The 104,359-nt window shown below is 34.9% G+C and overlaps 7 protein-coding genes and 3 pseudogenes across 9 annotated transcripts; 3 read left to right on the forward strand and 7 right to left on the reverse strand.

Moving 5' to 3' along the window:
* Positions 1–2,898: 2,898 nt before the first annotated feature.
* On the reverse strand, positions 2,899–8,807 carry LOC114760479 (dolichyl-diphosphooligosaccharide--protein glycosyltransferase subunit STT3B-like). Its single transcript, XM_028949735.1, has 6 exons — positions 7,870–8,807; positions 6,752–7,288; positions 5,873–6,327; positions 5,277–5,399; positions 4,223–4,283; positions 2,899–2,980 (listed from the first exon to the last, which is right to left on the reverse strand). Exons 1-6 carry the CDS (start codon positions 8,740–8,742, stop codon positions 2,975–2,977), a joined length of 2,055 nt encoding a protein of 684 aa, XP_028805568.1. The 5' UTR covers positions 8,743–8,807; the 3' UTR covers positions 2,899–2,974.
* A 1,599-nt stretch (positions 8,808–10,406) lies between these two features.
* On the reverse strand, positions 10,407–22,221 carry LOC114760481 (succinate--CoA ligase [ADP-forming] subunit alpha-2, mitochondrial). Its single transcript, XM_028949737.1, has 7 exons — positions 21,821–22,221; positions 20,816–21,025; positions 20,133–20,303; positions 19,473–19,596; positions 12,476–12,537; positions 12,038–12,119; positions 10,407–10,944 (listed from the first exon to the last, which is right to left on the reverse strand). Exons 1-7 carry the CDS (start codon positions 22,040–22,042, stop codon positions 10,805–10,807), a joined length of 1,011 nt encoding a protein of 336 aa, XP_028805570.1. The 5' UTR covers positions 22,043–22,221; the 3' UTR covers positions 10,407–10,804.
* A 2,478-nt stretch (positions 22,222–24,699) lies between these two features.
* On the forward strand, positions 24,700–26,894 carry LOC114760480 (polyubiquitin). The gene is made up of 2 exons (XM_028949736.1): positions 24,700–24,795; positions 25,471–26,894. Exon 2 carries the CDS (start codon positions 25,471–25,473, stop codon positions 26,614–26,616), a length of 1,146 nt encoding a protein of 381 aa, XP_028805569.1. The 5' UTR covers positions 24,700–24,795; the 3' UTR covers positions 26,617–26,894.
* Positions 26,895–27,414: 520 nt separating this feature from the next.
* Positions 27,415–34,510, reverse strand: LOC114760510 (plastid division protein CDP1, chloroplastic). The gene is made up of 12 exons (XM_028949768.1): positions 33,982–34,510; positions 33,158–33,271; positions 32,893–33,030; positions 32,679–32,783; positions 32,462–32,584; positions 30,930–31,298; positions 30,164–30,259; positions 29,714–29,827; positions 29,293–29,358; positions 28,442–29,206; positions 27,965–28,155; positions 27,415–27,811 (listed from the first exon to the last, which is right to left on the reverse strand). The coding sequence occupies exons 1-12, from the start codon at positions 34,255–34,257 to the stop codon at positions 27,730–27,732; spliced, it is 2,439 nt and encodes an 812-aa protein (XP_028805601.1). The 5' UTR covers positions 34,258–34,510; the 3' UTR covers positions 27,415–27,729.
* Positions 34,511–36,687: 2,177 nt separating this feature from the next.
* LOC114760483 (DNA-binding protein RHL1-like) lies at positions 36,688–39,681 on the forward strand. Its single transcript, XM_028949738.1, has 8 exons — positions 36,688–37,020; positions 37,432–37,542; positions 38,098–38,184; positions 38,310–38,515; positions 38,703–38,778; positions 38,965–39,189; positions 39,452–39,496; positions 39,646–39,681. Exons 1-8 carry the CDS (start codon positions 36,700–36,702, stop codon positions 39,679–39,681), a joined length of 1,107 nt encoding a protein of 368 aa, XP_028805571.1. The 5' UTR covers positions 36,688–36,699.
* Positions 39,682–40,208: 527 nt separating this feature from the next.
* Positions 40,209–43,194, reverse strand: LOC114760507 (probable metal-nicotianamine transporter YSL7; annotated as a pseudogene).
* Positions 43,195–55,742: 12,548 nt separating this feature from the next.
* Positions 55,743–61,905, reverse strand: LOC114760484 (probable metal-nicotianamine transporter YSL7; annotated as a pseudogene).
* A 20,190-nt stretch (positions 61,906–82,095) lies between these two features.
* On the forward strand, positions 82,096–84,481 carry LOC114760485 (DNA-binding protein RHL1-like; annotated as a pseudogene).
* Positions 84,482–85,973: 1,492 nt separating this feature from the next.
* Positions 85,974–89,552, reverse strand: LOC114760506 (probable metal-nicotianamine transporter YSL5). 2 transcript variants are annotated; one of them, XM_028949765.1, is made up of 6 exons: positions 89,087–89,552; positions 88,641–88,795; positions 88,362–88,459; positions 88,136–88,270; positions 87,826–88,015; positions 85,974–87,342 (listed from the first exon to the last, which is right to left on the reverse strand). In XM_028949765.1, exons 1-6 carry the CDS (start codon positions 89,445–89,447, stop codon positions 86,239–86,241), a joined length of 2,043 nt encoding a protein of 680 aa, XP_028805598.1. In that variant the 5' UTR covers positions 89,448–89,552; the 3' UTR covers positions 85,974–86,238. The 2 variants fall into 2 exon arrangements, with proteins under 2 accessions (XP_028805598.1, XP_028805599.1); XM_028949766.1 differs by lacking the exons at positions 88,362–88,459; positions 88,641–88,795; positions 89,087–89,552 and having other exon boundaries at positions 87,826–88,025; positions 88,136–88,208.
* A 1,190-nt stretch (positions 89,553–90,742) lies between these two features.
* On the reverse strand, positions 90,743–98,960 carry LOC114760505 (uncharacterized). Of its 2 annotated transcripts, none has more exons than XM_028949763.1 (7): positions 98,678–98,960; positions 97,068–97,187; positions 96,921–96,964; positions 93,236–96,274; positions 92,286–92,390; positions 91,971–92,145; positions 90,743–91,233 (listed from the first exon to the last, which is right to left on the reverse strand). In XM_028949763.1, exons 1-7 carry the CDS (start codon positions 98,678–98,680, stop codon positions 91,033–91,035), a joined length of 3,687 nt encoding a protein of 1,228 aa, XP_028805596.1. In that variant the 5' UTR covers positions 98,681–98,960; the 3' UTR covers positions 90,743–91,032. The 2 variants fall into 2 exon arrangements, with proteins under 2 accessions (XP_028805596.1, XP_028805597.1); XM_028949764.1 differs by lacking the exon at positions 98,678–98,960 and adding an exon at positions 97,740–98,309.
* Between the last annotated feature and the right edge of the window lie 5,399 nt (positions 98,961–104,359).

A 104,359-nucleotide genomic window follows, 5' to 3' on the forward strand; every position in this document is an offset into this window, starting at 1 on the left:
CCACCCGATTTACTAACAGGGAACAGTGCAGTACCTGAGTATGTGCCTCTTGTAGAAACTTGGAATGGAGGAGGTGACTGAAGTCAGAAGAGAAATCTGTCCGCAGTCGACAGAACGACAGAAACTGAAGTTGATAGTGGAGCTGGTACCCCAGAAAAGCTATTGAAAGAAGAAAACACTGGTGGGGCCAGTGGTTTCTCTCCTTCAACAGGGAAAGGTTTGGCCATGAGGCCAAAATCAGCTAGCAGAACTCTGCTACATTCTGATTCTGAGTCAGGACCTTTGGATTCAATTCCTGTAGGCCTCGGAGAATCTATAATGATTGATGGACTTTCTACTGTGCATAAATCTTCAAGTACATCAGCCTCAAGAGCAGGAGAAGAATAGCTCAGCAACAGTCTGCCAACTGGATGGAGTTTGAAACCAGACTTGCAAGCTCTTTCAACTGCTGCTATCGCCAAACCCCTATATTTGGGCTTACCTATCCCAATAACCGGTCGTAGGAGCAAAACTGCCCTTGATTAGGGTAATTCATTCCCATTCTTTGAGCCAACTTATTTTTTGACACTATATGAACATGAGGCCGAACAAAGAAAAAAAGAAAAGAAAAGAAAAAGAAAAACCAAGATGTGCATTTCTTTCGGTTGAGCAAACTTGTGGAAAGAAAAGGAAATCAAAATACTGGTTTAGGATATTTATTTCAGGCATAGAATAACAAGAGATGGATGTTCTCCCTGGAAAGGAAAAGGATGGTGGCGGAGGTGCAGCTGGGGAAACACTTCCGTGATAAAGGGCTGCAACTAGTTTCTGGCAAGTGTACCAATAATATGACTGCAGTCCTTCCTTTTCGTAGTTCAGTTAGATATCAAAGTGGAAAATGAATTTTTAAATAGATGAATCAAGTTAAATTTTGTCCAGTTCATCATTCATTCTTATCCGAATATGTCTCTATCATGATTTATTGTTGAGACCCTTATATAATTTGGCAACCATGTGGCCTCGGTTTCCATTTTTTCTTTTATGATTGCTACTAGGGAATCTGGTCTATGTATTTCACTATTCAGATTGCAATCTATTTTAAAGCGGGGGAGTTCATCTGCCATTCTGCCTTATAAGGCAGTGCCCTATATAGGTGCCCATTTTGGTAATTTCCTGAGATGCGTGCTCTTTTAATTGAAGCATTGCGTTACCTGGAACGGGATTTGATTTTACTTTATACTATTGTATTCTTATGCACTTCTCTTTTTTCCCCACAAAACCTAGAATAGAAAATGGAGAATCATCAGTTTTAATTTGATAATGAGCAAATTTGATTTCTTTTTCATATTTATGAAAATGGATGTATATAATGTATTCAAATAAAGATAGTGATAGATGATATGGGAAAAAAAAATACAACGAAAGAAATGTTTGATTTTAAACAGTTGCAGTTTGTTATCTTTTGTTGCATACCTGCTTATCTCTTAAATAAACTCAAATAGTAGATTAGAAGTTTCCAGGGTGTTTGGCGGATTTCAGTAACATTGGATTTGATTTGTCACCTAACATGTGTCATGGTAGTTTCATTGCTATTGTACTACTTGCCTTACCCACCACTAATACTGCCAAATGATTATTTATTGGTCGGGTGATCTTTATTTGAAGCTTTTTATCTTCCATTAATATGCAGACGTTTACACATGGGAATGTTATTGACATGTAACTATCAAATGGCACTAAGCATTAATTTCATTCAGCCTTTTGAAACTATCTTGTTTACTGCTGCATATACAGTGAATGCATAAAATTTTAATATAAACAGTATTACACACGCGCGCGCGCATATATGACGCGTTATTCACTTGGGCACGAGCCTTTTGTAAAAGAAAACAATTCCTAATGGGAATGAATCCCCTGGTTGCTGGTGTTCTCAGATTTCTTTCTTTTCTTTTCTTTTTGGCTTTTTCAGTAGAGGTGTTTTCAGCTTTCAATACAACATTTGGAGGACGGTTCAGCTTTTAGTTATTATTTTTATTTAATGGTTCCATTTAATTATGTTTTTTCTTTCAAAAAAAGAAAACTCAGCTTGTATTCATGTTGCGCGATCTAGTTGTCTTTTATCCATGTATTTAAGATTTGGAATTTGATTTATCACATGATTGAATTCGTGAAGACGTTATAGAAATGCATTGATAAATAGAGAAGGATTGAAAGAATCATAGGTGGCACAATAAATCCTTGTCACTGATAATTAAAGGTCGCCATTTTCTTTTTTTAAAAGCATTTAGCATTTATATTATATTATACTTGTTTTCTGAAGGGTTAAGCAACACAAATGAACCCTTCATCTTGAAGGTTTTGAGATCTCACAGTTTTTAAAATTTTTAATCCTCAATTTGTTTCTTTTTTATATGCTCAAGGAAGCAAAAATAAATGAGCATAGATAATCGTTTAATTTTAATTTTTCTATCAGAAAAACCGTTCCATTCGGTCTTCATCATGTTTTGTAATTTGCTTCCTTCCCAAATGATCAAATGCCTGGTTGGGATCCCTATCCAACGGGTGGAATGTGACATAAGAGGTCCAATTGTATAATGAACCACCAAACAATGCATTGTGTAAGTTCCTTTGACTACGAATCGACGGCATATCAAAGAAGTGCTTGCAGAAGTATTTCTGAACTGAATTCTAGGCATGCTCACTTCAAAAATTAGTCTACATTGAATCTATGACAAAACCAGCAGTCTTTGAGCTGTTGAGTTTTTTCACTACAATACGGTAACTTCCCACAGGAGGAAAAAAAATTCTCTCTCTCTCTCTCTCACACACACGCGCACCCCCCTCCTATGGAGGAGGGGTCAAGAGTTAAAATTACCACCTATTTTTAGGTGGTTTTACTTTATAAATACGAACTATCCAATTCTGTGTGGTGAATGCCTCTTCCAAGTACTCAAGTTTGATGTCTTTGTTTCCAATTTCAACTCCTCTAGCTCGGTCATACCTGCCATTTCAAAATGAGTATGTACACACACACACACAATTTGCATCAGTTGAACATAATATTTTCAAGCAGCCACAACAACACAAATTACTCCCTCTTGGTTTCAAAACTAATTCAAGCTGAAAATTGTCCCTAGACAAAAGTTGTTACTAGCTCACTGGCACATTCATAAACAAAGCATGCTACCTTTGATAAAAGACCGAGGTTTTAATTCCAGAAGATTAGGGACAACCGGATTAGAGCCCAGACAAACGTACTCAGTATGCCTGTTTTAAAAGAATTAAACAGAAGGATAGAGGGCCCTCCCCCCCCCCGGCCCCGGGGGGTGTGGGGGCGGAAGAAAGGATGTGATATTCAATATGAGCACCTCAGTCTCTACTTAGACATGAACAACCTCTTGAACTTTTATTCCAGCTTTTTCTCAAGTTATTCGCTAACCTTTAGTTACTCATTAAAACAATATTGCACCAGAAAGTAGAGTCATGACTGAGTTTATGCAACAAGTTCAAATACCTTTGTTGATCAGAAAGAACTTCCAGTACTGACCTCAAGGCTGAGGTAAAAACAGCCAAGGAAAAGATGTACATGGCCTCAAAACTTTACATCATGACTTATCCCATGTACTTGGTTCTAACATTGATCCTGAATGATTTACAGTTCACACAAATGTAAACAAGGAACAGCACTCAAACTTACGAACCAAGGACGCACTTTAATATGAAGAATCTATATTCACTAGTTACATCATTGAAGGACAAACCAATACCATTGATGATACTAGTTTTATTGTGTCAACAAAGTTCATGTGAATACTAGCATAGATGAGGATCCTATTAGAGAATACCTGAATCTTATGTGGAATAATAGTATGATGGGCCCTATTCTAATTGCTAGGACTAACAAAACAAAAAGAGAATGCAAGGGAAAAGAACAAAGAGCTGTCCCTCTAGGTGTGCCCAAGAGTAATTAGTGTGTGAAAGTAGCGCGTGAGTTTGGTGAGAGGAGCGGTGGTAGCAGAAGCTTTTAGAGGCTTCTTGTGATGGAAAAAGGTAGAAAAAGTCGGGGGATAGGAAAGCCTGGAGGCCCTCAAGTTAGAAAACCTATTGTTTCTTGTGCTCTTTCTTTCATATTATGACTTTGCAATCTGAATACCTCATCTTTGTATTTGGAGCACTCAGACCTCTGAATATCAGTAAAACAACGAAGGATCGTAACGTCAAATCTAAAAAGCATAAAACTTACCCAGGTGGCTTTCCATATTCTGTTGTCATCTCGCCAAACCGATAGTAACAGAGCTTTATACCTAACAAAAAGATGAAAAATAATATTAACTCACTGCGTATCAGGAAGTCACACCACATAGCACGTATCAAATTATGTCTCTGTACATATAATTATATTAAAATATCTGTAGAAGTACATTTCCCTCAACATTTTAAAACCCCTCTTTTTTAACAACTTGACACCTTGATCCAGGTGCTGAAGTATTAAAATGCCAAGTAAACATATATACCAAGCCTTAGACCTAGACCAAAGGGGAGTTTATGTATTCCAAGTCCAACTAAGGCCTTTCCAAGGTGAAGCAGAAATTCTGAGCAAACTTGAAAATTCCTGAGAGCATAGTCCAACTTCAGCCTTTTCGAGTTTAGATCATACTTTAAAAATCGACCGGAATGTATGTTGTTGCAAAATGAAAATCCTTGACTTCAAAGACATCTAATTCAACCGGCTTTACCAGCCTTGCCCAATTATTATTATCCCTTCATTTCCTTGTCTTCCCATTCCCTTTCTGTCAGTTTAGGGTTTGAGAGGAGAAAACGAAGATTGCTATTTGTTTGACACACTGTTACATCAATCTTAATCATTGGCAAGAGACCAACACTTTTGATTTCATCTGATTCACTTAGCTAACAGAACACAGCCGCTTACGCTCAATATTATCTCGCGTACTTACTTTACCCGGATATTTACCGAATATGTGCTTCAATGTTGATAGACACATTAATAAAATAATATGTGCAAGTTTTGATATGATATTATTAATTAATATCTGTGTTATTTAATTTATATGTCATTAGAAAAATAAAGAATGCCAACAATGTAACACAGATTTTAAATTTGCTACGATAAATAACCAGGTTCGGGTGCTGACAAATACTAGAAGAATAAACTACAAAATTTATGGACCCACGGTAATTCTAATAAAATCAAAACAAAATTCTAGTACACATAGAATGACTCGAATTAAAATGACAATTTAAAAGTCCAAGCCCAACAAGCAGTCTAAGAAACTTACATGAGACAGTTCAGCATCTTGGGGGCTGCACCTTTATCTACCCGATATTCTCCATTAACAAGGTAATCAGGCTCCTTTATTACAGGAAAAACTCCACCACCAATTCTTACCATCCACAGAAATCTACACAAAATTAAGAATACCGTGTAAAAAATGTAAGAAGCATTATAGAAGGGAAGATAACAAAATACTATCAGTGACAAGTAGGTGTATACAACGTCCAATCTATCAGTGCAACAAGGGAACCCATTGTGAAACCCTAAGATATTTGTCCAAACCCCAAAATGCAAACTGCTGATGAAGGGCCATGAAAACATAACCCCGCTCTCTTAGGGTCTTGCCATTACATTTTAAAACACACAACACACACACACACACACACACACACAGAGCCCAAAATAAATGCATCAACATGGTTATAGAAGGTCAAAACAATCTTCTATTTTAAGGATAGTGTGAAGATAACAAAAGATAGCGCAGACCATAAACCACTAAAGATGAAAATGCTCAATACCAAAAACAAAATTGCTACATGCATAAAGTAATATTTAAAATATATTGGAGATCAAAATATAAAATTTATCAGATAGCCTTACTTGTTAATATCATCAGAAGAATACCCAGTAACACCACCGAAGACAACTAACACATAATCCGCGTTGAGCGATCTCATAATCTCATAAGCCTCATCCTCATAAGAAGACATTGCACGCCCAACAGTTGCTATGTGTGTATTGTTCCATGTGTTATTGTCAACAATAACAGTTCTATTTCCCATGGCAGTAATCTGGTAACCATAATCCCACCATGACATCACCTTAGCATCTGGTGGAGTATTCTGGCGCAGCCAAAAGTAAGCTTCACGATAATCATCGAAGATGACCCTATTGCCACGAGCCCCCCTTGCAGCCAAGACAATTGATGGAGATGAATAAGCCTCTGATGTGACCCAGGTACAGTGAGTGGCATATCTACTGAGTAGATAGAAAGCACCAAGAAGTAACACAATAGCACCATTTCTTTGGAAAGGCTGGGAATGATCAACTACACCCTGTTGATGAATAATAATAAGCTATTTGATTTAATCGCATCACCACAATAACAGCAGGAAAGTGGCTTATTGCTCAAATTGAGAGATGAAACACCACCTTAACTATATAACAACCACAAAGATTCTAGTTGAAATTAGATCAACTAATGAAGTCAAAATGAACTGCTGATTGCAATGAAAGAACATGGCAATAACTAAATTACCATATGTATTACCCATTTGAGTAACATTTGAATAACATCAAGATTCAATGTGCAACCATATTAGTTTAGAGACAACTGATTGTGTATATAATTCATGCACAACATTTAACACCACGCCATAAAGATTCACTAGTGGGCTGGAAGCTTAGAAAAGCTGAAAAAGGTATGATGCAACTCATTAGAAGAACCCCTTCTACACAAGTTCCTCTAAAAAATCTCACCTTGGATGAACCTTTAGTAGCACTAGTTCCTTTGGTAGAACCACCTTGGAAAGTTTTGTTTTTGCCCCTCACCAGCTGAGTCAAGTTTTTTACAGTGGCTGACACTGCAATAGCACTAATGACGCATACTGCAGGCGTAGCAACAAGAATCAATCGGACCATAACACCAGCAAAATACATGCTAGTAAGACCATACATAACTATAAATATTGTGGCATCTGACAACCTCTTGAAGCAAAAATAGAGCCCAGCAGGGAATAGAAATAGCAAGATATGGAAATCAAACATGAAAGATGACCACGCAGTTGGCTGATGCTCAGAGACTGATGCAATGATTGGAATATGGTCCTTAGCATATGTTGGATCAAGCAACGAGTAGAACCTGCCTGTCCATGGAGAAATATAACCAGATGCAGTGCCTATTCCCAAAGCAATAGCACCAACACTAACTGCACAAGCTACAGTGATCCTCAAGAAAGCTTGAAACAATTTTGTGTCACTAAGCAAATATCTTACCCAATCCAAAAAGTAAAATACCTGCAAAGATAATGCAAGTTAGCAATAAGAGAAAATTAATTTTATCAAGGAAATCTGAACCACCGATATGATCACAGATGCTAATTACTGGGAAGGTTACGCATGAAATCAAAGCTAGTCAACCAGCGGTAAATCAAATAAGAATAAAATAATTTAGAAGGATGTATTCATTCGTTCCTGAATCTGGCCAGCTTCTTCTTCTTCTTTTTTTTTTTTTTTTTGGTGGGATAACCAGATTCACCCTTTACACATCATTTTTCGAGGAGAGAATTCATTTATCGCTAGCAAAAAAAAAAAAAAAAGTAATTTAGGAGGGAAAAGAATGACAAACAAACAAAAACCCAATGTGAAAGGAGTAACTAGGCAAAACAACTGGAAAAGTGCTTTCTTCACGTAATTAAATCCCACTCTTAAGAAGAAGAAAATCCCATTATTGCAAAGAGTAGATACAGGTTCATAGGACTACTAAAAGCATCATTAGGCAATACGGCAAGTACGCAACTAGGTACAAGCTTCTTTGCCATACTACATGCAACTCGATGAGGTGATAAAGAGAAATGAATCAAATGACAAGAAGAAACCTGCAGCAAGAAGAACACGCCCATGGCAGCCATATGTTCTCCAGACTGCACGTGCTGAAATCCCACAAATCGGATCTGCATTGCAAGCAGCATTCCCAGCACATACATGCAATTATAGGCGATATACAGCCTCATCGAATACCTTCCCGTGATCAAAAGAGCCATCACATAAAGTGGGATCAAGTTAATTATAAACACATAACCACCCCAAGCCGATACCATGTAGAAGTAACCAAAAGCCGAAGCCAAAGACCATGCAAGAGACCCAGTGTTCACAGCCTTCACGAACAGGTAAAATGTTAACAACAAGGCGAAAATCGCAACACCCTCATTATCATATGATCCAGCCACGGACCTTGAAATATAACCAGGACAAATGGCAATCAATGCCGCAGCAACGAGACCAGCACCTGAATCCCAAATCTCTTTACCAAAGAAATAAGCGACCAATGTAGTATTCGATGCGAAAAATGGAGCTGTCAACACACAGACCTCTCGGATGTGAACAGCAAACCTCAAAAACCGCAAAACCCAGTAAATAGCGGCCGTAACCATGAGACCAGGGTAGAGAGTGCCTCCGATGATCCGTCCAAGTGGATACCAACTCTCAGAGTCAAACCAGTTCCAGAATTCATAAAAACCTTTCTGTGTCAAGAAGAGAGTAGTCCGGTAATTGAAGTACGGATCAAATTCATGGATCATAGACTCGTAACGCAGAACACTGAAAAGGCGAGTGATGAAAGCCAAGACATAGACGAGGCATAGAATCGTAACCCGAATCAGCAGCTCCTGCTGCTTGGTCTTGAGCTTAAAGCTCTTGAAAGAGATATTGTTCAACAGACTGGACTGTAAGGTGGTCGCCGAAGCCTGCATTGCCTCCGAACTGCTCTGGTTTTACCCAGATTACACCCACTTCTATTCAAGGGATCAACCCTCCCAACAATATCGGGGCGAAATTAACTAAAGGGAATCAGCATCTTCAATTTCCCATAAGAAACCTCCGAGGAAAGTGACGAGTGAGTGGTTCAGAAACTACAGTGTTGATTGTGATTGGTATCCAATCTGAAGCTACAGTGCTGGTACTTGGGGAAAAGGATGTTCAAGGATCTAGAAATGGGGGAACAGAGGATGATTCCGGCTTTCCCAGATATCACAATTGGCAATAGGAGAAGAATTTTCAGAAAGCGAAAGGCAGCCCAGAGATGCATAGGAGGATCCTACCAACCCAGTTACTATGGTGCCAAAACAAAAATAATACAAAACAAAACAAAACAAAACAAAAATTTAATCTTTATTTAAGAACGCCGAGGCTTTCGGTTTTTTTTTTTGGGTACGAGAGGCTTTCGGTTTTGGAGCCAAGTGTTTACTAAGCACGTGCAACAACTCCTTGAAATGGGCCAGCCGGCTCTCTTTTGGGCCTATGGGAAAACCAGAACTGAAACAAATATATAAGGGCTCTTGTACCAGATTCTATGTATATGGGTTCAGGACACAAAAAAATTTGACCTCAGAATGAGTATTCAAATTGTTAGGCCTGGCCCAAAAAAAAAATTGAACTACTCTTCAGGTCCTTAATATAAAACCCATTTAACTAATTTGATTAGACTAAAAAATTTAAGTAAGTTAATTAATTATAAGAAATATGACACGTTTTTTTTTTTAAAATATCATAATCATCTTTCCTAATACCTCTCTTTCTTTTTTACTTGATTATGGTTGAAAGAGTATCCACAGGAATAATTTAGAGAAAATTAATAAATATGAGAAATTAGTCTTATATTTAAAACTAAAACCAACTCAATAATTGGATCTTATATTAAGAACCGGAGGAGTATTTAATTAGATTTAGTGAAAAGAATTAGTTCCTCATGTCTTGACAGACTAAGATATTACTTCTAATATAATGATAGTCATAACACACCAAGATATTGCCTCCCGTGCCTCTCAAAATAAAAATAAAAATATTTGAAGTTTGAAGAATGTGTTGTGCAGTTCATGATTTAAGCTTGCTTTGCTTTTAAATCGTTTTTGACGAATGTCCCAACAAAGGCATTCCTTACAACCTGTTTCAATACATGCGTCACCCCTCCTTGAACTCTTCACAGTTGCTCATAGTAATGCTTCTTTCAGTGGTAAACATTTAGCCACGAACATAGCCCAGTTTCATTCTTTCCTATGCCTTTAGCGAATTTGCCCACATGATCCGTGTAAGAAATACCGACATTCAAGCTCCTCAATAATACAGAAGGACCATCACTGTTGGTTTTAACTGATCTGTTCCCAGAATTCACCCATCTGATGTTCATGAAAACTGGTGCCATACCACTCCCAGCCTTTCTTACTTCTTCAAGTCGCTAGAAGTCACCCACGATTCCCAACGCTTCTCATTTACCCGCCTTAGGTTTTACACTCTTCTGTTATGGCCGGCAACGGTTCTCCTGTTTAAGCGTTTGCCTACCAGGGGAGCCATGCCAATTAATATAACTGTTATGTCATTCTACTAGTCCATGGCTTAGAGAGAAAAACATGCCTGTGAATGATACATGCACCTTCAAAGCATCATAAATGAATTGGCTTGATAACAGAAGTGCAATGACAGAGATCGCCATAACTTACTCAGACGCACAGAATTACAAAGCAAACAACCTTGCAGAAACAGCAAGTTGAAGTCATTTAAAATTCATCACTAAGGGTGTGAAGGGCGTACAATCCATCACCAGGGAAACTGGAGATGACTGGGTGTGGTAAAAAAATTTTTTTAGTAGCCTCGAGGTCCTAAAATATCTTTTATTTTAACTTATCTCTCCTTGCTCAAAAGGGCCAAAAAAAAGAAGGAAAAGAGCCAATATAATCCACAAGAATCAAGTGTTTGCAACTTGTAGAAAAACCAAAGGCTTTGATGAAACTAAATGAAGTCAGATGTCCAAAACTCAAACTACTCAGCTAGGCCCCTCTGCTTGAAAACGTCTAGCATGGCAGCTCCAATTTTTGCAGGGGACTCCACCACTGTGACCCCAGCTTCCCTGAGAGTCTTGATTTTGTCTTGTGCAGTACCCTTACCACCTGATACAATAGCTGCAAAAGCAAAGGCAAGCAAATTGTTGAAGTGCAGTTACTATCAAACAGAATACAGCATAATGAAGAACTAACTAATTAAATACAGCATAATGAAGAACTAACTAACTAACTTTGAACTGATAACTCGTCTATTACTCTTAAGCATACAGAAAAAACTTAGTCATATATCTAGAACAAGAATTTATTAATTTTTCCCCCAAAAAGGGCATTTTGCTAATAGCCCTAGAGAAAAACAACTTGTGTGAAACACATATTAGACCAACACATTTGCACAAATAAATTGATAGGATCCAAGGAGGATAGAAAACCTACCCTTGAGAATGTGCAGTCAAGGAGGGAGACATACTCTTTCTTAAATACCAAATCAAGCAAATCGCACTACTCGGATGTTAAAACATATACTATCCAGTCCCTATCATCCAATAGACGTTAATGATACCAAATGGTAGAACTAAGGCATCTCATGTTACTTGATATGAGACTTAAGCATCCCATGCTACCCAGCCCCTATCATAAATCTAGCTTTCAGTTCAGCCAAACTGAGTTTTCCAACTTGATAGTGGTTAGGCTCTACCCAGAATATTAATACAGTGTCAATTTTTCAAACTAATAGAAGTTGCCTACATGAATTCTGTTTGCCATGGTAAGTCTTGAGCTTACAATTTTCTACACGACCCTAACTCCTATAAATCATATGACCATACCAGGCGAAGTTCAATCACTAATTCATTGACAATTGTAGAATGTTACCCAGGTTTGACAATTGATGGATATTACCTGACTCCAGGTACAAATTTTGATCTTCATCAACCAGAGGTAACCAAAAAGTAAAAGGGAGATTTAAATGAAAATAATGTAAAAATGGTTGGCAAAAGCAACAAAAAGTAGCATGTTATGCAAACAAGGTTGCCTCATCTAAGAACAACAAAAGGTATTGATTATCATAAGGACAGTCAATTAGACCGAATCTCTTCTTACAGATAAAAAAGAAAAATTCAACAAATTTAATTATTTATCATAGCGGACATCATGCATTAAATATATTTGCTATCAAATGCCAAGAGAAACAAAACTTCACAAGAGGATTTACCTCCAGCGTGACCCATACGACGACCAGGTGGAGCAGTTAATCCAGCAATGAATGCAACAACAGGCTTTTCAGTACCGCTTTCCTGTATTGTCACAAACAAAATCAATTTAAGAATTCATGTGCCGATATATTAACTAGTTAACTAAAATATAATAATAAATATGAGCACCTATGTTTCTCTTTTACTATAGAATAAATAGTAGAGCCATGTATATCATCAATTAAACCATCAACATAAAGAAGATTTAAATTGTCTTCACCAAATAAAAAAAATGACATATACGAAACCATGTTTACAAGCTTTCCCAACAAAATTACAACTACATCTCCCTCCAGAAATATAATAGATGACTTATTTTCCTTTAACACAAGAAAACCACCATATTGATGTTATGCATAAAGAACAAAATTTTATGCACCAATGTCATAAAATCAAACCTTAATTAATGCAGCAGCATCTTCTTCTGCCGTCCCTCCTATCTCTCCTATAAGAATGATACCTGAATTTTTTTTTTTTTTGGGGGGGGGGGAGGGAAGGTTAATGAGTAATTTTTTTAAAAAAAAAAATTAAAGTATAAACGGTAATGCTTAAGCCAAAAGGGAAAAAAAGAGTATAAACAACAACCAAACAAACAAACAAAAACAGGTTATAATATGATAATTCAACCTAACAAGCAAAAGACATAGGGTCAAAGGTTTGAGCTCATTACATGTCATACGACCTAATCCAGTTAACATACACAAAAAAAAAAAACTACTTTTCAAACATACTCATGTGCTTGAAAAGCATTATTACCTAACCTTATGCCATATATAAGAAATTTCAATGTGATTAATAGGGCCAAGTTGCCAGGCAAAATATGATTTATGTCCTTTCCTTCTCTTTACCTATTTCCCAAAAGACAGAATATTCTATGCCAAGATAAAAGATTTACTTCCAATGTAGTCTTCAACAAGAAGTTATCCAGAGTGGATGAAATTAGATAATTTGGTAGTTCATAATGGCTTAAGTACGAGTGGATAGCTGTCCTTATACATCTGCCATGGTTTTTGCAAGCAAGCATTAAACAGACTACCAGCCAATTCAGGGTACCATTTCTCCATGCATATGCATATAAAATGCTCACCTAAAAATAGCTATAACTCAACAACAACAAGCCTTCTCCCACTAGGTGGGGTCGGTTATATGAATCACACGACGTCATCGTGCTCTGTCAACAACCCAATCCTTAGATATGTCGTTGACTAGAAGGTCTCATTTAATGACCTCATTAAACGTTCTTCTCGGTCTTCCTCTGCCCTTTTTATGGGACTCCATCTTGTCTGATCCACCCTCCTCACCGGGGCCTCCAATGGCCTTCTCTGCACATATCCAAACCATCTTAATTGATTTTCAATCATTTTCTCTTGCATAAGTACCACACCAACTCTTGCCCTGATATTTTCATTTCGAATCCTATCTTTTCTTGTATGACCACACATCCTTCTCAATATCCTCATTTCTGCTACCCCGACTTTGTGCTCTTGTTTTCCCTTTATTGCCCAACATTCACGACCGTATAACATAGCTGGTCTTATCGCAGTCTGATAAAATTTTCCTTTAAGTTTCTCAGGTACCTTCTTATCGCAAATAACTCCAGTAGCTTTCCTCCACTTTAACCAGCCAGCTTGTATTGTATGTGAAGAATCTAATGATTCTGAAGTTGTACTTTATTCGAATAGAATGGCAGACTTAAATAGATACAATTCCCTCAATGAATGAGGAGATTAGGCCGGGATTTTAGGGATTAGGCAAGATACTAGGATCAGGCCGAGATTCTAGGAGTCTAAATCAAATCCTAAGATATATCAGGAAAGGAATCATGATCTCTCTAATAAACAGAAATTTAAAAGAAAGAATCACACAGATTTGCACACATCTGCATGGCCCAAGGCCCAATAGAGACTGAATAGCCAACACTCCCCCTCAAGCTGGAATGTAGATATCAAACATTCCCAGCTTGTCTCTAAATTTTTCGAACTTGCCTCGATCTAGTGGCTTTGTAAGGACATCAGCAACTTGTGACCCAGAATTTATATGAGATAGGTCAATGATTTTTGATTCAATCTTCTCCTTTATAAAATGCCGATCAATGTCAACATGCTTTGTTCTATCGTGGTGCACAGGGTTATGAACCATTTGTAGTGCTGACATGCTGTCACACCATAACTTAATTGGGATATTAACACTGATTCTGATTTCTTTTAGGACACGTATGATCCATATTCCTTCACAAACACCATTAGCTAGTGCCCTTAACTCAGCTTCTGCACTGCTTCTAGAAACCACAGTTTGCTTTTTGCTCCTCCATGTTACCAAATTACCCCAAACAAATGTAAAGTACCCCCCTGTTGACCTTCTATCAACAAGAGATCTTCCATGGTCTACATCTGTATATACTATTATGTCTTTTGACTCTCCCTTTTTGAAGAAAACCCCTCTTCCAGGTGTCATTTTCAAGTATCTAAGGATAGTATATATTGCTTCCATGTGTTGTTCTTGTGGTTGTGAAGAGAATTGACTAACCACTCCCACTGCATAGCTAATATCTGGTCTTGTATGTGATAGGTAGATAAGTTTTCCTACCAATCGTTTGTACCTTTCTGCATCAACTGGTACACCATCTGTTTTGTATTCGAGGTTGACCGAGGGATCCATAGGTGTTGATGATGGTTTAGCTCCCAACATGCCAGTTTCTTTAAGTAGGTCTAGCGTGTACTTTCTTTGTGACATTGAGATCCCTTTGTTTGATCTGGCAATCTCCATTCCAAGAAAATACCTTAGACTCCCCAAGTCTTTCACCTCAAATTCTGCTGCCAAAATCTTCTTTAATCTTGCTATTTCGTTGCTGTCATTTCCGGTTATAACAATGTCATCTACGTACACAATTAGGATAGACACCTTTCTTTCTGAATGTCGGACAAATAATGTATGATCTGATTGGCACTGCATATAACCAGATTTCTTCACTACCTTCGTGAATTTTTCGAACCATGCCCTTGGAGACTGTTTGAGACCATAAAGGGATTTATACAGTCTGCATGCAGCTTTCAGATTTCCATGTTCTGCTAGTCCCTCAGGAATTCTCATATACACTTCTTCCTCGAGATCCCCATTTAGAAAAGCATTCTTAACATCAAGTTGGTGAAGGGGCCAATCAAGGTTGGCTGCTAAGGACAACAGTATCCTTATAGTGTTTAGTTTCGCCACTGGTGCAAATGTTTCTTGATAATCAATCCCTTCTGTTTGAGAAAAACCTTTAGCCACTAGTCGAGCTTTAAACTTGCTTATAGACCCATCTGGATTATATTTAATAGTGAAGACCCATTTGCACCCCACTGCCTTCTTTCCATGTGGGAGGCTGACAATCTTCCAAGTCTGATTTTTATCAAGTGCTTGCAGCTCCTCATCTATAGCTGCCTTCCACTTAGGATCCTTGGCAGCTTCATCAAAAGTTCTGGGAATTTGGTCCCTGTCAATGCTAGTAACAAAAGTCCTCATGCATGGTGATAGCTTATCATAGGATACAAAATGGCTGATAGGGTGTTGAGTACACTTCCTTACCCCTTTTCTAAGTGCAATGGGCCATCCAAGATCCTCAGGTTGGGTTGATTCTTGGCTTTGCCCAGAACCCGAAGAACCTCTACTGTTTGCCTCATGCTCCTTATCAGAATCTGCATCTGTTTGGTCATCATCACTGTCCTGTACTGCATTGTTAGGCATCATGCTAGGGTTAAGTGTATTCAGGTTGGTTTCAGGTGGATCAGAACTAGTGTTAAAGTCTGTTTCTGGAGGTACAGAATGCTGTTGAGGATCAGGTACAGGTGTAGGAGGTGCTGTTAGGGGCATTCCAGGTTCTGTTATGGGTGTGTCAGGTGTAGAAACTTCTGGTTCTGGTGTGGAAGTGTTTGTTTCTAGTGTGGCAGCACTGGTAGGTATGGTAGGTTGGGTGTGTTGTGGGTGTAAAAGCTCCCATTCTCTGAAATTCTCCCCCTGAATGGGAGATTTTGGATAGTAGGCTTGGGTCTCATCAAATTGAACATCCATAGTGACAAAGAACTTACGTAGGGATGGAGAGTAGCATTTATACCCTTGTTGGGTAGAAGAATAGCCTAAAAAGATGCACTTTAGGGCTCTTGGGTCAAGTTTACTGCCATGGTTGTGATAAATATATGCTACACATCCAAAAACTCGCAGGGGAAGGTCACGGGTAAGGGAGTTAGAGGGATAGGTTTTGGTGAGAAGGTTTACTGGCGTTTGGAAATCAAGGGTTTTGGATGGGAGTCGGTTGATCAAGTGAACGGCAGTAAGGAGAGCTTCTCCCCAATACTGTTTAGGGACATTATGTGTAAACATAAGAGATCTGGTAACCTCTAATAAGTGACGGTTCTTGCGTTCAGCAGTCCCATTCTGTTGTGGGGTGTCAACACAGCTAGTTTGATGAATAATCCCATGTTCCTGAAGGTATTTTTGTAGGGTTTGGCACATGTACTCTCGTCCATTATCACTTCTCAGGGTAAGAATTTGGGTTTGAAACTGAGTTAGGATCATTTTGTGAAATTTGATGAAAGTAGCAGGTAGGTCAGATTTTTCTTTCATTAGGAATACCCAGGTAAGTCGTGTGTGATCATCAATGAATGTAACAAACCATTTAGCATGAGTGAGAGAAGGTAGGCGAGATGGCCCCCATATGTCACTGTGAATAAGATTAAAAGGCTTTGTGCATTGATGTGAGTGAGGTTTATAAGTTGCTTTGGTTTGTTTTGAGAGCTGACAGACTTCACACATGAAAGATAAATCATTCTTGTTTGAAAATTGAGGAAATAACTTGGACAAATAATGAAAATGAGGATGCCCTAGTCTATAATGCCATAACAAAGCATCTTTATTTTCTGAAGTAGCAGAAAAAACAGAGGAATGTGTCACAGACTTGATGATATTTCCTTTGTGTTGATTCTCTTGAACTTCCAAACAGTAGAGGTCTTCTAGGATCTTAGCTGTGCCAATCATCTTCCCTCGCTTCAGATCCTGAAAAACACATTGAGTAGCAGTGAAATGAACATCATAATTCTGATTTTGAGTAATAGTAATTACAGAAAGTAGACTGCATTTCAATCCAGGGGTATAAAAGACATTATGCAGAATTATTTCTGGGGTTATATATGCGATTCCAAGGCCCTCAACCTTTAAGGCTTTACCATCAGCCACTTTAACATAGATATTTATGGGACATGGTCTTATTTCGGTCAAAAGTTCTTTGTTCCCAGTCATATGATCTGTTGCACCTGAATCCACAATCCAGAGTCTTGAATGATGTATGTCAGCTTTTAGTGCTAATATGGTTTTACCTGTGTGGGCAACATAACCTGCAGCAAGGGTTGTTTCCTGGGCATCATGTTTTTCCAGGAATTTTCTGAGTAGATTCAGTTCTTCTTTGCTGAATTCTGGTTCTTTCTTGTTATCAGTTGTTCCAACAAAGCCTCGGCCATCCTGTCTCCCTTTTTTCAAAGGTTTCCCATGTAGTTTCCAACACACCTCTCTAGTGTGGCCTCTTTTTCTGCAATGGTCGCACCATTTGCTCTGTTTTCTGGAGTCATCTTGGGGACCCCCTTTTGACATAAGGGCATTCGGTTGACTTGGTTCATTCCTCAATTCGGTGGAAGTAAGTCTTTTTCTGCTTTCTTCATTCCTAACAGTGAAGAATACTTCCCTTAGAGGTGGCAATGTGCTGAGTCCCATTATTCTTCCTCGGACTTCTTCAAAGCTGTCATCCAATCCGAGTAGGAACTTAAAGACCCTTTTCTCTTCTTTTATCTTTGCATAGAGAGCTGCATCTCCAGTACACTTCCAATCATAAGATTCATACATGTCCAGCTGTTGCCATTGAATGACTAGGTCAGTGTAGTACTGGGTTATAGAAAGACTTCCCTTTTTGAAATCATGAAGAAATCTTTCTATTTCTAGAATGGCAGCTTTGTTCTTCAGTGCAGCGAACATGTCCCTTGCAGCGTCCCAGACCTCTTTTGCAGTCTGGAAAAATGTGAAGTGAGCACTGATTTCAGTTGTCATGGAGTTTATCAGCCAAGCTTGCACCATGGAATTTTCAGCTTCCCAAGTAGGATACTTTTCATCACCTTCGGCTGGTTTCTGGACAGAACCAATCAAGTATCCATATTTGCCTTTGCCCATAATATATAACCGAACACTAGATGACCATTGCATATAATTTTCACCGTTGAGCCGATGAATTGTGATAGATGTAGGGCTTGACTCGATCAGGTTTTGGTGGCTGGTAGAACCAATTGCTGTTGCCATCAATCCGATCGAATTCTGGTGGCTGGTAGAACCAGTCGCTGTTGCCATTGGCCCTGATTGGCTGTTTACGGAAACCCTAGGGTTGTTTTGGCCATCATTGTTGAAGCCCATTCCAAACCGGATCATCTCTGCTCTGATACCATGAAGAATCTAATGATTCTGAAGTTGTACTTTATTCGAATAGAATGGCAGACTTAAATAGATACAATTCCCTCAATGAATGAGGAGATTAGGCCGGGATTTTAGGGATTAGGCAAGATACTAGGATCAGGCCGAGATTCTAGGAGTCTAAATCAAATCCTAAGATATATCAGGAAAGGAATCATGATCTCTCTAATAAACAGAAATTTAAAAGAAAGAATCACACAGATTTGCACACATCTGCATGGCCCAAGGCCCAATAGAGACTGAATAGCCAACAGTATGAGAAACGTCTCCATCAATTTCCCCATCCTCCTGTATAATGGATCCTAGGTATTTAAACTTTGGTACTTGAGGAATGATTTGATCCCCCATCTTCACCTCCAAATCCCCATTGCCTTACCTCCCCCCAAAATCACAATGCATACATTCCGTTTTGTTCCTGCTCAAGCAAAAACCTTTCAACTCCAAAGTCCTTCTCCATAACTCCAATCTAGTGTTAATCTCTTCTTTTGTATAAAAATAGCTATAACTCAACACGTCCTAAAATACAAAAACCAGGTATTTACATATAGTTAAATAAAACATACTATCCAAGTGGATCAAATGTTTACTATACACTCAAACTGCACTTCAATATTCAAATTAACATTTATTCGCTCAGTCACCTTGAAGGATCAAACTGTTCCTCCATTTGAGAAAAACTACACAAATTTTTATAACAAATGCATAATCTGGAGAGAGAAACTGTCTCAACCCAGGCTCTACAAGTGCATGCATTATCAAAATTCTGTTTCTCCGGGCAATAAAACATATAAAGAACTTAAAACACTTAAGGGATAACAGACCACTTTAATGCATATAACACCCAGATCCTATAAAATGGACTTTTTTCATACTAATGTTCAATTTATCAGGCAGCAACATGCGACAAATTACCTTCTGTCTGAGGATCTGCTAGGAACTTCTCAATGCAGTCTACGAAGTTTGTTCCATTGAAGGGATCTCCCCCTATACCCACACAAGTAGATTGTCCAAGGCCAACGGCAGTTGTTTGGAAAACCTGAATATTTGGAAACAAATACGTCGTCGATAATTTATCCTATTATATACGGAAAATGGCATCTCTGTAAACGGGGAAAAATTTTAAAGGTACGGTTGATAAAAAAACTCTAGGGAATAAGCCTATCATATGACGACAAACAAGCATTCCTGGTTTTGGAAGAGGTTGTATGATGGTTGATGCTTCTATTTCAGGTGTGCAATATTCAGCAAATAAAATAATCCAATGAAGCCTAACATGCGAATTGTTGTGTTTCAACTCTGCAGTAGGAAGATCCAAGCCAGTTCTAGATGTTAAGAATACAGAACTTTTTTTGGGCCTCCATAATATAGAATTGACTACTATAAAATGTGCTTAAATCTTCTGCTTTGGATATAACTGATTCGCATTGTCCCTTAAAAGGAAAATCTATTAAAACAAACATACAAAAATCAGTCTCATAAGGTACTACAACATCAATCTTTATAGTGCAGCAATGAAAAGACCAGCTCCGTTAATGAGTTCTCCTGAGTCACGTAATCAAAATGAGGGCTCACCGCTTCATATGTCAAGGTACCAGAGCGAGAAACAATTCCAACCCTTCCAGGTTTATGAATATAACCAGGCATAATTCCAATTTTACACTCCCCAGGCTTAATTATACCAGGACAGTTTGGTCCTATCAATCGAGTTTTGGATTGCTTGTTAAGAGCAGCTTTCACTCGTACCTGAAATTACAAGATATTTAGTTCAGTGCCATACATATAAACATACCTTTCTCTGAGATCAAGTGCCATTCACATAAAAGACACAAAGGATAAACTACCGTGCACTACTACCCAAGTCCGAATAAAAAGCCATTGTTACGCAATACATTAGATTGCTGTATAGATCAGTTCAATAAATAGAAATAATCTCACCACAGTTATGCAGTGGCCATCTAATCTCACATAAACAGACAGCCTAGTACACAAAAATATACACACCCAACCCGAATCATCCAAATGGAAACATTGTAAGGCCATACTTATGCATTAGTTATATATATAATCATAATTAATGAGAATCACTAGAAAGATGTAAGAAAAGAAATTATCTAACAATTAATACTCCAAATACGTGGTTTGGTTTAAATAAGCACCAAATAAAGTTTGCAGGTCAATGCAGAAATAATAATTCTCAATGCCATATAAGAAACTCAAGCCTGAAACATAATTGTCCGTCATAAAAATGAAATTACCATATCATGTTGAGGAATTCCTTCAGTAATGCAGACAACAAGATCCAACTCGGCTTCCATTGCCTCCATAATGGCAGCTGCAGCAAATGGTGGAGGAACATAGATGACTGAGGCATTGGCCTTAGTTTCAGCTTTTGCTTCAGCAACAGTGTTAAACACAGGAAGTCCTAAGTGTTCTGTTCCGCCTTTCTTTGGAGTTACACCACCCACCTGTTTGAGCAACATTGCGTCAGTGGAATGAGAGATGGCTGCTTATTCGGCAACCAAAAACAATGAGACACACAAGCAGACACATGCGGACATTAGATACATTATTCACACCAAATCAACTTCTGAATCCGTTTGTGCCCAAAGCTGCGAGTGCAACAAGAACAAAGTAAAGAATCTAATTAAAGTAGTAGAATACATACATCTATTTTCAACAAGTTCGCCCATCCGTTAAGAACAATTCATACTTATAAAACCCCAAATAAGTCACTATTTTCAGTGACAGCATGGCTACTAGGAACCCAAAAGAGGTCCTAAATTTCCACACCCGGGAAGGCACTTGAACGCTCAGGTTTTCATGCCCAGAACCCTTGTTGCATACAGGCTTCCTATTTGAGTCGTGATATAAATACGTATTCAGCCAAGGACAGGCCACTAAACTTTTTAGAAAGTTCTGAAACAGTTGGCTGCAATTACAATCAGATTCAGCAAGGCCTTGCGTTTACTCGAGCAAACAAAACATAAGTGGATAAGTATAATGGAAACATTACTGAAGCCCAATGAAATCAAATGCATGACAATTCAATTCCCATTAGAAATTCCGAAAGTCTCGGAATTCAGCACTGTGATCAGCAGACATAACCAACAAAAAATTATTTTCTAAACATAAATAAACTCCACTAGAAGAAAGGCCTGTATAGCCCACCAGACACAGGCAACGTGCAACCATACGTCACAAGAATATTGAAACGAACATAGCGTAGAATTTACATAAACACCGCAGAGGAAGTAAGGTACCATCTTGGTTCCGTATTCAATGGCTTGTTCGGTGTGGAAAGTTCCATTTTTACCGGTGATGCCTTGACAAATGACGCGCGTGTTTTTATCAGCGAAGACGGCTGGAGGAGGTGGCGCAGCCGCCGTATAATGGCGGATGTGAGAGCGAGAAAATAGTGGCAATGGAGAGGTTTTGCGCGACAAAACGGAGCCGATTAACTTGACTACGTCCTTGCGACCCATCGTCCCCTGGGGCGTGATTCGCCGCTCCAACGTTCGCTAGCTGTTACAAGTTTACAACACAAGCTCGTCCTTCAAGACTCCATATTTTTCATTTTCTTGACGAGCTTTTTATTTTAGGGCACGCGGCTTTCGCAGAATGAAAATTTTGAAGGAAAAGGTGCTCAAAGGAATAAGGGCAAATGACATCAAAGGACCCAAAATTTCAAAAGCATTAAAAATAGTGCAAACAAACAAAAACAAACATGAAGGCTACGTTTGGATCAGCGTTGAAGATGAAAAAAGTATACGATAAAGTGTGTAACTGACTTTTTTGGCGTGGCTCAGAAAATTATTTGAATAGAGCTTTTTTTTCTAACTAAGTTATAGAAGAAAGTAACTTTTCTAAATGACTTATAAAAACGTAATCTGAATTAACTTTTCTAACTAACTTATGAAAAAATTATACAAAGTATACGATCTAATTAGTTATGTGATTTCATTTACTTTAATTAGAGACCAAATGAATTTTAATTTATATTCATATTTGTCCATTATATGTATTTAATTAATTATCTACAATGTGTTTTCAAATTTTTCTTCATAATAAATATTTTTATTTTATAATTTCACAAATAAACTATTTATATTTTATCATAATAATTTTACGTATTTTTTTAAAGTATTATCACATTAAAAACATAAAAATTTAAACACTACTATTTAATAAAGTCTATGTCATTTTCAATCATTTTACAACTAAACTAGCTTTTCTATTAATAATCTAAATAACTTTTAATTTTTTCAACTAATTTTTTTATAAATATCTATCTAAACATAAATCGTATTACACTAACTGATTTTTACTTCAATTTCAACTACAAAAGTTAGTTGAATTAGAAGTCAGTTTTGCCTAATGTCAATCCAAACACACCCGAAATTGCTAACTGGCAGAAAGATTGAAGAAGAAGGTTAGTGAAACAGCTTCTTGTTTGGAGTAAAAATAATTACTATTTTAAATACATGAAATTAGTTTTTTTTTAGAGAAAGATTAAAAAAATTAGATTTTTCAGAGAAAAATAACATGTAGCAACTTTTTAAAAGTAGTCTTTCAGCACTCAAGATTATAATTATAATACTCCTCCAGTCCTTAATATAGGACCTAATATAGAGTTGATTTTGGTTCTACATATAAGACATATTTATTATATTTATTAATTTTTCCTAAATTATCACTATAGATACTCCATTAACCATGACCAAATAGAAGAGGGAGAGAGGATATCAAGGAAGATGATCGTGGGATTTTAAAAAAAATATGTTATATTTTTTATAATTAACTAACTTTTATCTAACTTTCTTAATATAATCAAATTAGTTAAATACGTTTTATATTTAAGGCCGGAGGAATAACATTTATTTTTGTAGAGAAGATAACTTTTATGAAGCAAAGTAGATTGAAATACTCATGGAATAAAGTTTGATAATTAGTGAAATATTTCATTTGGACGTCTCTCCTGTAATCAGGCATGATAATTCTTCTCTAGAAACATTCACTTCTCATGAATAAAATCATCAATAAAATAATTTACCTCAAAATTATATATAAAGCATCTAGCTTGATCACATTTTAATTATGTTTGATGAGCTTATGTATATCAATACAATTAAGCATGTATGCTATTTATATTATTAATACTTCAGTGATATTAGATCATTGAATTCCTAAAAAAACTACTATCTTCAATCTTAATTAGAAGATTTTGTTTATAAATGAAATTTGAGAAGGACAATATTCTCTCATCAAATTATATCTGTTTTTGGGGGGGAAAAAATTAAAGCAGATGGATTAGTTTAGTTTTATTGTTCTAACTTATTTCCACGCCTTTTTGTAATCTATCAAAGCCATGCAAAAATTTTGTTTATATTCATTAACATACCAATTACCAAACCCCATTTTCTTCTCTTCTTTTTTTAGTATTTATTTTTATTATATTCTCGTCTCCATTTTTATTTGTACATATTTCTTTTTATTTTGACCTAAATATATTAATATGTTTTATTATATTTATTTGCTTTTTTGCCCAACGTTTTCATTATCTTTCTTTGAAATAAAATAAGGTCTCACACTTTTGAAATTAAAAAAAAAAAAGTTTGCTGACTTTCTCTCAGAACGAGTTTTGGGGAGCCAAATTTACATCTTTCAGATTAATTAAAACCATACAGTTTATATCTAATATCAATTTATTTTTAACAGTATTTATTTTAAATATCAGCTAACTCTAAGAAATTAAGTTGCAGTCAAGTTAAAAGTTAAAGAATCAAATGACTGATTTTCTCTATATTATATGTAATATAAAAATCATATGTTCATATGATATTAACTATTTGAAATCCATCTAAGATATGTTTTATTATAAGATACGATTTAAATTTTAATTCCAATTTAATTTTGAATTTATTTTATACGCTAAATGGGTATATTTCAACATACCAACATGGGCCGTACTGTACAGCCCAAAAACAAAACCTCAGGGCTAAGGCAGAGTACAGTACGTGCTGCATATTTTTTTTGACCAGCATAATGCGTGCTGGATTATTCTAGGGCTTTCCACACGCGTACCCTCTTACGTGTCTTCGTGCGTCGCGCGATGGTTCTGCGGTGATGAGGCTCCGTATTTTATCTTTATAAATAGAGCTACACGAAACGCTTTCTTCATCACATCTCCATTCAATCAATTTCCGGAAGCAATCAGGATCATCCACAATCTCTTAAGGTTTGTCTTCAACCCTATGGTTCTTGCCGGTTATGTTTAAGATCTTTGATTTGATTGATATGTGTTGTTATTTTCCCATTACTTTGTAATTTCTTGATTTCTCGGTTGCGGAACTACGTAGATGATATGTTTCTTGTGTTCTCTGAATTCCTTTTGTTTCTCTCGTTTGAGTTGTTGGGTTTGTTGTTTTATGGCTAGGGTTTGAACGAAGCCCCCTTGATCGATTTAGGGCTTCTGAGTTTTATCGCGTTTCATGATTTTTTAGATTTTAATCTGTTTGGAATTATTCAATCTTGATGTGAGTTATTGGGTTTCGTTGCTACGAATACGCGCGGAGATTCAATTGCCTTTAGTGTTTGGATTTGTGTTCTTTGATTGAAGTTTTTGGGTTACCGACTTGCGATCACGATCATGATGGCAGTTCTTCTTTTCCTACAGTAGAATTGTTGAGTTTTCACGCAACAACTTATGCTAAAATTAATATTTTTGTTGAATTCGATTGTTTATTGACGTCTCAAATCTTAACTGACATTGGATCGGAATCTCATGGCGCAAAGGAAATTCCTTTGTTTTTTATTTATTTATTTTTGCAAGTAGAAAATTCTGAGAATTTTGGGAAGTTTCTCTTTGTCCATTGGGATCATCATGTTTATTGATTGCTTAAATTGACGTCAGATGCAGATCTTTGTGAAAACCCTTACCGGTAAGACCATCACCCTTGAGGTTGAAAGTTCCGATACCATAGATAATGTGAAGACAAAGATCCAGGACAAAGAAGGCATCCCACCAGACCAGCAGCGTCTCATATTTGCTGGAAAGCAGCTTGAGGATGGCCGAACTTTGGCAGACTATAATATCCAGAAGGAGTCTACACTTCACCTTGTTCTTCGGCTTCGTGGGGGAATGCAGATTTTTGTCAAAACCCTCACAGGCAAGACCATCACCCTTGAGGTTGAGAGTTCCGATACCATAGATAATGTGAAGACAAAGATCCAGGACAAAGAGGGCATTCCTCCGGACCAACAAAGACTCATTTTTGCTGGCAAGCAGCTTGAAGATGGCCGAACCCTTGCTGACTATAACATTCAGAAGGAGTCCACACTCCACCTAGTGTTGCGACTCCGTGGTGGAATGCAGATATTTGTGAAGACCCTCACGGGAAAAACTATTACCCTTGAGGTTGAGAGTTCTGACACTATTGACAATGTTAAGGCAAAGATTCAGGACAAGGAAGGCATTCCTCCGGACCAACAAAGGCTTATTTTTGCTGGTAAGCAGCTTGAAGATGGCCGTACCCTTGCTGACTATAACATACAGAAGGAGTCCACGCTTCACCTGGTGCTGCGACTCCGTGGTGGGATGCAAATCTTTGTAAAGACCCTCACTGGTAAAACTATCACATTGGAAGTCGAGAGTTCAGACACTATTGACAATGTTAAGACTAAAATTCAAGACAAAGAGGGAATCCCACCTGATCAGCAAAGGTTGATATTTGCTGGGAAACAGTTGGAGGATGGAAGGACTTTGGCGGATTATAATATTCAGAAAGAGTCTACTCTTCACCTTGTGCTGCGACTCCGTGGTGGAATGCAAATCTTTGTGAAGACTCTTACTGGGAAAACGATTACATTGGAAGTTGAGAGTTCAGACACCATTGATAATGTGAAGTCCAAGATTCAGGACAAAGAAGGAATCCCGCCGGATCAGCAGAGGTTGATATTTGCAGGAAAGCAACTGGAGGACGGAAGGACTCTGGCTGATTACAATATTCAAAAGGAGTCTACCCTTCACCTTGTTTTGCGTCTCCGTGGTGGCTTTTAAAGTTAGGTGTTTCGCAATGTTTATGAAATCGTTCTACGCACTTAAATTTAGTAGTACTTGTCTTGCTAGGGTCTGTACTAGTACTTGCTCAGATCAGAACCATCTCAGTATTTTGAGAAGAATAGAATAAAGTTTTCTTGAAGTTCCATGTGTTGTTTTAGCTTCCGGACGATTGCAGTGTAGTGTGGTACATGAAATGGTAAAGACCTGTGTGAAGTTTGTTGCTGCGTGAAATGTAGGAGCTCGGGTAACAAATTCTAAGATAAATTCCATGAGAACTAAATAAGTAGTTATTTATGTTCTTAATAGTTATGGTTGTGAGTATTGACTTGTAATACTTTTACTTTTTTGTGAAATTACCAAATTAATGTTTACTTAATATTTAATTTTTAATAAATTTTATGATTTATTTGGTTTGTCGAAAGAAATGATTAAAAAAACGAATTGAAAAAAAAAAATTGAGATTGAAAAGTTTGATTGATTTGTTTTCCTTTTTACATATTCTTTCTATTAAAATTTTACCGCCTTATTTGTCCTCCTTTTTTTTTCAAAATTGAACTCACTAAAAATCTTTTCCTCGAGTCTACTGAGGATTAATATCCTCAGGCATAGCAGGGGTAATTGATTCGTTGAAGTGAAAAGGATTCGGAAAATATTAAAACATATTTCACACGTTCTCAATTATTTTGCTTAGAATCATACTAACGTTTAACATCTTAACTATTGCCTGGCATCAAAATATTAAAGATAAAAATCATTTAAAACTAGACAGCATGGCGAATAGTGGAGGCACAAAACTAATAATCCAACAACTTGGTTGCAGAATTACTTTTGTTAACACTAGAAAAAATGAGGAGAAAATTGCTTGTTAAACCTATGCATACATCAATCAATCAGGCCTTTACAAGTAATCAGGAAGCACCAAGGGGGAAAAGGACAAGGTAAATCAGTTTTCTACATGATGTACAGTGAAAAAAGTAAAGATATTATAATCTGCCTATGCTTGGATCAGCTTCAAACTTTTGTTGAAGGCTCTAGAAGTGAGAATTTGGAAAAGAGCCATGTTAGCAGAAACATTAACTATCTGGCGTGTCATAGGAATAGACCTTGATATTAGGGTACTTCTATAGTGCCTTCGCAGAATTTCCATCTTCCATCATCTTGTCTCTTCAGCACGTACTTAACTAGGTAGGTGCTGCAATCAAGAAAAACAAGGATGATAATAAACAAAAAGGGCAAAATCCAATAGAGGCACAGAAATTCGAGACATAGAAAGACACATCCGTCCAGCCATGGACAAGGTATACAAGATTAATTAATATCTGAGTATCGTGCTATTTCATTTTACCTATAGTAGTTAGGATTATCTTGCTGAGAAGCATCAACAAGCTCAGCTGCTTCTTCTAAGAGGCTTTCTATTGTTGCCATTTCTTCTCCATTCCCATCTGCTAAAATGTCAGCTCGCAGGACAGACACTTTGAGCAAAATAATCCTCCAATAACAAGACTTTTCTCTTGCTGTGTCAGCCAAAGCTTGCCACTGTCAAAGCTAGCCAAAATTAGTATGGATACTCAACTTTCTTCGCCCTTTTCATTCATCTGTATCTCAGCCCTCAATGAAACAAAGAAATTTGACGTAGTTCCAAGCATTTTACACGAGGTATGTTATCCATTACTAACAAATAAGAAATTGGATGGATAATGGATACCAAAAACATGTAACAGCTAAATTATTCATAATATGGAGGGGTAATGACGCATTCAGTGATGCTGAATACGTAAGGCAGCATCAATTAACTTGGCAGTCAAAGCACAACATGAATTACCTGAGCAAGCATTGACTCATCAAGAACTTGAGCTAGACTATGAACTTGGTGGTGAGGTCCCAAAGCTTCAGCTTTGACAGTTTGCCATTGCTTAATTAGAACTTCTGCTTCTTCCATAGGCATTGGCCTCTTATTAATAAGGGAGGAAGGTGATGTAGAAGCTGGCCATGAGCCACGTCCATTTCCAACATCTGACTGATGCATAAACTTTATCATTGCCAGAAGTCTCTTCAGTCCGTCGGTAAATTTACTTCCCTTTATATAAGCGGATCCTACATTGTGGTCCACAGAAGAATCTGCTGTCAACACAATGTTACCGTTGGCTCTAGCAGAAGCCCAATGAGAACCAGCTTTTTCTTTGCTTGAGTTCACTCCTAATAACTTGAAGGAAGCAAATACAACGCAACCTAGAACTGTAATATATGTTATTCTTCCAAATATGTGTGCATGACTAGAGTAACTATCCCAAAATCCATTGCGATGACTGCCAAGGCTCCTTTTCAACTGAGCAGGTGACTCACTAAGGTTGCTCCCATTGTCCTTCTTGCCAGACAGCAGTGAACTCTGCAAATCAGTAGGAGTCAGCTGCTTGACAGCAAACCCTAGATGAGAAGAGTTCATATATGAGCGAGGCTCTTCAAAGTCTCTCCGTTCTAAAGCTACAGAGGCCGAGAGAGGTCTACGACCTATTGTAGACAAGGTCTCTGGACCTCCTCTACTTCTCTTGCTTCCAGTGGTTTTCTTTTCAGCATTAAAGAAATTGACCTGCAGAGATGTCCACCATCCATGAGGAGTGTTTTGTCAGAACTAAAGCAACTAATTTTTCTTTTGCCTGCTATAAATGATCTCACCAGTGATGAAGAACAGTCTTGGGTATCTGGAAATGAAGCAAGCACAGAATCCTTCAGCCACATTTCCTGCTCAAATTCAGTGGGTAGTGTCAGATTAGAAATAAGAAATTAAAAAAAAAAGGTCATCACTAACTTAAAGGTAAGGAATGTAATAAAGCTCTCGAAGCACATAGCTCACTGTTACATCTTCCATAGTGAAAGAAAAGCAATTGAACATTGTATAAGTCAACAATGATTAGAAGTTTCATGCATCAAACATATGGACTGCATACGTCATCAAATATATTCTCAATTGAGGCTAGACCTCAGTTATCCATCTAAAGGATTTCCAGTACATGTGCTGCAGGGAAACAACAATGATAACATAAAGAGAAATACCAATGGAGGCCACACACACACGCACAGAGGGAGAGAAAGATACCAATGATAGATTACTAGCAGATACATCCACTATAGCCTTCCCTGAGACTGAGTTACTAGAACTTGAGTTCAGCTCAAGCTGCTTCAGTTGTTTAACTGCCTCAGCTTCTGTGCCCTAGAGATTAAAAGAACTTCATTAAACTTATGTAGATATTTCAGGGAGAATGTGAAATTAAAGATTAATTTCATCTTCGCTAAAAGCAAGATTCAAAGTGTTTAATGACAAAGAAAAAGGCTGCTTATCATCAGAATTAAAATGACACAATACACCTTTACTCTTGCCAACAGAAACAAGATTATATTTCAATGGAATTTTTCAATACAGCAACCACAAATGAAAGCAACCAGACAATAAAAATAACAGCAAACTCCAGAAAGTAACGGAACTGAAACCACTAAAAGCCAGACTTATCCAACTCCTCTTCCACGGCAAGACTAACAAATGACATACCTGACCAAGGAGGAAGAGGCAAAAAGCTTCTTCAAATTTCAAATCAACGCCATCTGAAGCTACCAAACATTCACATATATTTTTTGCCTTATTAATCTGCGTGAAAATATTTTAAATAATTAATTTACACCAAAACTAGGAGCAACAGGGAGGGTAAAAAAAATGCAAAATAATCAGATATGATATGACATAAATAGTAGAAAGGGGGTGATTATTTTATCCCATACAGCTTGGGATTAAATCAATTTGTTCCCCTAAAGTGTAAAGTGCTTCATTCGAATCCCTTTAATTTCTAACACTTAACCACCATGGAATTTCAATATTAACGTTTGAAGATATGATCACATGAATGGTGAAAAATTGCAGTTTATTTTTTAAAGTATGCTTCACTTCATTAAAATACTGTATTAAGATGATATCTTGAAAATAAATTTGTCCACTGAATCCCAGCAATAGCCCCAACACACTAGACATGTTCTAGATACGAGTGAAGAGGACATTTAACAATGAAGTAGTACAACGGGTACAATCATGTTTATTTTTGTTAAAAATTGAAAATATTACAGGGCGGTTAAGTGGCAATTGAACAAATCATAAGGCGTTAAATGACACATTAATAGAGAGCATGCTGATTTTGGGCCAAGCTACAAGAGGTAAATGGTAGTTTACCCTGGAGATTAGTATTAAATGTATTCATGCTATGGTAGACTACATGGGGAAGAGAAAGATATCCAAATAATCATGAAGCTTCAGAAAATCGTATTACCAAATCCTTTTGCTTTCTTGGAAATCCAAGTGCCACATGAGCTATAAAAGCCCTATAGAAACAATTTGAATCGATAACCACCCTCTGGTTCTGTGATTCAATTGTCTTCTTATTCTTCCTTGTTGCAGCTAAGTTATCCCAGGGAAGAAGATCAACCATCTCAGCAGCCAGCAACCTGCTGAAGGCTTGGTTTAGGAATGAAGGCCAATCCTCAACTTGACATGAAGTTTCAACATCAAGACCCTGTCTCAGCAACTCACGCAAAGCTGCAATTGCTCCTTGTCTGCGATCAGCATATTCAGGGGTTTGTGGCATGCTCAATAGTTCCAATGTGCAAGCAGGTGCGAGCTCCTCAAGAGATTGTTCAATCTAGAGATTAAGCACAGAATAATTTACAAGTAAAGACAACAGAGACCTTTAATAGCAATGAGAGCTAATGTGATTAAACGTTCATGGTAATTAGTCATAGATTTGTATTGATTTTATGCTCAAAATCATATATAAAATGAATTAAATTTGTATATTGATATCAAGTATAAACATCTAAATAATTAATGGCTCAGATGTATTTTATTTGACAATTAACAATTAAGATAACTAAATAATTTAATGTTATATTAAATCTTCTAGGATGAGGAAATTAAGTAATAATTATTCGATAATTTGTAACTTTCCACCGTTTAATTCATTATGGGGATTAACATTGATAGCAACTTCATATTTCTGGCTGTGAAATCTCTTACGGAGATAGTTATTCAAACCACACTTTCGTCTGAACAAGACACCAAGCAGCCCCAAACACATTATTATTCATGATCTAGCTGTTTTTTCTAAACCCATAATGTTGACAAGAAATAGGAGATCCATTTAACACTGAAAAAGAAGATTCTGCGACGAAAATATATTAACTTGGATAAAATTAATAAACATTACATTGGTGTTCACATAATTATAGAAGCAGGTGTGAATAGTATGAATACAACGGCCTAAGAAAAATATGAATAAAATGGTATCGTTGTCTCTTAAATTGTTTCAATATGTGCAGTAAACATTGCAAATGCTCCTGCAATAACAGCCAAAAAAACATAAGCAAGCAAAGAGGATAGCGAGGAAGATTGACAAAAATATGATGGCAGAGATAATTAACAGTAACATAGGAACACACAAATTAGAGAAGCACACCAAAATGATAAATTTATAATAATATCAGGGATTCATGGAGGATGGCCAAAGCATCAGGAACCAGACTTTCTTGTTGAATAATTGCTAGCAAAAATTACCTAACCACAGAGTGTAAATAAACATTTTCTCTGCTAAGGAAATTATCCTAGACGTAAATGAATGTTCCAAAGAGCATGATGATGTCTTGCAATCACATCAAAAGAATCAACGATTGTTTTCTTCTTCATCTTTTCTTGGGCATGGTGGTTAAAGTCAAATCTTTGTCTTGTAATATAAGCTTCATGTAGAACAACAAATCAACACCTAAGGGAATTAAGCAATAAATTTAATGTAAAGAAGATGTGTCTTACCTGTGATAGCAATGTCATTTTCGCTAAAGATGGTCTACTTCTTAGAAGACATTGAGCACGAGCAAGAGCTTCAAAACCTTGAGACACTTTGTTCTTCTCAAAGCCAATCTTTGCAATCGCACACTTCAAAAAAGCATCTATCATTAGGAAGTGTGCACGAGAATGCTTCTATAAAATTCCAGATTAAGTTTCCGACCTCCCTGTTGACATTGATTACCTCAGCTAGAGCCATAGAAAGAAGCAAATCATGTACATATGGCTTGGCATCTTGATGTTGGAGACCTAAACGTCCAATGTCAAGCACAAGCTGTGATTCTCCAACCTGTATCAAAATAACAGAAAACTAGCAGTCAAAAATCTTCAGATAGAAAAACTATTGCACACGAGACATATTTAAGATCTGGAGTAACTGGAACATATGTCATGTCTACCTGTTGAAGAAGGCAAAGAGCACCAGGAAACCAAGACCAAGGAATACGTAGTGAAGCTTTTGGGGGAATCTTTTCTTTTAGACTGCCAGCATATTCTGGTTCAAAAAGAAGCTTATCCCTAACATCCATTAGAAGATCCTACAAATCAATTATAATATCGTAAGAAGAAAAACAACACAGATAACTGTGTGCATCTGTTTAAGACCAAAAAGTGCAAAAGAAAGGGGGGAAATATCAAAAAATATAATTGACATTATTTATCTACCTGGCGAGATACAACAACATCCATGGTGTAACCTTCTTCAATATCTGCCTTTTTCAAAGCCATGACTGACTTAACAATTTCATCTTTCTCAGCTTTATCAGGAACTCCAATTAGCTGCAACATAATATGAAGCAAGTAGCATAATAAACATCTGAAGAGGAAGAGAGTTGGCATGGATGGGGTATTAAAAGGTGGACATTTGGATATTTTACAAATGCTTTACTTTAAAGTCCAAATTTAAACTTGAAATCATACAACTCAGCACAGCTACTGAAACCATTCATCCCCTGCACCCAATCCACAATCATCCCATGCAAAATCTAATATGAAAAGCGGCTATAGGAACAAGATGAAAAGTTAAGAGATGCCAGTGAGTATATTCTATCTCACATTCTCTTACTCATCGAAGATATCTTGGTAGATCCTGTGTCTAATAAGATCGGGAACCAATTTTCTAAGACCAAGATTCCATGCACGTGAACATGTCATTGGAAGGGGAATACCATCCTAATATGAGAACGTCGCATAGTATTTAATTACCATGAAATCAAAACTCCAGAGGTGCTGAGTCGAAAACATGGTTTTGCGATTTACAAGACAAAAACTACTCATAATTTTAGACAAAACCACGTTGTGACCAAATCCAACGGATTCCCAAACACCTAAATGTCTTCTGTTCGCAATAAGTTAAGAATGAAGACAAGAAGAATTACTGAATAGTTAGGACACAAAATATGACTGAACCAACCACGTAAATTTTTAAGAAAACGGGTCCATAAAGAAAACAGAATCATAAAAACAATTGTCAGAAAGAGTTTAATCACCTGGTAGCAGGTAATTGGGATTTCAATCGTGGATTTCGTCTGAGCATTTTCGACAATGCGGGTATCAACTGCATTCAATCTCCTCTTCCCAGTCACAATATCAGTCCTCTTCGCTTGTGACCCTATACAAAGAATCGAACCACAAAACCCAGAGCCATATTCTGCAGGGAAGTCCGAAAGGAAGACCTTATGATCTTCTTGGCATTTGACATTATAATTGAATCGAGAAATGCAATATAAAGAGGGAGCGATCAGTGCAGCACTAGCAACAGCCATGAGCTCTCATCCCAGAACCAAAACCCTAAAGCAGCACTAGTAGCGATCAGCTTCAGTGTCGCTTTTCCGTTAATTGGGGTTCCCAGAAACGCTGCATTGGGGAAATTTTGTGAACTTCTGATTCAGCAACCATGGAAGATAGTGTGGACTCTGGATGAGAAGAACGGAAAAATCAAGGCGAAGATCGATATGGAGTTGAAGCTGTACGGGGCTAAGGGGATTACATGAGACTACCATGCAATTATTTGATTTGCCAGTTTTGTAACTGTGTAGACTATAGAGGAGATTCTTGGGAAAATCCCAAACAAGGTCCAATATGAAAAATGTCAGATTGGATCTTTAAATTTTAAAAATGACAGAATGGTTCATTGACCCAATCTGTCATTTGTGAAATTCAGGTGAATTGACAATTTTACCCTCATTTATTCATTCACTACAATGATTCAAGGAATCACTATAAGAGTTTAGGTGTTACCTAGATTCATGTAGTGAATAACTACTCACTTTTTCATAGTCAGAAGTCTTGTTATTAACTACAACTAATTCTGTAATCACTAGAACAATATAAGCATTACCTAGATTTGTGTAGAGAATAACTACTCATTTTTTCATAGTCAGGTATCTTATTATTGTCAGGTACCTTATTATTAACTACAACGAATCTTGTAATCACTAGAACAGTGTAAGCGTTACCTAGATTTGTTTAGAGAATAACTACTCACTTTTGTTCAGGGGCAAAAATGTCAATTCCCCTGAATTTCTGTCATTTTCGAAATTTAAGAACCCAGTCTGAGATTTAGTATATTCTAAGGGCTTTTTCTGGGATTTTCCCTAGATTCTTAGTAGTTAAATACCGTTTGCCTTTTTTAAAAAAAAACAGAAAGAAAAAGCTAAAAATAGACGTCATAATTATAAATAGTTATTTCTTTTTCTTCTTTTATTGTGAATGTAAATAAGAACCCTGCAAAATTTTTTAATGAACAACATGAAAAATTCAAACTATTCAAAACGTCAGAAAATCTTAATTTTGTCTTAAATGAATAAAATATTAAGCACTATGAATTTATGATAAGTTTTGTGATGCAACAATAATATTAATTTAATTTTTTTAATTCAAAAACTAAGTTGATAATTTTGAAAAGTTTGATTTATATTTTTTTTTTAAAAATGAATGGTTTGATCTATAGAGAGAAAAAGAGAATTTAAAAGTTTTTTTTTTCACCTGGGTTAGACACAGTATGTATTGTTCTGTGATGTTATTAGTTGACTAAACATTTGATAGGGCATTATTTTTATTATTCTTTAATGAAGATGCGAGTAACAGAATTATATTTGTTTATTTTTTCGCTTTTCTTACTTTTAATAATTTTAAGCATGAAATGAATATTTATATTGTGAAATTAGGTTTCTTGTGGTACAATATAATAGAGAGAGAGAGAATTAAAATTTTTTTTAAAATGTATTACATTTGGCATTTTAATATTTAAATCGAAATCCTATCCATACGTGTACATGAAAAGGTTGAAATATTATAACCATATAATGGTCGGGAAAAATTGACTTGTGAATAATAAAGTTCTTGTATAGGTAATATTTTTTATAAAATTTATTTTATATTATATATTTTATATCGATAGGTATGTAGCCTTTTTTTTATACCTTTTCCTAAATACATGTACAATCTAATAATAGTTTTAAAAGTCTTTTTGTAACATTACAAAGTTTAGACGATACTTTACAAAGAAAATAACAGAATATTTTTATTTATGAAAGTTTCGTGTATAAAAACCCCCTTCCAATGCAAGGAGGTTTGCAATTTTTTTCAAGCGTAGAATTTTTATTTTTTATTTTGGAAGAACATTACAGATTGAAATTGTTGAGATCCTTTCATTGTACGTCTTTTAAAAAAATCAGTATTTTGTGAAAATGGTTTTCCATTTTTCAGTAAACGAAAAGAGTCCCTGACTCATTATTTAGTGCCACTAGCTTATTGACAACTGACAGTCAAAGTTTGTTTCTTTCTGTTTAAAGGTTGCTGGATAGATATTCGTTATCTAAAATAAAGTATATGAGGTATGGTTCTCCAAATCCAAAGGGGGGGGAAAAGGAAGTATTGACGTGAAATTTGCACGCACCTGCTTAATTTACAGCAGAGCAACTTTAAATTTGTATTCGTAAATTATACCCTTTTAGCCTTAAATATAAATATAAATATAAGGCTGAATTTATAATATAAATTACGTTACAAAATAAGTTTTAGAATTACATATAAATAATTAAACATTAACAAAATTTGATAGGAAAATTAAGAATAAAAACTTATTCTAGTTTTCTTCCTCCCCGAAAAAAAGTTGTTTCCCGCCACTCAGCGGAAGAGCCGAGCGTGAGTGCTTTTCCTGATCCTGGGACCAGAGACTTGTTCTACAGAATCAGGAAACAAGAATGGCAATCCGGCGTTGGAAGAAGAAGAATGAAGCGCGTAAGGAGCTAAATCCAGAAGCTGCAGAGCGCCAGAGGCTCAAAAGATTGGCCTTCTCTAATGGAGTAATTTCTGAGATCCCAGCCAAAGCCTCTCGTCGTCTCAATCCTTCAAACACAGTGCTTAAGCACCTCGGCAAAGACATTGTGAAGAAATCCCAGCGAAGGAACAAGTACCTCTTCTCATTTCCAGGTCACATTGCTCCCATCGGCCGCGGCGGCAAGATCGGTGATCTCAAGAATTTAGGAACAAAAAACCCCGTTCTCTACGTCGATTTCCCTCAGGTTTTTCAACGCTTTCCTTCAACGCATTTTGTAGTTTCAATTGATGCATTTGCTGTGTTTTTGGTTCCTACGGGTATGAGAGCGGAAGTCGTAACGTGGACATTGGACTGCAAATTTTCTCAGCCTTCAATTCGAATCACTATTTGTGGTTGCAAGTTTACAGCGTGAATACGCTTACTTGGTCATTTTTAAGAGCATTTTAAAGATGGCCGCTGATTTATTAGTGCATGTTCCTATATGCTTGTTTGGTTTGGTGGATAGAAACCAGAGTGTAAAAGAGGAAATATATATTTCTTTCATTATTTTTTATTTTGGACTATCTTGAGCACTCTATAAATTTGAGAAGTGTGAAAATTTGATTTTCTACAGTAGATCAACTGATCTGATTCATATTTACTTCCATTTTTTCAGGGCCAAATGAAGTTATTTGGAACAATCTTATATCCAAAGAACGGATATCTAACTTTGCAGTTCTCCAGAGATGGAAGGAATGCACTGTGCGAGGATTATTTTGATACTATGGTTGGTTTACTTCCCTTCTTGACTATACACTTTTCTCTTCCGAACTGCTCTCTCCGTTTCAATTTTAACTCTGAGAGCTACGAAGTGGATTACGGAAGTTAACAAACAAGCTCGGCATTCTGATTTGGATTCAACATCGACAAAAATTGTAAATCTGCTGATGCAGGCATGAATTATGCTTGCAGCGATCAGGTGAAACAGTAAGATTGCATTCTCTGTAATTTGCATTTATCCCTTCCCAACGCGCCTCTCAGGCCTCGGCAGATGTTTGTGCATGTAATAATCAGGATATGTGTTTTGAGAATCTGAGCTGATATCTTTCGCCTGCAAATCGCCGGGGGGGGGGTATTTTCCTTAATTGTATCGCAGTTGCAATCTTTATGGGTTTGACAACTCTGCATTTTTCTTCCCTTTGACAATTCTGCATTTTTCTTACGCTCATCCTCTTGTGGCTTGTTATTGTTCCTAAACTAACAGTAATGGGCTATCATTCCATTCAACTTCTTCCCGCCAACCAAACCCGTGTTTGTTATTCACAATATCTAGATTTCCCAGATTCTATTTTCAGATGCATGGTGGATTGGGAGGAAAGATGAAAACCCTGAAGAAACTAGACTTGATTTTCCAAAGGAAATGTATGAGGTAAACGTTGTTGATCAATGACAGTTGCGTACGGCTATATGAGAAGCAGCTTTTACTTCCTCTTATACGGAATGAGGAATAATGAGAGTAAAGTCTTTTAAGCTGATTCTTGACTTTTTTTCCAGGGACAACAAGCTGACTATGAGTTTGCAGGTGGAGCTGGTTCCGCATCCGCAGCCACTCAACGTGCTGCCAAAAATAAGATGCAGCATGCAAAGGAGCACCCAGAGACACCTGAAAATTATATGTCGAAGAGTGAAGACATCTTGGAAGATGCGAAGGAGGTGGTTCCAGTTCATCACTCAGACAGACCTTCTGGAAAAACATACAAGTATTAGCCTTTTCATCACTTAGATCTGATTTCCAGCCATGAATTCATAAGAAATTTATATTCCCGGTTGTCTTAAGGCATTATGTCTAATTAAATTACACTAAGTTTTTAAAACTGACCTGGCTGGCTTAAGTTGAAATTTGTCATCTGAGACGGAAATGCATACTTATTTGTTTTGCTGTTTTAGATTTGCGGAAATTTCTTCTGGTTTGGATAGTCCTGATGTTTCTGTGCTCAAAAAAGAGGTGGAAGCTAAGACTGCTGTGAATGATCGTAGTAGTTTAAATATCCTTATAATTGATTTGTTAGAGAATTTCAGCAACTTTTTCTTTTGGACTTTATTTTAAGCCTTGAGGTCTTTGCTCACCAATTTACATGTATTATCAGAAACACACTGACTTTACATTGTGTTTTTGGTGCAACTCTACGTTATTAACCTTAATTCATAGACACAGAAAGAAAATCCATATGCTCTTGCAGTTGATCTTGGTCATGATAACGCTTTGAGAGGAACTCGAGACCTTCGGAAGAATAGAAAGTATGCTTCGGGATCTAAGTGCAAGAAACTGCTTGAATGTTCTTTGATGGCTCCATCTGAAGAAGTCTTGTTTCGTAATCGCGCTTCACTTGTTCAGTCTACCATATCCACGTTGTTTAGGAAAGTGGAGCAAGAGGTAAACTTTAAGAATACTAACATGGATATCAAATGCAACGTAGCTGTAAGGAGAAATGTTAGGACGGTTCACATCTCTTGCATATTTTATGAATTTCAACTATTTTAATGTCAATATTAAGCGAATCTTTAAGTATAAAATAACGTTGTGTAAAATGCCAAGGAAATAACTGACTTCGTTTTTGCCAATGGAAAAAGCCAACTTATTAGCGATGGTTATTGGAGTCAGGAATCTAACGCCGTACTCGTACATTACAATGTAGGCTGAAAATGATGATGACATTGAAGAATTTTCGAGTACTTCAAAGGTAGTTATTGATGAGATTTCGCATGCTGGCTTTCATAGGCATTCACCCTAGCGGCCACTAAACCCTTTTTTTCACAGTTGATAGTTTACAGCAGTAATAGACACTCCTAACCTGATATTTTCCATTGCATTTATATTTGTTTTATCTAGGAAACTGACGGAAGCGATGAAGATTGGACTCATTGAGAGCGTGATGTCATTTCCCTCGTTAAAATGGTTGAACAGTAACGGCTTTGCTGAACACGCCCCACTCTGGCTTATAAATGAGAAATACACACACACACACACCCCACCGTGAGTAGGAGATAGAATGAAATTCTTTTAACGTTTTCTTCTTTTTCATACTGGGATTCAATGGACAAGCTTATCTTCTTTGAGTGTTACGTGGGCAATCTATTAAAAAGTGAGAGAGCCACTACATATTGGTTGAGGCCTTCCATGGATATTAGAAGAAGAATTATGGAGGATTTAATGCTTTCCCTAAAATTACCTTTTTTTAAGAATAGAGGACATATATTTAATGGATATTTCATCTCGATTTCTTGCGACAATTAATTTTTGTTGACAATGATTGAGATCACGTGCCTACCCCACTCTAGTTGTATTGTTTTTCTTCTCTTACATTTAGACGTTTGTTCGAAACATGTTGACTAGGAAATTACTGAAGTTGGTGATTGTCAGTTTTGTCTTTGTGGAAGAAGATAAGTAAATGCTAATAAGCAGCAATAATATCATATACAGTGAAATTTATACGGAGTTTAGAGAAAGCATATTTGAAATCGAGATCTTCTAGAAACCTCAAATTACATAGTGCAATCTAAACTTGTGTACATATACTTTTTTTTTTTTTTTCCATGATATATCTGCTTTATAACATACCACTTTTTTTTCATTCTTCATATTTTAGTTGCTTCACCTATATTGGTGCCTGGCACATCTTTAACTTTAAAGTTCATAACTAAAAAAGGTGCTGTCCAACAGAATGACAGACAGTAAGGCATAAGATATTGATACCAAGCCAAACTTTGCCTCAAGAACCTAAAAACCCACCGCCCCTTTTATTTGTAGCTCTGGACAAGAACTTCATGCAAATTGTTCGCTTAATCCCAGAAGAGCAAGTATTGAAGCAGGTAGAGTCCATATTCCATCCCCACATATCAAACCAGAAGCAACTGCTGGCGCAAAAGTATCTACTTTGGCCTTGTTTACCTTCTGCCAAATGAACAATATCAGACTTCCTACACACGTCAATGGCAAAATATGGCCCTAAATAGAAAGGTATAGCTATTTCCATCAGAAATGGTATGAACCTCCCTCTCGCACCCATCAGGTCTTTAATAAAATTTATCAAAATGGCAGAGCCAAGGAAGACATAACACAGCAGGAGGTAGTTCTTTGGTAGAGATGAAAGCCCTCCAGCCCAAGGATGGCCATGTTCTTGTACAAAATAGCATATGGAGCAGGGTATCCACTTTTAGGAGTCCCAAGGTCATCAAGAGCTCTGTAGAAAACCCAAAAGACACAAGGAGAAATCACACATCCCATTGCAGTGCCAATTATTTGGCTCACAAACATGGAGCGTAGTGAAGCTAGGGTAAGGTAGCCTATCTTGAAATCTTGTGTGAGGTCAGAGGCTGTGGAGACGATATTCATCATCACTCTGCAGGCTACCGGGCCAGCAAGAATCCCACCATGTGATGCTCCAGCCCATGCTCCATTTGTGAATATGGCAAGCTTTCCATAAGTGGATGTAAGTGACCAATCTGTCAGCCACAACCATTAGCATTACAGAATGCTAAGGGTGGAGCTAGAATGTAGATAACCAACATGTAGTACCCTTTTAGCTGGAGAAAGATGTGTGGAAGAGTAATCACTGAGACAATGGGAATTGGAACATAGCCTGCAACTGTAAACGATGTGGGGATCTGATCTTTGAGAAAGAGTTGGGTGTGGTGCCAGAAATCGAAGGATTGCCGAGGACCTGAAGGAGAGTTCTGATCTACAACAGGAAGAACATTTTCCCGTCATTTGTCCCTGATTTGTTGATACAATCCAGTGATGGTATGGCCTAGCGTCTTGAAGAAGTTATACAAACCATCTCCCAGGATCATGGCTATGGCTATGAATATCTGAATTCAAGATCAATAGATAGTTAGTAAACATAGCGGCAAGAGCTGTTCAGGGCTTAGGCTGCTCAGTTATAGATTTGCACTTGGAGCCTCTTAGATGAGGGATTTTGTAATTTGTTCAATTGAGCAATTTGAGCTACCTAGATTTAATTTAGACAATTTACAGTTCTTTTTAAGTTTACAATGAGAAGTGTTTTTATCAGATTTATTTTTGCTTCCCTTATATATACATATCAACATAAATAACAAAGCATTAACAACGTAGACCATCCATATAAAACTTGGGTAACTCAAATCACTAAATTGAAACTTCAGACGATCTCTTAGTTTAGAAGATACAATTTCAGATACTGTTGGCTAGGTGAAGCCCAGACTTTATCCATAGGTTTCTGTCATCTTCTAGGATCTAATAATGAGCCAAAATTAAGATGCTTATCAAGAGGAATACAGACCAATAAGATGCTTTAAACCAAGAGACTTACCTTGTAACCTTCAAGATCTTGCATGTTGTTTTCGTCAAGGCCTGGAGGGGACCAATCGCCCAAGAAAGAATTCCTCGAAGCAGGAGTGATATATTGATGATACGTGGACAAATCATTCCCACTCCAATGTAGATTGTAGAAAAATCAAAGCAGAACCTGCAAATAACTAAAGGCTGAAATGAACTCACCTAATAGTTGAAGATGATGCTGCTCTAAAATTTACTTTTCCCCAATTAAATAAGTGTGTCATTAGAAAGGAAGGAGATGTGATGGCGTACTTGTATGCTTTCAGCCCCATTGAAGGGAAGGCTCGGAATCCATAATCATCAGAAGCAGTGTAGGACTACTGAAAGAAACCCCATATGAATTGAAAGTGATGAATTTTCCCGACACTTTCACTTGCTTCCTGGAAGAACAATTCAATTAGTTAGGATCAGTAACTTCTGCCCAACATTTGATTTTGTAATTTTTTTTTTGGCAGTGCCTTACTTTGCTAGTGTGGCTTCTTGAGCAGTATGGAAGCCGTTGATTAGATGTGCAGTTGCAGTCCCACTTGGATATGTCAATTTAAAGTCAGTGATCATAATCTGCAACATACAACAAAATATGAATTAAAAAAAAAAAAAAACTAAAGTGGTAAAGACATGAAGCATTATGCTGCTGAAGTAACTATAAAGAGATAGAGAATATGCAGGTTTCTTATTTTAATTAAAGTATAATTATTGATGAGTTGATAAAAAAAGAAAGAGCAATTTTGCATCACACCTTCCTTAGAGGCACAACCGAGAAGAGGCCAAGAAAGCCAACAATAAAGAGAAATCCAAGTATCCATCCTATTGCTGGGTCCTTGAAATCAGTTTTGTTTGAAGATAGCTGGGCTACCCGTTCCCTCATTCCAAAGAGGTAACTCCAAAAGCCGCCTGTAATAGGCTTTCTATATCATATATTGGCATATCAAAGAATATATAAAATAAGTTTTGAACAAACTCAATCATATGATGCTGGAACTGTCAACAATATTCACTTGCTATGTTTTCTTTGTAGAATATGATAATAAATACTCCAAAACCTTCTCATTATAACTTCCAGTCTGGATCCTAGCTTGAGAGATGAAGAGTTAGTCATCAACAATAGAGATAAATTATATTAGGGACTAGGATATGTTGTGAAAGGAGATATTACTACTGAAGGCTATGCCAGAGGAGGCAACAATACAGGTCTCGAAAACAGTATTCTCCTGCCTTGTAAATGGCTGCCTTAACATGCCTGACTTACTCAAGAACTTAGTCCAAGTGTTCACAAAAAAGAAACCCAATAGCCCGGCAGAAACGTTAGGTGAAGGTATAATCCCAGTGGTGAGGTTCAGTTTCATCACTATGGAACAGAACAGTACACTTAGCACAAAGCTCACCACAAAGAACACCTTCTCCACAGAAAGGTCTTCTTTTTCTAACTCCATGTCCTTCATGTTGTGATTCTGCTCTTCTGTTTGAGCTATTTCTCTCTTCTCTCTATAGGGAGCATAGAATGTGTTAGAATCTTGGGATTTTGTAAAAGGATTTGGAATCTCTTGAGGGTATGAGTCTTGCTGAGAAGTTTGGCTAAAGTTGAAAGATACCGCACAAGGTTCATTGAGTATTTATTGAAGAATATCAACATCAGAAATTTGGAATAGTGTGTCTGACTTGAATAAGAAATGGATGCTCCACACAGCTCATCTAATAGGACATGAAGATTTTTGTGTCGTAATGTGATTGAATCCAAACACAGAATGACTTTATTTCGGAGATTTTTGTCCCTTGCAGAAAAACTAAGCATTTTCTAGCCCACGAAGTGAACGTAGTTTTTGTTCGGAGTGAGAAAAACTGAAGTCTTTTTTCATGACTTCTAAGTCAATGAAGTGTTTTTCTTCATTTTTGGAGGAAGGGGCCTTTAAATGATTGGGATGGTATGAAGTATGATCGTATTGTGGAGATACAGTATATTTCACTATTTTTGATAGTATATTCCATTTTAATTATTAATTTATCGTAACTAGGAGAATGATTTAGGAGTATGCTTATCGGATTTAATTATATATGTGCTTCGAAGAAGAGGGGAAATGCGATTTTTGTTCGGTTAGCTTTATTGTCGTCAAAGTGATTAACTTCTGAAAGCAAATAATTTCCATTAATTCGCGGGTTATCACGTGAGCTTCAAATACACACACAGTCTTACACACACACACACACACACACGTGTGTGTGTGTGTGAAATACGGCAAACAAAGTCTTGACACAAAATCAAAACGCAGAAGTGCTGAAAGCGAGCGTTCCTTGGGATGGAGCAACATGCTCAGAGTAAAACATAGTCAATATTTCTAATCTATCTGGTTATTCGACCTAAAAGCAAAAAAAAAAAAAAAAAAAAATCCCATATTTGCATAACCAAAGTTGGAAGGTGGGATCTGGAGGTACTGAGAATATGAAGAGTTTCAGAGTAGAGCAAGAAGGGTGGGGAACGCGGGAAAGAGGTTGAAGCTTTCTTCCAAAATCTCTTGGAAGGAAAGTGTGGTGTGTCCCCTCATTCATTTTCTTTCTTATTTTTGTCTCTTTTAAATTTTCCTCCCCATTCAAGTAGAGGAAAAGTTGTTTCCTCCTTCATTTTTCCTCCTTATTTTGTTTCCTCCCATAATTTTTTTCCCATCTAATCAAGTGTGTGAAGGTTCATGATTCTCATTCTTTTTTTATATATAATTTTTGTAGTTAATGACATAAATCTCACAATCTTAAATTAAAATAGCTTTTGTATGATTCAAAATGAGATGTATACTAACCCAAAGCACCATGTAAACTTAAAGGAAAGTTTCATCATATAAGACCACTAATATTATACAGTAATAAATGCTGAGCTTTAAAGAGATGAGCATAAAACTGAAATAATAAATATCAGGATATTAAGATGGATATGTGATCATATAAAAAAATTAGATTCATAATAAATTTACATAAAGAAAAGTTGGCGTGGCATCTATTAAAGAGAAAATAATAGAAAATTATTTAATGTGGCTTAGGCATATTCAAAAAAAGCCATTGGAGGAGCCAGCAAAAGTGATAAATTAGACAATTAATTATTAGAGTCCTCTAAAGAGAAATGGAGGAAAATTAAAAAGAACAGTTAAGAAAGCTATCTAAGAAGATATTTTGATTAACAATATATCCAAAACAACCCAATGAACAAAGTTTTTTTGCCAACAACTTTTTTAGTTTGATGTCCATACGTTTATTAGTTTTCTATGTGTTTATTATTGATTACTCCACTGCAACATATAAATACTAGTTCTTTAAAAAGATTGTTGGCAAAAGAAAGAGTCCTTAAAAGACTTTGAAAATATATGGCATGTACAAGTTCTCTTATGTATTCACAAAATACATGGATTATTATTATAGGATTATGATACAAATTTGTCCTGAAAGTTTTTACTTAAGAGCACTGGATATCCGTAATTTTTTTTGGTTTAATGTCACCCTGAAAATTTTCAAATTGTAGCAATGTCGCCCTTGCTTTTATCTAAATTAAGTTTGACTGCTAGTTGACCAAATGTGCTGAGTTGGCTAATCCATGAGTCATCCACGTCATTTTTTTTTCTGGGTTAAAGTGCAAATTTGTCCCAAAATATTTTAGTCAAGAGTGATGATTATTCGGAATCTTTAAAGTGAGTAGATTAAGACAATAAATTAAATTTGCTATTTGTAATAAATAAGTGTTATTTTTCTCAAAATATCCTTGCTAATCAATTTTGTTTACTAGAACTACCATTATTAGAAGAACAATCTTTAAAAAAATAGATAAATATGATAGACAAAATGTATTGGAATCTTATATTTAGGACCAAAATAAAAATCAAACAAGATCTTACATGAAAAACAGGAGGTAGTATTTTAAAAGTAAAAAGAAAAAATAGAGAAATTCAATATGTATAGATGCTCATTCAATTCAAGTCATATATATTGGAAGGTGATACTTTTTCAGCTAGTTAAATGGTTAAAAATTGATTTACAACAAATATTCATACTAATATGACCATACAGAGCATCCCCTTTGTCTCAGTTCATTCCTAACGATAGAATTCATAACTCTCAAAACTTGTCAATGCCACTTTCTATTGTTTTTGTCAATGTTTTTCACTCTACAAGGATCAATCTGTAACTCTATTTTCTTTTCTACTTTGCGAGGAATATTATCCATAAATCGTAGATCCGTCTCGGCAGTAGGGCTGACAAACATCCAACTCAAAGTTTCAACAGGTAAACAATAATGTCTCGTTATTTTTTCTGACACATAACAATAATGCCTCATTATGAGTTCATCTGTAAATCTGTGAGCAGTCCAAATAGGTCTTAAATGATCTGGCCTCCCCGTCATCTTATAGGAATTACAGCTGTCACCAAATATGACAATAGATCACAATTCCAATTTGCTTCCAATACGTTATTGTACAAGTGTACTGGACAATGTAGCATGAAGAATATAGTCGGTTTTAGCACTCTCTTCTTTCCATCTTCATCGAAACGTGGCACGGAACAACGAAGAGCGTCTAAAACTTGGCATTCCGTTACAGAAAGAATAGGATCAAATATCTCTATGTTTCCAATCCATTTGAAATCTTCTTGCATCAATATTGCAAGACAAAGCTGCCACATAGAATCCTGAGACGATTCAAAGCTACCAAACCATATATTACCATCCGCATCTTTGACTCTGCACCCAAAACCCTACGTAGATGTTTAGAAATCGATTAAGTTAGCAGGAGGTGTCGAAAATCGTGATAGAATAGAGAGTTGCCGAGAATCTTCGTACATATTTCCACTTTCCGCAACAATGTTCTTTGTCTATCACGATTGGTACGTAAATCACTTGGAGTCCACGGTTCTTTTATTCTTGCCCTACAACGTGGTTGGTTCAAAGCAGTTTGCGCCGGTGCTTCCATATATACATATACATACATATATATATATATATATATCCCTGATTTGTTCAAGTTTATCAAATGGAGTGCATCTAAAAACTTTTATTCTCATCTATTCATAACTATCTAGTCTAACTATTGTCTTTTTAAAAAAAAATTCTTAAGAGCCATGCATTTTATATTACTAACTCTACTATTTTATCAAAAATCTCAACCAATTTACTCTATCTTTTTTTTTTTTCATTTATTTATGTTAATTTCATACAAATAAATAATGTCACATCCACATACAGAGACGATTGCCATAAACCTTAGGTGTAAGTAACCCTTATCCTCTAATTTTCTCACGAAACTAATCTTAGGATTTAATCAAAATGTTTAACTGTAGTAATTTATATGACTATTTCAAAATATAATTAGAAGACTATGCATGCCATTTTTAATACAACTCCATCTTCTTCATCTAAATGGATGTATGTTAAGAACAAACCCACACCTGTAACTATTATTTATCATTATTCCCTAATGTTTTGGAATATTTTCAAATAATTTTCTATAACTTTCTGAATAAAATATTCATAAATGAAGAATGAATATTGATTAAAAATACTGAGCCAATTATAATTCAAAGAATGTTCCTTTTCTTTTAATTTGCACAAAAAATTTTCTAGTTCACAGCATTTTTCTTAACTCATCTTTAAGGATAAATTTTTATTTATTCAAACATTCAGTAATGTTTTAGTGGTAAAGCAGTCATATAAGATATGGATGAAGTTTACTACTGTATCTAAAATACACATACATGTGTACGTTTATTGAATACTGTTTAGTACTCCTCCGGTCCTTAATATAGGACCCAATTTTTGAGTTAGTTTTGGTCCTAAATATAAGACCCCTTTCTCATATTTATCAATTTTCTCTAAATTACCCCTATAAATACTCCCTCAACCATAATCAAGTAAAAGAGGGAGAGGGAATATTAAGAAAGATGATTATGGTGTTTTAGGAAAAATGTGTCACTTTTCTTATAATTAACTAATTTACCTAACTTCCTTAATCTAATCAAATTAGTTAAATTGGTCTTATATTAAGGACCGGAGGAGTATCATCTTATGGGCTGTAAACAAGTTGAAATAGATTCATACTCACTAATATAATGCTTATCATTAAGCGAATCAACTCTTTCCTGTACATATGTATTTTATTCATCATTCAACCTTGAGATTGTTTCAAAATAAGCAAATATGATATGAGAGCATGAATTTACATAATAGTATGCCTTAGATTTTTTATTTTAAATATAGTAGGAATAATACATTCAAACTAGTCACCAGCACAATGCCAAACTAATATATCATGAGCAACATACTAAACATACACATATAGAGGGAAAATATATACACACACATATACTCAGAGCATATATTATTTGTCAAAACACCATTTTACGAGGGTTTTCTAATTCCTTCTGATTCTAAAGGCATCTTTCAAATTAAAAATAAAATAATTTATTATAAAATTTCAAAAATCTTATATATATGTGTAAATAAAAATTTTTAAGCTTATAAAAAGATAATATGTTCTAACAAATTATTGTTCCAATCTGACCTAGCTGGCGATCGAACATCCGAGAAGGAGTGGAGCTTTACCTAGTGGAACTAATCGAGCATTCAGAACAGCTCGCTTCTTCTCGAAACAGGCAGCTCCGCCGAATTCTTCAGAGTTTAAGGAACCAGAGAAAAAGGAGTTCTCATTTTTCTAAAATCCTAGAGGCGATAGACTCCCTAGGTAGATAATCCTAAGCTACCATAGTAACACTTTCATATGAATAATACTCACAATTATTGAGGAATTGTCCATACGTAAAATCATAATTATTGATACAGGCCTTTTCCACATAAAAAGGAATCTTTTGTTACAATAGAAGCAGAAGTGATGTCGATTATTCAAGAATCGAAGTCGATTTGCTTTAGAAAAAGAGGATATCAATGAACTTCTATGAAATTAGTCATACTTCCTAATCCAACATTTCACTTTAAATAATACTTGAAGTACAAGAATACTTGTTTTTCTATTATTAATTATCTAAAGTACTCATTCATTTTATTATATACTACCTCTGGTCCTAATTATAAGAGCCAGTTGACTAATTTGAGAAAATTAAGGAAGTAAGTTGAGTTAGTTATTTGTCCTAAATAGGTGTTGTCTTTCATAAAATATCCTTGCTAATCAAGTGTATTGACTATAACTCTTATTATTAGAAGGATTATTTTGGAAAGAAATGTATAAATATAAGAGACAAAGTGGATTGGGGTCTTATATTTAGGACTAAAATAAAAGTCAAACAGGGTCTTATATTAAGGACCGGAGGTAGTATATATTTTGCTCACTCTTTTATAACATTTCTTATGTGAGTATAGAATTTATAAGAATTTGTAATCCAAGGATCATATTGTTATTAGGTTCGTTAACATGTAAAAATATGTTAAATTTTTTTTTTACCCATTCAAAAGTAATTTCTCCTTCTTTTTCTTTTTTTTTTTAATAAAGTTTGACTATTACTCTCTTTATAGGTAGATAAATCTTCTTAGCATGAAAAATAAGAAATAACATTATTTAATTTATGTATAATTACCAACCTTCAAAAAAAATTTGAGAATGAATTTAATAGGAAAAATTCTTTGATTCCTAGACTTTCAAGTAAAATATTCAAAAGTGTTTTTAATGTAAAATTTTGGAAATTCAAAAAGAGAAATAGCAATTCACTAAACACTTTATCTTGCCAACATCACTTTATGTGAACTCTAAGTCAAAAAAAATACATCAATACAAACAAATCCACACTTAAATATATATATATATATATATATATATCAAAAACAAGCTTTTATTCATTTAACCCTAGCCACTCTATTATACTATATATTTATTCATAATTTTCATAGTGTCTTTACTATTACCCATGGTCTTATACTTAATTCAAAGTATCTATCAACAACATATTTTGGTGACATATACCTTAAGTTTCAGTTACTAAATCTTTCTCTTGTTTATTAATATTCCTAACAGTTAATCTCTATTTCTCCTTCTTGTTCTTCTTTTTTTTCTTCTTTTTATCGATCAATTATATTAATAAAAAAATAAACGCATATAGAAGTATTTATATTTAATGCACAATCTACGATATCCAACATCAAACACCAACATATATATTATCAAAAACATTGTACATCACTAATTTTGTATCAGAGTTGTTGTTTTAATCGTACAATAGTTTCTTATTGCCTTGAGTTTCATATAACTCGTATATTTTCAACATTGCTTTTTCATTATGACCTGTGACAACTCATATCGTATTTAAATTCCTTATACTTTCAAAAATGCATTCTTAAGTATACAAGACATTTAGGTCAAATCACAAGCTATGTATCCTCATGAGATGAGCTTAAATATCGTCAAATTAAGTCAATCTACTTAATATCTCTTAATAAAGAGCATTCATTTTAATTCCACTCTTTTTTCAAATATTTGGTTTTCATTTACTTGTTATTAAATGGCCAGTATTCTTTATAGTTTTGTGGTTCAAGGTATTAATGTCAGACACTATCTTTTATGCATTTAAAAATTATTAGATTATCTCAATTACATATTATTATTATTGACCCTCTTACCACAAATTCCTACAATCAAGACTTAGCATATGATAATATAATCACCCAAGATTTTAACATGCACTTACAACAATTCTCTCTCTCTCTCTCTCTCTGACCTAATATCATCAAGTTTTAATTGTCACTATCTTAAAAGTCCACAGAATTTGTTTTTCCTTTATTTTTCATATTTACACTTATTTTGTCATCAAAAAGGTCTTACATTTTCCTCTAAATAGTAAGAAAATATTTGATAATAAATTTTATGAATTCTCCTGATGAATTAGTTGCATAAAAAAAATAATAAGGGCAAGCTATCATGAGAAATGTATTTATTGCTTCTCCTATGAAGAGTCTAACTAAATAACAAATTTCTAGAAACATTTGTTTGCACTATTATTAATATTATTCATACTCAAATCAATAGTTTCATACTTATGTTAAAAGATATATTTCTCATACAATTTTGTTGTTAAATGCGATGCAAAGCTTAGTTATCAAGCTTAATGCACATGATTCTTTTTATTTATTGTTTATTTGACATCTCATTCTATTAATTTCATGTCTAACTTTCAAATCTATTTATACAAATGCAATATTATCTCTTTTAGCCAGCTCAAAATTGCATTGCTTTTACTTATAAATAAATAATAATAATAATGTTTTGAACTTCTTAGTTTTATACCATTTCTCCTCTCTTAAGGATGCAACCCACCTTAACACAAACAAAACAAAAGAAGAAAAAAATAATATAACACATAAAACTAAGATGTTAGCAGGGAAGGATATGTTAAAAACTGTATAATGTCACCATCATCTATATACAATGCAACAAACAAATCATAGAGTTGCAAGACTACAGGCTCTGATACCAAAATGAAACATCTCCCTCTCCAGCTGATGTGGACCCAGCGTCCTTACTAGCACACCGATTCGATCCTGGCTCTGATACCAAATGTAACATCTCTTCTCTCCAGCCGATGTGAGACTTCACATTTTGAGAAGACAAACCATTGTTGCTTCCACTTTCAGCCCCTCGCTTCTTTCTTTCAAGTTCAACAGCTTTGTTACCACTACCCTTTGCGTCTTTCCTCAATCCTCACTTCATTACTTTAATTTATAGAGGTTATGTTTGGATTAGCAGTGTAAAAAAGTAAATTATTTGTAATTTGATTTTTAGAAAAGTGAGATTGAGTAAAAGTTACTTTGGGTAATGTGACTTATGTTTAGATTAATTTTTATAAATAAGTTAGTTTGTGAAAGTAAGTTGTTTGAATTATAATTGAATAAGTAATTTTAGTTTCTAAAATTACCAAAATGAGTATGATTTTTTAAATAATGAAAAAATTATCAATTTACATAATATAATAATTTTAAATTATTTATAAGCTCATGTTAATATCATATTTTTTATTTTTTTAATCGTTTATTATAAGGACATATTTAAATTTAAAAAAATAAATTATGGCCTTGAAATGCTGAGCCTAATAGGCTCAGAATTGAATGGGATTACTGTGGATGAGAAGAACGAGATCATCGAGGCGGAGATCGATATAAATATAGAGTTGAAGCTGTATGGGCACGATTACACGCGATTACATCCAGTTACTTGATTTGTGAGTTTTGTAGTTTCTACTCTGTAGAGTAGCGTAGAGCATATTCTTGAGTAGTCAAATAAACAAATACTGTTTGCAAATTTTTTTTTAAAAAGCAGAAGATAAAATGAACATCGTAATTATAAACAGGTATTTCCTTTTCCTTCTTATTGTAAATGTAAATAAGAACCATACGAATAAATGATATTAAAAATTCAAAATTCAAAAACGAAGGTGATAATTGTGAAAAGTTTGAGTTGTAATTTTTTTTTAAAAAATGAATGGTTTGATTCATAAAGAGAAAAAGAAAACTTGAAAGTTTTTTTTTCCTGGAGTTGGACACAATGTGTGATATTTTTGTGACGTTATTAGTTGATTAAATAAATATTTGATAGTGCTTACTTTTATTATTCTTTAATGAAGATACGAGCAAGGTTGTCATATAATTAAATGGATTTCAATACAAAAAATTACAACAATTTGGTTTAAAATTGTTTAATAATATAATTCTTTGTTGATCAAATAACCAGGTTTAAAATTTGTCTCATAATTAAATTTGAAAATCATTAATTCTTCATAAATCATAATACTTATCATACGTATATTTTAATATATTTTTCAAATAATTATATTTATTTTACACATGGTTAATGATACATAGGAAAAAATTATAAAATAATTCACGCATAAATGGTATAAGTTTTAAAAAAATAATAAATGTTAAATTTATTTATACTTTTATTTAAGTTTTGCAAATATTATTTTTTGCATACATCAAATAAAAACGTTACGATGCCTTTTGAGTTCTGAGAGAATTGCTGGGTTGAAACACAAGATTTCAACAGTAGATTTGACTAAGGAACTTCTTGAGGGGTGATTAGGAACCCCATCCTTCGTGAGCATGAAATAAATATTTATATTACGAAACCAAGTTTCTTTTCTTTTGGTGCAAAATATACGATGTATGGGGAGAAAACAATTAGAATTTTTTTTAAAAAAGTATTGTGCTTAGTATTTTTTTTGAATATTTAGATCTAAATCTTATCAATAAATGTACATAAAAACTTTAAATATTATATATTTTATATTTGTGAATCATAAAGCTCTTGTATGTTTATTTTTTTAAACAAAATTTATTATATATTTTATATTTAAAAGTCTTTTGTAATATAACAAAGTTCAAATAAAAACTTCACAAAAAAATGACGGAATATTTTTATGAAAAAAATCCCATAAAAAAATAGAAAAATATAAAATCTCAAATCAGAGTTGTTTTGCACATTTTAAAAGTTTTGACTGTATTTCACTTACAGATTAAGGATTCCTGATTTGAAATTTAGTCATTTTTAGGTTCCTTTTATGTGATTTTTCCTATTTTTATTTATGAAAGTTCCATATATAAAAACCTTGCCAATGTATGGAGGTTTGCAATTTTTTTTTAAATTATGGAAAAAGAATTTTTTTGGGAAAACCTTACAGCTTGAAATTGTCAAGACGCTTTAGTGTGCATTTTTTTAAAAAAAAACTTTTTCATATGGTTTTTCATTTTTTTTTTAGTAAATGAAAAGAGTAACAATTTACTACCTTTCCATTTTTTTTCATAAGAGATAATTGTGGAGTATAACATTGTTTTTGGTAAGAGATATTTACAAGTCATCTCAAATTCGGTTTGTTAATTTCCCATTTTACTTCTATTTGATTGTTGATACTATTTATATTATTGTAGTTAATTTTCACGCCTTCTCTTGTCACCACACATTTTCTTTCTTATAAATGAGGGTATTTTTAGAGAAAAAGTTACATTTTTTATTACATATTTATTGTCTTCAGCTAATTTTAACTAGTATTTTAAATAATATAATTTGATTAATTTGGTGCAACTCTACGTTATTAATATTAACCTTAATTCATAGACACGGAAAGGAAATCCATATGCTCTTGCAGTTGATCTTCGTCATGATAATGCTTTAAGAGGAACTCGAGTCCTTCAGAAGAATAGAAAGTATGCTTCGGGATCTAAGTCCAAGAAACTGTTTGAATGTTCTTTGATGGCTCCATCTGAAGAAGTCTTGTTTCGTAATCGCGCTTCACTTGTTCAGTCTACCATATCCACGTTGTTTAGGAAAGTGGAGCAAGAGGTAAACTTTAAGAATACTAACATGGATATCAAATGCAACGTATCTGTAAGGAGAAATGTTAGGACGGTTCACATCTCTTGCATATTTTATGAATTTCAACTATTTTAATGTCAATATTAAGCGAATCTTTAAGTATAAAATAACGTTGTGTAAAATGCCAAGGAAATAACTGACTTCGTTTTTGCCAATGGAAAAAGCCAACTTATTAGCGATGGTTATTGGAGTCAGGAATCTAACGCCGTACTCGTACATTACAATGTAGGCTGAAAATGATGATGACATTGAAGAATTTTCGAGTACTTCAAAGGTAGTTATTGATGAGATTTCGCATGCTGGCTTTCATAGGCATTCACCCTAGCGGCCACTAAACCCTTTCTTTCACAGTTGATAGTTTACAGCAGTAATAGGCACTCCTAACCTGATAGTTTCCTGATTGCATTTATATTTGTTTTATCTAGGAAACTGACGGAAGCGAAGAAGATTGGACTCATTGAGAGCGTGATGTCATTTCCCTCGTTAAAATGGTTGAACAGTAACGGCTTTGCTGAACACGCCTCACTCTGGCTTATAAACGAGAAACACACACACACAAGCACGCACGCACAAACCCCATCGTGACTAGAAGATAGAATGAAATTCTTTTAACGTTTTCTTCTTTTTCATACTGGGATTCAATGAACAAGCTTATCTTCTTTGAGTGTTACGTGGGCAATCTATTAAAAAGTGAGAGAGCCACTACATATTGGTTGAGGCCTTCCATAGATATTAGAAGAAGAATTATGGAGGATTTAATGCTTTCCCTAAAATTACCTTTTTTTAAGAATAGAGGACATATATTTAATGGGTATTTCATCTCGATTTTTTGGGACAATTAATTTTTGTTGACAATGCTTGAGATCACGTGCCTACCCCACTCTAGTTATTGTTCTTCTTCTCTTACATTTAAACGTCTGTCCGAAAACATGGTGACTAGGAAATTACTGAAGTTGGTGATTGTCAGTTTTGTCTTGGTGGAAGAAGATAAGTAAACGCTAATAAGCAGCAATAATATCATATGCAGTGAAATTTATACGGAGTTTGGAGAAAGCATATTTGAAATGGAGGTCTTCTAGAAACCTCAAATCACATAATGCAATCTAAACTTGTGCACATATACTTTTTTCCCCCCCTATGATATATCTGCTTTATAACATACCACTTCTTGTTTTTTTTTTTCATTCTTCATATTTTAGTTGCTTCACCTATATTGGTGCCTGGCACATCTTTAACTTCAAAGTTCATAACTAAAAAAGGTGTTGTCCAACAGAATGACAGACAGTAAGGCATAAGATATTGATACCAAGCCAAACTTTGCCTCAAGAACCTAAAAACTCACCGACCCTTTTATTTGTAGCTCTGGAAAAGAACGTCATGCAAATTGTTGGCTTAATCCCAGCAAGAGCAAGTATTGAAGCAGGTAGAGTCCATATTCCATCCCCACATATCAAACCAGAAGCAACTGCTGGCCCAAAAGCATCTGCTTTTGCCTTGTTTACCTTCTGCCAAACGAACAATATCAGACTTCCTACACACATGTCAATGGCAAAATATGGCCCTAAATAGAAAGGTATGGCCATTGCCAATGGAAATGGTATGAACCACCCTCTCTGACCCATCAGATCTTTAATCAAATTTATCAAAATGGCAGAGCGAAGGAAGACATAACACAGCAGGAGGTAGTTCTCTGGTAGAGATGAGAAGCCCTAGGATGGCCATGTTCTTGTACAAAATAGCATATGGAGCAGGGTATTCACTTTTAGGAGTCCCAAGGTCATCAAGTGCTCTGTAGAAAACCCAAAAGACACAGGGAGAAATCACACATCCCATTGCAGTGCCAATTATTTGGCTCACAAACATGGAGCGCGGTGAAGCTAGGGTAAGGTAGCCTGTCTTGAAATCTTGTGTGAGGTCAGAGGCCATGGAGACGATATTCATCATCACTCTGCAGGCTACCGGGCCAGCAAGAATCCCACCATGTGATGCTCCAGCCCATGCTCCATTTGTGAATATGGCAAGCTTTCCATAAGTGGATGCAAGTGACCAATCTGTCAGCCACAACCATTAGCATTGCTGAATGCTAAGGGTGGAGCTAGAATGTCGATAACCAACATGTAGTACTCTTTTAGCTGGTGAAAGATGTGTGGAAGAGTAATCACTGAGACAATGGGAATTGGAACATAGCCTGCAACTGTAAACCATGTGGGGGTCTGATCTTTGAGAAAGAGATGGGAGGAAATCGAAGGATTGCTGAGGACGTGAAGGAGAGTTCTGATCTACAACAGGAAGAACATTTTCCCGTCATTTGTCCCTGATTTGTTGATACAATCCAGTGATGGTATGGCCTAGCGTCTTGAAGAAGTTATACAAACCATCTCCCAGGATCATGGCTATGGCTATGAATATCTGAATTCAAGATCAATAGATAGTTAGTAAACATAGCGGCAAGAGCTGTTCAGGGCTTAGGCTGCTCAGTTATAGATTTGCACTTGGAACCTCTTAGATGAGGGATTTTGTAATTTGTTCAATTGAGCAATTTGAGCTACCTGGATTTAATTTAGACAATTTACAGTTCTTTTTAAGTTTACAATGAGAAGTGTTTTTATCAGATTTATTTTTGTTTCCCTTATATATACATATCAACATAAATAACAAAACATTAACAACGTAGACCATCCATATAAAACTTAGGTAACTCAAATCACTAAATTGAATACTTCAGACGATCTCTTAATTTAGAAGATCCAATTTCAGATACTGTTCGCTAGGTGAAGCCCAGACTTTATCCATAGGCTTCTGTCATCTTCTAGGATCTAATAATGAGCCAAAATTAAGATGCTTATCAAGAGTAATATAGACCAATAAGATGCTTTAAACCAAGAGACTTACCTTGTAACCTTCAAGATCTGGCATGTTGTTTTCGTCAAGACCTGGAGGGTACCAATCGCCCAAGAAAGAATTCCTCGAAGCAGGAGTGATATATTGATGATACGTGGACAAATCATTCCCACTCCAGTGTAGATTGTAGAAAAATCAAAGCAGAACCTGCAAATAACTAAAGGCTGAAATGAACTCACCTAATAGTTGAAGATGATGCTGCTCTAAAATTTACTTTTCCCCAATTAAATAAGTGTGTCATTAGAAAGGAAGGAGATGTGATGGCGTACTTGTATGCTTTCTGCCCCATTGAAGGGAAGGCTTGAAATCCACAATCATCAGAAGCAGTGTAGGACCACTGAAAGAAACCCCATATGAAATTGAAAGTGAAGAATTTTCCCGACATTTTCACTTGCTTCCTGGAAGAACAATTCAATTAGTTAGGATTAGTAACTTCTGCCCAATATTTGATTTTGTAATTTTTTTTTTTTTGGCAGTGCCTTACTTTGCTAGTGTGGCTTCTTGAGCAGTATGGAAGCCGTTGATTAGATGTGCAGTTGCAGTCCCACTTGGATATGTCAATTTAAAGTCAGTGATCATAATCTGCAACATACAACAAAATATGAATTAAAAAAAAAAACTAAAGCGGTAAAGACATGAAGCATTATGCTGCTGAAGTAACTATAAAGAGATAGAGAATATGCAGGTTTCTTATTTTAATTAAAGTATAATTATTGATGAGTTGATAAAAAAAGAAAGAGCAATTTTGCATCACACCTTCCTTAGAGGCACAACCGAGAAGAGGCCAAGAAAGCCAACAATAAAGAGAAATCCAAGTATCCATCCTATTGCTGGGTCCTTGAAATCAGTTTTGTTTGAAGATAGCTGGGCTACCCGTTCCCTCATTCCAAAGAGGTAACTCCAAAAGCCGCCTGTAATAGGCTTTCTATATCATATATTGGCATATCAAAGAATATATATAAATAAGTTTTGAACAAACTCAATCATATGATGCTGGAACTGTCAACAATATTCACTTGCTATGTTTTCTTTGTAGAATATGATAATAAATACTCCAAAACCACTCCAAAACCTTCTCATTATAACTTCCAGTCTGGATCCTAGCTTGAGAGATGAAGAGTTAGTCATCAACAATAGAGATAAATTATACTACCTCCGGTTCTAATTATAAGAGCCAGTTGACTAATTTGAAGAGATTAAGAAAGTAAGTTGAGTTAGTTATTTGTCCTAAATAAATATTGTCTTTCCTAAAATATCCTTGCTAATTAAGTGTATTGATTAGAACTATTATTGTTAGAAGGGTTACTTTGGAAAAAAAAAGTATAAATATGAGAGACAAAACAGATTGGAATCTTATATTTAGGATCAAAATAAAAGTCAAACAGGGTTTTATATTAAGGACTGGAGGTAGTACTTTATTTTAGACAATGAATATCTATTCAGCAACCTTTAAACAGAAAAAGAAACAAACTTCGACTATCAGTTGTCAATAAGCTAGTGGCACTAAAGTCTTTGTTCATGACTTCTAAGTCAATGAAGTATTTTTCTTCATGTTTTGGAGGAAGGGGCCTTTAAATGATTGGGATGGTATGAATTACGATCGTATTGTGGAGATACAGTATCTTTCACTATTTTTGATGTTATATTCCATTTTAATTATTAATTTATCGTAACTAGGAGAATGATTTAGGAGTATGCTTATCGGATTTAATTATATATGTGCTTCGAAGAAGAGGGGAAATGCGATTTTTGTTCAGTTAGGAGAGTGGAAAATGTTAGCTTTATTGTCGTCAAAGTGATTAAAATAGCTTTTGTATGATTCAAAATGAGATGTATACTAACCCAAAGCACCATGTAAACTTAAAGGAAAGTTTCATCATATAAGACCACTAATATTATGCAGTAATAAATGCTGAGTTTTAAAGAGATAAAGCATAAAACTGAAATAATAAATATCAGGATATCTACTTTAATTATAAAATCTCGTAATACCCGATAATGTCAAAATGGGTCGGGTTAGGTAATTAAATAACTATCCAATTGATACTTAATACTATGAAACTGATAGTTGAGGGGCACTATAAACGCTATTGGAAAAGATGCAAATGGAGTTTCGCAAACAAATTATTCATAGAATTTCTTAACATCTCATTTATGCAATATATGTTATCCTGAAACTGACACTCAACCTTTTTGTTTTCTACCTTTGTGAATTTAATTATTTTAATGACACAATAATTGTGGTTACACCTTTCACAGTTTTTTGAAACTAAACATTGATGTTTTATCAGGGAGAATAACAATATAGGTAGTTTTACTAAAAAATTTAATGTGAAATCAGTATTTAGTAAACCTGTCAACATTAGATACTTAAATATTATATTTTATTGTCCAAATCATATATAAGAAAAATCATATTTCCAAAAGTTAAGAAAAAAAGATGAATTTTTTTTTTTACAATAGAAGAGGAGGAATATAATAAAATATTTTTCAGTAGTATCAACCATTTTAATGTGTCATCCTGTGCATTGCACAGGGAAGAAGGTTCTAGTTAAGATGGATATGTGATCATATAAAAAAAATTACACTCATAATAAATTTACATAAAGAAAAGTTGGCGTGGCATCTATTAAAGAGAAAATAATAGAAAATTATTTAATGTGGCTTAGGCATATTCAAAAAAAGCCGTTGGAGGAGCCAGCAAAAGTGATAAGTTAGACAGTTATTAGAGTCCTCTAAAGAGAAATGGAGGAAAATTAAAAGAACAGTTAAGAAAGTTATCTAAGAAGATATTTTGATTAACAATATATCCAAAACAACCCAATGAACAAAGTTTTTTATTGACAAAAGTTCAGGTAAGTTGAGTTTTGGGAGCTCACCAAGACACTGTATTGTTATAAAAGATTTTGTTTTAAAAAATTACACATACTCTGAGACTAATTAGAGTTTGGGGGAAAAAGCTTGCGTATAGTCAGAGAAGAACAATAAAATTACAACATTAATTTGTTTTAGTTTTTTTCCTTTTTTGCCAACAGCTTTTTTAGTTTGATGTCCATACATTTATTAGTTTTCTGTGTTTATTATTGATTACTCCACTGCAACATATAAGTACTAGTTCTTTAAAAAGATTGTTGGCAAAAGAAAGAGTCCTTAAAAGAGTTTGAAAATATATGGCATGCACAAGTTCTCTTATGTATTCACAAAATACATGGATTATTATAGGATTAGGGTGTAAATTAGTCCCGAAAGTTTTTACTTAAGAGCACTGGATATCAGGAATTTTTTTTTGGTTTAATGTCACCTTGAAAATTTTCAAATCATAGCAATGTCGGCCTTGCTTTTATCTAGATTAAGTTTGACTGTTAGTTGATCAAATGTGCTAAGTTGGCTGATCCGCATATTATCCACGTCATTTTCTTTTCTGGGGTAAAGTGCAAATTTGTCCCAAAAAATTTTAGTCAGGAGTGATGAGTATTCAGAATCTTTAAAGTGAGTAGATTAAGACAATAAATTAAATTAGTTATTTGTAATAAATAAGTGTTATTTTTTCTAAAATATCCTTACTAATCAAGTTTGTTGACTATAATTATCATTATTAGAAGAACTATCTTGAAAAAAATAAATAAATATAAGAGACAAAATAAATTGGAATCTTATATTTAGGATCAAAATAAAATTCAAACGAGATGTTACATGAAAAAGAGGAGGTAGTAGTTTAAAAGTAAAAAGAAAAAAAATAGAGAAATTCAATATGTATAGATGCTCATTCAATTCAAGTCATATATATTGGAGGGTGATACTTTCTCAGCTAGTTAAATAGTCAAAAATTGATTTACAACAAATATTCATACTAATATGACCATACAGAGCATCCCTTTTGTCTCAGTTCATTCCTAACGATAGAATTCATAACTCTCAAAACCTGTCGATGCCACTTTCTATTGTTTTTATCAATGTTTTTCACCCTACAAGGATCAATCTGTAACTCTATTTTCTTTTCTACTTTGCGAGGAATATTCTCCATAAATCGTAGATCCATCTCGGCAGTAGGGCTGAAAAACATCCAACTCAAGCTTTCAACAGGTAAACAATAATGTCTCGTCACTTTTTTTGACACACAACAATAATGCCTCATTATGAGTTCATCTGTAAATCTGTGAGCAGTCCAAATAGGTCTTAAATGATCTGGCCTTCCCGTCATCTTATAGGAATTAAAGCTGTTCTCAAATATGACAACTTTACGTAACAGATCACAATTCCAATTTGCTTCCAATACGTTATTGTACAAGTGTGCTGGACAATGTGGCATGAAGAATATAGTCGGTTTTAGCACTCTCTTCTTTCCATCTTCATCGAAGCGTGAGACGGAACAAGCGCCATTTTGAAAATTCTAAAAGTTATGAAGAAAAAAAGAATGACAGAGCAATCAAACTGCAAAGACTTGTGCATTTGAACCTTTAATATGAAATCTACAAATGCATTTGACTGCGCCACAAACTTTCCGTCTAGTTATGTCAAAGAAAGAATGGCCCATCGCTACATAATGCAAGAATGTAAAAGGACACCGAAATTAGCAAAAGGCTTTCTCTGTTTTCTCTGTTCAGATTCGCAGAGCCTACAGCATTTGAATTAACACGCAGATTTCCTAGAACACAGCGCGCACAAAAAACCGAAGCAGATCAATGAAGAACACAATATAAGTAATGAAGTAATCAAAGAAAAGACGAACCATTCTTGCGGTCTTGCTTCCGCTCAGCTTCTCGTTTCTTTCTCTCAAATTCTGTTACCAGTTTGCGTCTTTCCTCGAGGATGAGAATAACGGAGTAAGAGTTGAGGCTTTAAGGGGACTGTTCTTGTATATTTATTTTTTCAATAAAATTTATTATATATTTTATATTTAAAAGTCTTTTATAATATTGCAAAGTTCAAATAAAAACTTCGCAAAAAAAATGACGGAATATTTTTATGAAAAAAAATCCCATAAAGAGAATTAGAAAAATATAAAATCTCAAATCAGATTTGTTTCGTATATTTTAAAAGTTTTGACTGGATTTAACTTACAAATTAAGGATTCCTGATTTGAAGTTTAGTCATTTTTAGGTTCTTTTCATGTGATTTTTCTTATTTTTATTATGAAAGTTCCATTTATAAAATCCTTGCCAATGTGAGGAGGTTTGCAATTTTTTTAAATTATGGAAAAATAATTTTGGAAAACTTTACAAATTGAAATTGTCAAGACGCTTTAGTATGTGTTTTTTTTTAAAAAAATTTTGTATTGTAATATGGTTTTTCATATATTTTTTTTTAGTAAATGAAAAGAGTAGCAATTTACTGCCCTCTCCATCTTTTTCATAAGAGATAATTGTGGAGTACGACATGTTTTTTTTTTAAAAGAGATATTTACAAGTAGTCTCAAATTCTGTTTATTAATTTCCCATTTTACTTCTATTTAATTTTTGATATTATTAATATTATTGTGGTTAATTTTCACACCTTCTCTTTTCACCACACATTTTGTTTCTTTCTTATAAATGATGGTATTTTTAGAAAAAAATGTTACATTTTTTTATTACATATTTATTATCTTCAACTAATTTTAACCAGTATTTTAAATAATATACTTTGATTAATTATCTCTTGTAAAAATAAATTTTAGGAGTAATTACTAGCTTATTGACAACAGTTCAAAGTTTGCTTCTTTTTCTGTTTAACGGTTTTCTGTTTAAAGGTTGACGGTTAGATGTTTGTTATGCAAAATAAAGTATATAATCAAATAAAAAAGAAAGTGTTGATGTGAAATTTGCAATGACCTTCTGGCCAAAAAAAAAAGAAAGAAAGAAAGAAAGAAATTTGCACGCACCTACTTAGTTTATATTTACAGCAGGGCAACTTTAAATACTACCTCCTCCCTTGTCAAGACGCTTTAGTATGCGTTTTTTTTTTTTAAATTTTTTGTTTTTTAATATGGTTTTTTTTTTTTTAGTAAATGAAAAGGGTAGCTATTTACTGCCCTCTCCATCTTTTTCGTAAGAGATAATTGTGGAGTACGACATGTTTTTTTTTAAGAGATATTTACAAGTAGTCTCAAATTCTGTTTATTAATTTCCCATTTTACTTCTATTTAATTTTTGATATTATTCATATTATTTTAGTTAATTTTCACACCTTCTCTTTCACCACACATTTTGTTTCTTCCTGCTATAAAACTATTTTCTTTCTTCTTGTTATCTCTTTTAAATTTTCCTCCTCATTCAAGAAGAGGAAAAGTTGTTTCCTCCATTTTTTCCCCTCCTTTTCTTTCCTCCCATATTTTTTTTCCATCCAATCAACGGTGTGAAGGGTCATGATTCTCAATCTTTTTTTTAAATATAATTTTTGTATTTAATGGCATAAATCTCACAATTTAAATTCAAATAGCTTTTGCATATGATTTAAATGAGATGTATGCTAACCGAAAGTGCCAAGTAAGCTTAAAGGGAAGTTTCACAATTACAAAAGACCTTTAATATATTATACAGTAATAAATGTTGAGCTTCAAAGAGACAAGCATAACATTGAGACATCAAATATAAGAATATTAAGATGAATATGTGGTCATATAAAAAAAATTAGATTCATAATGAATTTATGTAAAGAAAAGTTGGTGTGACATCTATTAAAGAGAAAATAATAGAAAATTATTTAAGGTGGCTTAGACATTTTCAGAAAAAGCCGTTGGAGGAGCTAGTAAAAGTTGTAAATTAGATAGTTATTGTAGAACTCTAAAGAGAAATGGAGGAAAATTAAAAAAATCAACTAATAAAATTATCAAAGAAGACATTTTGATTAACAATATATCCAAAACAACCCAATGAACAAAGTTTTTTTTTTATTTTCATAAAAGTTTAGGTGAGTTGGATTCTGGGAACTCACGAGAACACTATATCATTATATAAGATTTTGTTTTCAAAAAATTACACATACTCTGAGGCTGATTAGATTTTTGGAGGAAAACAAGCTTCCATATAGTCAGAGAAGAACAATAAAATTACAACATTAACTTGTTTTAGTTTTTCCTTTTTTTGCCAACAATTTTTTTAAGTTTAATGTCTATACATTTACCTGTTCGCTATGTGTTTATTAGTGATTACTCCACTGCAACATATAAATGCTAGTTCTTTAAAAAGATCGTTGGCAAAAGAAAAAGAGTTCTTAAAAGAGTTTGAAAATATAGGGCATGTACAAGTTCTCTTATGTATTCACCAAATACATGGATTATTATAGAATGGAGGTACAAATTTATCCCGAAAGTTTTTACTTAGAAATGCCAGGTATTAGAAATTTTTTTGAGCTTAATGTCACCCTATAAGCTTTCAAATTGTAGCAATGTCGGCCTAGCTTTTATCTAGGTTAGGTTTAACTATTAGTTGACCAAATATGCTAAGTTGGCGAGGCCACATGTCATCCACGTCATTTTCTTTTATGAGCTAAAGTGCAAGTTTACCCTTAAAATTTTTAGACAAGAGTGCTGGATGTCTAGAAGTTTTCAATTTGGAGCAATGTTGCTCCAACTGTTATCCATGTTAAATTTGATCATTAACTGACCAAATATGCTAAGGTATAGGTCCACATGTCATCCACTTCATTTTTGTTCAAACTGAGAATTTAGCACTAACTCTATCTGGGAAAAATCATTGCTTCTATACTTTCCAAGCCTGTAGATATTCTCGAGATCAACATCATCATTAAAATTTTCAAGAACACTCATGAGCTTCTCCTCTACATTTATTATTTACTATATTTTTTCCGCTATATTTTTGTTCTTATAAAAAGTAGCAAACTAAGAGTGAATAATGAAACAACAAATGCGTGCAAAGGGTTATTTTTCTGTGGGAGAAATAGAATTAGGGTTTTGAACCAGGAATAAAGTAGATAACTTGAAAAAAAAAATGAAGTAGATCACACATAGACTTACCAGCTTAGTGAATTTGGTCAGTTAATGATCAAACCTAACATATATAACAATTGGCACAATATTGCAACAATTTGGAAACTTTCGGATACCCAATGCTCCAGAATAAAAACTTTCGGGGTAGATTTGCACCTTAACCTTAAAAAAATGATGTGAATGACACGTGGACCTGCTAACTCAACATATTTGATCAACTAGTAGTCAAACTTAACCTAGATATAACGGCATTACTATGATTTGAAAACTTCCAGAGTAGTATTGAGCTAAAAAAAAAAAACTTCCGGATATTTAGAGCTTCTAAGCAAAAACTTTCAGGGCAAATTTGCATCTTAATCCTTTAAAATATGTCATTCAATTAACATAAATTTCAGCAATACATTCTAGTTATAATGTGTTATAATATGATATAATATTCATATTTTAAGTTAACTATAATTGAATTGCAAATTTGAGGTTAACAACACCTTTAGTTGTCAATATTCCATGTATCCGTTTTCAATGTCTGTAGCCATAAATGTTAATAATAGTACTGTTACTTGTTAATTTTTCTGCTAACATATGTTATCATTTTGAGAATTATTCTGTTTCTAGCTTAAAAAAAACATAGAAATATGTTATATATGAATATGAAAGTAATTGATGATATTACATCACTTGTCAATTTTTATGCTGCAAAATTTACTGTCAATCGGACCATCACTTGTTAATCTGGACACATACGCCTGTTAATTTATAAGCCTTCATTTGTTAATATCTCTGCTAATATAATGTAATGTAATATTCTCATTTTTTTGTTTAAAACCTAAAGAATAAGAAAACATGTAATATATGAAGAGAACATTAAGTAATAATGTTATATAGAATTCAACATAATTAAATTTGTTCTTGCTACAAAATGAGTTATCAACCATGAAACTATCAGTAGTCATTTCAAACACCCTTAACTGTCAATAACCTTACAATCAATGCCACGCCTAAGTGAGAAAAAAATAAAATAACATCATTTCCATAAGCATCCAAGCATAATCCATCTAGACCTATCTCCTCTTCTTGCTTTGGTTGAAGCCTAATAGTATAGATAGCACTTTATTCCCATGTTGATATTTGGTCTTAATTCCTTTGCCCTTCTGTCATATTCCATCTTTTGCTTCTCAAACAACTTATCCCAAGCTTTTTTCAAATGTGCATTCCCTGATTTTATTGAGTTGTAATTCTTCGACTTCTTTTGGTAGAGTTCTTTAGTAAACACTGCATAACCTATTTCAATAAAATAAAGAGAAATAAAATACTTCAAAGTGAGAGGGGGAAAATGAGGATTTATTTGAATATTACACTGATAAAATTAGGGTTTTTATATTTTGATTTCTTTAACATACTTACCTATTTACTGAATATAATGAACATGGTCAAGCTTTGTGAACATCTGTACTCTTAAATTAGCTTTCCTACACTTTAGACATCATTATCCTGCACTTTAGCTTGTTTCTTCTTTTCTTCGTTCAAGAACGGTACAATATTATATAAGAACCTAAAATGAGTAAAATTTTAAAGTTTAGCCATAAGTATGTATGACTCATGGCAGTACTCATTGTGACATCTAATGAAGCTCTGATCAAGACAATTATTGCCAATCATTGTATCTTCAATTTTAAAGCTAATAGAAAGCCACCTCTGTGCGCAATTCAAAACTAAATCAGTTAATGTTTTATTTCACTTTGTTCCAAGGACTGAAATTTGGTGCTAAAACACAGAACAAAATTGGCTCTCAATTCTTCATATTACAATGGGCATGGGCGGGCTCGAAATCCTCTGTGAGAGTGAGGGTCAAGAAACTTGCCAATCAAATATTACACCCTTTGGTCTTTATTTTCCCTTCAATTTGATCATTCTCTATTTTTCCAGGATAATAAGATAATTCCAGAAATCAAACCTGGATATTTTATATGAATTTTCTTCTTCCATTAGCTCCTTTGGTCTATGAAATAATTTTCCTAAAAATCTCAGCTCAACTCAAAAATTATCCTCTAACTATTTTTCCTTGAATTTCCAAAAAAACAGGTCCTAAATTCCTGAAATTAACTTTATAATTATTTAGACCATATTTTAAAGGTCTTAATCTCAACAATTTCTCTAAAAATTTCTCCTTCATCATGCTTTACTCAAATCCATAAAATTTGGGATATTACAATTTAAACCTCGCGCCTCCATCTATGTAAGGATCCTCAACAGATTATTACAAAAAAGGAAAAAAAAAAAAAGAAAAAAGATGCTTAACAGCATTGATAGGAAAACACTTTGTTATCCAATCGTTTAAGACCAATGTACATGTGCTTCTGACCGATTTCAAATGCTGATGAGGGTTCTTCATTTTCTCATTATTCTTCGATCTCATAGTTTCTACAGTTCTTATAGGGACACTTCGCATTAGCCCTCAGGTGACCGATGATGCACATAGAGTGGACGAAATGTCCGCAAGGGCATCGAATAATGGTGCCTTCAGTAGTATGTATGTTCCATCGACAAACTTCACAGATTATGTCGAACTCATCAGCTTCCAGCACCAATCCGAATTTCTCTTTTGTAAGAAATAAGGAATACTTGTATTTAGTAGGGGTCAGTTCTAGTTAAGTGTGGGCCTAAAACTCTCGTTTTGGGCCTGCTTGTAGACTTGAGTTCTTCTTCTTTAAATAGGGCCTCTGATGTACCAGATAAGATGGCCCATCATTTTGTGTTTTTTTTCTTTTTGTATTTACCGGATTTATTCTAGATGAATAAAAAGATTTTTCTTCTCTGAAACGCTGTGTTCCCTTCTTGGATAATCTAAAGCCCTTCGTTCTTCATGGTATCAGAGCCTAGGGTTTTCCCTGTTCTTACTCGATTCTGGTGACCTAGCGAAGGTTCTACGGCAGGAAGCAAGATGAGCGAAGAGAAGTCCGCCGCGGAAGCCCTGCCATTCTCTCACCCGTTGTTCTTGCACCCATCAGACACGCAAGGCACCGCGATTGTTCACCATGTGCTCACCGGAACAGAAAACTACACCGTGTGGAGCAGAGCCATGAGGATAGCGTTGATGGGGAAGAACAAATTGGGCTTCATCACTGGAAGCTGCAAGCAAGAGGATCAAGATGCTTCGTTGAGGGAGCAGTGGGAACGATGCAATGCGATCGTTCTTTCGTGGATCCTGAATTCGGTATCTAAAGAGCTTGCTAATGGTGTGATCTTCTTTCAGAGTGCACACGCAGTATGGGTCGACCTGAAGGAAAGGTTCGACAAGAAAAATGGAGCAAGAATTTTTGCTCTGCATCACGAAATAAACTCACTCTGGCAAGGGTCCCTCTCAATGTCGGCCTACTACTCGAAATTGAAAGAGCTCTGGGAAGAGCAATCGGCGCTTGTGATCCTCCCGTCCTGCACCTGTGCCACCTCTCGGACCTATGCAGAGGTTATGCAAGAACAGAAGCTCCTGCAATTTTTGATGGGATTAAATGAATCCTACTCATAAGCACGGAGCCAAATTTTATTGATGAATCCTCTACCTTCAGTCAACGAGGATTTTTCAATGGTAATCCAAGACGAGGCACAGAGGTGTATCGCTAGTGTTGAAAAGGATTCACCTGGTGATGGAATTGCGATGGCAATACGCGGACGCGGACGAGGCAGAGGTTGTGGACGTGGGGAGACTGGGGTGGAGTGCTCCTACTGCCACAAGAGAGGACATAGCCGAGAGAATTGCTATCAGATAATCGAGTATCCAATGTGTTAGTTAGGATTGGTTTAAGTTATGGGCTCGGTTGTACATATATTTGCTGAGTAGATATAGTTATTTGTTTCAGTCCCTTCTTGGGCCTATGTTCGGCATATGGCCTATAAATACTTGTATTCTCCCCATTTTGAGGGTGTGAGACAGATGCAATAATACAGAGAATTATTCATTCGTTTCCTAGGTTGGTCCATTTTACATGGTACCAGAGCCGGGCCATTCACTGGGTATCCAATCAACACACCCAGTATGATCCTGAAGCCGACCCGGTCTGTCAGTCTTCAAGATCTGATTGACGTGTCTTCTTCTTGAATCTTTCTGCTCACAAGTATTGATTTCTACGTTGTGTTTGGGGTCGCTGATCAAATTCGCCCCCCTTCAAATTCGTCTTCTAAGGCCGTTTCTTCGTCTGCCATAGTTGATCGGTTCAAATCGTCCAAGTGCCTTGTAACCGCCGATCTGTGATTCTGTTTCTGTCTGGTTTCTTTCTCTGCCAAAGTTGGTCCGTTCAAAACGTTTGTGATCTCGTTTCTTTCTTTGCATTGTTCTTTCTTCCACCGGTCTATATTTTTCCCTCTTCACCGCCTTCAATCATGCCACAGACTGAAGCATCAAAATTTCAGTCTCTTGATTTTCAGCATCCCCTTTTCTTGCATCCTGCCGACACTCAAGCTCACACTCTCGTTATGCAAATTCTTCGCGGATCAGAAAATTACAGCATTTGGAGTTGGGCTATGCAATTAGCACTCCTCGGTAAGAATAAACTCGGTTTCATTCACGGCACCTGTCTTCGTGAAAAACAAGACCCTCACCTCCAAGAACAGTGGGATCGTTGTGACGCCGTTGTTCTCTCTTGGGTTATCAACTCGGTAGATGCACAAATTGCAAGTGGCCTGGTATTTTCTTCCAACTCCCACTTAGTTTGGCAAGATTTGAAGGAACGGTTTGATGTGGTTGATGGTGCGAAAATTTTTTCTCTCCACCGTTCAATCAATTCTCTTACACAAGGGACTATGTCGGTGTCAACTTACTATACCAAGCTCAAGGAGTTATGGGATGAGTATGCTGCCCTTGTACCTATTCCGACTTGTGCTTGTCATTCATCCAAAGAATACACTAAAAGTATTCAAGAACAGAGGCTTTTTCAGTTCCTCATGGGGCTCAATGAGGCTTTCCACCAACTACGAAGTCAAATTCTCCTTACGAAACCATTGCCATCTCCCAACCAGGCCTATTCAATGGCAATCCAGGAGGAAACTCAGAGGCAATTGTCCTATGGATCCCCTAATACATCTTCTGACAATTCTGTATTGGCTTCTAATGCGTCCAGAGGAGGAAGAGGCCGAGGAGGAAGAGGGAGAGGCCGTGGTAGATCTCAGGATGAGTGTAGCCATTGTCATAGGAAAGGACATCGTAAGGAGAGCTGCTATCATCTAATTGGGTTCCCACCTGGTTTTGGGTCCAATAGAGGCAAGAACGAGAGAGATGATCAAGCTAATCCTGCTGTAAATGAACCTGCGACCAAGTCTACTAACGGCAATGATGCTACAATTTCACAGACTTCCACCTTCACACCTGACCAATATAGACAAATACTGGAGCTGCTTAAACGAGATTCAGACCCACATGAAGCTGCAGTGAGCATTCAAGCCACTACCCCAGGTTTGCCTGTCAATTTAGATTCTGAATGGATATTAGATTCAGGTGCTAGTTGTCATATAGTCTCCAGTTTAAGCTACTTGGATAATTACATTCTTTATATTGGTCCTCCTAAATGGGTCAAGGTTCCTAGTGGAGAGAGGATTCGGATAACACATATAGGGGAAGTCAGAGTAACTAAATCAGTTTTCTTAAAGAATGTTCTATATGCAAAAGAATTCTGTTATAATCTGATTTCCATAGCGAAACTCACTCTGGATAATTTCTTTGTGGCTTCTTTCTTCCCTAACATATGTGTGTTGCAGGACATGTTCAATGGGATGATCAGAGGGATTGGTAGACTCAGTAGAAGTTTATACTTACTGAAAAGAGAAAGTAAACCTGTTTGTTTGAGTACTATCAACAAAGCTGAAATGGTCAACACTGTAAACTTTTCTCTGTGGCATTCTAGACTTGGGCATATGCCCTTAGATGTTATGAAACATCTGAACAATGTGCAAGTTTCTGATTGTATTCCTGACAATGATAAATGTGAAATATGCATTCAAGCTAAGCAGCCTCGTTTGCCTTTTGTTGCTAGTAATTCTAAATCTTCTGTTTGCTTCCAGTTGCTACATATTGATGTTTGGGGCCCGTATAGGACACCCACACATCAAGGGTATAGATATTTTCTAACCATACTTGATGATTATTCAAGAGCAACCTGGATTTTTTTAATGCACCATAAATCTGATGCTGAAAGATTTATAAAAACCTTTGTTGCCTATGCTAAAAACCAATTTTTTGCCAAAATTAAATCTGTCAGAACAGATAATGGATTAGAGTTTGTTAATACACAAATACACCACCTTTTTGACAGTAAAGGTATAATTCATCAGAGATCTTGTCCGTTTACTCCCCAACAGAATGGAATTGTTGAAAGAAAACATAGACACTTATTGAATGTAACTAGAAGCATTATGTTTCAGTCTCAAATGCCTGCAAAGTTTTGGGGAGAAGGGGTTAGGACAGCTGCTTACTTGATAAATAGAACACCTTCTAAAGGTTTGGGATTTGTTACACCATATGAATTGCTGTACAAGAAGCCTCCAGAACTAGGACACTTAAAAGTATTTGGTTGTCTTGCTTTCGCTGTGAATCTGACTTGCAATGACAAATTACAGCCCAGAGCCGAACCTTGTGTTTTCCTTGGGTATCCCACCACTCAAAAGGGTTATCTTTTGTACAATGTAAAAAGCAAGTCCCTTATTGTCACTAGACATGCCACTTTTCTAGAAAATAAATTCCCCTTTCGAGATGTTGACACTTTGGATCAAGGGGGAGTCAACAAACCGAGACTAGATCCTTTTATCACTGATTATGATAGTCAGCCTTTTAGAATGACAGAATCTGCAGCTGATTTAAATACTAATGGTCAAAACAGGATACAAGAAACTGGTAGTAACCAACAGCATATTAGATCAAGTAGAAATAGGCAGCCTTCTTCATGGACTAAAGATTATGTTTGTGATTATCTGCCTCCTAATCAACACACTGATAATAATAATTCTCATCTGGATTGTGTTGGTTATGATAACTTGACTGATGATTATAAGTGTTTTCTGTCTAGCATTGATAAAGAGGTAGAACCAGACAACTATGATCAAGCCTCTAAGGACTCTAGATGGGTGGAGGCTATGCAAAATGAAATTAAAGCCTTAGAAGCTAACAAGACTTGGAAGATAGTAAATTTACCCAAAGGAAAGAAACCAAATTTACCCAAAGGAAAGAAACCAATAGGCTGTAAATGGGTATATAAAGTAAAATACAAGTCTGATGGGAAAGTGGATAAGTTCAAGGCTAGGCTTGTTGCCAAAGGCTATAGCCAAAAGGAAGGGATTGATTTCTATGAGACCTTTTCTCCGGTAGTAAAAATTGTTACTATTAGAACTATTCTGAAATTAGCTGCTGTTAATAATTGGTCTATACATCAAATGGATGTAGACAATGCTTTCTTGCAGGGAGATTTACATGAGGAAGTCTACATGACTATACCTCAAGGTTTTGAGCACAAATCTGATCGCTTTAAGGTTTGTAAACTTGAAAAGTCATTGTATGGCTTGAAGCAAGCTTCTAGGCAATGGAATGAGAAGCTCACCCAATCTCTCATTAAGGGTGGTTTTCAGCAAAGCAAGCATGATTATGCTTTGTTTCAAAAACATTCCAAATCTGGTACAGTTTTCTTACTTGCTTATGTAGATGACTTGATGATCACCGGGACTAATGTTCAGTCTATTAGTGAAGTTAAATCTTTTCTGCATAAGGAATTTAAAATCAAAGATCTAGGTGATCTAAAGTATTTTTTGGGACTGGAAATTTTGAGATCTGAATATGGTATTATTTTAAATCAAAGAAAATATGCCACTGAACTTGTTGACCAGACAGGTTTAGATGAAGCACAAAATGTCATAACTCCTATGGAGCAAAACTTGAAACTCACAGCACAAGAGACACAAGATGATTGTTACATCAGTGATCCTAGTGTTTACAGAAGGCTTGTTGGTAAGTTGTTATATCTTACTTTAACTAGGCCTGACATTTCCTTTGCTGTACAGGTGTTAAGTCAGTTTATGCAAGAGCCTAAGGAGTCACACATGAGAGCGGCTTTGAGGCTGGTCAGATACATTAAAGATAGCTCAGGTCGTGGGATATTTCTTTCAGCCAATAATTCTAAGGATATGGAATGCTTTTGCGATTCAGACCATGGAGCTTGTGGTGACTCCAGGCGTTCAGTAACTGGTTTCATAATAAGGCTAGGGGGCTCACTCATTTGCTAGAAATGCAAGAAACAAAGCACTGTCTCCATATCTTCAGCAGAAGCTGAATATAGAGCTTTGAGGATGGCAGCAGTGAAGATTACTTGGCTTGTAGGATTGATGAAAGAACTACAAATTCATGGGATTGAGCCTGTAAGAGTGTATTGTGATAGTAAATCTGCTATTCACATAGCTTCAAACCCAGTTTTCCATGAGAGAACAAAACATATAGAAATTGATTGTCATTTTGTGAGAGAAAAGCTCTTAGCAGGAATGATAGCTTTCAAGCATGTTGCATCAGGGGAACAACTTGCAGATATCCTAACCAAAGCACTCGGTGGCCCTCAACATGAATATTTTTTAAGCAAGTTAGGAACTTGTGAATATAGAGTTCCTAACTTGAGGGGGAGTGTTGGGAATATTGGGAGTGTTGGGAATATTAAGCTGTAGTGCATTATTAGTTAGGATTAGTTTAAGTTATGGGCTCGGTTGTACATATATTTGCTGAGTAGATATAGTTATTTGTTTCAGTCCCTTCTTGGGCCTACGTTAGGCATATGGCCTATAAATACTTGTATTCTCCCCATTTTGAGGGTGTGAGACAGATGTAATAATACAGAGAATTATTCATTCGTTTCCTGGGTTGGTCCATTTTACACAATGAATTTCAAGGGTAACAGAGTAAAACAGAACAAAGAAGTGCCTCAAGGGGTTTCAGATGGTAATCGTGGACCAGAAATACTTGCAAGTACAATGAATACTGTGGCGCCTAGTTTCACTCAAGAGCAATACCAAAAAATCCTGGAGCTGATAAAAAAGGATACAGAAGTCATCACTCATGCACTAATCGGTACAGGTTTGGTAGTTCCCTCTTCTTATAATATGTCCTTTGTAATTTGGATTTTAGATTCTGGGGCAACCACGCACATGATAGGAGATTTAAATTTGTTATTAGATTATAGAGTTTATGATGGACCAATTCGAGCAATTAAAATACCTGATGGGAGTAGGGTCCCCGTAACACACATAGGTAGAGTGAAGATTTCAGAAGAAATTCTCCTAGAAAACGTTTTATTTGCTCCCCAACTCAAATTCAATTTAATTTCAATATCTAGACTTACAAAGGAACATAGTTGCGTAGCTTCTTTCTTTCTTGATCTCTGTTTGGTGCAGGCCCTACAGGGTGGGAAGATGAAGTTGATTGGTAAAGTTGTGGACGATTTATACGTACTAAGAATAGCGAGAAATTTCCATTCTGTTCATATTACTGGGAATATTTATAAACTTGAGAATTTTATTGATATTGCTCTGTGGCATAAGAGGTTGGGGCATGCCCCTCTTTTTGTAATGCAACATTTGGATTTTGTAGTAAAAGACAATTTACTTGCAAATAAAATGTGTGATGTTTGTGTTCAATCTAAGCAGACCAAGTTTCCTTTTAATTCTAGTTGTATAAGGACCAAAAGCTCTTTTGAACTTCTGCATATTGATGTTTGGGATCCATATAGGACCCTGACACATCAGGGTTTTAGATTCTTTCTTAATGTAGTTGACGATTTTTCAAGGGGAACCTGGGTCTTTATGAAGCGAAACAAATCAGAGGCTGTTGTCCATATTAAAAATTTTGTTTCTTATATCTTCACTCAATTTCATAAGCATTTGCAAAGGATAAGAATAGATAATGGAACAAAATTCATTAATATAGAGCTAAAAGGTTTTCTGCAAGAGAAAGGAATTATACACGAGACATCTTGCCCCTATACTCCTGAGCAAAATGAGGTAGTGGAGAGAAAACATAGGACCATAATGCAATTGACTAGGGCCTTAATGTTGCAGTCTAATGTACCTACTGATTTTTTGGGAGAGTGTGTGAAAATGGCTGTTCACCTAGTTAACAGAATTCCCTCCAAAATAATAGGGTACAAAACTCCTTATGAGAGAGTATATGGACACAAACCTAATTTAAATAATTTGAGAGTTTTTGGATGCTTGGCCTATGCTACAGATCTGAAAGTATAAGATAAACTCATGCCTAGAGCAATTCCTTGTGTTTTTTTAGGATATCCTGATAATCAGAAAGGTTTTATTCTTCTTGACCTAAGAAATAAAGAGATTTTGGTTAGTAGGCATGTTAAGTTTTCAGAAGATAGATTTCCTTACAAAGATGCAGTAAGTATTGAGCCAGGGGGAGTAAGCCCCATGTTGAAGGAAATGTTCTGGTATGAAACAGACCAGAACCATTTCAAAACAAATGCCAGAAGTGTGAGAGCTGGTCAAACAGAACAAGAAGGTGCACAAACTGACACTCAGCAGGTAAATGGAGATTGTAATGAACCTAGATGTGATCAGTTCAGACCAGCAAGGGAGAGAAGGCCTCCCATATGGTCGAAAGATTACATTTGTTCTTTACTATCTTCTGAGACAGAGTTCAGTCAAGGTAGCAAGTGTAAATATCCTATTGCCAATTATGTATCTTATTCGAATATTTCCCCTGATTATATGACTTTCCTCTGTTCTATTGATTCTCATACAGAACCAACTAAGTATGAAGAAGCTGTAACTGATAAGAGATGGGTAGATGCAATGAAAAATGAAATTGATGCACTTAATAGCAATAGAACTTAGGACATTGTTTCTTTGCCCAAAGGGAAAAGACCTATAGGATGTAAGTGGGTCTACAAAATTAAGTATAATTCAGATGGGAGTATAGATAAGTACAAGGCTAGGTTGGTAGCAAAGGGTTATAATCAAAGAGAAGGAATAGACTACCATGAAACTTTTTCCCCTGTTGTTAAAATGTTTACTGTTCATTTGATACTTAAACTTGCTGCTGTAAATAGATGGAACTTGTACCAAATGGATGTGCATAATGTTTTTTTGCAGGGAGACCTCAATGAGGAGGTCTATATGAAGATTCCCCAAGGTTTTGAAAGAAAGGGGGAGAATCTAGTTTGTAAACTGAGGAAGTCACTTTATGGATTAAAGCAGGCTTCCAGACAATGGAATCAGAAATTGTCACAAGCTTTGATAGGTGGAGGTTTCAGACAGAGTAAAAATGACTATTCACTATTTGTTAAGCATTTTTCAGATGGTGTGGTAATCATTTTAGTTTATGTTGATGATTTGCTGCTGACAGGTAGTTCTGAAAATGGCATTAAATTCACTAAGAGATTTCTGCATAACAGTTTTAAAATTAAAGATCTTGGTCACATGAAATATTTTCTTGAGTTCTTAAGGAAAGCTGGAACTGGAATGTTTTTGTGACTCAGATTGGGCATCCTGTGCAATTACAAGGCGTTCGGTTACTGGATATTTGCTGAAGCTTAGGGGTTCGCTAGTCATGTGGAAGACTAAGAAGCAAAATACTGTCTCAAAGTCATCTGCAGAGGCTGAGTACAGGGCATTAAGTATGGCAACTTCAGAGATAGTCTGGGCTTTAAATATGTTGAAAGATGTGAGTATTGAGCATCCAGAACCAGTAAGAGTTTTCTGTGATAGTCAAGCGGCCATCCACATTGCTGCAAATCCAGTTTATCATGAGAGGACGAAGCATATTGAAGTGGACTGCCATTTTATCAGAGAAAAGTGGGAGTCCAGGCAGATTGATCTGAAGCATGTAAGGTCAAATAATCAGCAAGCTGATCTTCTTACAAAGCCTGTCTCAGGAGAAGTTCAAAGGAGACTCTTGGGCAAGTTGGGGACGGTCAATTTATTCAATCCCCAACTTGAGGGGGAGTGTAAGAAATAAGGAATACTTGCATTTAGTAGGGGTCAGTTCTAGTTAAGTGTGGGCCTAAAACTCTCGTTTTGGGCCTGCTTGTAGACTTGAGTTCTTCTTCTTTAAATATGGCCTCTGATGTACCAGATAAGATGGCTCATCATTTTGTGTTTTTTTTCTTTTTGTATTTACCGGATTTATTCTAGATGAATAAAAAGATTTTTCTTCTCTGAAACGCTGCGTTCCCTTCTTGGATAATCTGAAGCCCTTCGTTCTTCATCTTTCTTCATCATTTCAACAACAGCCTCTTCTGAGAAGAGGTGCCGTTCAGCCTACAAGAACAGATGTGAAAGTCAAATTGCAGGTATAAATGGCTGACGCAGCAGTTCATTGACGCAGAGTTTGGATGGAAACCAAAAAGGTGAAAAGCATCATGCTTATACAGAAAAGAACTGTGATAGCATAAGCCATCTTTATAAAAAATCTTGAGTCACATACAAAGTTCCTAAGTAAACAAAATATCTGACCTTCGCAATCTTCCGATGCAGCTTCTCAATTCCAACATAATAAATGGTAAATAAACCCAAATAATTTGAACTTCAATGACCATAAATATCATCCAAAATCAAGCACATTCCAGAAAGATCAAGTGACGTTGAAGGCCATTATTCCACTAAAGTGCAGATAGCAGTTGATTGATGTGTTCAATGAGGCATCCATCCCCTTCATTTCTTGATCATCAATCAACGAATTTGAAAGAATTGAAAGGCATGTGCAGAAGAGGAACGAATGCAATTTCGCTTGCAGAAAAAGAAAATACGCAGGAATGGAGAAACCCCAAGCTGGATTCTCCCAAAATGTATTGATATCTATCTACCGGCGAATAAGATGGGTGTTCATATAATTTAATCAAAACCTCGCTTAACTGACCTTTCCATTTGATCCAATTAATTAAACAAGCGCCAATTTGAAAATTCTAGAAGTTATGAAGAAAAAAAGAATGACAGAACAATCAAACTGTAAAGACCTTTGCATTCGAACCTTTAATATGAAATCTACAAATGCATTTGACTGCGCCACAAACTTTCCGTCTAGTTATGTCAAAGAAAGAATGGCCCATCGTTACATAATGCAAGAATGTAAAAGAACACCGAAATTAGCAAAAGGCTTTCTCTGTTTTCTCTGTTCAGATTTCGCAGAGCCTACAGCATTTGAATTAACACGTAGATTTCCTCTATTCAGATTTCGTAGAACACAGCGTGCACAAAAAAATCGAAACAGATCACTGAAGAAGTGACGAACAACAGAAAGAAAATAAATCTTTTCACAAACACGTAGAAAACACAATATAAGTAATGAAGTAATCAACGCTCTGAGACGACAAACCACCAAAATTAGCCGAAGATTTCCTCTATTCAGATTTCATAGAACACGTGCACGCACCGAAAAATCAAAACAGACAAATGTAGAAGTGACGAACAACAGAAAGAAAATAAATCTTTTCACAAACACGTAGAAAACACAATACAAGTAATCCAAGTAATCAAAGCTCTGAGAAGACGAACCATTATTATTGGCTTCTTTCTCTCAAGTTCAGCTCTGCTAACGTTACCGGTTGTGTCTTTCCTAAAATCCTCACTCCGTTTCTTCAATTTATAGAGTTGAAATTGTCAAGACGCTATAGTACATGCAATTACTTGATTTGCGAGGTTTGTAATGTGTAGCGTAGCGCAGAGTAGATTCGTCAAATAGCCAAATACCGTTTGCTTTTCTTTTTTTTTTAAAGCAAAAGATAAAATGAACATCATAATTATATATAGTTATTTCTTTTTCCTTCTTATTGTAAATGTAAATAAGAATCATACAAAATTTTCAATAAATGATATTAAAAATTCAAAATTCAAAAACGAGTTTTTTTTTTCCGGGGTTGGACACAATATGTGATATTTTTGTGATGTTGTTAGTTGATTAAATATTTGATAGTGCTTACTTTTATTATTCTCTAATGAAGATACGAGCAAGGTTGTCATATAATTAAATGGATTTTAATACAAAAAATACAGCAATTTGGTTTAAAATTGTTTAATAATATATAATTCTTGGTTGATCAAATAATCAGGTTTAAAATTAGTCCCATAATTAAATTTGAAAATCATTAATTCTTCATAAATCATAATACTTGTCATACGGGTATTTTAGTATATTTTTCAAATAATTATATTTATTTTACACATGGTTAATGGTACATAGGACAAAAATTATAAAATAATTCACGCATAAATTGTATAAGTTTAAAAAAATAATAATTGTTAAATTTATTTATACTCTAATTTAAGTTTTGGAAATATTATTTTTTGCATACATTAAATAAAAATGTTACAATGCCTTTTGAGTTCTGAGAGAGTTGCTGGGTTGGAGCTCAAGATTTCAACAGTAGAAGTGACTAAGGACGCTTCTTAAGTGGTGATTAGGAACCCCGTCCTCCATGAGCATGAAATAAATATTTGTATTACGAAACCAGGTTTCTTTTCTTTTCTTTTCTTTTGGCACAAAATATATGATGTATGGAGAGAAAACAATTAGAATTTTTTAAAAAGTATTATGCTTAGTATTTTTTTTAATATTTAAGTCTAAATCTTATCGATAAATGTACGTAAAAATTTTAAATATTATATATTTTATATTTGCCAATCATAAAGTTCTTGTATATTTATTTTTTCAATAAAATTTATTATATATTTTATATTTAAAAGTCTTTTGTAATATTACAAAGTTCAAATAAAAACTTCACAAAAAATGACGGAATATGGGCAGAGGGAATTTCCGGTGGAGCGGTGAAATGCGTTACGAAAAAAATCCCATAAAAAGAATTAGAAAAATATCAAATCTCAAATCAGAATTGTTTCGTATATTTTAAAAGTTTTGACTGGATTTAACTTACAAATTAAGGATTCTTGATTTGAAATTTAGTCATTTTTTGGTTCTTTTCATGTGATTTTTCTTATTTTTATTACGAAAGTTCCATATATAAAAACCTTGCCAATGTAAGGAGGTTTGCATTTTTTTTAATTATGGAAAAAAATTGGAGAAACTTTGCAAATTGAAATTGTCAAGACTCTTTAGTTTGCATTTTTTTTAAAATTATTTTTGTTTTCTAATATGGTTTTTCATTTTTCTTTTAGTAAATGAAAAGATTAGCTATTTACTACCCTCTCCATCTTTTTCATAAGAGATAATTGTGGAGTGCGACATGTTTTTTTTTAAAAAGAGATATTTACAAGTAGTCTCAAATTCTGTTTATTAATTTCCCATTTTACTTCTATTAAATTTTTGATATTATTCATATTATTGTAGTTAATTTTCACACCTTCTCTTTTCACCAATCATTTTGTTTCTTTCTTATAAATGATGGTATTTTTGGAAAAAATGTTACATTTTTTATTACATATTTATTATCTTCAACTAATTTTAACCAGTATTTTAAATAATCTACTTTGATTAATTATCTCTTGTAAAAAGAAATTGTAGGAATAATTACTAGCTTATTGACAACAGTTCAAAGTTTGCTTCTTTTTCTGTTTAAAGGTTGACGGTTAGATGTTTGTTATCCAAAATAAAGTATATAATCAAATAAAAAAGAAAGTATTTATGTGAAACTTGCAATGACCTTCTAGGCCCCCCCCCAACCCCAAAAAAAAAGAAAGAAAGAAAGAAATTTGCACGCACCTACTTAATTTACATTTACAGCAGGGCACCTTTAAATACTACCTCCTCCCTTTAATATAAAAAATAATTAATTAATTAATTAGTGTAGATTAAAAAATTAAATAAATTGATTCTTTGTAATAAACATGTTTTTTAAAATATTTTTACTAATTATATGTATTAGCTAGAACTATTATTTGATAAAAATTTTATCATGTATAACTACTATAAAGATTATCTTGTAAAAAAATAAATAAATATAAAAGATTAAAAAATTGAGGTATTATATTTAATACTAAATTAAATGTAAAAGCAGCTCTTATATTAAAGAAAGTATGTACTTATAAATTAGAATTATTATTACAGATTTAAAAAAACATAAAATTAAATACACTAAATTTTTTTGGCCAACAAGGTATTACTGCAGTACAAAGTGGACCAAAAAATTTGCAACTTTTAATAAAATAAAATTATTGAACTATTCTTTTACAAACACAATTATTACTAAAAATCAGCACATGTTAGGTGAATTTTTAAAAAATAAGTTGCATTTTTAATTATATTTATATTTTATTTAAATAATTATATTTTGACCAGCATTTAAATAATTATATTTATTTATTAATTAAACAAAAGATTCAATTCTTAAATTTTACAATGAATTAAATGACATTTAAAAGTCTTCTTTATTTTGACCCGAAAAGAGTCCCTAACTCCTTAGTTAGTGCCACTAGCTTATTGACAACTGACAGTCAAAGTTTGTTTCTTTCTAATTAAAAGTTGCTGGATAGATATTCGTGATCTAAAATAAAGTATATGAGGTATGGTTCTCCAAATCCAAAGGGGGGAAAAAGGAAGTATTGACGTGAAATTTGCACGCACCTGCTTAATTTACAGCAGAGCAACTTTAAATTTGTATTCGTAAATTATACCCTTTTAGCCTTAAATATAAATATAAATATAAGGCTGAATTTATAATTACATTAACAAAATTTGATAGGAAAATTAAGAATAAAAACTGATTCTAGTTTTCTTCCTCCCCGAAAACAAGTTGTTTCCCGCCACTCAGCAGAAGAGCGGAGCGTGAGTGCTTTTCCTGATCCTGGAGACTAGTTCTACAGAATCAGGAAACAAGAATGGCAATCCGGCGTTGGAAGAAGAAGAATGAAGCGCGTAAGGAGCTAAATCCAAAAGCTGCAGAGCGCCAGAGGCTCAAAAGACTGGCCTTCTCTAATGGAATAATTTCTGAGACACCAGCCGAAGCCTCTCGTCGTCTGAATCCTTCAAACAAGTGCTTAAGCACCTCGGCAAAAGACATTGTCAAGAAATCCCAGCGAAGGAACAAGTACCTCTTCTCATTTCCAGGTCACATTGCTCCCATCGGCCGCCGCGGCAAGATCGATGATCTCAAGGATTTAGGAGCAAAAAACCCATTCTCTACGTCGATTTCGCTCAGTTTTTTCAACGTTCTCCTTCAACGCATTTTGTAGTTTCAATTTATGCATTTGCTGTGTTTTTGGTTCCTACGGGTATGAAAGCGGAAGTTGTAACATGGACATTGGACTGCCAATTTACTCAGCCTTCAATTCGAATCACTATTTGTGGTTGCATGTTTACAGTATGAATACGCTTACTTGCTCACTTTTAAGCGCATTTTAAAGATGGCCGTTGATTTATTAGTGCATGTTCCTATATGCTTGTTTGGTTTGGTGGATAGCAACCAGAGGGTAAAAGAGGAAATATATATTTCTTTCATTATTTTTTATTTTGGACAATCTTGAGCACTCTGTAAATTTGAGAAGTGTGAAATTTTAATTTCCTACAGTGGATCATCTGATCTGATTCATATTTACTTCCGTGTTTTCAGGGCCAAAGGAAGTTATTTGGAACCATCTTATATCCAAAGAACGGATATCTAACCTTGCAGTTCTCCAGAGATGGAAGAAATGCACTGTGCGAGGATTATTTTGATAATATGGTTGGTTTACTTCCCTTCCTGACTATACCTTTTCTCTTCCGAACTGATCTTTTCGTTTCAGTTTTAACTCTGAGAGCTACGAAATGGATTACGGAAGTTAACAAACAAGCTCAGCATTCTGATTGGATTCAACATGGACAAAAATTGTAAGTCTGCTGATGTAGGCATGAATTATGCTTGAAGCCATTAGGTGAAACTCTGTAAGATTGCATTCTCTATAATTTGCATTTATCCCTCCCCAGCGCGCCTCTCGGGCCTCGGCAGAGGTTTATGCATGTAATAATCAGGATATGTGCTTTGAGAATCTGAGCTGATATCTTTCGCCTGCAAATCAGGAAATATATATATATATATATATTTTCCTTAATTGTGTCATATGTATCGCATTTGACAACTCTGCATTTTTCTTCCCTTTGACAATTCTGCATTTTTCTTACCCTCATCCTCTTGTGGCTTGTTATTGTTCCTAAACTAACGGTTATGGGCTATCATTCCATTCAGCTTCTTCCTGCCAACGAATCCGTGTTTGTTATTCACAATATCTAGATTTCTCAGATTTTATTTTCAGATGCATGGTGGGTTGGAAGGAAAGATGAAAACCCTGAAGAAACTAGACTTGATTTTCCAAACGAACTGTATGAGGTAAACATTGTTGATCAATGACAGTTGCGTATGGCTAAATGAGAAGCAGCTTTTACTTCCTCTTATATGGAATGAGGAGTAATGACAATAAAATCTTTTAAGCTGATTCTTGACTATTTTTCCAGGGACAACAAGCTGACTATGAGTTTGCAGGTGGAGCTGGTTCCACATCTGTAGCCACTCAACGTGCTCTGCCAAAAATAAGATGCAGCATGCAAAGGAGCAGCCAGAAACACCTGAAAATTATATGTCAAAGAGTGAACACATCTTGAAAGATACGAAGGAGGTGGTTCCAGTTTATCACTCAGACAGAGCTTCTGGAGAAACATACAAGTATTAGCCTTTTCTATATTAATTTACTTGTTGAGATTTGATTTCCCGCCATGAATTCATGAGAAATTTATATTCCCGGTGGTATTAAGGCATATGTCACGTATACTGATTGAGTGGTCTAGTTTACCTAATTAAATTACACTAAGTTTTTTAAACTGTGCTGGCTGGCTTAAGTTGAAATTTGACATCTGGGACGGAAATGCATACTTATTTGTTTTGTTGTTTTAGATTTGAGGAAATTTCTTCTGGTTTGGATGGTCCTGATGTTTCTGTGCGCAAAAAGGAGGTGGAAGCTAAGACTGCTGTGAATGATCATAATAGTTTCAGTATCCTTATAATTGATTTGTTGGAGAATTTCAACAATTTTTTCTTTTGGATTTTATGTTGAGCCTTGAGGTCTTTGCTCGCCAATTTACATGTATTATCAGAAACACATTGACCTTACATTCTGTGTTTTTGGTGCAACTCTACGTTATAACTTTAATTCATAGACACAGAAAGGAAATCCATATGCTCTTGCAGTTGATCTTGATCATGATAATGCTTTGAGAGGAACTCGAGTCCTTTAGAAGAATAGAAAGTCTGCTTCGGGATCTAAGTCCAGGAAATTGTTTGAATGTTCTTTGATGACTCCATCTAAAGAAGTCTTGTTTGGTAATCACGCTTCACTTGTTCAGGCTACCATATCCACGTTGTTCAAGAAAGTGGAGCAGGAGGTAAACTTCAAGAATACTAACATGGATGTCAAATGCAACGTATCTGTGAGGAGAAATGTGAGAATGGTTCACACCTCTTGCATATTTTATGAATTTCAACTATTTTCATGTCAATATTAAGCGAATCTTTAAGTACAAAATAACTTTATGTAAAATGGCCAGGGAAATAACTGACTTCGTTTTGCCAATGGAAAAAGCCAACTTATTAGCGATGCTTATTGGAGCAGGAATCTAACGTCGTACATTACAATGTAGGCTGGAAATGATGACGACATTGAAGAATTTTTTAGTACTTCAAAGGTAATTATTGATGAGATTTCCCATGCTGGCTTTCATAGGCATTCACCCTCACGGCCACTAAACCCTTTTTTTCACAGTTGATAATTTACAGCAGTAATAGACACTCCAAACCTGATATTTTCCTGATTGCATTTATATTTGTTTTATTTAGGAAACCGACGGAAGCAATGAAGATTGGACTCATTGAGAGCGTGATGTCCTTTCCCTCGTTAAAATGGTTGAACAGTAATGGCTTTGCCGAACACGCCTCATTCTAGCTTATAAACGAGGAAAACAAATATACCATCGAGATTAGGAGATAGAATGAAATTCTTTTAATGTTTCCTTCTTTATCATACTGGGATTCAATGGACAAGCTTATCTTCTTTTAGTGTTACATAGGCAATTTATTAAAAAGTGAGAGAGTCACCACATATCGGTTGAGGCATTAGATAAATATTAGAAGAATGGTTAAAGTGCAAATTTGCCCTGAAAAGTTTCACTCAGGAGTTCTGGATATCCGGAAGTTTTTTTCAAACAAATTTGTCCTGGAAGTTTAAAACCGTAGCAATGTTACCCCTTGCCATCAAAAAACTAACATTAACCATTAAAATAGTGACATTAACTGTTAATATTTTTAATAGCAAGATATAAATAATATTACTATGATTTTAAGCTTTTGGAGCAAATTTGCTCCTAAAAAAACTTCCAGATATCCAAAACTCATGAATGAGGGCAAATTTATACGTTAACCCTTAGAAGAATTATGGAAGATTTAATGCTTTTCTTAAGAATACCTTTTTTAAAGAATAGAATGTATATATTTAATGGATATTTTCAGCTTGATTTCTTCTGACAATTAATTTTTCTCGACAATGCTTGAGATCACGTGCCTTCCCCACTCTAGTTGTATTGTTTTTCTTCTCTTATATTTAGACATCTATCTGAAAACATGTTGATCAGGAAATTACTGAAGTTGGTGACTGTCAGTTCTGTCTTGGCGGAAGAAGATAAGTAAAAGCTAATCCGCAGCAATAATATCATAAAGAGTGAAATTTATACGGAATTTAGAGAAAGCATATTTGAAATCGAAGTCTTCTGGAAACCTCAAATCACAGAATGCAATCTAAATTTGTGCACATGTACTCCTTTTTCTATGATATATCTGCTTTATAACATACCACTTTTTTTCATTCTTCATATTTTAGTTGCTTCACCTATGTTGGTTCCTGGCACATCTTTAACTTCAAAGTTGATAATTAAGAAAGATGTTGCCCAGCAGATTGACAGACAAGATGGCACAAGATATTGATACAAAGTCAAACTTTGCCTTAAGAACCTAAAAGATTGTCAACCCTTTTATTTGTGGCTCTGGACAAAAACTTCATGCAAATTGGTGGCTTAATCCCAGCAAGAGCAAGTATTGAAGCAGGTATAGTCCATATTCCATCACCACATATCAAACCAGAAGCAACTGCTGGCCCAAAAGCATCTGCTTTTGCCTTGTTTACCTTCTGCCAAATGAACAATATCAGACTTCCTACACACATGTCAATGGCAAAATATGGCCCTAAATAGAAAGGTATGGCCATTGCCATTGGAAATGGTATGAACCACCCTCTCTGACCCATCAGGTCTTTAATCAAATTTATGAGAATGGCAGAGCCAAAGAAGACATAACACAGCAGTAGGCAGTTCTTTGGTAGAGATGAGAAGCCCTCTACCCCGAGGATGGCCATGTTCCGGTACAAAATAGCATATGGAGTAGGGTATTCACTTTTAGGAGTCCCAAGGTCATCAAATGCTTTGTAGAAAACCCAAAAGACACAAGGAGAAATCACACATCCCATTGCAGTGCCAATTATTTGGCTCACAAACATGGAGCGTGGTGAAGCTAGGGTAAGGTAGCCCGTCTTGAAATCTTGGGTGAGGTCGGAGGCCGTGGAGACGACATTCATCATCACCCCACAGGCTGCCAGGCCAGCAAGAACCCCACCATGTGATGCTCCAGCCCATGCTCCAATTGTAAATATGGCAAGCTTTCCATAATTGGATGCAAGTGACCAGTCCGTTAGCCCACAACCATAAGCGTTACAGAATGCTAAGGTTGGAGCTAGAAGGTAGATAACCAGCATGTAGTACCATTTTAGTTGGTGAAAGATGTGTGGAAGAGTGATTACTGAGACAATAGCAATTGAAACGTAGCCTGCAACTGCAAACCATGTGGGAATTTGATCCTTGAGAAAGAGTTGGGTGCGGCGCTGGAAATCAAAAGATTGCTGAGGACCTGAAGGAGAGTTTTGATCTGCAACAGGAAGAACATTTTCTTGTCGTCTGTCCCTGATTTGTTGATACAAGCCAGTGATGGTATGGCCTAGCGTCTTGAAGAAGTTATATAAACCATCTCCTAGGATCATGGATATGGCTATGAATACCTGAATTCAAGGTCAATAGATAGTTAGTAAACATAGTGGCAAGAGCTGTTCAGGGCTTAGGCTGCTCAATTATGGATTTGCACTTGGAACCTCTTAGATAAGTGATTTTGTAAATTGTTCAATTGAGCAATTTGAGCTATCTAGATTTAATTTAGACAATTTAGATTTTTTTTTTGGGGAAGTTTACCGTGAGGAAAGTGTTGTTATTACGCATTTTGGCTTCCCTTATATATGCATATGGACATAAATGGCAGGACATATACAACGTAGACCATCCCTATAAAACTTAGACAAATCACTAAATTGAATAGTACAGACGATCTCTTAATTTAGAAGATCCAAGTTTAGATACTGTGGGCTAGGTGAGGCCCAAACTTTATCCATAGGCTTGTGTCATCTTCTAGCATCTAAGAATGAGCCGAAACTAAAAAGCATTACAACAGGAATACAGAGCAATAAGATGCTTTGCGTTAAGAAGCTTACCTTGTAACCTTCAAGACCGTGCATGTTGTTTTCGTCAAGGCCTGGAGGGTACCAATCACCCATTTTGTTTTCTATAAGAGGCCACATTAGCCCCCAAGAAAGAATTCCTCCAAGGAGCAGTGATATATTGATGATATGTGGACAAATCATTCCCACTCCAACGTAGATTGTAGAAAAATCAAAGTAAAACCTGCGAATAACTAAAGGCTGAAATGAACTCTCCTAATAGTTGAAGATGATGCTGGTCTACAATTTACTTTTCCCCAATTAAATGAGTGTCATTCAAAAGGAAGGAGATGTGATGGCTTACTTGTACTTGTATGCTTTCAGCCCCATCGAAGGGAAGGCTTGAAATCCACAATCATCAGAAGCAGTATAGAACCATTGAAAGAAACCCCATAAGAAACTGAAAGTGAAGAATTTTCCCAACACTTTCACTTGCTTCCTGGAAGTAGTATAAAAGAACTATTCAATTAGTTCGGATTTTTAACCTCTGCCCAATATTTGATTTTGTAATTTCCCTTGCAGTGCCTTACTTTGCTAGTTTGGCTCCTTGAGGAGTATGGAAGCTGTTGATTAGATGAGCAGTTGCAGTCCCACTTGGATATGTCAATTTAAAGTCAATGATCATAATCTGCAACATACAGCAAAATATGATTTTTTTTTTCCCAAAAAAGCTAAAGTGGTAAAGACATGAACCATTATGCTACTGAAGTATCTATAAAGAGATAGAGAATATGCAGGTTTTCTGATTTTAATTAAACTATAATTATTGATGGATTGTTCAAAAAAGAAATAGCAATTTTGCATCACACCTTCCTTAGAGGCACAACCGAGAAGAGGCCAAGAAAGCTAACAATAAAGAGAAATCCAAGTATCCATCCTATTGCTGGGTTCTTGAAATCAGTTCTGTTTGAAGATAGCCGGGCTACCCGTTCACTCATTCCGAAGAGGTAACTCCCAAAGCCGCCTGTAATAGAATTTCTATATCATATATTGGCATATCAAAGAACATATAACTTTTGAACAAAGTCAATCATATGATGCAGGAACTGTCAACAACATTCACCTGCTATGTTTTCTTTGTAAAATATGATAATAAATACTCAAATCCCACACCAAAAATTTGTCATTAACTTCCAGTTTGGATCTTAGCTTGAGATTTACTATTCATTTTGCAATCTAAGATGAGAGGTCAGTCATCAAAAAGTTGAGATAAATTACATTAGGGACTATGATACGTTGTGAAAGAAGATATTACCACTGAAGGCTATGCCAGAGGAGGCAACAACACAGGTCTGGATAACAGTATTCTCCTGCCTTGTAAATGGCTGCCTTAACATGCCTGACTTACTCAAGAACTTAGTCCAAGTGTTCACAAAAAAGAAACCCAAAAGGCCAGCAGAAACGTTCAGTGAAGGTATAATCCCAGTGGTGAGGTTCAGTTTCATCACTATGAAACAGAACAGTACACTTAGCACAAAGCTCACCACAAAGGCCCTTATGGTTAGCTGTTTTCTCCATGATGGAACCTCTTGGTTCTGGAACACCTTCTCCACAGAAAGGTCTTCTTTTTCTAACTCCATGTCCTTCTTGTGATTCTTCTCTTCTGTTTGAGCCATTTCTCTCTTCTCTCTATAGGGAGTACAGAATGTGTTAGAATCTTGGGATTTTGTAAAAGGGTTTGGGATCTCTCGTGGGTATGAATCTTGCGGAGAAGTTTGGCTAAAGTTGAAAGATACTGCACAAGGTTCATTGAGTATTTATTGAAGAATATCAGCATCATCAACTTGGAATAGTGTGTCTGACTTGGATAAGAAATGGATGCTCCCAACGGCTCATTTAATAGGACATGGAAATTTTGTGTCGGAGTGGAATTGAATCCAAGCGGAGAATGACTTCATCTCGGAGACTTTCGGCCCTTGTGGAAAACTAAGCAATTTTTGGCCCACGAAGGGAACGTATTTTTTGTTCGGAGTGAGAAAAACTGAAGTCTTTGCTCACGATTCACAAGTTCCAAGTCAATGGAATACTTTTCTTCATTTTTGGAGTAAGGGGACATTAAATGATTGGATGGTATGACTGTATTGTGGATTTATCTTTCACTATTTTTGATATTATATTCCATTTTTAATTATTAATTTATCGTAATTAATTATTCTTACGGGATAGGATTATTTATTGTTTCGAAGAAGAGGGAACAAGCGATTTTTGTTCAATTAGGAGAGTTTAAAATGTTAGCTCTATTGACGTCAAAGTGATTAACTTCTGATAACCAATAATTTCCACTTATTCGCTAGTTGTCACGTGAGCTTTATAAAAATCTAAATTAATTTTGAAGTCAATCATTGATATCTTATCAGGTCCAGAAAAATTGACATCGCACCATGAATCAAAGTATGTTTTCATTCTTGCGGCCAATCTCTGGGGCCCTTCAATTATCTGTCTTGGATGAAATTTGAATAAAGGAAATACTGAACATTGCCGCAGATATTAAAGTCACTTGATACTCTGTTTGAACAGAGAGAAAAGGATAAAAATAAAATAAAGAAAAGAAAAAACTGAAGAAATAATGCAATGATTCCTTGTATTTGGATTGATAAGAGAAATCAGAAAACTCAACAAAATGAGCAAATATTGCAATGATATTTTTGTGTAAAAATTTAAAATATGTTATGCCTCGTGATTATCTTTATCAAAATAAAATATTGAAGGCAAAAGATATATTAAAAATTAATATCACCAACATATTTTAAAATCGATATATATACACACACACACATGTATGTATAACAGACGGCAAACAAACGTGGTAACAGTGCTGTTTCAGTTGGCATTCCTAAACTGTGTTTATTGTTATGGAAGCATATTTAAGTAAAGCGGGGGAGAAAAACAAAAAGAAGCATTGTAAGGCAAGTAATAAGGAACTATGAACTGATTTATTATAGAAAAATTTCCAGTAAAACTGGTAGTTTCTATCAACATCAGCACTACAAGAGAAGGAAGAACTAGATCAGTATCGGATAAAATAAGAGCAATAAGGGAAAACTATGTTATGTACAAATGGATTATTCAGCCTTGGATGCAACTCAATTGGCCACTTCTAGTTCCTACCTGAGATCAGATCCTATTTGAAGGCAGCCAAAATTATTCGCATCTACAGAGACTACTCGATCAACTATGATGGGGAAAAACTACGAGATCTCACTAGCGCCGCCTAGAGAGGAAAAATTCATAGTCAGGATGTACACTTGTGCAGATTGAATTGCCCTTGTTGACAATAGATCTTGACATGAGAGATGCAGTTTCTTCCAGAGTACGTAATCGCTCTTTAAGAAGTATAGAAGGGTTTAAGCCCAGCATTTCTGCTGCTTGTGCAGACTGACTCAGCTGGAACCAGCATTCACCCTGTTCATATGAAATCAAATATATCCATTCAGCCTATGGTACATCAAATGACTAGTAGGAAGTGTAATCTCATGACGAAAAAATGATAAAATGAAGCACAAGGGAATCCGCATTTAGAATGAAGATGGAACGTAGAGAAGTTTTAAGCTTTTGATATATATATATATATATATATATATGTATGTATGTATGTATGTATATGAGAGAGGAACACGGGTATGCATGTGTCTGTGTATTCAATAAATCAACACGAGTGGTTAAACAACATGAAAAAATTGAAATTTTGAGCCATGTTGCAACATTTCAAACCAATGCATCATGAAGTATGATTCATACATCGTATCAGATGCATGTTTGATTCAGGTATGTCTTTCTTTTTAAAGTGTCCGAACAAAACATTATAAATTCTCTAATTGTTGTTTCTCATATGAAGAAGCGATAGTTTATAAATCTTCCATAAGTATATTTTCACCATTTGTATTCTGGAGAGCAGAGGGAAAGCTCCTCCTTCACCTTTATGATTTTCCTTATGATTTTATGTTTCCTTCATTGTCTATTTGATAGGGGCAAATGGCAATATATATAACCAAAAAAAAGTTGCAACTTTGAAAATTTTTGACATTAATAAGCACCTCGTAAAAGGCTCCCATCCTTATCAAAAAACCCCCACACAGTACTCAGACGAACAGCATATTCAAATAAATTCCAGGAAGTAATTGAAGCAACATAATTAGTACCTGGGCATTGTAACTTTGAAGACCCACAACTGGAGAAACTATGCAAGAGTCTAAAGTAGGTGAATCATTCTTTATACTTCTCTGAACCAAATGTCCAAGTGAATGGTAAGTCAAAAAAGCTGCACGGAAGTTGCCATATGGTATGCGGTATATAGGATACCATGCCACAGAGAACCTGCACATTAAATGGTCTAAAATGTTACAAAATTTACTTGCATATTACCGTGCTTAATTATGGTCAACTTGTCTTACAGCAGATATAGTGTATACTTTCTACCAATATACTGAAGTAAGATTGACACGCAAACCACTAACCAGGATCTAGGGTGAAGATCTTGCAAGTTTACTGAATCCAGTATAGTAGGATCCCCATACATCCTGGACTGCGAGGATACAGAACCCCTTACCAGCTCTTCTATCCTGTAAGGGGAAGATCAGGATCAAATTAAACGTCAGCTGACAAAAATCAGCTCTTATCATAGAAGAGGAAATGTAAAACTATAAGGAGCGTCAGCAAACAACACAGGCTGGAAAACATTTTTGTCTAGTCTCCTCAAGTACCCCCTCCCTCAACCGCCTAAATGGATCTAGTGATAAATTTTGTTGACAATGACATCCATTTCAGGAAAAATTATTGATTCAATCATGCGCTTTATTTTTCAGATGCGCAGAATTAATTACACAAAGTGCCACAAATGATAGTATTAAGTGCCAAATTTGACCCTGTGCTTGTTCAATTGCAAATTACTTGTTCAAATATTAAATGTCAAGAAAAAAATATCTGAGCTGGAAACAAATCTTGAGTAGGATTTCTCCTTTAAAAGTAGCAAAATGACACAAGATCCCCCCCCCCAAATAGTTGATTTCCCCTTTATGCAGCCTTCCATCCTGGCCATATTTTTCTCCCCAGAGCAACCACTGTTATAAAGTAGCAATTAACGTTGATCATGCACCTTGGAAGTGATTTTTAGCATGGTATATACCGATGCATAGTATAACTCAAACTATATATCGCATCTAGTGTTAATGTGTTAGGAGCAGGACATGGAACTAGCCTATAAAAGGATCACAGGTTTGAAAGGAAATGGAACAACCAGAAATAATCCCTCTTGTTAAAGTAAATTACGACAATAATCAGTGTTTTCTATTTAAAAAAAAAAACATTTATTACTCGTCATAGAGCAATCAAGATGGTTAGAACTGTCTATTCTAAAGGAGAGGACCTCATTGTTCTGAGATAGACCAAACAAGATAAATTTTCTTACTTCTCATATAGAGGCTGCCTTTGCTGAGGTTGTTCACATTCAAAATATTCAAAAAGAAGCTCTAAGTCACCATAATATGATGAGTTGATAGCTGGACCAGACCCATTATCTGTAGCAGATGAAGATAGTTCAGAACAATGCATTTGACTTTTGGGAATTGGAATGTTTGCATCCCGATCCTGAGGCTGAGGAAAGCCTACAGAAAAATTTGGATGTTGACAAGCAGATGAGTGTACAGGCATGTCCCTGATTTCACAAGCCTCTGAAATGTTACAATCACCAAAATTGTCTCTGCTAGGCATATATTGAACTTTGTGGTCTTTAAATAGCTGCACTGCAGATAAAGAAGGAACAAAATATGCACGGAATGGAACATGACTGCCACCCAGTCTCCTTGAAGTGCAATCCAGAGCTCTTATCTCTAGCCCATAGCTCCCATGTTTCTCATACCATTGCCACATGCATCCCAAAGTTAGGTCAGGTGTCACATGTCTGCAGAGCGTTGCGCTGTTAGCTGTGTCTTGTGGGAAGGTCAAAGAACTGAGGGAATGGGAAGATTGGCAAATAAAAGGACTACATTTATGAAGTAGTCTTTCAACCTCTGCAATTGGGCCACCAGTGGCCATGTGTACACCTTCACATGCTACTTGTAATCTACAAGCATCATTTATTGCTTGAGTGATTCTGAACGAATAATTTTCTGATGCTCCACGATACTCATATTCATTAATTGAGTGATTATCAGCTACATGCTTGTCTTCATGCTCTGATATATTATTAGATGCTACCTGATTCCCCAGTTCTTTATTCTCATCCTCATCTAGACAAGAAAAACTATTGGAAATCTGATCCATGCATGTTCTGTTTTCATTTGATAAAGAAACCTGTTTTTCTGAAAAGGAGACCTCTTTTGGTTCAGCATTGTTTTCATTTAATAGAGAAACCTTCTTTTCTGAAAAGTAGAGCTCTTTTCGTTCACTATCTCTTTCCAATGTAGAATTCTCATGCAGTTGTTCGTCAGAACACTCTGGGGTTGAACTATCAGATCCAGATGTGGCCATCCCTGTATCCTTCTTCCCAATTGGTATCCATTTCCAGAGGATAGATCCGGAACTGCTGTTTTGCACATTGTAAGCTGCAGAGGAAGCTTCTTTCTCTGTTTGATCAACCTCATGACCTGAAAGATGGGAATGAATTGGAGGCGGCTCCTCTGACACACTAGATTGGTCGATGTCATCAGAAGGTGTTGACAAGGAGCTATTCTGATTTTCTGTATTTTGATTCTTCATGGTTGAAGTGTTATGCAAGACATCCTTTGGTAGATCTGAATCCTCCAGATGAAATTGTGCATTGTCAACTGATTCAGATGTTATCTGTTGATTTCCTTTGGTTTCAAGCTCATCCTTTGGAGGATTAAAACCAGAATGAGATTCAGAGACACTGCCTGATACTTCTTGACTATTTTCTTGAGATGAGACATGTGGCATGTCATTCAGTCGAACACTAACATCTGCATTATCACTAAAGATGGACCTGTTCAAATGGGATCCCTTCCTTGAATAACTGAGGTATCCTTTTTGTGAATCTGAATCCATTTTCCATTTTGATTTCCTGTTAACTTTACTTTTTGAGTGTTTCTTAGTATCTGTTTTAGATAGACTATTTGCACAATCAGAATTGCAGTTCCTATTGACTGAAGGAGCCTTTTTCAAACTGGAATCACACTGAGGCAAACTTGCATTCACTTTTTTTGCATCACCATTGCATTCATCGGCATTATTCTTTTGAACCTTTTGCCAGACAGAATGGCTGTTTTCTTTTCCTGTACGGCAATGGAAATTTCCAGCACCAATTTTGTTGACACAACTCTGGGATGTTCTCTTTTGCTTGACTCTCTTATCACCACTGCTGCAGTTCTGAGCACCATACCTATTTCCCTCATTATGGTCAAGGTCACTACCAACAGCATCCAATAAGCCTTGGCTAGCGAGATATCCATCTTCCGACTTTGAAACAGGTGGTTCTGAACAACTGGTTCTGCAAATTGCCTTGTTGGATTTCTTTTCAAAAACTCCAGTATTGGTACTTGCATCACTGTTTGAAGCTACAGAAACTGAATCCAACACCGAAGAGTCTTGCATACCAGGCAAATCTCCAGGATACAGGGCAGAATGATTCTGTTGCATGTCCTTTGTAGTTCCATCGGCCACTGGAAACTCCGAGGCATTGTTTGGGAGTTGATTCTTTGAGTTACGGATGGCAGATTCTCCAGTAGATTTCTGAACCACAGATGAGGTAGCTTCTGGCATATCCGCCTCATCAGTACTAGATGTGCAAGTTTTTGGTGACTCAGCCAGATTATTTCTGTTATCCATCCCATGCCTTTCAGAATCATTTTGAATTAATTTATGATTAGAAGATAAAAATTCTGATCCATTTGGGTAAGAAATCAGCATGTTCTGATCATCCGCATCATTATTGGCACAAGCTTCAGGAGCCAAGCCTGTACAACCATATGCCTCAGAAAGAACTTCTGGTTCAGTTGAGCTACTATCACTCAATTGCTTCTTGCTCTGTCTACCTTTCTTTTTTGCCTTTTTTCTAGAATTTTTCTTCACAGATTTGTCTGCTTTGAAATTACTCATGAATTTATTAGATGAATTAACTGCAGCAGAGCTATCAGCAAATACACCAGAGGAATTACTGGAGATCAAGGGATGGGAACAAGAATTCCCAGAGATTTCATTCAGCTTAGCAGCTCTGTTTGCAATCTTATTTTGACATCGCCGATAGACATTTGATCCAGCACTGCTTCTTCCCGGAAATGATTTCAGTGAATAAGCATAGTCAGGCACGGTTGCTCTTAACCCCTTATGTTGATCAATTTTTGACCTATTAAGAGGTGTAGGGAGAACAAGTTGCAGGCCATCCATAATTACTCCAGATGCTAAATTAGTATGACCGAGACACCACCCAGGTAATGCAACAATTTTCCAGTTTCCATCAGGCTCAAAAGTAAGGAACGCAAGGATGGGGCACCTGATAAACAATAGCAAAACTTAAAAGTAGGCCCTTCCACATGTCCACATTACATTTAAAGAAACAAGAGCATGAGAAGCTTTCTGATGATGGTTGTGCATTGAGAAGCCAAAAGCAACCACTAACAAATATAGAAGCTTCGACATTTTTATTTAAATTAACAAATTGAGCAAGTAATTCATTTAAAAAAAAAAAAAAAGGTGTTTTACTGATATACTCCTATCCTACTGTATTATTTTAACCGTCAACCATCTAAAAGGAATCTCAGCCCCCAAAATAAATATGTATTTTGAATTGTTAATATAAGAACAAGAAAAAAGAGCAGCCAAAAGAACAAGGATCAGAAGCTTAAGAATTTATCCGCTGAAAAAGGGGCAACTTATTAACATGGGAATAAATATTGATAATTGAAATGGGGACCATATTTACTCCTAATGGTGTAGCATGCTTTGCATAGAATTTCTATCATGAAAACTATTTTAGTGGCATTCTATAGTGAGAAATATATTTCTAATGAAATTTTACTTAGAGGACAAAAAGATAGACGAGCAATTCATTGGTCCACTACTTTCAAGAAATGAAATCGAAATCAATGAAATTAATACAAAAGGTGAATAAGATATGATTGGTCACAAGAAGATTTTACCCGCTATCAGAGTTGCTTCCTGAAAGAGCAGATTCTTCACAATCCTGAAGAAACAGAAGATAATCATTTCAAAGTGGTAATGAAAAATTGCCTAAAAGAAAAGTCAAAAACACATGCCAAAAAGTAACTTCATCCAATTTTTCTGACCTTAAAAGGTGTTGTAGATATCTGTTGCTGTTCTTGATTCCTCAAGGAGTCCTTTCCTGGCGTTGAAACTTCTGGACTTTCAGTGCTTATGTCTTCAAGGACACAATGCATCTTCCTTTCCTGCCAATATCAGCAACATAAGCAAAATCTATAAACTAAAAGCAAAGTAAGGATCAAGCAAATCTATGAACAGTCACTTTGGCAACTTTCAAGCCTAAATCAGAATAAGAAAAAAAATATAAATCCCCTTTTTTTTTGGGGGGGGGGGGGGATTGATCCAAGGAAAAATGGCGATTTGCTTGAACATTATGAATTGGCGAGCAAGGAAGCAAACTTTAACCCAAGAAAAAATGCAACAGTGGTAGTCAAATTACAATTACTACAACCAGTGAAGAGATATCAGAAGAACATTAGGTAAAATAAAAAATTAGAAATTCCAAAACAGTTGATCAATTAGATAGGAATATCAATATTAAAAATCACAGCAGAAACAAAATGTGATATCAAATTGCAGGTATAAATAGCTGACACAACAGTTCTTTGGCGCAGAGTGTGAGTGGAAACCAAAAAGGTGAAAAGCATCTTGCTTATACAGGAAAGAACTGTAATAGCACAAGCCAACTTTATAGAAAATCTTGAGTCACATACAAAGTTCCGAAGTTAACAAAATACCTGACCTTTGCAATCTTTGGATCCAACTTATCAATTCCAACATAATAAATGGTAAATAAACCCAAATAATTTGAACCTCAACCACCATAAATATTATCCATAATCAAGCACATTTCAGGAAGATCAAGCGACCTTGAGGGCCATTATTCCACTAAAGTGCAGATAGCAGTTGACTGATACGCTCATTAAGGCATCCGTCCTCTTCATTTCTTGATCATCAATCAATGAATTTGAAAGAATTGAAAGGCATGTGCAGAAGAGGAACGAATGCAATTCCAACTCGCAGAAAAAAATATGCAGGAATGGAGAAACCCCAAGTTGGATTCTCCCAAAATGTATTGATATCTATCTACCAGTCAAAAGATAGGAGTTCTTCTAATTTAACCAAAACCTCACTAAACTGACCTTTCCATTTGATCCAATAAATTAAACAAACGCCATTTCGAAAATTCTAAAAGTTGTAAAGAAAAAGAAAGGGGGGAATAACAAAACAATCAAACTTCAGCGACTACAGCTTTTGAACCGTTAAGACGAAATATGCGAATGAATTTGACTGCGCCACAAACTTTCTGCCTAAATTATCTCAAAGAAAGAAAGCGTATCCTTAGCCAGAAAATTCGCCCCCATATTTAGGAACGGATTGATCACAAGAATGCACAAGAACACCTAAATTAGCCAAAGATTTCCTATATTTAGATTTCGCCGACCGCACAGCACGCGCAAAAGATCAAAATAGATATACAAAAGAAGGGACGAACCACAGAAAGAAGCACACTCACTGATCATTTCCAAAGCCAATAAAACAATCATCAAACAAACAAAAACCGCAGATGACTAGAAAAGGGTCTTATCACAAACACATTGAAAAAGACAGTAAAGTCATGGGTAGTTGAAATAGTCGCGAGTAGCGTAATGATCAAAGCTTTAATAAGACGAACCATGATATGACTTCCACAGGGTCTGCACAGCTTTCGCTCTGCTTCTTTCTTCCCAGCCTCAACAGCTTTCCTTTTCCTCCAGTAATCTCCCGTCTTGGTTTGAATTATCTCCCTTCGATCCCCCCTTTATATCCCCGTCTCTCTCTCTCTCTTTCCCCTTCCTTCTTTGGAAAATCTCCTCGCGTATCGAAAATTGGCACAGCTGTGATGATCAGTTTTAGCGACCCAAACACTGAGGAGTGACTAGTAAGGACGTTGAGTCATCCCTGTGCACGGAACGGACACTGAAATGAAATGTGATGGGAAAAAACGGAAGAAAAAGGACTGAAAATAAATGATTTTTTACTGCAAATTCATGAATTGATCGACTAAGAAGAAAACTTAATTACGGCATTAATAAATCAGAAAAAAGATTAGTACTACATTTTTTTTAAATATTGATGGGTACAGAAATTATTGGTGGTAGAAGCCAAGTGTAAAACATGCACAGAAACGTAACGATTCTAGGCGGACGTCAGAATGAGATATTTGGGGTTTGTTGGCCTCCTAAAAGAAAGATAGAAGCGTGAATTCTTGACTTTGTTGCCGTAAATTTTTCTTTTTTCCCTTTTTTTAAAAATTTTTAATGGTTTGTATTTAAAAAAAAATTTTAATGGTAGCCCAGAAGTTTTAACAACTTTAAAAAATGATAAAATGATACAACGCCACTTCAAATACATATTTAAAAAAAGTTTTAATGGTAGTATGTCATTATTTGACTTTATTTTAAAATTTTGCATATATATAGATTCCTTCTCAAAAAAATTAAAAAAGCATTATAATAAAAACATTTCTTTTCATTTTTCTTTTTCCTTTTCTTTTTTTTTGTGAAGTATTCTTTTTCCTTTTCTGAGGAAAAAAAAAGCTTTAATGGTAGCCCAAAAGTTTTAACACTTTTAAACAATATTTAAAGTCGTGATTTTAGGATAGTGCAATCAAACACATATTTTTCTGGTCACATATCAAAAAAAAAATTTAAATTTAATATGCCATTATTTGACATTATTTTAAAATTTTACATATTGAGACTCCTTCTCAAAAGAAGTTACATAAATATTGTCATAAAAACATTTCTTGTCATTTTTCAACTAAAAGAAGTCACTCATTCAACTCGCAATTTCATGTTTAAGAAGAACTTAAAGAATATGCTTGGTGTCATTAGGCTAAAAGATCTTAAGAAAAAGGTCTTAATGTACCATGTGTTTAATATCTGGTACGTGGGCCATCGGCCTACATGATATGTTAATTCTATAAGGGATTGATTTTATGAAAGTATACATATAATTAGAAGTTTTAAAAATAAATCACCCTGAATTCTTCAAATTCATAAATGCCATAAATGATAATAAAGGCTCAGAGCATAAAATGTCAAATAGTTTTTTTATTTGGATAATTTATGAATTTTTTTCAGGTTGGAATAGAAGGAAATAAACGTGGATATTATCTGTATCTCATTTTATCCTTGTCACCTAAGTTGGCATCATATGGCATTTATGTGTAATATACCCATGTGATCTTATTTATAAGGTATTTTTAACATATTTTACACAAGAAAAATCTTAAATTGCATTAACTTTCTATTAAAATATAATAACTTTCTACATTTACCCTTATTTAATATATATATACACTTTTTTTTACAAAAATAACCATCTATACTATAATAAATAAAGGATAAAATAATACATTCATATTAAAAATTTAATAAAGTGACTTATAAATAGGACAAAGAAAAATATCCTCTCTTTGCCCTATAAATAGGACCAGAGGAGTAATAAAGATAGAAAGAAGAAAATGAATTGCAATCTGTTCCTTATATAAGCATTACTCAAGATTTATTATAATAGACTAAAAAAAGAAAGTCAATATCCTTAATTATTTTTTTCAACAAAAATATGTTCTGCTAATAATATATAAAGATAATTAATTTTCATTTTTTCCCTTCTACTATTTTTTTCATTTGATAATAAGTACTGTCGTAATTTCCATTTTGTAACTTCCATGTCTTATGTTGGGAAAAAAATTCATATTTTGTAATTAATAAAGTTTTAAAAAAAATTGAGAAAGTTATTCATAATTGGGCCTGCAAATATTAAAAAAAAAAATATTTTAAAACAATCCACTTGCATCTTATTGGTTACTTGAGAAGATATTGTAGTATAATTTAACATTAAATGCATTTTCCAATGAACAAAGTATACAGAACACCTAATTTTCAAATAAAAAAGTGTTTAGATAGAAACGAAACTATGGTTTTAAAAATAATTTTATGGTATACAAAATTAATATGTGAAGAAATTTATCTCGATTTACGTAAAAGTACTTTTGAAAAGTACTTTCACAGCTTCCCAAATACCTCCTAAATTAAAGAGAGCACCATATCAGGTATGAAAATGTCAACTTGCACAGGACTTTAATACCCCAAAAAAAATCATATAAAATATTATCGAATACAGTTAAAACATCAAAAGAAGTAAAACAAAACAATATTTATTGGCAAAAACAGTATATGATTCTATACTTGCTAAGAAAAAAGTGAAATAAAATACATTAAAACAAAGTAGGAGCCTATCAAAAAAGAAACAAAAGGAAACAGGAGATGTTATCTTTAAGTAGCTATTGTCAATTAATGGCATTAAAGGGGAATATTAATGAGAAGAAAAAAACAGAATCCACATACAATGAATTGGAATCAATTTTAATGATAGTGCAGAAGTTTTTACTTATTTATAACTCAATTTTTATATTTTGACTTGATACAACTCAATTCCTATAAATAAAGACTGAGTTAGAAATGTGTCAAAACTACGAGAATCAAAAGATTAATTTTCCCTAATCTTTTATAGCCTATATTTAGTGATGCAGTTTTGGCCGAATATCGTTTCATATATTGTTGACTTACTCTTTTGTGTAAAAAAGAAAGTTGTGGTTTTAAGTCACAATTATAATTTTTGTTTTAAATACAAGATCCTAAGTTTGATACCACTGGTTATTGTTAATATGCTCTTTTAAATTAATTTAAAGAAGAAAAAAAAGTTGTGTCCTTAGGTTGCACAAATATCACTCCAAAACCATAGGATTAATAAGTGATTATATTCTTTTCTTCTTAAAGAACAGAACTGCGACAATATTATTTGGCCTGATATTTTTCGCATGTTTAAATCCTTCTCCAATGTTTATTCTTGTATTAATGATTATAGTTTCTTTAGTGTAGGCTCTTGTTTTTCTGTTACCGGTCATATGAACATCGTACTTTAAATGTTCTTTCAAGATAATTGTCCTTTTATTAAAAAAAAAAAAAATTTAAGTGTATATATAACAACTTATGATTATGGTTTAATAAACGGGCTAAAAGGAAGAGCAGGAGATAACTCGTGCATAGGACAATAAGAGGGTTTTACTAAACCTTAAACAAATTTCAGGCACATTTGGAGGATTTTTCAGCAATTTTACCTAATTTGTTTTGTTTTCCCTATTAATAAAATCATAACAGACATAGTTTAAACCACTTTTTATTCAGTTTCGAAATTTTAAATAAAATCTGAATAACGATAATGCAAGCCTTTGCTGATAAGTCGGTTGGTGAGGACTTAAATTATCGAGATAAGCTATTAAGCACGTTGTTGATAAGTAGTTCGGTAGGGATTTAAATGCTATATATCAATATAAGCACTTCGTTGATAAGTAATTGTGTGGATACAATTTAAGTTGTAGGACCCTTCGCGGCACCATCATGAAAATAAAATCCAACCAATTCATTCAATATGCTTATAACAAAATAAATTAAAAATTCGTGGTGGAACAATTGAGAAAGAAGCATTGAATTGAATGTAGAGAGTGATGTAACTGAAGGAATGCAATTCAATAAATGGCGTCCAATGAAAAAGCAAAGATAATAAAGTGGTTTTGGTTTAGTCAATTAATTAATTAATATTAATAATAATGTCTCTAACATTGACGCAAGCGGTGACCACGTGGCAATTATGTGGATTTGAAACATATTCACAAAAAAGTGTATTACGTGTATGGCGAATACGTGCTGTAGCCTTGCAGGTGTTAGGTGCTTCCTGTTAGGTGTTGGTCGCTTTTTACTTTGCAACAAAATCATAAGTAACGTTTAGGGCAGTATTATGGGTGGTAGGTATCCTGGGTTTATATATATATATATATATATATATATATATATATAAAAGTAATGCTTTCCAAATATTTATGATGTTTTAGGTATTTGAATTAGTTGCTATACATAAATGATGATACTGAAAATTAGATTAGTCAATAAACAAGTTTGAGATAATGATTTAAAATCAAAACGATGTCATTCCAAACTCAGCTTAAACAAAAAAGATAAGGAAATAAAATTTAACCCAGTTCAAAACCTTAGGAGGTATTTGACAACCCTCAAAAATGATTATCAGAAGCACTTTTTCGCAAAACGAAACAAACTCTTTTACATATTTATTTCGTAAACCGTAAAAGTAGTTTGGAACTACGGTTTAGCTTCTATCCAAACATCTCTTTAAACTGGTTACAAGACCAGTTTACTAGTTCATGGCTCATCAAACTAGGTTGGGTTTTAATTAGCATGATATAATAAAAATAAATATACAAGAAAATTTTTATTTTATAAAATGTAAAAATATTTTTTTTATTGCTTCCAAACCCCATATGTACATTTATACATGGGATCCTTATTTAGTACTTATTAAGGTAATGAGATGAAATCTAGACAAATTCAAAATTTGATATTGAATTACCTAAATTTAAAATTTTTAATTATCGATTTTTTTTAAGAGGTTTCAATTAGAAGATTATCTTCATTTTAATTTTGCATCTATTAAAATAAAAATTATTTATGACATTTAAAAATAAAATGTAATTTGAGTTATTGACTCTGAATTATCTAAATTAAAATGAGCACCATATGTTTTATCTTTTAGAGCATGAGATGCGTTGGCCATACATATTGGGATGGGAAGTTTCACTTTAGAATGTATGTATCATACAGACACGATATAATATACTATCATCAAAACAAAGTAAAATATTTTGAGTTTGTTAATTCATTATTTAATTTTATTTTCACAACGTGGTGGGATTTGATTTATCAAGAATAAAAATATCTTACGGACAACAAAAGAATGAAGAATACTTATTTAAGTAAAATAAAATATTAAATTAATACATTAATTTCATTTAGTGTTACACACTTGCACTAATTTATAAATTAACCTTTTTTGCCAACATATTTTATTACTTTATAATATCAATTGACTTTATATAGCTTTTTAACCATAATTTACAAAGTACGAAGTAAATATCTTAAAAAAAAATTTCTGACAACCAGACAATTGAATGAATTTATGTATTACTACTTCTAGTTTTTAATATAAAAGCTTGTTTGATTTTTATTTTGGTCCTAAATATAAGATCTAATCTATTTTATTTTTCGTATTTATCTTTTTTTTATAAATAATCATTATAATAATAGTAGTTTTAATTAATATATTTGATTAGTAAGAAAATTATAAAAAAATAATATTCATTTATTATAACTAGCTAACTTAATAAATTTTTTTAATCCATTTAAATTGATCAATGAATTCTTATATTAAAACAGAAAGTAGTATTTATTTTAAATCT

Source organism: Neltuma alba, unplaced genomic scaffold, assembly GCF_004799145.2.
Source record: "Neltuma alba isolate B1F8T4 unplaced genomic scaffold, ASM479914v2 tig00010982_pilon, whole genome shotgun sequence".
Classification (NCBI taxonomy): Eukaryota; Viridiplantae; Streptophyta; class Magnoliopsida; order Fabales; family Fabaceae; genus Neltuma; species Neltuma alba.

What these genes read in the sequence shown, in the direction of transcription:
- LOC114760479 (XM_028949735.1), bottom strand. Translation starts at nt 8,742, where the DNA reads ATGCAGGCTTCGGCGACCACCTTACAGTCCAGTCTGTTGAACAATATC. An exon ending in GCGTGTTCTTCTTGCTGCAG is followed by an intron (nt 7,289 to 7,869) that starts GTTTCTTCTTGT and finishes TTATCTTTGCAG; the next exon opens with GTATTTTACTTTTTGGATTG. An exon ending in AAGATGCTGAACTGTCTCAT is followed by an intron (nt 4,284 to 5,276) that starts GTAAGTTTCTTA and finishes TCTTTTTGTTAG; the next exon opens with GTATAAAGCTCTGTTACTAT.
- LOC114760481 (XM_028949737.1), bottom strand. Translation starts at nt 22,042, where the DNA reads ATGGGTCGCAAGGACGTAGTCAAGTTAATCGGCTCCGTTTTGTCGCGC. An exon ending in TTGAATACGGAACCAAGATG is followed by an intron (nt 21,026 to 21,820) that starts GTACCTTACTTC and finishes TTGCTCAAACAG; the next exon opens with GTGGGTGGTGTAACTCCAAA. An exon ending in ATGCTGCTGCATTAATTAAG is followed by an intron (nt 12,120 to 12,475) that starts GTTTGATTTTAT and finishes GTGACAATACAG; the next exon opens with GAAAGCGGTACTGAAAAGCC.
- LOC114760480 (XM_028949736.1), top strand. Translation starts at nt 25,471, where the DNA reads ATGCAGATCTTTGTGAAAACCCTTACCGGTAAGACCATCACCCTTGAG.
- LOC114760510 (XM_028949768.1), bottom strand. Translation starts at nt 34,257, where the DNA reads ATGGCTGTTGCTAGTGCTGCACTGATCGCTCCCTCTTTATATTGCATT. An exon ending in TCCCAATTACCTGCTACCAG is followed by an intron (nt 33,272 to 33,981) that starts GTGATTAAACTC and finishes ATTATGTTGCAG; the next exon opens with CTAATTGGAGTTCCTGATAA. An exon ending in AAATGACATTGCTATCACAG is followed by an intron (nt 31,299 to 32,461) that starts GTAAGACACATC and finishes CTTAATCTCTAG; the next exon opens with ATTGAACAATCTCTTGAGGA.
- LOC114760483 (XM_028949738.1), top strand. Translation starts at nt 36,700, where the DNA reads ATGGCAATCCGGCGTTGGAAGAAGAAGAATGAAGCGCGTAAGGAGCTA. An exon ending in TCTACGTCGATTTCCCTCAG is followed by an intron (nt 37,021 to 37,431) that starts GTTTTTCAACGC and finishes CCATTTTTTCAG; the next exon opens with GGCCAAATGAAGTTATTTGG. An exon ending in AGGATTATTTTGATACTATG is followed by an intron (nt 37,543 to 38,097) that starts GTTGGTTTACTT and finishes TAGATTTCCCAG; the next exon opens with ATTCTATTTTCAGATGCATG.
- LOC114760506 (XM_028949765.1), bottom strand. Translation starts at nt 89,447, where the DNA reads ATGGCTCAAACAGAAGAGAAGAATCACAAGAAGGACATGGAGTTAGAA. An exon ending in CGGTTGTGCCTCTAAGGAAG is followed by an intron (nt 88,460 to 88,640) that starts GTGTGATGCAAA and finishes TGTATGTTGCAG; the next exon opens with ATTATGATCATTGACTTTAA. An exon ending in ACGGTCTTGAAGGTTACAAG is followed by an intron (nt 87,343 to 87,825) that starts GTAAGCTTCTTA and finishes CCTTGAATTCAG; the next exon opens with GTATTCATAGCCATATCCAT.
- LOC114760505 (XM_028949763.1), bottom strand. An exon ending in GGAAGCAACTCTGATAGCGG is followed by an intron (nt 96,275 to 96,920) that starts GTAAAATCTTCT and finishes ATTGTTTATCAG; the next exon opens with GTGCCCCATCCTTGCGTTCC. An exon ending in TTCAAAGTTACAATGCCCAG is followed by an intron (nt 91,234 to 91,970) that starts GTACTAATTATG and finishes TCATATGAACAG; the next exon opens with GGTGAATGCTGGTTCCAGCT.